The sequence below is a fragment of the Biomphalaria glabrata genome, chromosome 6, assembly GCF_947242115.1.
Source record: "Biomphalaria glabrata chromosome 6, xgBioGlab47.1, whole genome shotgun sequence".
Taxonomy (NCBI): Eukaryota; Metazoa; Mollusca; class Gastropoda; family Planorbidae; genus Biomphalaria; species Biomphalaria glabrata.
This window is the reverse complement of record NC_074716.1, coordinates 451,624-584,181: the sequence shown is the minus strand read 5'-3', so window position 1 is coordinate 584,181 and position 132,558 is coordinate 451,624. Positions and strand designations below refer to the sequence as shown.

General features: G+C 34.8%; 1 protein-coding gene and 3 long non-coding RNA genes across 7 annotated transcripts; 3 read left to right on the top strand and 1 right to left on the bottom strand.

Annotated features, from left to right (window-relative positions):
• Positions 1–49,159: 49,159 nt before the first annotated feature.
• Positions 49,160–64,758, top strand: LOC129926729 (uncharacterized). 3 transcript variants are annotated; one of them, XR_008778429.1, is made up of 12 exons: positions 49,160–49,426; positions 50,588–50,698; positions 50,962–51,057; positions 51,892–52,014; positions 52,293–52,435; positions 53,757–53,819; positions 53,971–54,037; positions 54,268–54,373; positions 54,499–54,602; positions 55,103–55,173; positions 55,373–55,495; positions 63,796–64,758. It is a non-coding gene; the product is annotated as an uncharacterized LOC129926729 (long non-coding RNA). The 3 variants fall into 3 exon arrangements; XR_008778427.1 differs by having other exon boundaries at positions 49,161–49,426; positions 54,479–54,602; XR_008778428.1 differs by lacking the exon at positions 49,160–49,426 and adding an exon at positions 49,455–49,706 and having other exon boundaries at positions 54,479–54,602.
• Positions 64,759–80,841: 16,083 nt separating this feature from the next.
• Positions 80,842–92,363, top strand: LOC129926740 (uncharacterized). Its single transcript, XR_008778460.1, has 4 exons — positions 80,842–80,965; positions 83,050–83,132; positions 83,517–83,606; positions 84,092–92,363. It is a non-coding gene; the product is annotated as an uncharacterized LOC129926740 (long non-coding RNA).
• Positions 92,364–101,837: 9,474 nt separating this feature from the next.
• Positions 101,838–107,293, bottom strand: LOC129926720 (uncharacterized). Of its 2 annotated transcripts, none has more exons than XR_008778423.1 (2): positions 106,495–107,293; positions 101,838–103,656 (listed from the first exon to the last, which is right to left on the bottom strand). XR_008778423.1 is itself a non-coding variant. In XM_056032458.1 (2 exons), exons 1-2 carry the CDS (start codon positions 103,936–103,938, stop codon positions 102,798–102,800), a joined length of 867 nt encoding a protein of 288 aa, XP_055888433.1. In that variant the 5' UTR covers positions 103,939–104,033; the 3' UTR covers positions 101,872–102,797. The 2 variants fall into 2 exon arrangements, 1 of the variants encoding a protein (XP_055888433.1); XM_056032458.1 differs by lacking the exon at positions 106,495–107,293 and adding an exon at positions 103,931–104,033 and having other exon boundaries at positions 101,872–103,656.
• A 9,383-nt stretch (positions 107,294–116,676) lies between these two features.
• LOC129926735 (uncharacterized) lies at positions 116,677–129,869 on the top strand. Its single transcript, XR_008778455.1, has 3 exons — positions 116,677–116,881; positions 125,813–126,234; positions 129,418–129,869. It is a non-coding gene; the product is annotated as an uncharacterized LOC129926735 (long non-coding RNA).
• The last annotated feature ends 2,689 nt before the right edge of the window (positions 129,870–132,558 follow it).

The window sequence follows — 132,558 nt, the reverse complement described above, 5'->3', positions numbered from 1 at the left end:
TTGGGGTCAATGTCTTATACGGGCCTCTTGGTAGAGAGAGCAGTTTTGGAGGACATGGTCGGCATTTTGTGGGAAGCGTGGTCGAGGGGCTAAGTGCGCTTGAACTTGGCTTGTCTCGGCTACCTAGAAGGGGGCTCGAGGTTTGACACCCGACTTGGGCAGAGTTGCGTTAACTGAGCGCCTAAAGGCAGCACGGAAAACCAACTCCTAGATACCCCCCCCCCCCAACTGGTCCACAAATGAGATTGGACCAGAGCGCTCTGAGCATGCTATAAGCATGAAAGTAGCGCTGTATAAAAGCTATAATAATAATTTTCTGGTGATACTCCACATGGGCAGATTTCATTGGTTCCAATTTTGAGCTTCTGGTACATTTGTTGTTGTATTCTGTTGTGTCCGGTCCTGAGTCAAAAGATTAGATGTTGGTCTTGTCTGGATAGCTTATAGTAAGCGTCATCTTCTTGTGATTTGGATGGGAGCTCGTCCATTTCTCATTTATTTTATCTACAATTAATTTCTTCATTTCTTCTGGATAGAGTGCAGAGTTTACTTGTGAGTTTGTTCTCCCACTCTTGGCGAGTGTGTCAGCCTTCTCATTTCCTGCTAGTTGTATGTGAGCTGGTATCCATTGAATAACAGTTTTTTTTGCTGTTGTTGTTGAGCTTTGTAAGTGCTGTTCTGAGGTTTTTAATATAAGGGGAATCAGAGTTTTGCAAGCTTTGGAGGGTTGTTTTCGCGTCTGTTAGAAAGACAATCTGACTGTGAGGAGAACTTGGATGATTTGCTAGCATGGTAGCATCTAGTGCTAGTGCTTCCCTTTCTGCTCTGTGACTGTCAGAGAGCGTTCCAGTTGCAATGGATTTTTCTAGTTTTCCTCCATCTGGCCATTCGATAAGTATTCCAGCTCCTCCATTTGTGGTGGCTTTATGGGATGAGCCATCCGTGTAAACTCTGATCCACTGATTGCTAGGGTAATTGGTATGTAGAAAACAGTTCACTATTTCCTTGAGCTCTGTTGGTCTGTAATCAGATTTTCTTTTTATGTTTTCAATATGGTCCCTTATAGTAAGAAGAGGGCCTTCATCCCAGGGTGGAGATTCATTATAGTGTATCGAGGATTCCAGAGTAATTTTTTCAAGTTGGTGTTTCTTTTTTAGGCTTAGAGATTCCTGTATGAAATTGGTTCTTTTGAGACGTTTTTTTGTGCCAGTTTTGTGGATTTTTGTTCTGAGTGGGTGCTTCTTCAAGGTTTCCAATTTAGTGAATTGGGAAAGGATTTTTATTTCTCTTCTTTCATCCAGAGAGATCAGGGCAGCGGTTTCCTCCATAGCTCTTATGGGTGTTGTTTTGATTGCTCCTGTCATTATCCTTTGACCAATATTTTGAACCTTGTCTATTTTTCTTAGGTTGGTTTGGGCTGCTGAGCCCCATGCTGTGGCACCATACAGGTCTTACATAACTGGTATAGGTCTTTTTCAGGATGTTGTGATTAGCTCCCCAATCTGTGCCAGCTAATTTTTTCAAGAGGGATAGTCTCTGGATGCCTTTACTCTGTGTTTTATCTATTTGGTTTTTCCAGGTTAGTCTTGGGTCATAGGTGACTCCAAGATAAGTAGGGCTGTCATTTTTTTCTAAAGCTTCCTTATCTAATGTTAATTTTATTGTTTGTTGTTTTGTTGACAGTGAGAATATGGTATATGTGGTCTTTTTTGTGTTGATGGACATGCCCCAGTCTTTGGACCAATTATTGAGTTTATCAAGAGCATCTTGTAATCGAAATTTCGATGTTCCTACATATTCTTCTGTGCTAATTATGGCAAGGTCTTCTGCATACATGCTGCTTTTAACTTTTCTTGGTAGGTTTTGATTTAGATCGTTTATGAATACTAGGAAAAGTGTTGGGGATAGGACTCCTCCTTGGGGGACGCCATTTTTTATACCCACTGTGTGGCTTCTTTGTCCTTGCATGCAAACTAAGGCTTTTCTATTATTTAGATATTCCTTTATCCAGTTGTATATTCTGTGGGATATGTGATGCTGGATTAGCTTGAGCAAGAGACCTTGTTCTCAGACTTTGTCAAATGCTTTTTCTAAGTCAACCCACACAATTGTTGTTGGTTTCTTTTCTTGAAAGCCGTCTTCTATTTCTTGTGTGATGAAGGCGATTTGATCTTCTGTTGATATGCCTTTTCTAAAGCCAGCCAGCTAGCTATCCAGTTTATTTCTTGGTTTGCTTTGCTTTAGTATAGGGATCATAATGGCTTTTTTCAGATGTTTGGAATTCTGCCAGATTTCCAGCTAGCATTGAATATTTGTAGCAGTTTTCTTTTGGCTTGAGGACCCAAGTGAAGAAGCATGTCATTTGATATTTTGTCCGAGCCCGGGGCTTGTTTTGGTTTGAGGACTTTTAGGGATGCATCTAGTTCAGTGATTCCCAAAGTGGTCTATATAGACCCCCAGGGGTCTACGAAGACTTCCAAGGGGTTTACGAAAGTTAAAAAGGAAATTGGGGGTCTATGAGATGTGCACGGGGGCCTATGATAAAGAATCTCAATTCAGCATGTCGTGAATTTAATTTTGACAGTTGGAATATTTTCATACACACATTTATGATTTGTACCTTAGAAAATCATTAAAATTTTTATCCTGCTGATTGAATGAAAAATTGTTTTATTTAATTTAAGAACTAGATTTTAATAGTGTAGTTTTGTCTTATTATAACTTTAAAAAAAAGAAATGTAGACTGTGCATCCTTAAGTATTTGAAATTGAACTTCATTACTTCCCTGTCAAACAAGCGAGTGTTAATGTGCCATTTTTTTAATGATGCTATGAAACCAATTAAACTGGAGGATCATTTGAGAAGATGCCACCCTAATAAAAAGATAAAAGTTTGCAAAACTTTCAAACAATGAAAGTTCAGAATACACCCACAAAATCTCTCTTTGACCTGACATTGGGATGATGATTATAGTAAAATACTGAAAACCTCACACGATAGGCAAATTATTGATTTTACCAGTCGTTGAAGAAATTGTAAAAACTCTTAAACAAACTTATATCATTAAAAGAATTTCATGTTTGGGTTTTGTGGCGGTGTTTTGTCTTGGGCCTCTTGATGAAGAATGCAATTGTGAAGACATGGTCGGCATTCTCTGGTGACACTCCAAAAGGGCAAATTTCAATGGTTCCAATTTTGAGCTTCCGGAACATATGTTTTCTCATTATGATGTGTACGGTTCTGATGTGAAAAATTAAAGGTGGTCCTATCGGGATAGTTTATAATAGATGTCATCTGTCTTGTATTATCGAATGAGAGCTTATCCATTTCTCGTTTTTACAATTCACTATAAGTTTCTTCTTTTCTTCCTGATAGAGTGCGATGTTCAAGTGTGTATTTGTTTTATCACATTTGGCAAGTGTGTCAACCTTCTATTTCGTTCTGTATAAACATTGGAGAACAGTGTTCTTGCTGTTGTTGAGCTTTACAAGGTCACACAATATGTTTTGTACAAAATCTTTTCGATGTTCCTTCAGATTATGTGGATAATTACATCCTAGCCCAAATCTCCCGACGGGAGATGCGAGCAGGCAAGGTAACCACCGAACATCCGTCCAGGCATCATGAGTTGTTTCATTTAGGAGGCATCATAGTTTGTCAAGTTTTGAAGGACTATTTTTATATTGGTCAAGAAAAAAAATAACTGTTTGGCCAACTTGGCTAATTCGCTAGCATGGTAGTTGTTAGCTCCAGTGCTCCTATTTCTTCTCTGTGGTTGTCATAGAGATCATTAGTTACAATGAACTTAATTTTTAAATTATTTTTTCTCCATTGGGCCATTCAATGAGTATTCCAGCTCCTCCGTTTGTGGTGGCTTTCTGAGAACCATCCATGCAAACTCTGACACATTGGTTGTTAGGGCAATGGATTTGTAGAAGAGTTCACTAAATTTCTGAGCTCTGTTGGAATATAGTCAAATATTTCTTTCTTCTTATGTAAGTCTTTGCAAACTACATATTTCTGCAAACAACAGCTGGCTGAGTCAACCTTCTCTGGTAATGATGTATTTTTTTATTCAAATTATTATGGCTGAAGAAATCCACGAAAAACTGCTCTTTGTGAAAACTTTTACTATGATACTTAAGGCACATTAATATTTAATGTTTTGAAGAACTACTTCATAAAACAAGAAATCCCTATATGAAACATAATGGATGGGGAGCTTGCAAAACATTAAAAAAATGAATATTGTGATAGTAACGTATTAACTGTTATATAATGGGCTTAAATTTGAATTCTGTGAATAAATTTATTTTTTAAAAATTAATTCAACTTAAAATGTAGTTTTTAATAACCTAGTCACTCCTCGTGTCACTGGTTAGAAATTATTTTAAACAAAAATTTGTAATTTGAAATTGATGAATTTTCAAAAATTTAATATAACTTAAGCAGGGGGGTCTACGGGAAAACCAGAAAACATGGCAAGGGGTCTACGAGACAAAAAAGTTTGGGAACCACTGATCTAGTTCCTTCATTTTAAGATTAGTGGTCATTCCCAAGGAGTAAGCTGGATTGTTTTCTTTAATTTTATCTGGGATTTCTGAGTTTACATCTTTATTTCTACTTTCATTAATTTGTATTTGTCCTACGCTTTGGAAAAACTTAATGAATTCATTTGCTGCTTCTTGGCCTTTCAGGGGTTTGTTGTCCTTTTCTATTACTATAGGAGTTGTTCTGCTTTCTTCCTGGTTGAGACATTTGGCTATACGCCAGAGTTTGTGACCATCTCTATATACGTTTAGTTGTTCTCTTTTTTCATGCCAACTTTTCCTCATGGCGGAAAGGTAATTTTTCCTGAAAACTGCGTTAGCTGCTTTTAGATTTATGTTATTTTCTCTACAAGGGTTATCTTCTACTGTTTCTGGCTTCAATAGTGGCATTGTGGAGTTGTTGAAGGTGATCAGACCAGTTGGGGATATAATCTTTTCTTGCTCCTCTAGGAATAGATTCCTTAGCTGCTAGGAGGATTGCTTTGGAGAAAGCTGAGAATGACTTATTAACCTGGTTTGATTTGCAGTTTATTGAAGTTGTGTATAGGTCTGTGAGCTTTGAGAATAGGTGCCAGTTGGCTTTTTTGTAGTTGCATCTGGGGATGGTGGAGTTTTCTGATATTTTGAAGGAGGTATCGATACTGATCAATATGGGTCTGTGGTCACTGGTGGCTAGCTGGTCTGCAACTTCTCTTGTGCACTTTTTGGATAAGTTGTCAGTTGCAAAGGCTAGATCTGGAGTGGTTGATGTTAGCCAGGCTCTTGAGAAAAAGGTTGGTTTATCCTTAAGTTTATTAAGCAAGATAAGTCTGTTCTCTGCTTGCCATTCTTCAATTTCTTCTCCCCTGGCATTTAGGTCTGGGTATCCCAAGCTCTGAGAGTGACTATTCATATCTCCTAAGATTAGACAGTCTTCTTGGTCAGGTATTTGTATGTGGTCAATCTCGATTTCCTTGTCTGGTGGGAAGTAGCAGTTAAATAGATAAATATTTCCATCTGGGAGAATTAGCTTAGTTCCCATTATTTCTGATTCTGAGGAGTTGGGCATAGTTATGTCTGTGGTAGGGATGTCATTTTTAATGAGGGTGGGGATTCCTCCTTTGGGTCTGATTTCTCTATCTTGTCTGATGCAGGTGTAGCCTCTAATGGAGAAAAGAAGATTACTGTTCAAATGAGTTTCTTGGATGCAAGCTACATCAATTTCTTTCTCATGCAGAAATATTTTTAGAGCTTCTTTTTTCTTTTGGATGCCCTCTGCGTTCCATTGTAAGATTTTTAGACTTTTGGTCTTGGAGTGTTGGCCAGTAGTATTTACTTTCTTGTCCCTGCTCCTGGCTCCACAGGCAGAGATAGAAGAACCACCAGCTCGCTTGTGTGGGCTCCTTCGAGGGGGAGAGCCCGGCCCCCTACCTGCGCGGCAGGACGCCACATCTATTAGAATCGTTACTGAACTCCAACATAGATGAAGTTGCTTGTCAATGTGTTATGCGCCAGGAGGCCCATTGACTCCGACTTCAGCCTGCTTTTCTTTCTGGGTGTGCTCCCATAGCCTTTGATCATCCAAGATCATCTGCAAGGTAGCAGGTGTTTATTTTCTGAGTTTTCTCTCCTAAATGAACTGCTATCCCTAGCTAACGGGTTTCATCTACCCGGGTTTAGAGTTAGAGCGCCCTATACTTGCTTTTTGCAATCATTTCCCTGGATTTCTCAGATGTTTTTAGTAAATATTCTAACCACTGGAATACTTCACCTCATCCTCCATGACTGCAAACCAGTTGGTCCTCAGCTGTTTATTTGCTATTCACAGCTAACCCTTATATCTAAGGGTCTTTCCCCTATCCGCCACCTGGGGACGCGCTTGGTAGAAGGTGGTAGCTCCCCCAAGAGAAAATTAGTATTTTTGAAGCTTTTTTTATATTCTAAAGGTATTAAAAGTATATATTTTTTTAAACTAGACATATTTTTCTATTTTTTAAAGTTGTTTGTTTATTTAGTATTAGATCTTAAGTTTGATTACTTTTTCAAAATATTTATTTTTTAGGATTCAGGGTTATCCCTCTTTGATTAGGGCCTTGAAAGTTTTTTTTTTCTAACTGGAAATAGAAGCTATTGGGTTAAAATATGAAAAAAAAAAAAACATGACTACATGATTTTGGGTCCTTGAAGTGCATATCTTATTTAAATCAGGCCCAGTATTGGTAAGTTCAATGCTAAAAATTAATTTTGAACCCAAGATTGATTTCAAGTTATATAAAATAATTTTGGATCATTTTCAGCTCTTCATTCATTTTTTTTTTTTTTTTTTTTTGAGACTATCTCTTGTTACTTATGCATGATGTTGATATTTTCTGTATGATTATTTTGTATCATGGCGAACATTGAATTTTAATCATGAAATTTTTTTTTTATCAGACGAGAACAACTGACTTTATACAATAAACATAGAAAGAGTATCGTTCGACCAATCATAAAAGCTCAAGAAAAGTTAGATCGACTTGGTAAAAAATGTACACATAGGTCAGGGTCTGAAGTCACGACGTAAGTAAATTTTCTTGTTGTGTGAGTGTATCTTTATATCCACAATCTATAGCTCACACTCCACTATCATACTGCAAGGGATCCTTGGCCATGTAGATATAAAGCATAAAGAGAAATTAAAAGATAGAATTTAGGTATAGAATGAAATAAAGAGACAGATTTATGGACAAAAAGGGAAATGACAAGGCACAGTCTTACAGAGGGAAATGACAAGGTAGACATAATGTCAAAGTAAGGGTCATTAATTGAGGAACTGGAAAGACTTGTAATCTATAACACTGTTAAGTAAATATTAACTAGCAATCATAAAGAATATCTTCACCAAATGGTATTAAGATGCACAGGCTGAGTTTTGTATAGATAAATGACCTGCCATAAACTATAAATGTTTGACATATCAAATTTGTATATGTCACAATATGAAAATGGTATTTAGAAAAAGAAAAAAAGAAATTAATTTTAGAATATATATGTGGTTTTTAAAAGATGAATAACAAGAGATGGAGATGAGATAATAAAAATAAAGACTTTTTATTTCTCTTCTGACTTTAGGCCAGACTCTATGAAAAACACAGAAGGGAGCATGACAACTAGCTCTGAGCTGGTACCACCGTCTCCTATGAAATTGGGTACCAGAAAGTCTCGTCATCGTCGGAATAACAGCAGAGGGTCTATGAAAGACATTACCTCTGCTCAAATCTCAATCTACATATGAAGCATCACTGGACACCCAAACATCAGACAAACTTAACCCTGCAGGGCTTCATCCTACTGACCATGCACCCTATCCTGGGACATTTAAATTTTTGGGACCTGCCACTGCAATCGGGGAGTATCGAAGTGAAGATGAAGCTGATGGCCAAGAGACAAGGTTAACTCATATGGAAAACAACATGAAGAAATGTCAGGAGTGTTGTAGCAGAAACTCATCCACTTCTGCCACCAGGCACTTGCCAATCTCAAAACACTCACCTGTAAGTAAACACTTACCAGCATCAAAACAGAACTCTTCATCCTATCAAGACAATAACATTAATGATGTCTGCTTTGGCTGTGATGGTGGCTGCAGTGATGCTACTTGTAGCAGAAACGCTCATCCCAGGTCAGTGCAGATGTGGAGTGCACATGTGACCTATCCCCTCTGTCCAGCCCAAAACAGAACTTTGAAACTATGAGTGAAAAATCCTCTCCGGATATTGACCTCTCATCCCGACCTGAAACTGGGGGGACAGAAGAATAGAAGCCCCTCCAGAAGGATTCTTGAATCTGATTTGATGGAGAAAGGAGTTATGAAAACATTAGAGGATACAATACGCTAGGAAATTTAGAGACCAACTGTTTCCAAAGTGGAATAGAAAAAAGAAATGAGTCACCAGAGAAGACCAATGCTCCGAAGAAGTTTAGAAATACAAAGGTTAGTATAGTAAAATATTGTATCAATGTTAAATGACCATTTTTGTTGTGTAGTTATATAGGTCTTATCTACACTGATCTTAGTAAAATCCTGACTTCCCTGTTACTTTGATCCACACTGTGTCAGTGGGAGTCTTCCAAAGTTGTAGTTTGATCATGACTCAATTATTTATTCCACACAGTGTCAGCGGTGATAATCCCCATCTTGATAATAAAAGACATAACCATATAAATTTCATTGAACTGAAGGTTAAACACCAGTCCACTAATCAGGACTGAAGTGCCAAAGTGTTCTTGTATCACATAGAATAATCATTTAATTGGTTCCAGGTCACTTCATCCCATGGTCATTTCATCCGCTATTCATTTCATTCTCTAATCCATCAAATTATAATTGTAAAAAGTATGAAATTAACAATATTTCATATATTTATTTTTATTATTACACATTATAATATAATAATTATAAGTATAATAATAATAAATATAATAATTACACATTAATAAATAAGAATAAAGTATAATGTCAATATAAAAATTGTTTTTGCTTGTTAATTGAAATCAATAAGATAGGCTATTGATAGTAGGTACAGAAGAAGATCTTTTGATTCCTATTGCTGTACATTGTTCCTAGTTTCTCGGCCAGTGTTGCATATGTCTTGAAGTCAGCGTTTATTAGAATAAATAAAATGTTATATAATAGGGTTTGAAATGACACGCACATATTTAAGAAAAAAAGTTTGACAATGAAAGATAAAGTGAAAGATGGCAGTCAGGTGATTCTTTATCTGCGGTATGGTCATAAGTATTCTAACTATTCTCATCTCTCAAAAGATTTACACTACTTCCACCACACCTTGGCCTTTGATGATAATTTATGAGAGCAGAGTGGCATGATCATAATTATTCAAATTGTACTTCTATTTCTAAAAAGATTTTCCCCACTTCCACCACGCCTTGGCCTTTTGTCATTACATCACGCAATATGCACAGGATAATATTGACATCCCTACAACAAACAGAAACTATATAACTAAATACAAACCCTGCATTACGATATATAGGGGGAACTATAAACACTATAATAACATGTTCAAAACATAAAAAAAAATTCTAAATAAGAATATTTATATATTATATGAAATGAGTGCTTAAAGGCAAACCCTTAACAACACAATTATACAATGACTAAAAACATTTTTAATTGGGAATGATCTGACCAAAAGTGAGAGGGATGAAATAACCAGTCACCGTGTAATTGGACCAGCCAGTTATTAGCACCAAAATAATCATTTCCTGGTGCGGTCAGATTAAACAGACTCAAGTCTGTAAGGTTATACAGCCTCGTATGAATTTTTATCTTCAGCCTATATGGTTTGTTAGTGGAATACTTATAAAATCACAGATGATAGATTTGTATGTTTGTATCATTTTTCTTATTTCATCTGGTTTGTAAAAAACAACAACACTTGAAATAAAAAAAAACTGAAGGTGAAAATGCTCCTCATGAGTTATGAAAATATGAAATCAAGATTAATTTGTTAAATATTAAATCCATTGCCATGACTTTTCAAATACTTCCTTTGAATAATTATTGTATTTGCAATATATGCAAATTTACTTTCTTCCTCTATGGGGGACATTGCCTGCCAAACTCCAGTTGGTGCCTTCTGGTAACTTGAGGGAGTTTACCCTCTTGAATGTTTTGAAAAGAGCTAACATTGTGAAACATCTTACAGTCTCTGGCCTCTGCAGGCTAACTGGTGATATGCTAGTTGGTTGTTTGGGGATAGCAATGAGCTGTGGCTTACATGGTTCTTGCATGCTTGTCTGGTTTAAGGGCTGTGATTGTCAGAATTTAGAGCTACTGCTGGAGTTGATCTGCTGCCTGTTCTGAAGACTTTTGAAGGGTCGAGCCTTTTCTCATATGTGTTGGTTCCAAACTGGTGGTATTAAAAAGGATCTCTTGCCCCCCTTCACTTTTGTGGATTAAACCCTAAAGATGATGCTTCCTTCCACCTCACAATTATTTGGCTATGTGAGAAAAATTGTCAGAAATGAAACATTCTATATTTTCTTACCAAATGTTTTAGTGTTCAATGTACAGTGGATATGAAATAATAATAAAAATCTTTGTTATCTGTAAAGACACTTGTCTTACAATTTGTGCATTACTTCAAACAAAACATTCTAACTATAGAAAACCAAAATGTACATTCACACCAGACTCACTTATAATTTACCTGTGAAAAGTTTATATCAGATAGTTTCTGTGAAGTAAGATTTCATTCACATAATACTTTGTTCTAGTTATCATCATTCATTATTTTTATAAGCTCTAGCTTGGGATTGCAATAGACAAATTGTTAACAATCTGGGCCAACTTAGAAAATGTTTTGACCACTTTCTGAGCCAGGAAATTATTTGATGAAATATTTTTAAAATCTTTAATATAATTTAGATAAATTATAAGTCTTGGGTTAGTTTTGTTTTATATATATTTTCTTCAGAAATTTAGCATATTACCTCCTAGTTCTAAGAAGCCATACTTACTTAGTAGTCAGTTCTTCCATCCATCTATCCCAGTGGCGCTACAGCCCATGGAGGGCTCTGGCCTGCTTTAACACATCCTTCCATTCAGATCTCTCCTGGGCCTTTCGTCTCCACGCCCTAACCACAAGCTGCTTCAGATCTGCTTCCACATCATCTATCCATCGCATTCAGGGTCTGCCTTTGGGTCGCCTGCCTTTTGGTTTATGCCTGTATACGATTTTCCCCCCCTCTGTTATCTGACATTCTTTCAAGGTGACCTGCCCAACGTAGTCTGTTCTTTTTTATTTCGTTCACTATTGGTGGGTCTTCATATAATTGATATAACTCATGGTTAGTGCTGTCCTCCACCCTGTTTCATCCTGTATGGCACCATAGATTTTCCTAAGAATTTTTCTTTCCCAAGTGTTAAGTAAATTTTCAGATGTCTTTGTCAATGTCCAGGTCTCACTTCCATACATTGCTGCTGGTCTTATTATGGTTTTGTATATTATTTTCTTGGTATTTTCTTAGGTAGTCACCTAAGATTTCTTCTGAATATTTTCCAAGTCTCTTAGTTATAAGCCTAGACAGTATCTTATAAGTCACATTTAGTAGAGAGATTCCTCTGTAATTACAGCACTTTAACTTGGATCCTTTTTTGTGTATTGGGGTTATAAGAGCCGTTTCCCATTCTGTTGGTATTACTTCTTCTTCCCAAATTCTTGATATTAGTCTGTGTATTTGGGAATCTAAGTCTTTCCCTCCATATTTAATTAGTTCTGCTGTGATTTGGTCCTCTCCTGGTGCTTTGTGATTCTTCATGGTCCTAATTATTTCTGATGTTTCAATTAGTGTTGGAGGGTTCACTAAGGGATCTGGTCCCCCATGTGGCAGTTTATATTCTCCATTATCTCCATCTTCAGTGGTATTTAGGATCTCCTCAAAGTATTCAGCCCATCTCTCAATGACCCTGCTGTTTTCTGTAATAAGCTGACCATCTTTGTTCTCACACATGTGTGATCTAGCTTGAAATCCATTCTTTTCATCTTTAATTTTCATATACATTCCTCTCATGTCTCCCTCCTTTGCTAGTTCCTCTATTTGAGTAATCTTGGACTTTTCCCATTCCCGTTTTTTCTTTCTTACAACTTTTGTGGCCCTTCTTCTTGCTTCATTGTATTGCTGTCTAGTGTTTCTGGTTTCTCTCTGTAGCATTATCATTCGGGCATTGTTCTTCTCTTCTATAGTTTGTCTGCATTCATCATCATACCACCCTATTTTCTCGTTCTTTTGTTTAAGTCCAATTACCTCTTCTGCTGTTCTTTTGATAGCATGCTTTATTATTTCCCAATGCTCATTAATGTTATTTTCGCAGTCCTTTTCTAATGTTGTCAGTTGCGTTTGGAGTGCCATTCTATAAGTTTCTGCAACAAGTGGATCCTTTGTGAGTTTTTGACTATCATATTGCTGTGCTCTCTTTCTTTGGTAATTGTGTATGGTACTTATTCTTTGTCTAAGTTTAGCTTTTACTAGTTGGTGGTCTGAGTCAGCATTAGCTCCTCTGAAACTTCTTACATCTAGTATGTCTGATCCATGTCTCTTATCTATGAGTATATGATCTATTTGATTCTGGCTGTTGCCATCAGGTGAGATCCAGATTACCTTGTGAATATTCTTATGTTGGAATTTTGTGCTGCTGATAGACATTCCTTTTCCTGATGCAAAATCCACTAATCTTATGCCATTATTGTTGGTCTCTTCATGTAAGCTTTCTTTGCCAATTGTTGGTCTGAATGCTGGTTCCTTTCCAATTTTTGCATTGAAATCTCCTAGGACTATTTTGATGTCATGCTTTGGTGCTTCATCATAAATTCTTTCCAGTCCATCATAGAAGGCTTCTTTTGTGTTATCATCTGCATCTTCAGTAGGGGCATTAACATTGATAAATGATATGTTGAAGAATTTTCCTTTCAAACGTAGTGAGCAGAGTCTATCACTTACAGGTTTAAATCCAATGACATTACCTACCATTTCCTTTTTAACAGCAAAACCTGTACCTAAGTTGTTAGTGCTTCCACCACTATAAAATATAGTATACTCCTTGGTTCTGAGAATGTCCGAGTCTTTCCACCTGATTTCCTTTAGGGCTACAAGGGGTATCCTATATTTCTTTAACACTTCAGTAAGTTGGGCTAGCGCACCTGCTCTATAAAGGCTTAGCACATTCCATGTCGCAAAACAAAAATCATGTCCTTTTCCAGGCCTAGGTCGTTTTCCGTTGAGATCTGTCCAGGTTTTCTTGTGTGTATTAGCTTTCGTAACAGTATTTTTTATATGACAGAGTTGTTAGCCCTGTGCATAACCATCTGGGGGGCTGCCCCTTTCAGCTCTCTGGATAGCTGCCTTTATTTTCGGGTAAGGTGCCCTAGCTTTTGTGGATCCCTCCACTTCCTGCAAGGCAGCAGGTTAGATTTTGGTCCACCCCGGGTATTTTATTTCCCTGGTACCCACCATATCTGGAGGGCATTCCCCTATCCGCCACCTGGGGAGGCGCTCGATGGGAGATCAAAATCTCCACACGAGAGTCAGTTCTTCTCTTTAGATAAAATCTGTGAAGAAAACTGATGAGATTTTATGTTTAAAGACAAATTTAGATTAGGTTTAAAGAAAAATTTAGATTAGGTTTAAAGACAAATGTTAAAAAAATAAGTTCATCCACAGTAATTATAACTTCAAACTAAATGACAACTGTATGTTTTGATCACACCATTTTGAACTGTCCCCACAGCACTCTGAAGATTCATGCTCAGAAGAAGTAGGAGACATTAGTGAGGATGATGAATCAAGTAGCCACCCTCCCTGTCGTCAGTCTCTCTCAACTCTCAGTTCTGAAGGTGTGTTGTCTGAGGAGGACATGACTAGCAATCGCTCTGGTCATCAAGATGGCAGTGGTGATAATGGCTTGTTGTCTACAGGTAGTGCAGAAAATTTACAAGCAGAGTTGACAAAGTTTACAAATATACCTGATGGGTTGTCCGACAGGCAGAAGACTGTCAGGAAGATGAAGAATAAAGTCAACTCCCCTGACAGAATATTTGAAGTAAGTAGGAACTATTAGTTTTGTTTGTTTCGGATGTACCTTCAAATTTGAAGATTATTTTCCAAACCTCCTGCAGGACGATGGGGTATGGCACCGGGCAAAGTTTGAACCAGGGATTATTGGAATAACTGTCCAGGGCGCATACCACATGACTAGGCAGCCCTACTTTCCACTCCAACCAGTTGTTAATAAATAAATTTGAAAAACTAAATAAAATAGAAAGAGGCATTATCTCTGAACATCAAGAGGCTACACTGAAATGGCCTGGAACATATATTGCATATTTTTCCTCAAGTAAAAACACATGTTAAAATGTGAAAGGTTGGGATATACTAACTTGTGCCATCTCTACTTCTCTTTCATGAAAACTTTCCTTAAAAAGATGTACAGCTATGTCTGTTGTAGCGTACTGCTCAAAAGAAAATAGAAGAAATGTGGGGGAAAAGAAGGTAAACATTCATGCAGCTAATTAGAGAGTTTAAAAGCAAACACTGCCTCAGGTTATAGAAAAGAAAATTAAGAGGGCTAAAGTATAGGTTTGGGGGCATGGTGGCAGAGTGAGTGTTTGGCTTCTAAACAGAAGACAGTTGGTCATTGTGCTGGCCACTTAACACACTTGTTAACCATCTGTCATAGTAACAAGGCGACCTTTATATCATCTGCCCCAGCATGGTTCAAGGTGTGGGTAACTGCCAAGGGCCTTGTGGTTTTAGGGGCCTCACGCCTCCAAGGTTTATCTATTGCATGAAAGACGCGCATCTAGTAGAACAAAATCATTTGAAAAAAAAATCTTCAATTTCTATAGCGCTGTTAACACACATAATGTAGGCTCAAGGTGTTGTGATAACATGGCTTAAAGAAAAAAGTTAAAATGACAAACCAATTTTTTAAAAGGTTTGAGCAGACAAGTCAAAATTTTCTTTTTGAGTGTAATGAAGCATGTTGCTTGTCTAAGGTCAATGCTTGCATGCACTGAAAAAAAAAACCTCAACTTTTGAGGAAGAAACTTGGCAAAACTAGAAGTGTTTAGCCCAAAGCAAGGCTCTTAGAGGGTCACATGGAGTGATCAGTTCACTAAGGTTCAAGAGCATATCTTTGTTCTAAATGCAAAAATGACAAAGTATGACCACCCTGTAGTAGATCTTGTACTCACAGAAAGCCAATCAAGTGTATGCTAGAGTGTACAGAATCTCATGTTGTTTTGTTTCTGAATTCACTGCAGCTTATCAGTTTTACATGCTTGCATTGCATTTTATTAGTTAAGCCAGAAAAGTATGAATGCCAAAGCAAGCTTTTTTGTTGACACACTTGTCAAATATGGTAGAATCTTGCCCAATATGTGCAGCTGCAGACAGAGATGCTTACAGAACTGAATTATGTGTGGGTCAAAAGATACAGTTGATTCAAGAAAACTCTGAGATTGCGAACTACATGTTATGCAGATTCAACAGTGGATATTTAATCACATCTGTCTCTTCTGCCAGTCAATTCAAGTGTAGTTTTTTTTTTCATTATCTGCCCCATCAGCAGCGGGGTGGGGGAGGTCTATAATGTATGAGCTGCTGTCTCTGTAAACTTGGAAAAATTTAAGTAATTCTGCAGTCAAATAGCTGTATATAAAAAGTATGAATAATTTCAAATATTTTTTATTATTCACTATTAGCTCTAAGTAACTCTAATTCTGCTTCACTTACTAACTATATTTTTATTTCATTTTAGAAATGTGATACAGAAACTAGTTCAAGTTCTGATGAATGCTCTGACATGACTGTCTCATCAACTATACACAAAACCAGATCTCTAGAAACTAGTACACACTGGTAGTAGTTTTTCTCTTAGTTCTATTTCCTCCAGACAGAAGTCATCAGTTCTATCACTTACAATTAGTGTGTTAGACAACCATTTACATTGTTTTGTTTGGACATCCATCAAGTTGGATAGACTACCATTTACGCTGTTTTGCCATTTGTTTAAATCAAGCAGTAAACTAGTCCTGTGACGTCATGGATTCAAAATTTCACTATAACAAAAACATCTTAAAACACAAAGACAGCATCTTTGAATTGCATTACTTGGAGGATGTACCAGTGCATCAAACCAATGTTTTCACTGCTCTTGGTCTGAGACCACCATCAATTGCACATAAACGGATTCATTTATCATTGTGCACCATCTTTAGAAATGAGGACCTTCATGGAATGCATTCAGTTTAAATCTGAATTGAAGTCATGTAACAATCTCAATTTAAAAAAAACTCAACAATTGACATGTCGCCACTACAGCAAGTCAGGAGAAACAGAATTTCTGTGAAAATGTCTTAATTTTATATCTTTACACTTAAATAAATAAATAAATTATTGCTTTAATATAGTGCAACTTTCATGCCTATAGCATGCTCATAATGCTATGGTCCAATCTCATTCATTGACCAGTGAGGGGGTATCTGTGAGAAGGTTTTCCGTGCTGCCTTTAGGCGCTTAGTAAACACAACTATGCCTGAGTCAAGTGTCGAACCTTGAGCCCCCTTCATAGGTAGCCAAGTTCAAGCGTACTTAGCCTCTGGACCACGCTTCCCACTTAGAATAAACTTTAATTGTATATTTTTACACTTAGAATAAGCTATTTAGTTAGTTTGGCTACCATACACAAACTGTCTGTCATTGCCACTGATACATCAAGACTAAAGAGTTTTGATTTTCCCTACTTATGCTCATCTTCTTTGCATTGATGCGAATATGTAATTTTTTTTTTTTTGTGGCATGATTCTAATTATCTTATACTAATAATAAAACTTTAAATGTTTATGTAAGCATCACCTCACCATATCCTGATTGTATTATGCTTGTCACATATAGAAAAAGTAAAATGATTGCTATTAGGGAAAATCATATTAAAATGATGGCAAATTTGTGCATTTTCTGCCAATAGAAACTTGATCTAAACTAAATAAAAGCATGCACTAAATCAATGAATGAAAAATTGTCATTTTATATCAGATTTGTCAATGGTTTATACAAGTCTAGAATAACTTTTCAAAGCTAACCCTGGGCCATTGATGTATTGTCTGGAGGAGGATGAGCAGTATTTTTTTAATTTTTGTTGTTTTATGTCCATTCTAACAGTTCTGTGAACTCATCCTTTCTAAAACTGCCAGCTGTTTCAATTGAACTAACTACTTACTGGTTAATAGATTTTTTTTAAAAATTGCATTGTTAATTATTTTGATCTAAATGAGATTTGATCAAAGGACATTAGTACCTTTAGATTCTAATTTTGAAATGTATTTAGTTAAATTATGCTACAAATATTAGTGATTTTCACACATTTTTCCATTTCTCTGATTTTTGCTTCTTAGATAATGTACAATTATGACATAGACTTATTTTTTTGTTTCTAGTATAAATAATCAATTTGAACAAGTCAATGTGAATCTTGTGCATATGAAATTTACCTTCCAAAATCCCCCTCAACCCCCTACCTTTTTTTTTTAGTTTTATCAGGGGAGTCAATAATATTTAAACTTCAATGAGTTACCAAAATCATTGTAGATCAGTTTTATAATTAGTACTGGATCCACTACACCTGTGGGGATATGATCATTTTGAATGGTGGCACTTCATATGGGGATAGAGCCAATGATAGAATCATCAGATGTTTGTGGGAACATTTGGAAATAAAACTAAGTGGGCCTGTGAAGAAGGGCTCCTAAGTGTATGATGCTTGCTAAATATTTTAATTTATTTTTAAAGTGAACTAACTTTTGCACTAATGATTTATTTCCTTATGCTAAACCCAGTCTAGCTTCAATTCATTGTGATTGACCTATAAGTAGGCCATCTCTGTAGTCACTTTCCCCACTATGTAGTTTTATTACTTCTTTCATCTTAGGGAATCCTATTCAATATGTCATTTATTAAATGGCTTCACTTCTGAAATAATTTCTTTATATGTCTGGTAATTATTAATACCAAATCTTCAGAGATCAGCTCCAACAGCAGAAATAGATTATACCATCAACAACATTTTAATACTAGTCATTTTGTTCAAAAATAACACAAATTGTTAGTTGTATCAAGTCTTACAACATTGGCAAGATGTCACAAATTATACATTCAACAGTGATGTGCCTGGCTGTCTGAAATTGCATGAGTGTTTTTGTCTCTCATTGCACTTTGTTTTAAAAGTTTTTGTACCAGACTCTCCAATGAGACCAATTTTTTTTTTATGCACTAACTTCCTTCTATTGTCTAAAGGCATTGACTGATACTTCTAAACAAAGATATTTATTTTCTCTCTTTGTTCACTTGTTTTTCTCTTTCTTTACTTTTGGATTATCTTCCTGTTCTTGTTTACATTTAAGCTATGGAATGTTATATTTTCCTTTGATTTAGAATTATCTATTTCTAACATCAGCACAAATTGTAAGGCATTCTCCTCTCATGAGTATTTTATTGCTACGCTCTTTGTTGTGTCTTAACATTTAGTGCTGAATTCACTACTTCTATAGTGATATGTCAAAGGAATTTGTTAGGCTTCACTTGTTTACAATATCAAATAAGGCAGATAAAAGTTAAGTTTTTTTTTGTTTTGTGTATTTTGAGTAAGTTTTATATAATGACAATAATGTCATAGTAAAAACAAAAGAGTTCGATATGAAATGAAAACAGTTCATAATGCTAGTGTCTTTGGAGACAGTCAAGTTTTGTTTATCAAGAAGTTTTGGACTTAATTATTTGGTTAGTGACAGCGATGACAGACAGATTCCCTTCATTATTAGATTAAATGTTTGAACCGCCAACACACTTGATTGTCTCATTATATTGTTGGCATTGCCTCTGTGTTCATTTGGTTAGTTGAAATTAGTTGTTAGAATACTCAAGACACAGCAAAGAAGTTACCATCCACATGTACATCTAGGCCTGACCACAGTTTGAAATGCTAAGAAGATTGTCAAAAACTAATAGTCAAATTGTATGAAATAATTGCTTCTTGGTAGAATGAGATGTTAGCCAATCTTGTAGGATGTTAGTAAAATCTTGATTTTTTTCCCCTCTTCTATTATAAATAAAAAGACAATTATACATATTTTTATCTATCAGTATTAAACTTAGTTCAAAAATGTGCATCAAATTTTCCTTGGAGAAATAAAAGCCATTTGTTGTAGCTTCAGGTTCTTGAGTGAATTCAAAAGTTTCTGCTTCTAGCTGCTATGTCCCTTCAGATGTCAAGTAGCCATTGGACTTGAAAGAGTGTCAACAAAGTATCACTGAAGCCTAACCTTTATTGATTAGACTTGAGAGAGTTCTTTACTTACTTACTTAGACTTAGGTCCTCCCGCGCCGTTCGGCGCATTGGGCGGCAAGCTGTCTCCATAAAGATCTGTCACTGGCAATGTCTGAAGCCTCCTCCCACCTGGTGTCCACTGTTCTGAGATCCTCCATGAAGGTATGTCGCCAAGTAATACGAGGACGTCCCTGTTTGCGCTTTCCACGTTTTGGCTTCCATGTTATCGCAACTCTTGGTGTGAGTAATTCATTTTGATGTAGAACATGTCCCGCAAACCTCATGTGACGCTCAGTCACAACCTCACTAAGTGTTTGACACCCAGTTCGGCATAGCATTTCCTTGTTTGAGACCCGATCTGTGTAACTGACTCCCAAAATCCGTCTCAGCCATCTCTGATGAGCCACATTTAGTCTTTTCTTAATTTTGACAGATGACTTCCACGTCTCACATGCATATGTAGCAGTTGGAATGACCTTTATTTCAATGCTGACAAAACAAACAGACAGTTTGTTATAATTGTATTTGAAAAAACATAAATGTCTACCAAAATTGAGGCCTACTTTCTCAAACTCTGTACAAAGGTAACCTGTTAATCATAAATACTGTATGTTAAAAGATGAAGTTAGTGATAGGCTTCTTCAAAAGTTGGTTACAAGTTTCAATTGTGATTATAGAGCTGCTAGTTTTTTGTTGTTTTTTTTTTATTGAAAATAGTCAACTTTTTATGTGTGTGTGTGTTTGATCTCAAAACACACAATAAAAATTAAACTGAGTGAATTCATCAGTATGAATTTTAACCAGGTGCAGTAGTTTGTATTTCAAATATCTAATAAGTCCACTTGGGCATTGTTTGCTTATTGGGAGCTCTGTTTAATTAGCCAGCCACTAGGAACTTTTGTCTCTTTAAAAAAAAATGAGCATTTCCTTTAATTTCCTTTGAACTTTAAGGTGACTCATTTTCAAAACCTGATTGCATTCAAGGTTTGCGTGGCCGATTGCTGCACTTAGTGTAGCTATATTGGCTTAGCCAATGTACAAGGAACTATTGCATATTGGTAATAAGCTAAAGCACAGGAAAATAGTATTTATTGATGACTATTGCTAACAGCCAATATGAAAAGGATTTTCAGCCAGTGCATGTTTTCAAGAGGGGAAAAGTCCTCCTAAATAACTACAAACAATGATTTCATTGGCAGTTTTCTTTGCTTCTTTTCTCCTCATTTTCATCTTTGCTAATGTTACATTTATTTGTTTAGCTCAAGTTTATTTATTTAATGACAATATTTTATCAAATCTTTAAAATATCAAAAATAATTTAAAATTAACATATCACGTTTTTTTTTAATTTTTTTTTTTATGTATCTTATAACATGGTAACCACTATTGTCATTCCGAGATAAGAATAAAAATAGATGCACATTTTTTCAAGTCTATTTTTGCATTCCTAAAAGCATGTATGCATCCAAAATCCAAAATAGTGATACCCAGCATAGGGCCTGCAGGCCATATCTGGCCCATGGTGCAGTGCTGTTTGGCTTTTGAAGCTTCTGCTCATAGTGCATAATCAAACTGCAGAGACAAATTTCATTTTGTTTTTAAATGTGGCCCATGACCTGTATTAGAAATTCAGCCTTCAGGCTGGAAAAGGTTGGGCAGCGCTGATCTAAATCATTCCTTGTGAGTTTTGTCCACATCTTTCTTAAGCAATGCATGATTTTATTTCATGTCCAACTTTTCATAGGCCAAAAAAACAAACTTGTAGGCTTTTTAAAATGTTGATAGAACAGAAAGAAAAAAAATAGATTTAAGTTTTCTTTTCAGGGGGGGGGCCTCTAGTTATTAGAAATACATTTTGGTCCTACAAAAAAAAAATTTTTTTGTTGAGACTTAAATTTGTTTTGTTTTTTTTAATAGATCAATTTTCATTGTCATCATCTCTAAATTGAATTATTCTCAATCTGAAAAAAAAAATTTTTGTCATAGAAACATTTATTACTACATAACCTGAAAAAAAAAAGTTAAATATTGTATATTACATTATCTTATTGATTTTTACTAATGAATTTTTTATGTCAGTTTTTCTGTGTCTTATTACTCTTCTTTCATACATTTGTAAGTGTTTATTTCTTTGTATAGATCCTTTTATTTATTTTAACACACACATTGCTTCATTTGTCTGGAACTGGTCTTAAGGCATTTGACATTTGTATTACATGTCCAGATTATAATTGTTTAATTTGGCCACATAGTTTTGTCACTATTCCATTCATTAGAAAAACTCAAGTTTTGCTGGATAAAACTTGCTTCTTCAAAACATTGGTTTCGCTGGCTGGACTATCACCTTGATTCTACCTCTTATTGAAAAGAGTTCATGTTATTTTATGCTTTTGTTTGACTTTTGCACTCTCAAATATACAAAACATTAATCATAGGAAAATCATGAAACAATTGTTGTTTTTTTTGCCATACTGTTGTTACAATTTTAGGGGAAAAGGTGTGTGGGGGGGGGGGGGGAACAAAAATGTCCTCTGTGGACCTCTAATTAATTTTTTTTTTTTATGTTTGCTTTTTGGTTTGTTTTATTTACATTTAGTTTGTCTTGCTTCTCATTTTATAAGTCTGAAGAAACCAAACAAGCTGAGTGAACATCTGCTTAATACTTATTTTTTACAAATTATATTTGGTAAATGTTTGGTAAAATGTTTTACATGTTTCGGATGTTCCTTCAGAGTTGAAGATAGTTTACTTCCTAGTCCAAACCTCCCGCAGGACTACGGGAGATGGAAGCGGGCAGGGTTTGAACCCTCGACCGTCAATAAATCCGAACGACAGTCCAGCGTGCAAACCGCACGACCAGGTAGCACTCTTTGGCTTTTTTTTTTTTTTAAAAGCCTTTCTTGTTGACTAAGTTTTAAAGTTGCTGTGTGATTAGTACATTTAAAAAAAACAGTTTTGTATATATTATATTACATTATTATTCATAATCCATTTTTTTTTTACATTCAAACACTTGTACATTGACAGTAGAACTCTTTTGTGTTCTCCTGATTGCTACAATCATTCTAGAGGCAGCCATTTTATTTCTTGTTATTTGTAGGACTATGATTCAGTTGTTATTGTTGTCAATTAGTGCTGCAAACGGTTATTATGTATTGTGTGTATATGGTTTTAAAATCTTTGATGATTATTCTAAAGACAATCTGAATAATGCTTCCCATTAATAAATGATGGGTTTCTAGGCATTGAACCTGACTTGTTATAAACTAATAGGCCTGTAAGCTAATAAACTAGAAATTATTGAATTTAGTTGTGATGTCTTTTTTTCGTTTCATTTAAGAAATGTGCATTCTAAAAATAAAATAGACTCCATGTTTTAGGAAGTAATTCAAAGACATTTAGGTGGGGTAGCTAGGTCTTGTATTCCTTTTTAGCATTAAAGAAGCTACATGTCGCCCATAGATAAACTAAATACAAATGTGAAGATAACTGCTGAACCAATGCATTAAGAAGTTGATAATCGTCTTGCAAGTACCTCTTTCACTCATGCTGCCTACAAATAAATGACGACTACCAACCTGTGGTTGTCACCACTATTTTGAATAGTTCTTCAATCAAAGGGGCCTCCGTTCTTAAATAGGCTTACTTCGAAAGGACCACCTTACAAATATAACTGTACCAGTGACTGTCATATAGCTATGGACTAGGCCGTGTCAAAGCTAAACAGACACCGTAAGAGTGAAGCAATAAAAATGATATCTCCTCATGACCTCTTTGGCGCACCACAACAAACACATCACCATCACATCTATGAGATCCAGACTGCGGCCCGTCTCCTCCTTCCTGGTGATTTGGCCAAGCACGCCAACAGCAAAAAAAGTTTTGTAACAATAAGTCAAAACAAAAGCCCTTTTCATTTAACACATGCCCTTTTTAGCGCCTTTTCTTGTTCCCAATGAGATAATTCCCTATCCGATCGAGTCTCTTTTGATTTATCTACGTCATACTCTGTTAACAAAATTTAAGAAACTTGGTTCAAACTCTAAAAGTAGAACTTTCCCCAAATGAAAATTATAGATCTATTGTATTATTATATTATATTTGTCGAATGTCATAGACACACAAAAGGCCTTCTTAAATGCTGATAGATATTTTCTCAAACATATATTTTATTGCCTTGCAGATTTAGATATTAGTAAATTTATTTGAAAAAAATGTGTAGCCACTTGGATGTCTTTGTTAAAAGATGGAAGGCCAACTCTTTTTTTTTAAAGATTATATCAACTCACTCTGTCTGTCTGGTAAAAAGCCTGCACACGTTAATTCTCACATATATTTCTAATCGCTTAGAATTATTATTATTATTAGTCTAGAAAAATCTAGATCTATTACAAATTGGATTACATGACTAATACAAAACAATTGATACAATTATTCTAAATATAAGCTTTATTTTTTTAAAGTGATTTTTTCTCTTTTTTCTTGTTATGTGATACTTTCCCACCCCAACACGAATTAGGTCAATGTCATCATCTTCCCTATTTCCCTCGTTTAGCACAGTGTAATAAAAGTTAAATCACGTGACAATAACGTTTGTAGTCTACAGGGTATTAAGGTCAACGACTTCTCCCTAAAAAAAAAAACAACTTTGTAATTGTTACACTTTTTGAAATGGTCATACACATTCCTCAATGTTTCATCTAGACTCGGCCAGCAAATTGTCTCTTCTAACACAGTTTTTCCAAAGTGTGGTAGCCTACGCGAATCCCAATGGATACTGAAAGAGTTTGAATAGAATGCGCGTTGCATTGCATTATTAAAGATGTTTTAAAATACTTATTTATTTTGTTCAGTTAATACATTAAATTAAAACTTTTCAATCACATTTTATTAGATGTAGGCCTATTAAAAACTAAAACATCGAATGTAGAGTGAAGAATGTGAAGACTAGAAAGCAAAGATAAGAATGTGGAGATGAAAAAATGGAGATAAGAATGTTAATATGAGAATGTGAATATAAGAATGTGGAAATGAAATTGTGAAGATAAGAATGTTAATATGGGAATGTGAAGAAATGTGGAGAAAAATGGCAGCTGCATCTGAAAAACGCGAAACAACTTAAAAAGACAAAGGCATAGCCCTCAACAAAAAAATTCAGACCGACACGCTCCCTGGTCACTGCCACATTCTTATGTGTGTGAATCTTGGACGCTGACTGTGGAACTAGAGAGGAAGATCCTAGCAATGAAATTGAGATGGTAAATATTGAATATACAAGGATCCTAGGCAGCTCACACAAAGACAGCATCACAAAAGAACCGATAAGAATGAGGATCACAATGGCGATTGGATTCCAAGACAACCTGCTAACAACTGTAAAAAAAAACCCTCTAAACTTTATGGCCATATCACAAGGTCCCATTTCTTGCAAAGACCTTCCTTTATTAAACAGTAACAGAAAAAAAAAGAAAGAGGCAGACGGAGAAAGCGATGGGACTCTGGAAAGACAACGTAAATGAATGGACGGGCCTGTAATTGAAAGAGATTCTAGCCAAGGCAAAAGATAGAGAGGAATGGAGAAAGATGGTCGACAGATCATGTGTGGTACCCCAGCGGTCCAACAGTCTAGGGCACGTGTACTGCTTGGTCTCTTCAATTATCAATTTTTGTTCTGCCTCTCTTAGTTCATCATAGAACCAAAACATGATTTTGTTCATAAGAAATAATTTCATTTGTTCGTATCTGTGTGTGTGTGTGTGTTTGTATTTGTGTTTATGCGCATGTGTGTGATGATCCTATACGGTCAAATGTTTCAAGTCGCCATGTCGACACGTGTATTTTGGGTCGTGTTTTTATTATTATGTGCTATAGGCTAGGATTTTAGTGCACGAGTTTCGCTCGCGTGGCTAGCATTTAGAAACTAGCTGTGTTGCTGTACATTAAACTTGAAAAAAGGTGACTAGTCAAGCATTGTTATTTCACATAGCACTTAACTCAAGTGTTTTTCATACTGTATTCCCGGGATCTCAAGGTTCCACGTGACGAAGGAAGTTCCACACAAAGATGAAAACTATACAATTAAAATAAATTCTTCTCTAAAAGCCAGTTTATACAATAGGATAACTTCAAAAATAATCGACTCGCCCCTCACTACTGTTTAGTATGTCTATTACTATTCTATAAAGACCTTCACAAAAAAAATTTGCGCGTTTTTAATGTTATAACATGCTTAGTGCACTAGGGTCCAATCTCATTTATAGAATAATGGAATGGGCAAAGGGAATACATGTGTGTAAGAATGTTTCCAAACTAACTTAGGGCGCTCAGTTAAAGGAATGGACCTTATTCGCCAATCGTAAGCAAACAATATTTAGCCACGTGATTCTCTATCTCTTCTATACAAATTACGTAATACACACAGGCTGACAGTTTTTTCAATATTTTATCAATATTATCACGTGGCTAAATGTTGTTTGTTTACGATTGGTAAGTGAGGTCCATTCTATTCGACTCAAATTTTAAATCCTTCGAAAAAACAATTTCCTGATGCATATTAAGAATGACCTCGAGCTGCTGAACTAAGCGGTGTGTATGACTACTTCTATGTCACACAGTCTACAATAGAAATACACGTCTTCTTATTTTATTGTGATCTCTACTGGCAAGCTGTTCAGTTTATAACCGATGTAAACGAACTGAAAAAAACTTAACTATAAAATAAACGTAATTTTACTATCAATATTTCAAGAACTAGACTAATTTAACATTGCTACTTTCTCTTTACAGACCATTGGATGACAGCCAGAATTTCTCGAAAATTTGACTTAACATAAAATTATTTACTTAAAAATTGTATTTATATTTTATTTATATATCACTGGAAACATTAAAATATAAGGGTTACTTGTTAAATGCTCCAATTTAACGGTCCAAATATTACTTTGTAATTAAATCTGTGATTTCACTTTAATTTATATTTCCTCAAAAGATTATGTTTATGGTTTCTTATGTATACAACTCTTGAATACTTGCGGTAATTTCCCACGACATGTATTAAAAATAAAACTTCAAAAGCAATGTTTAATTGTAAGATTATTATATTTTTAAAAATTATAACGGTCCAACCAGAGTTTTCATTGTCCACACACACACACCCATTAAAGGGACATTTCCCCTGGCCATGTTAATCGTTAGTGTTACGTTAGCCCTGTTCATGTGTAACTCCAGGGGATAACACCTACATTACCTTGCTACTAGACCTCTACAGAAGAGATAGTGACTCAATGTGTAATTTTAGTTTTTAAAAAAATATATACATATTTGTGAGTTTGTGTAGCACAGCCGTAAATTCGGAGCTCGCGATAGGGGGTGCGAGCTCTTGACTAAATGGGGGAGGTGGAGCAAGTCATTTTCTTTTTCAAGTGAAGAAAAAAAAACGTAATATTTTTGTATAGTTATCAATCCATGCCAGATCCACTCGCATGCCAGATGGAAAAATCCCTAAAGACATCCTGTACGCTGAGCTAGCAGAGGGAGCCAGACCCAAGGGCCGCCCAAGACTAACTTACAGAGATGTCTGCAAGCGAGACATGAGAGCCATGGTCATCGACCAAAGTATGTGGGAAGAGATAGCCCAAGACTAACTTACAGAGATGTCTGCAAGCGAGACATGAGAGCCATAGGCATCGACCAAAGTATGTGGGAAGAGATAGCCCAAGACTAACTTACAGAGATGTCTGCAAGCGAGACATGAGAGCCATGGGCATCGACCAAAGTATGTGGGAAGAGATAGCCCAAGACTAACTTACAAAGATGTCTGCAAGCGAGACATGAGAGCCATGGGTATCGACCAAAGTATGTGGGAAGAGATAGCCCAAGACTAACTTACAGAGATGTCTGCAAGCGAGACATGAGAGCCATGGGTATCGACCAAAGTATGTGGGAAGAGATAGCCCAAGACTAACTTACAGAGATGTCTGCAAGCGAGACATGAGAGCCATGGGTATCGACCAAAGTATGTGGGAAGAGATAGCCCAAGACTAACTTACAGAGATGTCTGCAAGCGAGACATGAGAGCCACGGGCATCGACCAAAGTATGTGGGAAGAGATAGCCCAAGACTAACTTACAGAGATGTCTGCAAGCGAGACATGAGAGCCATGGGCATCGACCAAAGTATGTGGGAAGAGATAGCCCAAGACTAACTTACAGAGATGTCTGCAAGCGAGACATGAGAGCCACGGGCATCGACCAAAGTATGTGGGAAGAGATAGCCCAAGACTAACTTACAGAGATGTCTGCAAGCGAGACATGAGAGCCATGGGCATCGACCAAAGTATGTGGGAAGAGATAGCCCAAGACTAACTTACAGAGATGTCTGCAAGCGAGACATGAGAGCCACGGGCATCGACCAAAGTATGTGGGAAGAGATAGCCCAGGACTAACTTACAGAGATGTCTGCAAGCGAGACATGAGAGCCACGGGCATCGACCAAAGTATGTGGGAAGAGATAGCCCAAGACTAACTTACAGAGATGTCTGCAAGCGAGACATGAGAGCCATGGGCATCGACCAAAGTATGTGGGAAGAGATAGCCCAAGACTAACTTACAGAGATGTCTGCAAGCGAGACATGAGAGCCATGGGCATCGACCAAAGTATGTGGGAAGAGATAGCCCAAGACTAACTTACAGAGATGTCTGCAAGCGAGACATGAGAGCCACGGGCATCGACCAAAGTATGTGGGAGGAGATAGCCCAAGACTAACTTACAGAGATGTCTGCAAGCGAGACATGAGAGACATGGGCATCGACCAAAGTATGTGGGAGGAGATAGCCCAAGACTAACTTACAGAGATGTCTGCAAGCGAGACATGAGAGCCATGGGCATCGACCAAAGTATGTGGGAAGAGATAGCCCAAGACTAACTTACAGAGATGTTTGCAAGCGAGACATGAGAGCCATGGGCATCGACCAAAGTATGTGGGAAGAGATAGCCCAAGACTAACTTACAGAGATGTCTGGAAGCGAGACATGAGAGCCATGGGCATCGACCAAAGTATGTGGGAGGAGATAGCCCAAGACTAACTTACAGAGATGTCTGCAAGCGAGACATGAGAGCCATGGGCATCGACCAAAGTATGTGGGAAGAGATAGCCCAAGACTAACTTACAGAGATGTCTGCAAGCGAGACATGAGAGCCATGGGCTTCGACAAAAGTATGAGGGAAGACATAGCCCAAGACTAACTTACAGAGATGTCTGCAAGCGAGACATGAGAGCCATGGGCATCGACTAAAGTATGTGGGAAGAGATAGCCCAAGACTAACTTACAGAGATGTCTGCAAGCGAGACATGAGAGCCATGGGCATCGACCAAAGTATGTGGGAAGAGATAGCCCAAGACCGGACAGCATGGAAACAGAGTGTACGTGCTGGTACGAACTTTGCTGAATGCACAAGAAATGAAGCTGCATCGGTCAAGAGAAAGAAAAAGAAAGCTGCCCTGTCAGTGAGCCCTAGGACAGATGAATATAAATGCTCGAACTGTGGCAAACTCTGCCGATCCAGAATTGGCTTGATCAGCCACTCCAGATTCTGCCACGTCTCAAGACGTAACCAAAGCCATTGACTCATCTGGGCGCATCCATTGTCTTACGAGACAGAAGGAGCCATGTATATCAATCCATGTTTTGTTATTAACCAAGCCAAATGATATTTCATGTATTACAAATGTTTTTATTTTAACTTCGTTTCATCTTTTAAAAAGAAAGAGCAATTCGGGTGCTGGTCCTTAAAGCGTGTGTAAAGATGCGGATGAGCTGAGTGTATTGTGTAGACAAATGGCTTTGTGTGGGTGAATGCAACAACACACTGGATAAAGAGTAGGATTCTGATAGCGGTTAGTACATATAAATGTGAAAGAGATGGTACATGGGTTGACCATTCTAGATTGCTTGAATGTGAACGACGACTATATCAACACTCCCCAATGGAGTACAAACTTAGATATAGTTACAGATCAGCCGATTCACATATACAAGTAGGCCTATCTCATTAAAACCGATAACAAGATAGTAAATACACCCATACACATATAGTACTCGGGGGCCTAGGCTAATATTGCAATTTATGTAATAATATTTTAAAGTATAACAATTTGTCAACAGACCTAATCATTACCAGTAATAAGAACCAAACTAAATAAAAGAGAAAAAATAATATCCCTTTCATACTCTATAACAGAGGTTCTCAAACTTTTTTGATCCGGGGACTCCTTTGAATAGTCAAAATTTGCCCTCGAATCTTAAAGTGACAAAGCTACAGAACTACATAGTAGATAATTTTTAAAATGTAGAAAAAAAAAGTAAAGGGGAAGGATTGATTTATGAAATTGTAACTTTTGTTAAAAGTAAGTTTTAAAATAAATACTTGGATAACTGTCACGAGATTTTATGAGTGTATTTGTGTCCGGGTCAATGTTTTTATAAATAGCAACCGCAAATTTCAAGTCCTTTTTTTTTTTAATGTCATGAGATTCTTGGCGGCAATGTATCCAAATAAAAGACGGGAAATCAGCCAACAACTTTGCCAAGTAGGCCTACAATGTCTTTAGATCTATTTCCTCTACGCATTTTTTAAACTTTGCTGTAACATTTCGTATAAAGTAACTTACTGAATTTCTTAAAAAAAAAACACATAATAGGGCCTAATACATGTAGGCCTATACAACACACATTTTAATAATTCTTATTATGTCATTGATATGCATAATATATCAGGAACTATCGGTATATGAAATACATAAGTTGAACTAATAGCTGAAGTTTATAAAAAAAAGGGGATAGGACCGGAAAAACACACACACACGCGCGAATATATATATTTGTGTGTTTTGTGTGTGTGTGTGTGTGTGTAGTTTACAACCAGTCTTTTTTTTTTTATCTTGCAAGATCGTTTGTAAACATCGTATTTCTGGATTTATTGGATATAGATTTCACAAAAAATTTAAATAAATAAAATAAAATAAAAAAAAAAAGAACTTCCATTCAAATAGATTAACTGGGTTTAGACCAAATATGCTATCGTTTGTTGCATCAGTAGCCTACTTTTGACAGAGGCTAGTTGGCTTATACTGCCTACATCTCAATGGTAAAGTGACATTGAGATATACCACAAAAAAAAACTAATTGTAGCAGCAGTTGTTCCTTCTTTAATACGCTTAAAATAATTGAACTATTCATACATTTATTCAGTTGACTTTAGCATGTTATATATTATGATATTAGCAGTTGAAAAGTAATGGAAATAACAAGGCCTAGCCTCTGTAAACACGCCACAGCGTGACTTTTTGAAAAGTAGATCGAGATTCGGAACAACCCCATTACAACCAAAAATGTTTAAGATACAATTCCATTTTATTAACATGAACAAGAAGAGAAAAAAAACTAACAGAAGACTGCCAACGCACTAATACTACGTGAACACACTGAACATTTGAACAAAGGAGACTACAAGAACCCCCCCTCCCCCCAATTGCGGTAATACCATCAATTATTTTATCAAAATGCAGGGGAGGGGGAAGTCATACCGACGCACGTGTGCAGTGTGATTTGGGCTAGCCACTATTACGAAAAACCTGATTGAAATATTTCCTCACACCAAAGAAGTCCAAACCACTGGTAGGCCTATACAGCTTGGGATCAACATTAAGAGGTTTGATATAGTGTAGCGCTGTGTGCTACAAACTGCCTAATGGTCGCCTACGCCGTCTCCTTATTTTTCCACAGGGTGACCCACAAAACCTTTCCCACGTTTGGGTATAGGTGCAAGGCAGCAAAGGTTTGAGTTCTGTTTTCCGTCTGCTAGGTGGGTAGCAAACCAAGGTTAATGAAAACAGTTCCGCAGATTCAATATTTGTGCCACACGTGAAAATCAAGAAATACATAAGAAACTGCTCTTTGCGAAACCTTTTACAATGATATTTCAAGAAAATTAACTAATTAATATTTAATGTTGGAAGGACTACTTCATAGAACAACAAATTCCTATATGAAACATTATATTCATAGCAACGGAGGATAAGCCTTAAAAAAAAACACATTTCCAGTGTGTTTAGTGATTCCAGCAATACATATAAATTGTTATTTTAATTGGTTTAAATTTCAATATAAATGTTTGTTTTATATGTTTCGGATGTTTCTTGAGAGTTGAAGATAATTACTTCCTAGTCCAAACCTACCGCAGGAAGACGAGGGATGGGAGTGGGCAGGGTTTGAACCCTGGACCATCGATAAATCTTGATCGACAGTCCAGCGCGCAAACCGCACGACCAGGCAGCCAGCAATAGTTCTATATGACTTCATATGTAGTTTTACAATTTTCACTCTTCAACTAACAACATTTAGAAATTATTTTTAAAAAATGTTTATGAATTTGCAAAAAATTTGCAAGTTAAGCAATGGATTTACCGAAAACAAGAAAAAAATGGCAAGGGGTCTACGAGACAAAAAAGTTTGGGAACCACTGCTTTATATCTTCTGCTTTAATCACATAAACTCACTCTCAAATGATGAATTGAATGGGAGATAGGTGTGAAATATAATCATGTGTGTGACTAGAACTACACAAATCATTTAGAGAACAGAAAAATTGCATTCTACGTGGATTCCTAGGACGCCCCTGCTGAGTCCACCCAACTCTAATGGGTGCTTAACATTAGTTGGGGAAGGTAAAGGCGGTTGACCGTTGTATTGGTCATATAAAACCCTCGTTGAAACAGTCGGCCATTGAAATAGATGAGCTTTAACGTCATCTACCCCTCCCTATCAATAGCAAGGTCTGAAATGGGTAGGCTACCTATGAGTTGTTTTGCAATTTAAGATTGAATGACACGTTTCATTAACTAAGTTGTAAAACTTTTTTTTTTTAAGTTTTATTTTCATTGTCCTCCTTTTGAAGGCTTTGTCCTTCTTTCTGTGCTCCTTGGGCTTGCATGTATAAAGTGACCCTAATCTAGCCGGACATCTTATAAAAAAGGACCAAAGTCTTACGTAACAATCTCTTATTTACTTCTACTATAATGAATTGGGTTGCTATAAGAATACTTCTTATTTTATCTTGTGAATTACAGACGTTTCTCAAAAATATAATTACGTCCTTATCAAATACATGTGTTAATCTAGTTACGCATGTTAATTAGGGACAACCGCTAAACTCTTCCCACCGTCACCATATTGTAGTAACTTTAGTGGCGGACTGAAAGGGTTAATGTGTGTGGGGCCTACTGACATACATTACTCATGCCAATCACACAGGTCAAGGGCTAGTGCACGCAAGTATGACCTGTGCTGAGGTCATGTGACAGATAGCCTTTACGGGGGAGAGACTCGTGTGTAAAGAAAGACAGTTGAGTCCAAGACAGCAAGAGAAAGACTGTGCAGTACCTTAAGAGTCCTCTAAGATGTAGCTGTGCGAGCTAGAGAGACTTGTAGGGATAAGTTAAGCAGTTCTGTTGTGAAGAAAAGCATTTCAGTTAGTGTAGCCAATTGTGTTTATTGGCTGTTGTTGATGTAATTTGTCATTAAACCGCCACTTTGTTTATTGAAGCTTTTGTAGTCAAAGTTGTTTTAGATGTGTTGTGTTGTTGGCAGTGTTTGCAAAAGGCCTGATAGAGAAGATCGTAACAATATAAACACACACACATACACAATCCATATTAAGGCTACCAAGTGAAAAAAAATAAGCGAAAAGTTTCGCTAAATACTCAGAACGTGCGAAGTGTTCCTTTAAGGAAAAAGTTTGGGAAACATTGCACTAGAGACACAATAGCGCTGACTTTTATCTAGGTTTTCTTTCAGTGGACAGTGACTTGAAATTCCCATCGCTTAAAAATTAAAATATGAACAAGAAAATTAAAAAAAAATACTTTTAGAAAAAAAAAAACTACAAACTTTTTGACCAGACAGACAGAGGTGATATAAGCTTTGTAAAAACAATTGGGGAAGGGGAGGGGGAGTATTTGAAAATTCCCACGACCCCCCCCCCAATTTGGAGGGCAACCAAATTAGTGTGTTTTTTTTATATATAAAAAAAATATTACGCAAAATGCGGAGGCCTCAAAAGAGGTCAAGCCCTGGTGGCCGCCTGTTCGAGCGATATGCACTTCAATGCTCGTCGTCAATGACGTCATCCCCCGACGTCACGCATGAGGTTTGGCCTGGAATGAATGATCTTCATTTCGAAAGAAGTGTCCGAAACTTTAAAAAAAAATTCCACATCACTTACACAATAGACCTGTTTTTTTACAAAGCGTATACCAAATCTTGTCTGTCTGGTAAAAAGTTTGAACACGTCATTTCTCCCATTCCCATTCTTGGATCAAGTTGAAACTTTAGCACAATTATTCTTTGGCGAAGAAAATACATGAATCAATAACAAAAAAAAAAAATTAACAAATTTGTACTGGGGAGGGGGGCGCGGTGGCATATTGGTTAAGCGCTCGGCTTTGTGAAGACTGGGATTTTGAATTTCGGTCCACCCAAATCTAATGGTGACCTGACTTAATTTGGGAAAGTAAAGGCGGTTGGTCGTTGTGCTGGCCACATGACACCCTGCTCGTTAAAAGTTGGCCATAGAAACAGATGACCTTAACATCATCTGCCCCATAGATCGCAAGGTCTGAAAGGGAAACTTTCCTTTTACAATATTGAAATTTATAGTTGCGAATGTCCAAAAAGTCCGTCACGCCGTTCCACAAGGGGGCCGTCATCAGTGTCTCGTTAGCTGGAGTGGCGGTCCTTGCACGGAACAGTGGCGGTTACAGTATAGGAATATGAGACAAGCAAGCTCCCCAAGTTAGCACTGTTCTCGGCCACTTGTAGCGAGTGGGGCCCAGGAACGGGGACGGTGCGCTGTGTACACGTCTAGGTCCGGTCTGGCCCAGTCAATCGATATGGCCGTCTACCGTTGGGAGCCCTCAGACCAGTGGCGTAGCTAAAGTGGGGGTAGGAGGGGGGAGCATTTCAAATCCCCCCGGGTCCCCACTTGAGGGGGGCCCCCTAATGAGTGTTTTTTACATTGAAAGTTTAATATTAAGCAACTGCAGGGGCCCCCAAAGAGGCCAAGCCCCCCGGGCCCCCAATCGATGAAAAATTCCTAGCTACGCCCCTGCCTCAGACAGGACAGAGGTGAAGAGCCCTACGTCCAGGACTGGTAGTTAGATAAAAGCCTTTCTAACCACCAATGGGATAATGGCGCCTACGCCCTTCTGGACTTCACTGTAGGTAGACAACTAGAGCGTGACCGCTATGTCGAAGGCGACGATTAGTCGCCGATTTTGGGTTGTTTCGTTTACGCACGCACTGCTAGTTTTTAAATAACGATTTATACCTTTACTAACTCTGACCTAGAAGAGCGATAGTGAAGCTATTTTTAGGTGCTTATCATGGCTTATGATTATCTCATCTCTGCAGCATGTTCATCATGTTGGAATGGATTTTTTGAAAGCCTTCAAAATGAAACATATTTAGGCTTATGAATAAGATTCTAATGGGAATATTAATGTTTCAGCTGTAGAATATGGATATAAATAATGATTGATGATTGGGGTAAGTAATTCTCTAGTAGTAAGTAGTGAAGTAGTAGATTAGTCAGTAGTGACTACAGAGTAACAGACTACTCTAGTAACTAGATTCTAGATCTAGTTAAATCTAGTTAGTAGTAGAGTTATAGAGTAGATCTAGATCTATATAATAAGTATATTACTATATAATAAATAACTCTACGAAATAAATTATAGACTATAGAGATAGACTAGATGAAGATTTAAGATCTAGACCTAGACGACTAGATCTAGAGTATTCTAGAGTTTCTAGAGACTTAGTAGAGACGAGTAATCTAGACAAACTAGAATCTAGATAGTTACAGTAGAGACAGTACTACAGTAGAGTCTAGATCTAGAAAAAATCTAGAACTAGAGTTAACTAGACTAATCTAGGTCTAGAGTTTCTAGTAGCAATTTGTATAAATTTGTTGAATTTGTCTCATTTTTTTTTAGTAGTGAAAATGAATTAAAAAATTTATGCTAGATCATGAGTAGATCCAGTATTGAATATATGTTAGAATAGATCTAGTGAAAGGGGAGATTGGAAGGCAACTAGATCTAATCTAAAATAATCTAAATTATATGACGTGATATTTGGGTACTTGGGTTTACTCAAGTTTACTGTCATTGACCTCAAGTCCTGCTGGTTGAGATGCTTCTTCTAGTTGTGTGAAAAAACTAGCAATGTCAGACGTTTCTTTACCCAATAAGGCAATGTCATCGGCATAAGCAAGGTATTGTAGAGGTTAGCTGTATATCGTCCCTGTTGGTTGTGGACCCACAGTTGTGGATCTATCTGATCTGAAATCAGATTACTAGTCACCTAAGATTTCTTCTGAGTATTTTCCTAGCCTCTTAGTTATAAGCCTAGACAGGATCTTATAAGTCACATTTAGTAGAGAGATTCCTCTGTAATTGCAGCACTTTAGCTTGGATCCTTTTTTGTGTATTGGGATTATAAGAGCTGTTTCCCATTCTGTTGGTATTACTTCTTCTTCCCAAATTCTTGATATTAGTCTGTGTATTTGGGAATCTAAGTGTTCTCCTCCATATTTAATTAGTTGTGCTGTAATTTGGTCCTCTCCTGGTGCTTTGTGATTCTTGGTGGTCCTAATTATTTCTGATGTTTCAATGAGTGTTGGTTCACTAAGGGATCTGGTCCTCCAATGTGGCAGTTCATATTCTCCATTGTCCCCTCAAAGTATTCAGCCCATTCCACAATCAAATAATTCAAATAATTAAACCGTCTTACTAGAAATAGTTTTACCTTTCAGCAAAGGAAAATGTCAAAATCTGTTTTCACTTGCTTGCCTGGAAAAATGGGAAAGTTTTGTTTGAAAAGATTTAGCATGCACATACATTTCATGTGCAATACCTCCGAAGAAAAAAAAAGTTTGAGTCTTCCACTCTTCATTAGAAATATTAGTAGCAAAGTCATAGTCAATGTCCTTCAAGGAACGTAACAATTTCTTCCTTGAGATCCAATATTCTACTCAATATCTTGTCCATGTTAAGCCAGCAGACACTACTGTGGTACCGATCATTGGAATGTTTTATTTCCAAATCTTCAAGTACTTCTCTGAGTTTGAATCTTTGACTGGATCTTTAAAATATTGCAAATAAGAATTTACGCTAGGTTTAGTTTAGGCTTTTTAGAATGATGTGTAGAGACTATTTCTTTCACCTCTTCATCATAACTGATAGGAATCAGAAATTTCAATAATTTATATAGATATTTAAAATTAGTTATTTTTTATATATTTGCATTCTTTATATGTATAATCTATGAGCTCACCTAATATCTGTATGCGCAGGTCGCATAAAACAGGCGGGTCTCATGTGGCCTGTGGGCCGTAATTTGCACACTTCTGATCTAGCATATCCGATCCATGTCTCTTGATCTATGAGTATATGATCTATTTGATTCTGGGTGTTAAATCGAGTGAGATCCAGGTTACCTTGTGAATACTCTCATGTTAAAATTTAGTGTTGCAGATAGACATTCCTTTTCCTGATGCAAAATTCATTAATCTTATGCCATTATTGTTGGACTATTCATGTAAGCTTTCTTTGCCAATTGTTGGCCTGTATGCTGGTTCTTTTCCAATTTTTGCATTAAAATCTCCTAGGATTTATTTTGATGTTATGTTTTGGTGCTTCATCATAAATTCTTTCCAGTCCATCATAGCAGGCTTCTTTTGTGTTATCATCTGCATCTTCAGTAGGGGTATGGACATTGATGAATAATATGTTGAAGAATTTTCCTCTCAAACGTAGTGAGCAGAGTCTATTACTTACAGGTATAAATCCAATGACATTATCTGCCATTTTCTTTTTACAGCAAAACCTGTACCTAAGTTAATGCTTCCACCACTATAAAATATAGTATTCTCCTTAGTTCTGAGAATGTTTTTCCACCTGGTTTCCTGTATGGCTACAAGAGGTATCCTTTATTTCTTTAACACTTCAGTAAGTTGGGCTAGCGCACCTGCTCTATAAAGGCTTTGCACGTTCCATGTTGCAAAACAAAAATCATGTCTTTTCCAGGCCAAGGCTGTTTTCCTTTGAGATCTGTCCAGGTTTTCTTGTGAGTAGAAGCTTTCAGGACAGTATTTGTTTTTTATATGACAAAGTAGTTAGCCCTGCGCACAACCTTCTGGGGGACTGCCCCTTTCATCTCTCTGGATAGCTGCCTTTATTTTCGGGTAAGGTGCCATAGCTTTTGTTGATCCCTCCACTAATTTCTCACAATTTATTGAATTAGAATTAGAATTAGAAAAAGCTGAAAAGAAAGAGAGGGATAAACTAGAAACATATTTTGGGGAATAAGAGAAAGAGATGAAAGAGCAGCTCAACGAGCTCATCAAAAAGAATTAAAAGACTTAGAACTCAAACAAAAACAATTAGAAACCAAACAAAAAGAAAGTGAGGAATGGATAGAATTAGCAAAAGTAGAAGCAGTCAAAGTAAACCCTAATATATCGACCCAACAAACATCTCCAAATTCCATAACTTTAACATCAAAGAGGAAACTCTTGAAAATTACTTGGATCAATTTGAACACATAGCATCAACCTTCACAATGTTTAGTGAAGAAATGGCAAAACAATTATTATTCTGTCGGGAGAATCTTCTCTCGATATTAATTGGAAAAAAAAATATTTGTTTGGTTTTGTATATTGTAATTCTGATTCTCTCTAACAGGCCTTCTGTAAACACTGCTCAACAGAACACATCTAACTCAAGAACTTGACAACAAGAGTTCCACTTTCTTCTAGACACATTACATAAGCAACAATGTTTTCATTAGCTTTTTCACCTTTGACATTAAGAACTCTAGCAATTGTTATTATTATTTATATTGTCTGATTTAGATCAATAATATGTCTAATCTGGGTCTGTCGAGTTTGTGTTGATCAGAAGATTGATTGTTTCTGTACACATAGTATTACTCTTATTAACAGACTTACAGATCTTGACATATGTTGGGAAGCATGGTCCAGAGGCTAAGTACGTTTGTGTTGGCTACCTATTAAGTGGGCTCGAGGTTCGACACCCAACTTGAGCAAAGCACCGAAAGGCATCACGGAAAACCTTCTCCTAGATACCCCCTCCCCTCCACTGGTCCACAAATGAGATTGGAACATAGCGCTCTGAGCATGCTATAAGCATGAAAGTAGCGCTATATAAAAGCTATTATTATTATTATTAATTATAATATGTATATTCCAAAGAACAATAATAAATAAATCTCTGTGTGTGTGTGTCTATGTGCTATGTAGCCTAGACTAGATATAGTGCTGTGTAAAATGTAATATAGCTTAAATATTGTTTTTATCAGAATCTAAAATATAGCCTCTAGAAATTGTGCTGTAGAGTTAGTTTTTGACAGAGTGTGAGTTAAATTGAATAAATAATTAGTTATAATTAAGTGACCATGTATTCTCTGACCCAGTTTCTTGAGTTAATAGCTTGCCTTATTTTCTTTGTCAGTAATAAACATAAATATACCTATAGGTTTACATGAGTTAACTTAAGTTTTCTTTTTGATTGCCTTCCTTCAAGTATCTGCACATTCAGAGAGGAAGCAGCAGCTCAAACTTCAAAATTTTTGAGTCTTTTAATTTTTCTGTTGTCACGTTCTCCACTGTTGGCTATGGAGATGTTTCCTCTGACATTTGGCTGGGCTGACTCTTAATGATTCTAACCATTGCCCTGGCATTTGTTTTTATACCTAGCCAGGTAATCATACTCAAGTCTTATAATTTAGTCTAAGCATTTTTAGGATTAGTTCATAATCTAGCTAAGTATTTCTACAGTTATTTCATAATTTTGCTATGTAATTTTATAGTTCCCCTTTCAGACCTTGTGATCTATAGGGAAGATCATGTAAATGAATGTCATCTGTTTCTGTAGCCCATAGTTAATGAGGGTGATGTGTGGCCAGCATAATGACGTACAGATTTTACTTTTCCACAACTAATATCAGGTACCCATTAGAACTGGATGGAATCATAGGTGCCTTATGATCCCAAAATAAAAATCCCAGTCTTCACCAGGATTTGAACCCAGAACCTCCCCTGGTTCGGAAGCCACTCAGTCACCATGTCTCAATGTAATGTTATATAGTTAGGCATTATCAAATAAATAATCTTTGACATTATAAATATTAATTTTCATCAGTATTTAAAACTAATATTTGCCTTTAGATGTGGGATCTAGAGGCTAAGTACACTTGAGATTGCTTGAATACCTATCAAAGCAGCACGGAAAACCTTCTCCCAGATAACTACCCCCTACTGGTCCACAAATGAGATTGAGCCAAAGCGCTCTGAGCATGCTATAAGCATGAAAGTTGCACTATATAAAAGCAATAAATAAATTAATTAATTAGTTGAAAAATTTGATTGTAGTTATCAAAAAAAGTGTTTCTTTTAAAGTTTCTTTTATGTTCCTTGAAAAATGAAGTTTATGTAGAAATCCAAACCTCCTCTTGGGTGGTGGGGATCCCAGAGTGCATAACATATGACCAGGGAACCATGTAATAGAAATTAGTTACAAACATACCTGGGAGCATGGGTGCTGAGTCGTAAAAGGCTTGGCTTCCAAACTGAGGGATATTGAGTTCAAATACAGATGAAGACTGTGTTTTGAACTTCTGGAATCAAGGATGCCTTAGAGTCCACTAAACTCTAATGCCTTCCTTATATGGGTTGCCTAAATCAGCAAGGGAAACCAATGACTTAGCAGAGTAATCTGAGTTTAAGGCAATAAGAAACAGTCGTAATAAATATAGTTTGTTAAGATGTTGACCATTTGTCTATATTTCAAAAGAAATTGGACTGAAAACTTGATTAGTTGTAAAGAAAAAATTTAACCCAAGAAACTTAAAAATGTTTAATTCAGCTATCAGAATGCTTAACCTTATATATCTTTTTTTTTTCAAGAATAGAGATGTAATTCTGCTGTGTCCCCGTGAGTTGGAAACCAGTAAGCAAGTCTTCTAATAGAGGTCTGATAGAGTCATGTACATCAAGCGATCAGCACTAAAAGATGTGGACCTGATGTGGTGTCAAGCTGATGAAGCTTTTGCTTGCTTCTTTTGGCTGTTCGTTTAACACAAGACAAAGCACAGACTGTAAGATTTTTTTCCATTTTATGTTAGATTTTTGTTTTAAATTTCTTTTTAAGATTAACTTCATGTTTCTTCACTTAACTTCATGTAAGTAAGACTGTCTAAAACTTTGATTCCATGAGTGGTACTCAGACATTGGTCTTTGAATGAAGCTTGCAATCTCCTGGTTAACTGAAAACACAAATTGCAGTCTCACTTCGAAACTGAATGATGCATACATATTACATATATAAAGACTGTTTCTGGGGTTACTGGTTATTGCCCTGCTTGTTACAGTCCCTTATTGTGTTTATATAATTCACTAATTTCTCTTATAAAAATGTGGACCCTAGTGCTTCACATATGCTATATGTATGTATTGTTCATTGTTTCAGCATTTAGCGTCATGTTGAAACTGGCAACAAAAAAATAACAAAAAATTAAAGAAGCAAATTTGTTCAAGCTATTAGCCCATAATATTTTTCTTTCTCTCTTTCTTCCACTTCTATTGAACATGCCAAATATTATAAAACAACTCTTTGGTTACTGAACTCCAACATAGCAAAAAAACTGTTATTCAATGGATACCAGCTCACATACAACTAGCAGGAAATGAGAAGGCTGACACACTCGCCAAGAGTGGGAGAACAAACTCACAAGTAAACTCTGCACTCTATCCAGAAGAAATGAAGAAATTAATTGTAGACAAAATAAATGAGAAATGGACGAGCTCTCATCCAAATCACAAGAAAGATGACGATTACTATAAGCTATCCCGACAAGACCAACATATAAATTTTCAACTCAGGACCGGACACAACAGAATGCGACAACACATGTTCCGGAAGCTCAAAATTGGAACCAGTGAAATCTGCCCATGTGGAGTATCACCAGAAAATGCCGACCACGTCCTCCAAAACTGCTCTCTCTACCAAGAGGCCCGTATAAGACATTGGCCCCAAATCGCCCCAATAGAAAGAAAACTATATGGAGAGCTCCCTGATTTGGAAACCACTGCACAGTTCATCTTATGTATTGGTCTAGTCATATGAACACTCCAACATAACAATGAGAATGATGAAGAAGAACTCTTTGGTGCTTAAAACAAGAAACACTGTTTTTAAAGCCTGAGCTGGATTATGTACATTAAATAAAAATAAAATTCATCAAGATTTTCTAGTTTGTATGAGACTTTATTGAGTTTCTCAAATTTTTTCAATTTTATGCTCCAGACTTGTAGCAAGAACACTAAATTATTTATGTAACTACACTTGAACCACTGAGACATGATCTGACACCATTTTCCCTTTTTACTTAGAAATATAATAAACACAAAAAGTGAATTAATAAAGGAAATTTCACAGAAGTTAATTCATCGCAGACAGAACCAATTACCACAAAATAACCAAGACTGTATGGCAGTGTAGAACAGCTAAAAAGTAAACAGCACATTTTTTTCTATGGGACAGGTTGTGGTGACTAAGTGGTAAAGCACTTGGCTTTCAAACTGAGGGGTCTTGAGTTTGAATCCGAGTGATGACTGGGTTTTTAATTTCAGGATTTTAAGGGCGCTCCTGAGTCCACAAAACTGTAATGGGTACCTGGAAATAGTTGGGGACATGTAAAGGCCATTGGTCATTGTGCTGGCCACATGATACCCTCATTAACTGTGGGCCACAGAAACAGATGAGCTATACATCATCTGTCTTATAGATCACAAGGTCTAAATGAGGAAAAGTGTGCAGCTAAAGAGCCTAAAAGTCAGCAACATAAATGTGGCTTGAAGAAGAATGAATTAAAGCTCTCGTTTTATAAGGTTACATCCTGACAAGTTGATTTTATAAAGAAACAATGTTGTAATACAGAAATATAAGATCACAATATAGTTTCTCAATACATTGAGCCTCTAATAAGAAAGAAACGTAACAAGCAAAATAAAAAATAAACAAAGCTTATAAAATAGCTGCACATTTACAGGCACATATCTCAATACTGTTAGTTCTATTTCACTTTTCACATTCTTCTTCTTCTTCTAGCCAGCTTTATTGCTGTGAGCTCTTTGGTAGACTGTGCCAAGGAAAAAAAGTGTGCCGTTTTCTTCAGTTGTTCAGCACTGCCATACAGGGTGTTGGTTATGTTGGGCTGTAGTGGAAGTAGGGTCTGCCTAAGGTGGATTAGGGAGGGGCATTCAAAGAGGATATGGTTTACGGTTTCAAAGGGGCAGTGTCTGCAAAGGGGTAGTTGTATGGAGTTTATTTTGTTCAGGTGGTAATTTAATAGTGGTGTGTGTCCTGTTCTTAGTTGGAAGATTGTAGATTGTTCTTTGCGGGGGAGGAAGTTAATACTGTCCAGTTTGTTAGGCGTAGTCATTTCTCTGTACATGGCTCTGCCTGTGTTTCCTGATGCCCATTGGTTGAGCCACTCCTCTTTGTGATTGTTGACTAACATTGACCTTAGGGTGAGGTAACAGGTCTATCTGGTTGTTCTATAGATGAACCTGCCTTTGATAGCTTATCTGCCTTTTCATTTCCCATGATGTCAATGTGTCCAGGGATCCACTGTAGTGTGATATTGATATTTAATTTTGATATCATCTGGTGGATTATCACAATGAGTGTTGTCAACTCTCTTGGGCTGTTTGAGGTGCTGCTGTTAAGTGCTTGCAGAGTAGATTGGGAGTCTGTAAAGACAACAATATCTGATGGTGGTTGCACTCCTTCATATAATTTGTTTTCCACTGTCTGAAGTGCTATGGTAATTGCCTCAATTTCGGCTTGGAAGTTTGAGCAGTAATCGCCACAGGGTGTGCTTATCTCAAAGTGTTTATTTTTAGGGAAGACCAGGAAGGCACCAAGACCAGCATTGATGGTAGCTTTGAAAGCCGATCCGTCTGTATAAATATGGAAAGCTGTTTTTTGATAGCTTTCGATTGTTTCAAGCGTGCCTACTTTGAGCTCCAGTGGGTTTGATTCTTTTGTTAAGGTGTTATTTAGTAAATGTGTTTTGATGGTTGGTTGTTTGTAGTTTAGTCCGGGCGTAATGTTTGAAAACCTGGTAATTTTTTCTCTGTTATTGGGTAGGTGGTGTTTTAGGGCTAGTTCATCAGTAAGTTAATTCAGAGTCTTTTGCTTTTTTGGTTGTTTTTCCTATATTTCCTCCAACCTTCTGTATCTCTCAATAGCTTCTAATGCTGCTATGTTGCGCCTTAACTTAAGAGGTTCAATATTGGAGTCTATTTCTCAGGCTGCTGTGGGAGTAGTTCTCATACCTCCACTAATTAGCCGCAAAGCTTGGTTTTGGATTGTATCTAATGATGATTGATAGGTTTTGTTGGCAGCTATTTGTATGGAGAGACAGTTATCCATTACAGATCTGACATATCCAGTGTATAACTGTCTTAAGGTTTTCTTTTCAGCTCCCCAGGATGTTCCTTCTAGGTGTTTTATTATGTTTAATCTTAGTGATGCCTTTTCTTTTAAATCTGCCATAAAGTGTTTTAGAGACAGTCTTTGGTCTAGTTTTACACCAAGATATGTTGGATTTTCTTCTTTATTTATTGGCTGAAAGTCTATTTTTAGGATGTAGTTTCTTTTTGCTGTTTTGTTGCTGTGGCTAAAGATTGAATAAACTGACTTTTCTTTGTTTATTTCCATTTTCCATAATTTTGAATATGTGGAGATAGTTGTGAGGGCTCTATTTAATTTGGATCTAGTCAGCACTGGATATTTCTCTGTAGTCCAAATTAAAAGGCCGTCTGCGTAAAGTGCCTTATTGACCGAAATGAGGTCCGGGAGGGCATTCATGAAGATTAGAAAGAGAGTGCAGCTAAGGGCTGAACCTTGTGGTAGTCCTTCTTCCAAACTTTTTTTACTAGAGATGGCACCTTAGAATCGGGTTTAGATGGTTCTATTTTTTAAGAATGCCCTGATCCAGCTGTACATTTTTCCATGGATGCCCATTTTTTTCATCTTCAAAAATAGACCTTTTCTCCACACTCTATCATAGGCTTGCTGCAAATCTGTAAATACTGCTGTAGTGTGCTTGTTTTCATGAAACCCTTCTACTGTGTCCTGGATAAAACGACAGAGGTGGTCTTCTGTTCTACTTGCTTTCCTGAAGCCAGCTTGTGCATTGTGGAGTGAGCAAGTACTTTCTAGCCACCAATAAAGTCGGTTATTGATCATTTTTTCTGCCATTTTGCCAATGTTGGATGTTAGAGATATTGGTCTATAACTTTTTGGGTCTCCAGGTGGTTTATTTTTCTTTAAAATGGGTATTATGTTTGCGGTTCTCCATTCCTGTGGTATGTCTCCAGTTTTCCATGTATGGTTGATAAAGTTAAGTATACAGTTTTGGGCCTGTGGTCCTAGTCCCCGAATCATTTCATTTTTATTACAAATGAAGCATTACATTATGGAAAACAAATAACTTTTTTTTATATTGGAATAAATAAATAAAAATTTAAGTCATAAATAATTTAACTTACCTTTGAAAATCTTTGCATAGTGTACCTTGTCAGGTTTAGGATTTATTTGGGTTGTTAACTAGCTGTATACTATTAAGGTCCCGGGGTTCAACCTGACATGAACATCACTCACACACAGTCGTACATACAGTAAACAACTAGGTGAATAGTTTAAATAACAACAAAAATAAATGAATTTTAATTGTATGAAACATATGTGTATGTACAATGAGGATGATAAATAGACAATATATATATTAGATATATATATATGTATAATAGGTATATATAAAGAGATTATTCAATAATTAATTTAAGCACCTTTGCTACTGTTATCACTTGTCACCCTGGTTTTATGGTCCACCAGACTCTAACCGACGGGCGTCACAAAACTGCCAACCTCGGTAATAGTAAAGCTAGACCTCAGATAATCGCCAATTTGACAATGACACTGGCAAGCGACGCCCACAACTCCACCAATAAAGTCGGTTATTGATCATTTTTTCTGCCATTTTACCAATGTTGGATGTTAGAGAAATTAGTCTATAACTTTTTGAGTCTCCAGGTGGTTTATTTTTCTTTAAAATGGGTATTATGTTTGCGGTTCTCCATTCCTGTGGTATGTCTCCAGTTTTCCATGTTTGGTTGATAAAGTTAAGTATACAGTTTTGGGCCTGTGGTCCTAGTCCCTGAATCATTTCATTTGTTATTTTATCGTTTCCAGGGGATTTTCTTGACTTGAGGCTTGAGGGCAGTATTGAGCTCATGTAGAGTGAAGGGAGTGTCAAAGATCTGACAGTTGACTGTTGGAGCTTTTTCTTCTTTTTTTAAGATATTACTGAAGGCCTGGTCCAGTTGTTTTCTTGGCTTTGACTTGTTAATGCTGGCAAAATATTTATTGAAGGTTTCAGCCTTTTTAAGGTTTTCTGTTATTATGTCGTCAGTGCCTTTTATAGGTTGGGGGTTTGTTATTTGTTTCTTTCCTGTTAACCGGTGCAGAAGGGTCCAGGCCTTTCGACCATCCTTGTTTAGATCTAGTTGTTCGCATGTTGTGGTCCACTTTTTCTTTTTTTCCGTTTTAATTTTGTATCTTATAAGCCCTGTCAATTTGTTGTACGTTGTCTTGTTCTCTCTAGTAGGGTATTTTTCTATAGTCTTCCTGGCCATGTTTCTTTCTTTTACTAATTTATCTAATTCAGGTGTCCAAAAAGGTTTGTATTTCTTAACTTGGCCTTGAGGGATGTGTTTTTTTGCTGCTTGTAAGATGTTGGAGACTATAGTTGTGTAGGTTGAATTGACGTCTGTCTCAATTATGCTTGATAGTCTTGTGTCTGTTTCTTGTGAAAAAGCTGCCCAGTTAGCTTTTTTATAGTTCCATCTAGTTGTTTTGTTGGATTGGTATCTACCTGGCATTCCAATATTGAGGAGTATAGGCCTGTGGTCACTACCTATGTCTTCAAGTACTGTAATTTTAGAAGAGTTGGTAATTTCTGTAGAGATAAAAGTTAGGTCAGGTCTGCTAGTTGTGTTGTGTGCTCTGTGAAGGAAAGTTGGAGTTGAAGTTTTGTTTTGCAGAAGTTGTAGGTTAGAGGCATTTGTTACATCCTATATTTCTTTGCCACGCTTGTTGTAGTGTGGGTAGCCTATGGAAGGTGTGTGTGCATTGATGTTGCCAGCTATTATTGTCCTTGTGTAGTGTGGTAGTTGTATGTCTATTTCTGCTGTTGATGATGGTGGGCAATAGTAGTTTTTGATGGTGTACTTTGTTCCTCCTCTCCAAAGAAGTATTTCCTGCGTGTCGATGTCTGTGTTGTTCTGTATTTGTTTTACTGTGGCTTGTGTGTCATTTCTTATGAGGGTCATAATTCCCTGGCATTTGGTGCAAAGGCATCTGTACTGTGTGTAGCCTGTGATGTTTATTTTTTTCTTGGGCAGTAGTGTTTCTTGCAATAGCGCTATTTGTATATCATGCTTCTTGAGTATGTGTTGGAGTTCTGTTGTCTTGTTTTGTAGGCCTAAGATGTTGAGTTGCAAAAGGTTTAGGTGTTTGCTGCTAGTCTGTTTTTTATTTCCAGTAGCTCACTTATCACAGGCAGTCCTGGAAGAAACTGCCATGCGCAGACCTTTTACGAGGCGACGTCTGAGCTCGTATGGATTTTTCGTTAAATTCGTTGGCATTTAGTGTAGGCTGGCTGTTTCCTCAGGCTTTTTAAAAATCTATAAATATATATATAGTCCCCGCATTTTAAGGGAGTTTTCGGTCTTGGCAATTTTCTCCAATACTGACATAAAAGGAAACATCTAGGTCTGAAGACTGTAACCGGAATATCCATGGGACAAGGTGGGGTTGGCCAATGGTCCATTCTCCGCCATCCATAGAGCTCTCCAAATGGAACTTTTCTGCAGTAGAAAGCTTAAAGTGGACTGTGCCCTGGGTATGCCCTGTGGAATCGTCACATCCTGGATCCAGGCCCCTTCACGATATCACATTCACCAGATCCAGAAAAAAAACACTTCATGATGGATTTATATCTAGTATTAGAATGTAGTGAGACAAGGAATGTTTAAATGTTTATTTATAATTTTCAAACATTAATATAAAAATAATTTTTTGTTTTATTATAATTGCTTTGTGCTATATTATAAACAAAAAATTTATAAAAGTCTAATCAAAGCATTATTTTCACCCCGAATGGCAAAAAAAAATTAATTCCATCTAAACGTGGAAAATAATTCAGGATTCAAAGAGTTCTAATGGGTACCAGACTTTAGTTAGGGAATTGTAAAGGTGGTTGATCATTGTGTTGGCCACATGACACCCTCATTAACCATGGGCCACAGAAACAACATCTACCACAAGGTCTGCAAGGGGAACTTAACATACATTTAATGCTTTACTTTTTGGTATAAACTTAAGTTTGTTAGCTTCAACTAAATAATGACTTAAGGGGAGACTAACGCTCTGAAAACAATAAATTGGGAAAAAAAGATTTGAATGCTGGGACAAGAAGCCCCTGGATGAGGCTGCCAAGTGATTGGTTCAAATTTCACACAGTTCAGGCCAAACTCTTAGGCCCTTACTCAAATAGAGTAATGTTATTAATATATTTACATTTTGACATCAAAGTTTGTACTTCACCGATCATATTGTGCATAAAGATAATAATATTATAAAAAAAGTTCCCCTTTCAGACCATGGGGCTGATGATGTAAAGTTCATCTGTTTCTCTGGCCCATGGTTAAATAGGGTGTCATGAGGCCAGCACAACAACCAACCACTAAACCCAAAGATCCCAAAATTAGAAATTCGAGTCTTTGACAGGATTTGAACCCGGGACCCCTGGTTCAGATAGCTAAGTGCTTTACCACTCAGCTACTGCGCCTCCAATTAACAAAAGAGCGTAGTAGCAGAATCTTGTCTTGTTTTTCTAAGTACTATTCATGTGGCGTTGTTCTGAAGACGTTGCATCTTTTGTCATCAAGTATACCTGCTAGCACGGCGTTGCAGTAGTCAAGGCGAGAGAGTATGAATGCCACAGCGGCGTTGTTCTGAATACATTGCATCTTGGCTATTTTGTCATCAGGTATACCTTCTAGCACGGCGTTGCAGTAGTCAAGGCGAGAGAGTATGAATGCCACAGCTAGCATTTTTGTTGACTCAACACATTTGGATCTACTAGTGGACCTCTTTTAATAGTTCATTTCACATAACACTTTTTCATTAATGTGGCTGTAGAGAGATGTTCCTTTCCTCATGTGTCCCAGGTTAAGGTGACATTTGGCATGCTTTTTTTTTCAGAACTGAGGCAAATCTTTTTCGCTGTCCATACCTTTCTTGGTTACCATTTCTTTACATAGTGTGTACATCTGGAACCTGTCGTGAATTGTCCATAAAAATAACACTTGGTATATGATTGTCCTGCAGGACCAAGCCAGCTCAGACGTCGTTGTCTGAGGATTGTAAAGATATTTGGAAGACCAATTTTATCAAGTAACTTTATAAATGTTATAATATCATTAGTTCTTGGAAATCCTATACCGAACTGGGAGTCGAACACTTAGTGAGGTTGTGACTGAACGTCGCATGAGGTTTGAGGGACATGTTCTACGTCAAAATGAATTACGCACACCAAGAGTTGCGATAACATGGAAGCCAAAACAAGGAAAGCGCAAACAGAGACGTCCTCGTATTACCTGGCGACACACCTTCATGGAGGACCTCAGAACAGTGGACACCAGGTGGGAGGAGGCTTCAGACATTACCAGTGATAGATCATTATGGAGACAGCTTGCCGCCCAATGCGCCGAACGGCGCCGGAGGACCTATGTCTAAGTAAGTAAGCTCTTGATACCTAAACATCATCAGCAACTTACATCATTCAATAATTTTAGCTACATTTTATAACTTCAGCTATTAATGTTACTAAAATATAACATTATCAGCTATTGATGTAATTATATTGAAAGTTACCTACATCATGATATCAACAGTGATGTTATAATAATACAAGATACATCAGTATCTGGTCAGCATGAAAGAGAGATGAGTGCTGATGTTGGAAAGCCCAGCAATCACACATTTTATGCGCAGATTTTTCCTCAGTAATGGAGAGGTTAGTCCATATCAAATAGAGGGCAGTAGAGCTTCTCTATTCCATTTTTAAATGATTCTTGGCCTCCTTCAGTCATAAAGACAAAGGTTCATCTCATAGAACACTATTTCAACTTAACAGTTTTATTCCATAAATCCATGGTGTTGTTTTTTCACTCTGCTCTCTATGAAGCTTTTCAAAATCAACACCAATAGCATGGAGACAAAAAGCAAAAGCACAGGATAGACCCTCATGGAAAGCAAGCATAACAGAAATGACCTGGATCACAGTTGAATATGATGCAATGTCTAGTGATCAAAAATACCAAGCCTGTGACTGCAGATGTGTATCTAGGATTTAGGACTGGCCTCTTAAGGCACATGAGTAGTTGCAAAGGGAAAAGATCATCTATTGAGATGTTAAAGGATGTAGACAGACAAGCTTCATCCACAACAATATTTCTTGCAACTTATAACATTTTTATCTTGCATATCTTTGTCACACTTATTATAAGATTACTCTCTAAACCACAATAGTACAAGTTGCCTTATTTACAATACTGTTTGCTTACTGTCAGAATACTAAAAATAGCCATCTATGTTGTAATATCACTAGCTATTGATAACTTATTATCCATGGTTAGATACCAACTTCATTATTTAAATAAGTACCTTCTATTCATTATACTCATTAAAATAGAGAGGCAGGATAATATTTAAAGAGTTAAAAAAAATGAACATTTTCTGGGATTTTTGAAAGTTATTAGGAAAAAAAATTACATACTACACATTTTCAGTGTCAGAACACTAAAGTCTGCAGAAACTGAAGTAAATCCTTTTTGTTTCAACTTACCTGTTTTATGCCATAAGCCATAAATCCATTTTTTTTTCACTCTGCGCTAGAATGTTGAGTCAGATATTGAAGCCAGAGCTTTGTATCTAAGTCAAAGACCACTAGTATTTGACAGTGTTTACAGAGGACAAGATGTCCCAGCTCAGTCCAAAATTCATAAAGTAAGTATAAATATTTATTAAATTATAAAAAAATTTTATGTATAGAATTAAAAAAGCAAAGGGTTTACAATAGGTCTAGTGCAAGATACATTCTAGGATAACAAATCTATATACCAGTGATTATAGGCATGAAGAAAGTCAGTATACCATTGTTCTTAGAGGAAAACTTTAAAGACCAGCTCCTACAAGAAATAATATTTGCTACTTTGTCAAAATATGTTTAAAAAGAAAATTTGTTTACAATTTCTTTCTGTTCTAATTAGGACTGTGTCTCAGCGAAGCATAAAAGTTGGTCTTGGATTCAAAACGTCAATGAATGTTTAGGCATTTATAGTGAAAATACTGCTAACTATCATCAGGTAAATATTATTCCTTTTCCTTTGTGAAATTTTGTGTATTAGAAATTGCTAGCTAGAATCAAAAGTTATTGATTCTCAGTAAATAATTGTGTAGTAAATTTTCACCCAGCCAACATAGATTAAAAATATATAGAACCAGAGAAAAAGAAAAAAAATATGGTAAAAGAAACATTTAAAATGCAATATTATGAAATGAGCTGGGCTCAAAACTGGTCATTGGAAAATGCAGAAAACTAAAGTGAAATCTAATTAGAAGCAGTAGACCAAGTGAAACATTATTACAAGAAGTAAATGAAACTGACACTAAAGTTTGAGTAGTTAACCAAAGTGTCAATAGCTGTAGAAGTGGACAACCAGATGACAGTTTAATACAGGCAGAAAACCAAAATTGCATGCCAATTTTAATACTAAATCAAACATCTCAGTACAATCAGTAAGACATGCATGAAACCAGGTCTATGTCTACAATAATTGCATCTTAATTGTACCAAGATGCTCTGATATTTTGACCATGATGTTCTTATAGATGTAGTATAATGATAAGACATTTCTATTCTAATGTTCTGTAAGTTCTACCATGATGTTCTGATAGAAGTACCTTAATGATTAGGCATTTCTATTCTAATGTTCTGAATGTTGTACCATGATGTTCTGATAGAAATACCTTAATGATTAGGCATTTCTATTCTAATGCTCTGAATGGTGTACCATGATGTTCTGATAGAAGTACCTTAATGATTAGACATTTCTACTCTAATGTTCTGAATGTTCTACCGTGATGTTCTGATAGAAGTACCTTAATGATTAGACTTTTCTATTCTAATGTTCTCAAAGTTCTACCATGATGTTTGCCACCTGGAAGAAGACATGCTTTCATTCTTGCTTTGGATGGACAGTTCAACAGTCAGAGCTCAAGTCAAGACTCAAGATCCTGATGTCATGTTAAAACATTTCAGAGTAAGATTATTTATCATTCAGCTTTGTTTAGATTTAGATTATATATCATAATCAAAACACAATTTTTTTTTTCATATTGTAGTTCAAGATTATGTCCTTTTTTTAATTACTTTTTTTTATATTCAGAGCAACATATTTCATGTTAAGATTACTCTTTAGCAAAATTGTACAGGTTTTTTACAGCACTAGAGAAGGTTTAATAAATATAAAGAAAGAAAGTGTCAGATGCTGATGCACAAATAGGAAAATAATTCTTTTGCTAATAATTTTTTTTTCAGTTAATAAACAATTGTTGGACTATCAGGGCTAGTTAGATCTTCTCACAGAGCGAAGTTGAGATATTCACCCAGTTCATCACCGCCAAAAACTGCCAGAATGGCATTTGAAGGCTAGAGCTCTTGTCCAATATCAGCACAAACATGTGAGTTTGCCATGGGACTTTTTCATTCAGTTTCCTTGTATGAATCTTTATTATTCTGGAGGAGAACCAAATTGTCAAAGTTGCATCTATAATTGTTCTGTATAGCTGTGTCTATAAACTAAAGCCAGTTATCATCATTGAATTGTTTAGACGATTTTTTCAATGGTTAACCAGATAGTTGCTAATATCAACCTGATCTTGTACAATGAAAATTCTACAGCTACAAAGGACTTGTTTGAAGTCTTATGACCTTTGATGCACTTAAACTGTTAAATGGCACAAGAGTGATCAAAGCTAGGGCCAATTATGTCTTTGTCATTTATCTTTTGTACATTCTTTGAAGTTCTACAAGAAATTCCTTGTTAGCAGCATTATCAGCCATTCCCTAAAAGACACAATGATTTAGCCACTGTTCAAAGATTTATTTTCATGTGTTAAACACATTTTTTTCTTTGTAGTAATACACTTTTATTATAAGATAAGATAATTTTATTGATCCAATCAAATGGAAATTCAGTTTGACTACAGTTGACAACATCAGCGTAACTACTGTACAATAACATTATAGATGAAAAATTCGAACAACATTCACACACGAAACACAGCGCTTTATAAATTTGACTTCTATGTACTTCTCGATGACGACAGCTGATCTTGTAACACTCCGACCGAAAGTGGGATAAAGGAATTTTTAAATCTTTCTGTTTTAGTCCTAATGGAAATGAGATGACCACTTCGTTCAGATCTTATGTAACAGGGGTTTAATGGGTGCAGGTTGTCCTTATTTCTTCATTCCCAATTAAAAGTCAGTCTGTTTTTGAAACAAAAATAAAAATATTATTCTCATTTAAACATACAACTGTTGTTATCAAAGATCTTGTTCTTTTTCATCATTCCAAATTGAGTTTCCTTGATTTTAAATTATCAGACAAAGTTAGGTGCAATAATTGTCTTGTTCCTGTTTGTTCATGAAATAGTTGGGAGCTTATCCATATATCTTGTGTTAGGACTTGTCCCTGGTCCATGTGTACCAACATCATATCATAGTCACAGTTTTAAAATGCTTGAAATAAAGTTCATCCAAAGACCAAAATAATAAATAACCAGACAATATTTAAATTTGGAAAGCCTCATAAGGAATTGTGTGAAATGAAATATCTTAATTGTAATATAAAAAAAAATGTTCCAAAAAGGTTTGATGTCACTTAGATCCCATGGTACCAGAGCAGGTTTAATTAATGATTAGTGGTAGCTAAGTCTTATTAATGTGGTTGTATTTGTTGGGATTAATAGTAAAGATTTTTGTTTCTTATACATTCAGGTGTCATTAGCAAAAGGGGACTTTGTCAAGATTTTGGAAAATTTTGATGCTGAAAGATGGAAGGTAATTTTTGTAATTTTTTTCAGTATAAATCTAATTCATTAGCGATTAAGTATCAATATAGTCTTCTTATAAATATAACAGCCTAAGTGAAATCTTGGCCTAAACTGTTAATACTATCTCATCTTCTGTGTGTTTCATATCAAAATTTTAGATGGAATAGAAAGTGAAGTCCCTGCTATTGTGTTGGTCATTCCTTCCTGCTTCCAACAGATTGATAAGTAAGTGGATGAATGTTTACATGTTAGTGAAATTAAAACTAGTTGTAAAGTAGGTCAAGCTACAAAATGATTTTTAATTCTATCCACAAACCTAAATCCTTTGTGAAGTAGCTCTAAAATCTCTTATTATTAAAGATTCACACACTTTCATTGAAATACTGTCTATTGATTAGTATGCACTTTCAATGAAGTCATTTTCTAATCTTTTGTTTTGTCTTTGTTGATTTTAGATTAAGAGAACAAATCAAGGTCAATAGTTCTATTGCTGCTAAAAGATTAAGGTCACATTTGATCCAGTTTTTAAGTGCTGCTATTTCCCAGACACAGTCCAAAGATGTAAGTACACAGTTGGAATAGGGAGTTGTTTCTTTATTATTCATCTTTGTTTTATTTCTGTATGTGGTAAAAGCTCATAAAATAGTATTTTGTTATTATTCATAGTTATGTTTTTCCTGCTGAAGATGATGAATGAGGCAGCAGACATCTTGAAAGGAGCTGATTTCAAGTTCCTTCAACACTCTTTTCATTTTATTTAGGAAGAAGCTCATCAGTCACTTCAAACCAGGTAGAATAAGCAGTAATGTTTGTACTGTAGATATTAGGAATTAGTGTTGCAAACAGAAAGAGATTAATTTTTTCCTTCTCATGATTAAACTATTCTTACCATAATAATAATAATGTTTTAATCTGTGAGGAAATGTGTTTTACATATGTTTACTGTATATTGGAGTGGGGGCAGGGCTGGGCGGGGAATGTGGTCATTGACAGAGCATGTCAAACACAGAGTATAGAATCTTGAATGAGTTCTTTAATTGTGGTCTTAGTTTTTGAGATCTTAAATAACAGACTGCACAAAACAAATGCCATGGGTGCATGGAACAGCTTGCACTAATTTGAAAATGTGTTATGAATACAGTTTAAATCAGTAATGAACAACTATATTTCCATGTACATATGTTGTTTTTTTTTAAGAATTATTTGAAAAATAAAAATTAAGTTGTTACTAAGTCCATATATCCAAAATTAATTTGACTTGATCTCTAACACAAATTTGTTCTTATTTAGGTGATGATGGAGTCATAAACAGTAGGATACAGAGGTGAAACAAAACTGGAGCTTTAGTTTGTTTGTTTGTAGTAAGTCATTTTTCTTTTTTTGAAGTCATTTCGTTGGGACAAATCAACTAATTTGTTTGATTTTTTTTTTTTAAGAAAAGGTTAGTTTTTGAGTTTTGTCAACACAAGTCAGTTACTTTAAAGCTGTAATTCTCTCTACTGTACAACTGTAATTCTGGATTAAGGCATGCAATAAAATTTTGGGTTATTTCTTGTCTAGGAACTTGGCATCTACTCCAGACATTATTCTGAAGAACACTCAAGTAAAAGAAAAGAAGAAATGTTAAAGGTTAAGGACTTGGGCTCCAATCATACTTACACTTCAAAAGCTTTAATTTGAAAGGTCAGTACTTAGTGATGGGAACTAAACTAAATTTAAAAAGTTAAACTAAAACTAAGTTTTAACTAACAAAAAGTAGTTAAACTAAAAGTTTATTATGAATTTCAAAATGTAGTTAAACTAAACTAAAGAAGATTAATCATACCATACAAACCTTTTCATAACTTTGGGGGGGGGGGATCTAGACCTATCTAAAATCATTCGACTCTATGCCTGGGGCTTGAACTAATTCTTTTAACATTGTAGAGCATAATAAAATCAGTATTGAGGAAGATGATTCTTACATAAACGTTAATGCACAATAAAATTTTTAAAAAAAGATGTCTAAATAAATATGTGTGCTTGTATATTTGCCTTGAATTAAAACCTTTACCTGGTACTTTTACAAAAAAAATTATATTAACTTATTATTATACCGGTAAAGTTTAAAATCTCATTAAATAACAGATTTAGAATTTCAGATTTAGATCTAGTAACGAAAGATATAGAAACAAAATTTTGGAGTGTTATTTTCTTGTCTGACCACTCAAAAACACTATTGCATAACCGTTAAAAGTGTGCATAGAAAAAAACACGGGGTAGTCTTGTCACTGTGGGCCGCACACTGCAGTACACTAAGCCTACATGTGTCTATGTCTATCTGATCAGGTTGTCAAAATCACTGTCTGTTTACTTTTTGGGCAGGAAGGGTGTGTACAAATTTCAGTGTAAAGATAGATCTACGAACATTCTTGACTAAACATGGGCCAGTGTGTTATTTTCTTGTTTGACCACTCAACATTAAGCAAACACAATTGCATAACGTGCAATGAAAAAAAAAACCCAGGGTAGTCTTGTAGTATCATTGACTACACATGTACATTACACTAGGCCTACAGGCTGTTAAAATCAGTCAGACACAGTCTATTTACTTTTTGGTCTGGGAGGGTATGGATTAGGATGTTGTTTTTTTCTAGAGTTCATTATGCTAATGCTTTTAGATCTATAATTGAGACATAGATCTCAATAATAAGTCTTAAGACTAGAATCTATTATATGTCTCTGCTTCATCAAAGGATTAAGCTATAAAAAGGTTGTACTTGATGTTCCTGCAGTTAATAAATTATTGCTTGCAGAAAATGAATTGACTAAAACTACTAAATATTTACCTAACTTCCTAATCAGATTTCCACTATAAACAGACATTAAACACCAGAACATGATTTTAGAAAAAACTCGGAACAACTCTATTCATAATATTGCATAAAAGCTTTTGGTAAACAAATGTTTAGCAACATTTAATACTACTGCTAGTTTCAAGTGCAGATATTGACTCACGGGTAACTTCTACTTTACCCTCTTCAAATGCAGACTGACAAAATAGTTGTTAACTGCATCACTCTTTGATAATCAAATGTTGTTGATATCACAAGACCAGAAAACTGGGATGTGCTTTTCAACTGCTACTACATGTTGAAAATTCTACAAATTTTAATTAAACATTTTAGTTTGTAACTAAAAAAAAAAATATGATTATAACTAAACTATTTTTTTCTAGTTAAACTTTGGCCTTAATTAATTTGTTTTAGTTAAACTAAAAGTTTCTAGCTTTTTAATTAACTCTTGCACAGTGATATATAATGTCTGATTAGATTTAAGTAGATCTAGATATAGATAGATCTAGATCTAATGAGACTAATAAAAGTCCAACTACAAGTCTAGATTTATCTAGAGTTCTAATCTAGATTCTTGATCAAGAAAATATCATCTAATGAGTGATTTATAGTAGATAAATCTTTACTAGGAATTACTAGTGTCTAGAAAATCTAGGTTTAGTCCTACATTATACATACATTATTTAAAGAATATAATAAATATAATTAATTCTACATTATTTTAAAAAATTTAGCGACATCTTTTTAAAGTCGCTGCAACAGGCCAGTTAAAAAAACGCTGGTGGACAAAATTTCCTAAAATGTTTTCAAAGTCTGTTCCCATCACTGATTGAAGTTAATGTTAAACTATTGGTAGAGTTAGTGAGACAAAAAATTCAAGTTCAAAAATGGAGGCATGTGTTTGTGCGTGCTAAATAAAAACTTGAATGTAATAGCCACTAACTATCAGAAAAAAAATTTTATTCTTCTTCTTGAAACTGTCAGTTAGAGTTGAGCCTTCGGCTATTTGGAACTCTAGGCCAGCAAAAGTGAACAAGAGCTCTCTCTCACTGGCCTGAATGAGAACAGTGTACACTGTTCTGTCTGGCGGGTGGGTCAGACTCACGGCAAGAGGCCGCGTACACTAAGACCCCCCCCCCCCCCCCCCATTTTCCTTTTCTATACCAGGCTAACCATGCGGGACACGCCATTTATGTAACAGCCCCTTGAGGAACAGCGCCTGGATTGTGACAAGGTTGTGGGAGCTTTTTTACAACTCTGCGCAATGCAAGAGGATGCTCTCGCACCCCCTTAGGCACCCCCACGGGAGTCTTGTTTTGCTACCCTTTAACCTCGTTTCCTCCTACGATCGTTTCCACCCGGGCACCACTATGAGGCAGGGTATCATGCCCGGGAAAAAAATTTCTATCAAATGATGATTAATTTATATGTCAAGATAAATGTCAAGATTTTTTAACCACTTATTAATCTGCGTGTCATGTGTTTATCACAAATACCAACTATCTTTATTTTCCAACAAAGGAACCAAGGCCTTCTGAAAATCCTATTTTGAAAATTGTTTTATTTGGATTCATGTCAAAATATTTAAAAGATCCATTTTGTATAATTTAAATAATAATTGTGAAATTCAACTTGATATAGCCTAGATTTTAGTCCTACTCATAATATTCTGTATGTATAAATGATTATTTTTTCAATGAGGTTTATAGGCATATTAGTCAAATATTGGATATGTAGCATTAAACAATATAAAATTTGTTTATAGTAGGGGTGCACTGGATAGTACTTTTTTATATCCGGCCGGAGCCGAATACCTAAGTGTCTTGTAAATAGCTTGTATTGCTGAGCATTTTACGAAACTGTTAATAACATACCTATATTTGTTTGTTTTTTTCTCCTTTTATATACCTTATTGTTTTAAACTCTGTTACTGATTGATTTATAAAAGATTAACAGTATAAACAAAAATTAATCTGTGTAGCATGAGCGTGTCTGTATGTATGTACAAGGCCACCAACTATAAAGGCTGTGTGTTGGAGGGTCAATGTAAAATATGTTAGTAAATATTTAACTAGTTACTAATGTAAATCTCTCATCTGGCTTGTATGGTGGTTGGATGTATGTGTTCAAGAATTTCTGACCAACAACTTGTAATTTTAAGTCCAAAGACTGCTTCTGGATTCAAGGGCATAATACTGATAGCTGTTAGTTAATAGTTGGAATCTGAAGCGTTGTAGGTCATATATTTATTAATCCATTTGCGGCAAACGATATTTTATTAACAGCAGGAACATCTATTATACCTACTCATAGCCAGAGCCTTAAATGTTGCAAAACATAGATTTAATTGTAGTCTGTAGGCCTTTTATTGATATCTATGTTTAGATCTACTGTTATATAGATCTAAGAGAATTAGAGGAATCTAAGAGGAACAGAAACTTGGCTGCATCCTGAAATTTATAATGCAGAAATTTTCAATAGTAATTATGAAATTTTTAGAAAAGATAGGGCTGATAATCATGGAGGAGTTCTTTTAGCAATAAAAAACACTCTTATAGCAGAAGAAATTACCTTACCTAACTCAAAAAATGTAGAATCAACATTTTGTAAAATTAATACCACCTCAACATCCCTAATAATAGGCAGCATTTACAGACCACCAAATTCTAGTTTAGAATACATGCAGGAACTATGTAATCAGATTACTACACTTAAAGAGACAAATAAAAATGCAGTTTTTTGGATTATGGGTGATTTCAACCTACCTGATATAAATTGGAAAACACTAACCATAGATAAACACCAAAACCTTAAGGACATAAATGAGCTTTTCATAGAAACTTTACACAACCTAAGTTTAGATCAAATCATTAAAAAGCCAACTAGATTAACCCTTTAGACGCGTGTGGTATCTGTTTAACCCTTTAGACGCGTGTGGTATCTGTTTAACCCTTTAGACGCGTGTGGTATCTGTTTAACCTTTAGACGTGTGTGGTATCTGTTTAACCCTTTAGACGCGTGTGGTATCTGTTTAACCCTTTAGACGCGTGTGGTATCTGTTTAACCCTTTAGACGCGTGTGGTATCTGTTTAACCCTTTAGACGCGTGTGGTATTTGTATTTGTATTTTGGGTTTTTTTGGCACATCGGCACAATTTAGGCCATGTCGTGCCCGTAATCCCTCAAGGGTTATTCTCCCTTCGTATCACAAGAGCTAAATTTATACCGTAGAATTTTAATTCCATTTTGTAAGCACTCTTGTAAAAGAGCTCAGCACTTTAAGGGTTAAACAACACATTAGATCTCTTCTTAACCAACAGACCTGGATTAGTAGTTGATTATGAAATTATCCCTGGTCTATCAGACCATGAGATCATAAAAATACACAGTCAGATAAAAGCAGTAGCCAATACAAAACTCAAAAGAAAAATCTTACTCTGGAATAAATGTAACCTAACACAACTACACCAAGCTGCACTAAACTTTCAACAAACATTCTTATTAGAAAAAGACATTAACCAACCAGTCGATGACCTCTGGAATTTCATTAAAAACCATCTTAAAAGCATAATAGAAAATCATATACCAACTAAATACACATCAAACAAAATAAATAAATGCTGGTTTAATAATAGACTAAAGAAGCTTTGTAAACAGAAGGAAAACCTCTATAGAAAATTTAAAGAAACTAATGCAGAAAGAGTTTACAAAAAGTATATAAAAATTAAACACTTAACCCAAAAAGTAAGCAGACAGCTGCAGAGTGAATACATAAACAATGTAATATCTAAAGATAACAACAAAAACCTATGGTCATACATTAAGTCTAAGAAAATGGAAACAACAGGCGTAGCGCCATTAAAAGATGAACATAACATAATACATAATGATAATGAAACTAAAGCAAACATTCTAAACAAATACTTTGCATCAGCATTCTCAGCCCCAGGAGACAAAGACATATTACTGAATTTGAACCAAGTAGACAACATAGAAGATATAGTAGTACAAGAAAATGGAATTCAGAAACTATTAGCCAACACCAAACCAAATAAAGCTTCTGGACCTGATGGTATTCCAGCTAGATTACTCAAAGAACTAAGTAATGAGCTAGCCCCAGTGTTCAAAATACTCTTTCAGGCTTCACTTAACCAGGGCAGAGTACCAAAGGACTGGAAAGAAGCTAATGTCACCCCCCTATTTAAAAAAGGAGAAAAATCTGACCCAGGGAACTACAGACCAGTATCACTTACCAGCATCACATGTAAAATCCTAGAACACATAATATGTAGCAACATCATAAACCACTTAGACAAACATAATGTCCTCACACCATACCAACATGGCTTTAGGAAATATAGATCATGTGAAACACAACTAATAGGACTAATTGATGATTTTTCAAAAGGTTTAGATAATAGTGAACAAATAGATGCTATCTTACTAGATTTTTCTAAGGCTTTTGACAAAGTTCACCACCATAGTTTGCTTAAAAAATTAAAATATTTCGGCATTAATGGTCCACTGCATCAGTGGATTAAAGACTTTCTGATAGGGAGAGAACAAACTGTAATAATAAATGGCTCTAAATCAACACCGATAACAGTAAACTCAGGTGTACCTCAAGGTACAGTCTTGGGTCCACTACTATTTTTAATTTACATAAATGATTTACCAAATTGCATTAGTTCAGGAACAAAAGTCAGATTATTTGCAGACGATTGCATAATATATAGAACAATAAAAACAACACAAGACACAGATATTTTACAAAGAGAATTAGATGAATTACAGAAATGGGAATCAAATTGGAGCATGTCTTTCCACCCAGAAAAATGTCAGTTGTTAAGAGTAACAAAAAAACTAAAACAAATTAATTCCACTTATCTTATTCATGGCAAACCAGTATCACAGACTAAAAACGCAAAATACCTAGGTGTTATAATAAATGAAAAACTATCATGGAATCCACATATTGATGAAACTACAAAAAAATCAAACAAAGCATTAGGATTTATTAAAAGAAATTTCTATAAATCAAATAAGAACATAAAACTAAAATGTTACTTAACCTTGGTTAGGCCAATAATAGAATATGCATCCTCCGTTTGGGACCCCTCAACTCAAGAAAACATTAAGAAACTGGAACAGACACAAAATAGAGCAGTGAGATTCATAACAAACGAATATTCACATTTGACTAGAATAACACCTTTAGTAAAATCACTAAATTTAGAAAGCCTTCAGGACAGAAGGCTCAAAAGTAAAGTAGCAATCATACATAAAACACTGAACCATAATCTTCAAATACAAAAACAAAATTTAATAAAATACTCTGAAAGACACAAAGATAAAGGCACATTCCTCGTCCCATATGCTAGGACAAATTTGTACAAATACTCCTTCTTCCCTAGTGCTATTAGAGCATGGAATGGGTTGCCTGAGCTAGCCAGGAAAACCAGTGACTTGGCAGAATTTAAGTCATTGGTTAATATGCATGACTAAATGCATGACGCGTAGGACGTAATCATCTTCTTTTTTGAAGTAACGTCTGTATTATATAAGATAAGATAATTAGGAAAACCAAAAAAAACAAAAACATATTTGTTTTATTTTATTGTGCAACGAACGTTTGTTCAGCGCCCTAAATGACATTTCTCTCCAAGTAAACAAACTTAGTCTCATCATCTAGTTACCTCTAGACAGTGTCAATATTTCTCAACAATCTGCGTTAATCCATTCTGGCTTAAGAATGGTCAATGTCTATCAATACATTGTCATGGATTAAACAAATAAGAAGTTGAGCATGTTGAGTCTCTTGAGCCCTCCCTTAAAAGATACCCCTGGTCAGTGTCTGTTTGGCTTGTAGTCCAGCCTCCTAATTGAGACTTAAAGTAAACAAACTTATTGTCCCGGCCAAAAGTATAAAAGGTGTGGCATGTGGTCCAGACCCTTGATTGACAACCTATCTCATAATAAACAAACTCATACCAGATTAACCTTATAAAGATTTGGCTTGTAGTCCCACCCCTAATAAAAATTCTTCTCCAAGTAAACAAACTCAGTTCCCTCATAAGATGTGACCTCTGGAAAGTGTCAACACGTTGACATCTGGCTTGATGTGGTAAGCTGCCTATCTGTGAACTCAATGTTATGGACTATACAAACAAAAAGAGGTGGGGGTTGCTCATCTCTACCTCTGGAGATATACCCGCACATCTAGACAGATTATCAGCGTGGCGTAGTTAAGGAATATTACATGTTTACTAGACCACTCAAAAGTCAAGACAAGCTTTTAAAATGTGCATGACATCGTTGCTATGTATGTAATGCGAATTTATAATGTAAAGTCTTATTTCTATTTAGATTAACACGCCTTGTCTTTGTACTAAAAAAATATTTGGTGCATATTCATAGTTTTTAGTTTTAAAAACAGATTTTTTTATTTGAAACAAAAAAGTTAATGTATTTCAGAACTGACATTATTGAATCATGTCCACTTTATGAGTATTGGTTTATTTTTATTAACATGGAGATTTAGTTTAAACTTCTTGTTGGACATCGTTTATCAGCATCGACTACCTTTATATTGTTTGCCTTTCGCCTGTGTTGTTTCGATATTTAAGTGTTACCTCCGTTTGGCGTATCTGGAAAACACTTAGCACGGAGGCGCATAACAATATTCATAGAAATACAGGTGTAGCTTTTACTATCCGGTAGTGATATCCAACCGGAGCTGGATAGTGAAAAAGTGCAGAATATTCAGCAGAAGCCAGAGCCGGAGCAACTATCCGGTGCACCCCTAGTTTATAGGCATATACATCAAATAATATTCTATCTGCATGATGACTGGGTTAAGTTTAGGGATTTGGTTAGGTGAACCCCATGACAAAAGTCAAGGAACAGATGATATATAATATATACAGTTAAGCATTCTGTATTTAAAAGATCTCTAACATAAAAAGTTACTCACTAAAACAACTTAAATTTCCTTACTAAGTCATTGCAGTGTGTTAAATTAGTCTTTCTGATTTCATGATTAGCCATGTAAGCTGTCCATTTCACACACTAGAAAATGATTTTTTAAATATATTTAGTTACTTAACTTTATTTTTGATATTAATACAATAAACATTCTTTTATTTTACAGGTCTTATATTTTTGTGGAAATAAATTTTACTAGTGGAGTTTTTGTAGCTGCCAGAGTGGATCAAGGTGGATGTGATATCTATTTATAAACATGTATACCAGTATATTGTAATCAGTGATTTTCATTTTTTGGTAACAGTTTGTTTCCATTTAGATTGCAGTCTTTCTTATGTGAAAACAAGATGTCTGCATAATCTTAGAGGACATTTTTAAACTCATTTAAATTTATTAGATGAAATATTTATAAAACATACAATGTAAATTGTTTTGTAAAATGATTATACATTTGAGTTCATAAAAATGTGTAATTTTTTAATGGCATCATGTTTCTGCTTATCTGTATCTGATACTGATGATGTGTTTTCTAAATCTATTACTGCTTCACCATTGAGGAAAAACTGCACATGTTTAAACCCATATCTGAAGTAACTTTCCAGAAAAAAAAAAGATGTATGTTGGACAGTGTCCAAAATTTCAAATCATTTCCTTCAAAATGTTATCAATTTCCTCCATAACTTCATAACATTATTGAATTTTTTCCTTCAGAACACAATTGTAAATTATCTTTTTTTTTTTTTTTTTTTGTTAAACCACAATGAGAGTCTAATAACTAATAGTCTAGCAAACAATTACTTATAATTTGCCTTATTATTATACAATATTAAGATTTACTTCTGCAGGGATGAAAAACTTTTTTTAAAATACAATAGACATGTATAATAATAAAGTACATTCACACCTGACTCACTCATAATTTACATGTGAAAAGTTTATATCAGATTGTTTCTATTTAATGATTTGATTGCCATCAGTGTCTTGTATCTCTTTTGTGATGGTAAAGTCACAAAATGTAGGAAACCCCACTGTGTTTGGTCCAGTATGTGGGTTATTATATGTAAGTCTATTGTATTTTCTATATTATTTTACAAATGTAAAAAAAATAAAAAGAAATTGTTACACTGTTGATGTTTTTAAACTAACATTTTTATTTATTTATGCTTACATATCTGTTGTGTTTTAGTTTGTTCATAAATATAGATTCTTAATTTAAATTGTTTGTTTCCGCATTTATAAACCATGATCCTCTGTAAGCCTATCTTGACTCTTTTTTTTTTTTTAAGTTCCAGAAAACATTTATATTTTTTTTCTTGAAACCACTCTATGGAAGCCTCAATTTTAATTATATTAACTTTCATCATAAACATTGGATAGCTGCCTGGTTGTAATGTAGCGGTTTGCTACCATCTCAAGAAGAGCTTTTCCATGAAACATGCCTTTCCAAAACACTCACTATTCTTAAAGATAACCTTCACCCATTAAACCACTGTTACATAAGATCTGAATGAAGTGGTTGTCTCCTTTCCATTAGAACTAAAACAGAAAGATTTTAAAACTCCTTCATCTCACTGTCGGTCAGAGTGTTACAAGATCATCTATCATCATCGAGAAGTTCATAGAAGTCTAATTCATAAAGCGCTGGTTGTCTGTGTTTTGTGTGTGAATGTTGTTCGTATTTGCATCTATAATGTTATTGTTACAGTAGTTGTGCTGAGGTTGTCAATTGTTGTCAAACTGAATATCCATTTTCTGGACTGTCGATCAGAATTCTCAATGGTCCAGAGTTCATACTCTGGCAGTCTGCCCAATGACATCCCCGTCATCTTGCAGGAGGTTTGTACGTGGAATTATGTTATCCTGAAGGTACATCTGAAACATGTAAAGCAAACATTTCTTTAGTCTGGCACACAACTTGCACAAGCTTGGACATATGTCGAATACCAGAATAGTTTACTCTAAAGAAAAGTGTAAATATTTGAAATCCATAAATCTATATATGAAAGTCAAAACATGGACTCGCTCTTCTGTGATTCTCCTATTTAAAGATAATTTAAAATTTTACCCAGTTTTTCATTACCTCTTCCTTGGAATAAGTGATCACTTTTTGCAATCCATTTCTTTACTAGAACTGATTTGGTACTCTTTCCTAAATGTTTTTTTTTTATTTCTGCACATAAATATGTAAAATGCAACTTTTTATTCAACAAAATATTTTTATTTTTTGAAAAAACTGAATATCACACTATAGCTTTTAGCCTTTATATGAGCCAATGCATGGACTAGATTGAGAATGGTAATGCCTTTTGGCAATGGTGAGTGACTACAAATTGAAAGTTGTCGTAATGAACTTAAAACAGTTTACAGCCATTAAAAGAACAATAAATACAATAATATTTTTAATTACAATTTGACTAAGCCAAACTTAAAATACACTCAAAAGTACATTCAGCTTAATGTCCATGTTAACATTTCGGAGAAGAAAACAACAAATCTGTTTCATTATGTTATTAGTAGAGTTGGATCATGAGTTCTCCGTAATGAAGAACATTCTGTTAAAGGGAAAGAATCAAACTAAGGATCTATAGTAATAAGGCTTGTCTTCCAGTCCTAAGATTGATGAGGAATACAGTATTTCCTGTTGCTTCGCAGCACCAGCTATGACCTATATATTTTGCCACTTGCAGCACAGCATTACCATTGTTCATCTATTGAGGTTAACAAAATGCTTCTCATTCATGATCAAAGATGTCTACAAAACATCATCATGTACCGGTTAACAAAATGCTTCTCATTCGTGATCAAAGATGTCTATAAAACATCATCGTCATGTACTGGTACTGAGCACGAATCCCTCTTAGTTTACACACACATAAAATCTCAATGTGTTCGCAAAGTTTAAGTATATTCTCATTTTGAATGTAGCCTTCACTAATATGGATGCAAAAGACGAGTTTATCTGGATCATTAAATTAGTCATGGCCTACGGAAGCATATACCTTATTAAATTAGCTCTATTCTACGTTTCTTGTTGCAGCTGTTGTCCTTCTTTCACAGCAAGACAATTCCGACTACAAGAAATCGATTTTAAGCTACGTTTTCCCAGTCCGATATTAGTTCCACATTCTTGGATAGAAATCTTGAGTGTAATTTCATAGCGTTTTTAATGATCCCCTTGTGTCTTCCTCTGCAGTCAATCGGCCATACGCTTAAGGCAATCCTTTTATTTTGGGTGAGCAGAAAGGTCGGCCTAACATATGTTCACCCCCCCCCTCTCCAATCCCAAGAAACCATTTTAAGATCAGCTTAGAGCCAGCAAGCTTTAATTGACATAGAAAACACCTGGCAGAAGCGACTTCAGAACGAGACTTCGAGACTTGTTACAAAGGCTGCGAGATACACTATTGAGACAAAATATATTATATTATATTATATTATACAGTCGATACTTCAAAAAAGAAGATGATTACGTCCTACGCGTCATGCATATTAAACAATGACCTAAAATTCTTCTAAGAAACGTACTGGTTTTTCCTGGCTAGCTCAGGCAACCCATTCCAAGCACTAATAGCACTAGGAAAGAAGGAGCATTTGTACTCATTTGTCCTAGCATACGGAACGAAGAATGTGCCTTTATCTTTGTTTCTTTTTGAGTATTTTATTAAATTTTGTTTTTGTATTTGAAAATTATGGATAAAAAGTGTTTTATGTATAATTGCTACTTTACTTTTGAGTCTTCTATCCTGAAGGTTAATGAGGAATGCAGTATTTCCCGTAGCTACGCCTCCTCAGCTGCGACCTACATGTTTTGCCACATCTAGCGCAGGCGTAAACATTGTCCGCCGCTGGTCTAATTTAGATTTTCATTTCGCTGTCTACAACAGTCCTCGGCAGCAGATGTGTATCCCGAGGCCTTTGTAAGTGACCTCCACCTGTCTCGTTCTGAAGCCGCCTCCAACCAGATGCCAGTAGGCGACTTTTAGAGGTATCCTATCGACTCTGTTGCGGCTAGTAATTAGTTAGCTATTTATCTAAAATACTGTATTGCCTCTAATATATTAGGCTATCAATTAAGTCTAATATTTAATTTCAACACTAATGTTTAAGATGCAACTCAATTTTATTGACATGAAAACAAGAAGATGAAAAAAACAACACACTAACAGGAGACTGTAATACACAATTATAGGCCTAACATACTTGAGAAAAACACGTCAACACACTAATAAGGCTTGTCCTCGAAGATTAGTGAGGAATGCAGTATTCCCCATGGATGCGCACCCCTAGCTGTGACCTACATACCCTGTCACACACAGGGCAAGAATAACCATTGTCCTCAGGTGGTCGAATTAGATTTTCTTTTCGCCGTCCTCGGCAGCAGATTTTCTTTTGGTCTCAAATGTGTATGCCGCGGCCTTTGTAAGTGACCTCCAGCTGTCTCGATCTGTTCGAACGTGAAAACACTGAACAGTAGAATAAGGGAGACTACAAGAAAACAAACACACAGCATACACAAATACACATATAAATTTAACAGCCTCCTTTATAACAATAATAATGTTATATTATTACAAGCAGGGGCGGACTGGCTATATGGACATTTGGGGAATGCCCGGTGGGCCGGTACTCAAAGGGGCCTAAAGCATGCATATCAAACACGGCGTTCGGCAATACTTTGCATGCGGCCCGCTTGGCCAGCTCAAAAATTATCAAAATAATATTAGACTATTACGCTGGGAAATAAGAGATAAGTTACTTGAATTGAAACAAGTATTTGTTAAGCTGAACAACGAGAATGAGTCTGCAGTGAAAGCAAGCTACATTTTGTCAAACTTAATTGCAAGCCATAGCAAATCATTAGTGAATGTGAGTTTATGAAGGAATGTGTCGTTAAAGCTGAGATTTTTTGCACTGCGTGAAGAAAATGTATTGTTTATGAACATTTTGAACATTTCCAAACTTACGAATGGATTCAGGATTTTTGCATTTATAGTTGATCTCAATGGTCACCTGCAAGACTTGAATTTGAAACTTCAAAGTAAAGACAAAATTGTCACTACTGCGTGTGATCATGTCAAGTGCTTTCAAACAAAATTACGACTATGGATAAATCAAATATGAATAGAAAATCTTGTTTACGTCTCAACGTGCCAGGAACTAAAAAGATTAAATACGGCTACAACATTAGGTAAATATGTCCTACACCTGGAATCATTAGTAGATGCTTTTCAATGACCGTTTTCTTGACTTCGTTTCATACGAGCAAGAATTTTCGTTGTTAGTATCTCCATTTTTATTTGCTTCTGAAAATGCTGCTATAATGTGCAACTAGAGCTGATGGAAAAGCAGTCTGGATCTTTGTTGAAAGCGAAGTAGATAGAAGTGGCTGTGCCAAAATTTTTACAGTTATTTACCTGTAAAGAAAGTTAAATTGCGGAAATTTACAGCCCGAATTCTTGCTATGTTTGGAAGCACTGATCTCTGTGAGCAGTTCTTTTCCTTAATGAAAGCTACAAAAACACCTTCCCGTTCGAGATTATCTGATCAAAATTTGTCATCAGTGATGAAAGTGTCAATGGCAAACAAGCTTCAATCAGACATTTATAAACTTGTATCCCAGAAAGAATGTTAAGCATCAGGACAAAGAAAATAACGCGTAATCATAGTAATTTATAATTACCAAATAGTAGGCTACTACAAATTTAGCTAACTATGGGACAGGTATGCTATTAAATAATGTATTCTATTGTATTGTTTATCATCATCACTATTTTGAGTTCCTCATGGAACATAGGGCTTCGACAAAAACACGCCACTCTCCACGGTCTCTTGCTAGTTTTTTTATGGTTTCCCAACTCTTCCCGGTCTTCTCTACCTCTTCAAGTACACTGATGCGCCATGTTCTTTTTGGTCTTCCTCTGCGTCTTGTTCCCTGGTGGTTCCACTCTAAGGCCTTCCTAGCGCTGTTGCTGGTATCTTTTCTAAGGGTCTGACCAATCCATCTCCACTTCCTCTCTATTGTTTATAATTTACATAAAACTAGTAGGCTGTTTTGCAACTGATTTTTGGCTGCGGCCCCTCAGGTCATAGTAAGTTTTTTATGTGGCCCATACTTAATGAGTTTGACATGCCTGGCGTAAATGGTCTCATGGATGCCACTATGGCACGCATAAAATTTTTAAAGGTTTTATAATATTCTCTTATATAAGGGGCTATATGAGCGTCAAGTTAAATACATCTTTTACAGACTACAGACTACTCATTTAATCTCAAACATGTTCAAAAATAATGTAGGCTAATATACCTACATACGTAGACAGTGCTATTAGTAGGCTTCATTCTTTAGGACGATTCAAAAGCAACATAAGTCCTATATTTCTTTTAAAGATGTAGAGTATTATAGAGCATGCATATATTTACCGATACGTCATTAAAAAAACCCAATGATTTTGAGAACAGATAGGCATATAATTGGAGACCCATCAAATGATATACAATTTACGAAATGTACTGTTTAGAAATGCCTGGACCGATTTTGACATCCAATCCGCCCTTGATTACAAGTACAAGTTCTTCCCTAGTGCCATTAGAGTCTGGAATAGGTTGCCTGGATCAGCCAGGAAAACCAACTTAGAGTTTAAGCCACTTATTAACATGCATGACTAGATTGACAAATTAAACGCATTTGACGTAGACGTAATTAGAATGTCTTCTTGAAGACGTGTCTGTAATTTAAAAGATAAGATTAACCTATAATAAAGTCACCACACTCAACCATTCCCTGGCCACTGCCAACAAAAGGTAGATAGGACAAGGACGCCGCGGATTTTACCGTAAGTAGATCTAGATAGAATTAGATTGTTGAATCTTCTTATCTTATAATGGCCCTTATGAAATACAGACGTTACTTCGAAGAAAAGAAGATGATTATGTCCTACGCGTCATGCATCTAGTCATGCAATGACTTAAATTCTGCCAAGTTGAATCTTATCATTTTTATTTTACTTTTAGTAAGTTTTACACCATGTGACATGTCATAATTATAATCAGATTACCAGTCATCATAAGAATAACATGTTATGAATTAAAGATTACTAGACTCTAGATCTGTATAAATCTAATGTACATCTTTGTCCAAACCTAATTAAATTAACTAATTTGGTAATGTGCATAATATCATTATGGTTTCTAAACAAAAAACTGTTGTAATTTGAAAGTTCAAAATATAGATCTTCACTATATAGAGAGGAGGCTCTTATAGTTTGAACACCCCATCGAATTCTCCTTTTTGAACGGGTCGCTTTTTTTTTGTAATTCATTTGTTTTTATGTTTGGAGCTAAAAAACGACGTTTCGGGACTGTGCATGTCCAATTTTAGATAAGTTCCGGTAATTTTGTTCTGTTTTTCCAAAGCAGATGGCAGTTATTTAGATTCTCGGTAACCATGTATGTTAAGCTGTTGTTTTAACCTCCCCCGGCAACGGCAATTCATACCCATATAAGGGATGAAGGCTATATCATGAGCCTGTTTGATTGTAGGCTGATGGGCTTATCAAAATAAGCTTCCAAACATCTTTAGAAAGACATTCCAATCACATTTATACCGTTAGCTGTTAAATAAAATTAATAAAGGGGGTGTCCAAACAAATAATAATGAATTCAGCTCATTCTCCTTTTTGAACACAGCAAAATCGTATTAAGAAATATTATTGGAATTAATAAATCTATGATTTTTTCAATGAATAAACATGACCTAGATAGAGATATCTAGAATATATAATTTATGAATGAAAGAAAAAGTGTGGGCTGCTAATTTGAAGCCAGAGACCATGCCCACTGCATGTGATCACGCAAGATAATCTGGCGGTGAGGAGGGGTATACACTAGGCGAGTAGTGTCACAAACTATCCAACAGGCAGTGGAGGGAAGGGGGAGAGAGTCATGAAAAGAATTATAAGCATCTATGGGAGGGAGGGGATGTTAAGGTTTCACAAAACGAACATCCAAATTATGAAAACAAGAAGAGGGTCCTTGGATGGGAGTTAAAAGAAAGACAGAGAGAAAATACAAGTAGCCTAGTAGAAAATATCATGTATATTTCTGTCTGTTTCTACACAAAGATTATATAGGTATTTAAATAAATAAACTATATACGATATATATATATATATAAAGAGAGAGAGCATATGAGGAAATAAGACTATAAATACATATTGCAAAATTGAATCTACTTCTTTTACTACAATCTAAATAATTTTAAAGTAACACCAATATAATTTATTAGCAATTACATCTAATTAGTGGTGTTCAACACCGATGCTCACTGTTCAACTAAGGAGAAAGCCCAAAAACTGCGTTCAAAATAGGAGCATGAAGTGACCTAATTTATTTTAAAATAAAATCCTGACTATGGGTGGTAATACAAAGGAACACAGCTATTTTTATAGTCCTTTAGTTGCAGAATAAGAATCTGCTTTCAGTTTTTTTTGTAAGTTAAACCTTCACCAAATAAAAAAATAAAATATAAAATTGACCCAGTTCCCGAAAGTCGGTGTTCATTTATAAGAATCTACCATAGAGATCTATGTTACTATGTAGGCCTATTAAAAGAAAAACATAATAAAAAGGCAGAAAAAAAAATACATCAAAAAGATATTATTTTTTTCTTTATGTAAATTTGATGCTTTAAAAAAAAAGCAACAACTAAGCAAATAAAAAAAAAAACATGTAAAATAGAATAAATGAGACTGCATAGAGTTGATAAAGTAAGCTTACACTGTTACACTAGAAACAAACAGATAAGTTTAAAAGTCAGGCCACTGATTTTAGAGATTTAATGTTATTTAATTAAGAGAATTCAAAACATGAATGAAAAAATTACAATGAGACTAATAAAGCTTAAACTGACCCCATGGTACCAAACACAGGATTTTTTTTTATAGTACTGGTAACTGAGGAAGGTTTATTACAGGCATGAGTTTGATCTTTTTGAAACTAATTCCTAAAAAAAATGTTTTCCTAGGCAACTTCAAAACTACTTTGTCAACTATCCAGAGATTCAGGGGAATGAAATCTTAGACTATTTATAGTTAAGGTAAATTTGAGAAAAATAGTAATTTCTTGATTATGATTTTAAAACTGCTTTTTTCTATTACATATTTATTATAATGTAATAATGTTTTTTTTTTCAGTTAAATTAAACTGATGCAAACAGTATTTACTTATTAACTTTGACTTACTGATTATCTATGATGAGTCTGGAATTATTATGTGTGCAGGATCTAAATTGTGGTGACCCATTCTGATTATTGTAGAAATGTTTTACATGTTTCAGATGTTCCTTCAGAGTTGAAAACAACTACATTCTAGCTTGAACGTCCCACAAGAAGATGTGGGGTGGCAGCAGGCAGGGGTCTAACCTAGGATCATGGAGACCACTAAACAATAGTCCAGAGTGTATATGATTGATTGAGTAGACAAAGAAGGGATGGATTACTGGAGCTAAAAGAAGGCATAATTTAACAATAGACTACTTTGGGGTAAGTTTCCGTAGCTGCCCCTACACTTTCTATGGTCTTATGTATTGGTTTTCTCTAGACTGTTTTTGTTTTTTTTGTTGGTCTCTATTACATGATACACAGTTTAGTTCATAATATAAAGATATTTATATTTAACTCTATATGAAAAAGTTTATGTTAATATGTATTACAAGTGCTATGCCCCTTTGCTTGGGTTTGAAATGCCCTCTGTGTCAAATGAGTTAGCCTTAGTCAAGATAGCAACATAAAAAAAAACATTCTTGAAAATGAACTCTACAAAACGAATATATTTGTTCTAGTTTCTACTAGCCTTAATTAACAGTTGACTGTCTAGATTTTACTTTTCTGTTGAATGAAATTTAGATGTTTATTTATTTATTATTTTTCTTTGGTTTATCATAACATAAAGCTTGCTCAGTGCTCAGTTTAAGCTCTTTGGGGAACATGTGGGGAGAAGCAGTATTTGGGAGAAGATTTTCATGCTGTTTCCAACCCTTACTTAACCCTTTCTGCAACATAGCTCAAGCCAAATCTAAATTGAAAATTTATGAAAATGTGTGGTGCTTACTGGAATTCTAAATCCAGCCCCCTTGAAAGGTAGCCAACTGGTGTATGCCCCTCAGCCCCACAGGGACTTTGTATAAATCTAACAACTAATTTTAATTTATCTTCATCAGATATGGAATGAGAGAGGCTATAGTGTTGATTATATAAATATGTAGGTCTCAGCTGGGGCTGCACAGCCACAGAAAATACTGCATTCCTAACTTATCTTGGGACTTATTATAAAGGTAATTGTCTACATTTTATACTATACTATCTTTATAAGACATACTGTATAATAATACTTGTATATTTTTGGAAAAAGTGAAGATCTTTGTTTTTACCAGATCATATTGGATGTATCTGATAGTTGTCCAAGAGTTAAAGATTAGTTTCTTGTCATCACAAGGCATCACTTATTCTATAGGGAATCATTGTAGAAATGATATAAAAAGTATTCTGACTTTTAATGTATATTGACATTTTTTTCTCAAGTGATCATAAGGACAATCTTCTATAGCTTTTAAACATATCAAAATATTTTTTGAATATTGTTACGACTCAAGACTCTTCGAAATAATAATAGACTCTCAGGTTATTACTCTATAAATACTTTAATATTACAACAAGTTATGTAAATACGAACATTTCATTTCTCTTCCTGTCAATTACTCCCGGCTTCCCCTTTTCAACATCACTTCCATTCATTACACAAATTCGCACCATTATTCATGCACACCGTGCTGCGCTACGACCGTAACACCAAAATGATTTTACTGACATTATTCTTTTGACCAACCAACAGAAACAAAATTGACGTGGCCAAGCTCCTTTCCTTACTTCCATTTCTTTTCCTTCTTAGGTACACCGTGATAATGTGTCAGCTATCACATTGTCTTTCCCTGGTATTGTCCTGACCTCAAAGTTATAATCCATAAGTTGCAGTGCCCATCTGGCTATTCTGTTGTTTCTGTGTTTTCATGTTGTTCTTCATCTTGCTCTTTTTCCTTAGTTGATAACTCAAACAATTTTGCCAAATCTCCTTCCTCTACATCTTTACTATAGGATCGAGTAGTCGCCATTCCACAACAATTTTTCCAAACTTCTATCTCATTTTCCGTGCACTTCTTTATGTTTGGTATATTGCCAATAATCAAATCAATTTGATCATGGTCTATAACACATGCCTCTACGATCCCCGTATAATACGGTGTTTTAATGTTCACTCGGGCCACAGGTAATCGAACTGTTTTACCATCAAACATAATACATGCTTTGTTTTTTCCAGTATATTCATGATCTTCAACCAATTTTCGGTTTATTCCAACAATAGTGCTCCCAGTGTCCCTTATCGTTCTTGCAGAATTATTTCCTACAAATGTTTGAAAACAGTCTAGACTTCCTGAACTCGACAATAACGACAAACTTTGATCTCTTCTATTTCTTCCGCTGTCATATCTTCCCTGTCTGTTTCCTTGATATCGCCCTCTGTAGCTATTATACTGGCCTTGTCTACTATCTATTTGGCTCCTTCCTTGTCCTCTAAACCTATTCTGTCCTTCATATCTAAATCTTCTATTGTTGCTATAACTGTCTTGTGTTTCTCTAGCTCTATTAAATGCTACTATTTCTTCAATATCGCTACCTCTGTTTAACTTTTTTTCAGGATGTGCCACTTTGTAAGCCCTTATTAATTTTACAATCTCATCTACAGATTTTGGCTTTCTCTCCAGCAGGAATATTTTTAGTTCGTCCTGACTCTCATAAATGACTTTATCCAGCATAAGAAATACCTTTAGTCCATCAAACGTCTTCTCTATTTTTGATGACTCTGTCCAATAGTCAAAGTAGCTATTCATCTTGTCTAAAAATGTTTGGGGATCCTCGTTGGTTTCAATGGTGCAATTAACATATTATGATGATAAAATGCCTCAGTTTTTCCAAATGTTCGTAGTAATTGCTCCTTTACTATTTGGTAATTATTCTGATTCATGCAAATCTTTGACGGTACCTTTGCTGCAAATGACTTCGATAACAAAAATATCCATTTATCTTCAGGAAAAGCCAATTCTTTCATTTCAATTTCAAAGTTCTTTAAGAAAACATCTATGTCTATTTTATTCTCATCAAACATTGTACCTTTATATTTTGCCAATTTATTTCCAGACACGTCATTTTTCTTTCCAGTACCTTCATCTTTAGCTTTTCCTTTTTTTATTTCCAACTTTTCTTTCTCTATGGCTAACCTTTCTTTCTCCATAGCTAGCTTCTCTTTCTCAATTTCTTTATCCGTAACTAATTTCTCTTTACTGATAGCCAACTTCTCTTTCTCTATTTCTTTATCCATTGCTAATTTATCTTTGTCAATAGTTAACTTCTCTTTCTCTATTTCCTTTTCCATGACTAACTTCTCTTTCTCTCTTTCTTTTTCCATGGCTAACTTCTCTTTCTCTATTTCCTTTTCCATGACTAACTTCTCTTTCTCTATTTCCTTTTCCTTGACTAGTTTCTCTCTTTCTTTTAATCTTTCTTGTACATATTTTCTCAGCTCTGCTCCTTCTAATTCCAATAGTCTCCCTTCTTCTTTCAAAGCAACTATCTCAGCTTTATCCGCCATTTGTATTTTTTCTTAATCGAGTTATAATATCTGACCATATCAATTAAATATATTTGATTCTCATATACTTAATGCTTGGACCCAACAATGTTCATATCTAAATGTAATGTAATGAACCAAACGTTTAATGTTATTCGAATACAAATATGTATCTACTTCCCGGAATACTCTTCTTCCTGCTGGTATAACTGCCAATGCTAGTGTATATTCTCCGCCGGTGATATGAGTCTTTCGTTATTTGTCTATATGCCGTAGTCAGTGTATATCCGTTGGTCCTAAATAGGCACTGTTCTCCACCGTAGTCAAAATTCACTAGTGTTGCCCACAGCAGTGCTAATAATCGTACAAATTTCCATCAATATTGAATGTTAAAGGTTATTGTTGAGAACTATGACCAGCCAGAATAATGAACATGTACTTCAGCAGCCACTGACATGATTTTTTTTTTATTATTTTTTTTTTTTCAATAAATTCATAGCACATCCAAATACAGTGGGTAATCCCTGACGTTTTCACATTGGTGAATGTAGAGAATGGGCCGTCATAATAATTATAATGATATAAATCTAGATTTAAATGTTAATCCAATTGATTAATTCAGCAATAATGTTTTTAGTTAAGTTTCAACTAAAGGTTTATGTTTACCAGTGAGTCTAGTACATAGCTTTAGAAATTTAGATGACGCTACTCTCCCAATCTTAATAGATCTAGAGATTTTGTTACACTTTGTAGTACTAGTAATACCTCAGTAGACAGGAATTAGATACCGATATAAGGCAGGTCTTGCCTTTTCCGTTGGGCGTCACTTGTTACGACACAAACTCTTCGAAATTCATTACACAAATTTACCCTTTTCAACATCACTTCCATTCATTACACAAATTCGCACCATTATTCATGCACACCGTGCTGCGCTACGACCGTAACAAATATATAATAAACCAGATGGTTCATAAATAAATTGATTATTGAAATTCAACAGATTGTATATTTAGGGTCATATTTTCCAAATCATTTTTGTTTTTGAAATTATTAGTTCTGTTAGAAGGCCTGCATACAACATTTACCAGACATCTTTGTTATCTCTCTATTTGCAGACTTTGAGAAATGCATTAGATTTAAACTTACTTTAGACTTAGGTCCTCCCGCGCCGTTCGGCGCATTGTCGGCAAGCTGTCTCCATAAAGATCTGTCACTGGCAATGTCTGAAGCCTCCTCCCACCTGGTGTGTCGAGTTTGCCGTTTCTGTAGCAATAGTGGTTTTACAGGGTGGGGTCGCTAGCCCCACGCCAAACCCTCCTCCTTTTTCACCCAGGCTTGGGATTTAAATGGCTTTTAAAAATATTTTAATTATAGCACATGATGGAGGATGGGATATTGCTCATGACATCTTAAAAGATAAAAAAAAAAAATGAGCTAAATCTGTTTATGCTATTGGGTATGTTGGTTAAGTTTTTTACTCCCCAAAGCTAGTGATGATGAGATAGAAACAGATAAAAAGACAACACCACATAATTATTTTCAATTTTCCCTAATGCCATTAGAGAGGGGGAATGGGATGCCTCAATCGGCCAGGAAAACCAATGACTTAGTAGAGTTGAAGTAACTTATTAACATGCCTGACTAGATTGATCATGAAATGCATAGGACATAATTATATTCTATTTTGAAATAATGCCTTTAATCTAGAAGATATGAAGATTGTGTTTGTCCTGTTCTTTTTGGTCTTCCTCTGTGCCTTGTGTCTGTGGGTTCCCATCTCAAGCCTGAATAGCTCTTTTGTTGGCATTTTTATTTTAGGTGTAACTTGTGTATTGTTCACTATTTATTAAGTTTTGAAAGTGGCTGAGTTTGGAAAGACCTAATCAACTTTCTAACAAACAGCTCTGCTAGCTTGTAGACATCTAGGTGAACATATAAGGATATCTAGCATGTAATAAATTCTATGAAACTTTTAAAAGAATAAGTATATTATTATGAGGTTGTTTTTAGAATAAAGGCATATATTAATATATTTAAATAGTTTGTACATTTCGGAAAGTGTTATGCAAAAGTGATTCTGTTCACAGCTTCCATTATCCAAGGACATATGATTCTCTGGAGGCTTACATCACTGGAAAAAGTCTTTGGGCCCCTGAAGATTACAGTACATGTAATGCTGCAAAAGGAGGAGGATGCTGGGCCAGGGTAAACACTCCATAACATAATGACATAGTGAATGAAATAACATTTTATTTTAGTCTATAATGGTTGTAATTTTAGTCTAAAATATTTAAATAAATGTTACAGTATAAGCCAGTTCCTGAATTAGCTTGTCACAATGCACATTCAGCCAAAGTTAAAAATTCTTGAATAAAGTTATCTCTATTGTACTTAAGCTAGCTATATCCTGTATAGTCAAAAGATTGGCAGCAATTCTCTCTGCAAATGATGATGTGCTGATTCATAATGGAACATTTGATTTTTTAATGGGGGGGGGGGGGGGAGGACTTGCTAAGTGGTTAAGTGCAACTGCTTTTAAGCTAGAGTTTTCAGGTTCAAATCTTGGTGAAGATTGTTTTTGAATTTCAGGATCTTAGAGTGCCTCAAGTCCATGCAATTCTAATGACATTAGTTGGGGAAGTAAAGAAGGTTTATCATTGTGCTGGCCATATCATGATACCTTTATAACTGTAGGCCACTGAAACAGATGACATTTACATCATCTGCCCTATAGATTCATCATCATCATCACTCCTTTGAGTTCCTTATGGAACATAGGGCCTCGACAAAAACACGCCACTCTCCACGGTCTCTTGCTAGCGTCGCCATGTTCTTTTTGGTCTTCCTCTGCGTCTTGTTCCCTGGGGGTTCCACTCTAAGGCCTGCCTAGCTCTGTTGCTGGTATCTTTTCTAAGGGTGTGACCAATCCATCTCCATTTTCTCTCTAAGATCTGCACTTCTATATTTTTCTGTCCACTCATCTCCCACAGTTTGGTGTTTTCTACTTTGTCATACCAGTGTATTTTTAGGATATTTCTCAGGCATCTGTTGATGAAGGTCTGTATTTTTTTTGTTGTGGCTTCAGTTGTTCTCCATGTTTCTGAACCATACAGTAGGACAGCCTTGACATTAGAGTTAAAGATTCTTAGTTTAGTCTTGTTTGAGATGTAAGGAGATTTCCAGGTTGGTTTTAGCTGTGTAAATGTCTGACATGCTAGATTTATACGGCGTTTAATGTCTTCATCTGTTCCACCTGATATACTGACTACACTCCCAAGGTATATAAAATTTTCTACTTGGTCTATTGTCTGAGAATTCAATACTATGTCTCCACTTTGTTTATTGTTTACTTTAAGTACTTTAGTTTTTTGGTGGTTTATTTTGAGGCCTACTCTTTTTCCTACTTCGCTTAAAGCTGTGACCTTTTCTTGCATATCCTGTAGTCTGTGTGATAATAGGGCTATGTCATCAGCGAATTCCAGATCTTCCAGCTTTTGTATGAGAGTCCATTGGATTCCTTTCCCTGCGTTAGAGTAGGCTTCTTTTGTGACCCAATCCAGTACTAGAAGGAACAGGAGTGGTGAAAGAAGACATCCCTGTTTGACTCCTGTTGTGACTGGAAATTCCTCTGACAGCTTGCCACAGTGGGTTACTTGGCAGGTGAAACAATCATAAAGGTTCTTGATTATGGTTATTATTTTATTGGGGATCCCATAATGTCTCATTACAGTCCATATAGATTCTCTGTCGACACTATCAAAAGCTTTTTCAAAGTCAACAAAAGTTGCATAGAGAGGAGATTGCCATTCGACACATTGTTCTACAATTATCCTGAGTGTAGCTATTTGGTCAGCACAAGATCTCCCTTTTCTGAATCCGCCCTGTTCTTCCCTTAGGTGTTCATCACATGCTCCCTTTATTCTGTTTAGTAGGATTCTGCTAAAAATCTTGCTTGGTACTGACAGCAAAGTGATGCCTCGCCATTTCTCACATTGTGATAGATGGTATTTTTATTAGCAAGCCCTATAGATTGCAAGTTTTAAAAGGCATTCTTATTACATTTTAATCCGCAACTATTCTAAAAATTATAATCATTTTTTCAGACATTTTTTCTTTTCTGAGCCACTAAATTGATGATTATGTTAAATCAACAATTGATTTTAAAATAATATTTCTGATTTACTTTGATGCAAGAAAAGGCTAATATTATAAGCAATACTTACTATAGTCAAATTATGCACTTTTATAAAGTATGCTAAGCAGGCTTAAACAAAGCATAAAAAAAGAATATTTGCTATTGATCTTTTAGAAAATGGGGCTATAGAATATACAACTATCTATTTGTTATAATTTTAATGAAGGTTTTTTTGTTTTTACATTTTATCCTCAAATTTAAATCAAAACTATGTCAATAGCTATATGTCTTCATAAGTTATAACTAATTTAACATGTATTTATCTTTGGAATGTTTGTAAATTGTTTTGCATGTTTCTGATGTCCCTTCAGAGTTGAAGATAGTTTACTTCCTAGTCCAAACCTCCCGCAGGGTGATGGGGGATGGGAGCAGGCAGGGTTTGAACTAGAGACCATCGATAAATCCGATCGACAGTCCAGCGCGCAAACTGCACGACCTGGCAGTCAGGATCATTATCTGGGTAACTATTGTCTGATAAATTGAAATAATAAGTCTAGAAGAAGTAAAACTCTGGCATGCATCCTGTTTGGAACTATCTATTCACCTAAATTAATTCCACTAACTTCGATAGTAAAGCAGTTTACTTGCTATGTTGTGAGTCTTTTTTTTTAAAAAGATTTTAAAAAATGAAACATTTGTTGGTGCTTCTGCTCTGACACTGAAAAAAATGTAGGTCTGTTGAAGTTAATGAATCATAAAAATAAAGAAGAATATCCAGATTATACATGATTACATTTTGTAGTGTCATTCAATAAGGAAATCTACTTGAATTGTAAGCATGTTTCTAACCCTAAATATTTACTATATAAATAAATTATGGCTTTCATATAGTGCTACTTTCATGCTTATAGCATGCTCAGAGCACTATGGTCCAATCTCATTTGTGGACCAGTGGGAGTAGGTTTTCTAACTGCCTTAAAGCACTCAGTAAACACAACTCAACTCGAGTTGTGTGTCGAACCTCTTGCCCCCTTCATAGGCAGCCAAGCTAAGCCAAGTTCAAGCGTAGTTGGCCTCTTGACCACGCTTCCTACTAGGCTCGATTGGTTACCTTGGTTGTGGAAAAGGAAATATTTAAAGTTCTTGAAGTGTTCAGTATCCTCATTTTGTAATTAAACCTGATGCATGATGGACATTAATATTTTTACTATATATTTTCATATGTTTCCAACTGTGAATTGCCTCTTACTTTAAAATTTAGCTCTAGCTGGATAACTTTGTGCAATAGAAAAATTATGTTTAGATTTTGGAAATTATAATTTATGTGCTACATCTTAAATTCACTATATACTTGTAGAACTATTGCTTGGAATCTAATTGCAAGTTTCTACTGTCGACTGTCATACTAGATATGGTCTTATGACTGCATTAGAACCGAAACTATAATGTTTGTTCCCCCCCCCCTCCCTCCCTTCATATGGAAAGCAGGTAAATCTTTCATTTAGAGCCAAATTATATAACCCTTACCGTATTTATACAATAAAAGTGTACTGAGCATGTTAAAGTAGAAAGAAGACACATTATAGAAATCTTATACATAAGAATTTGGATACCAAGAAAAAAATCTTTTCTCTAGTGAAACTAGATCTGTATGGATAATGGTTTGCTTTTAATCTTTAACAATACAGCCAATCAACCTAACTGGTACATCTGGTAACAGGTACATCTCTTATGGCTAAAATGACCAGTGTGTGTGTTTGTATCAAGGATATGCATGCTGTTGGTTTTGAAAAAAATGTTTGATGTGACTGCCAAGGCTTTTTACAAATCTTTTGTATATGTGTATGTGTTTTTTTTTCTATTTTTTTAAATTTTGTATTGTAATCGGAATTCTTAAATGGTGGGAAAAAAATGTAAACCACTATTTTGACTGTCAAAAACAGTAAACCTAAAAAAAATGAATTTTGTAGTTTTAAACAAATTGAATCACAGTTATAACATATATAAAATATAGATTTATAACATATTGAATCACACTTATAATACATACAGGCTGGCTGCCTGGTCGTGTGGTATATTGTTTGGACTTCTCGATGGTCCTGGGTTAATACCCTGCCTGCTGTCATCCTGCTGGAAGTTAGGACTAGGAAGTAAATTATCTTCAACTCTGAAGGAACAACTAAAATATGTGAAACATTTTACAAACATTTTTTTGTTTTCCTTTCCCAGCACATACAACTCAATTTACTTCTATTGGCTGGAAATATTTAAAGCATGACAGTGGCGTAGGTAAACTACCAAATAGTGGATCTTATGTTGGATTGATCAGCTCTGATGAACTGACCTGACCGTTGTAATTGAAACCATAGTGAGTAATAATTTCTTAAAAGCTCTCTTCTTACCTCCCTCCCCTCCCCTTAAGATTCTAAAGAAAAAATTTGTCAGCATGTTACATTACTAGACTGTAAGACTCTTTATGACATGTCTGTCAGACATACCTACAGGTTGGAAAACCTATCTATTTGACATACCTAGATGACATATTAACTCTGATTAATAAAAGAAAAAAGTTTTTCAGACACAATCACTTTATTTGTATTTCAGACTCATGACCACTCTATCTGTATAGGTCCTGGTATACCCTGGGATGATGTTAACTTTTAACTTGAAATCTTAAAGGAAGTTTTGTAAGTATATTTCATTAGATTCTTCTGCTTAAAATAATTTATAACAATAAAGAAAAAGTTAAAGACTGCTATTGCATGAGGCTTGTATTTAAAAAAAAAAAGAAAATATAATTACTGACAAATGAATTCAAAAGTTTGATGTCAGCTGGCAGAGTGTGAACCTGGCACCATTGTGAAAGATAATCCAGTGTGCCTACTGCACAACCAGGCAGCCATCCAGTCTTAAAAAGAATGTGTTAATTAATCATTTTATTTAGTTTTAAATTAGACTGTTTTATGTTTTATTTGTATCTCTTTTCTATGGACTTTCTTTTCTTTAACAATATTTTATTACCAGTTATATAAATTTAGTAGAATAAATATCACTACCATTGTTATCTTTAGGCTAAACTAACAAGCATGAATGTCTGGTACAGTAAGATAGGGTTAATGGTCAACCTGACATTATGGTTCATTCATTTGGGACAGCTAATGGTGAGTCAATTCTATTTTTAAATATTAAATTAATCTGATGAATTCCTTTGACTCTTTTTGTATTAAGTATCAAACTTGGCAGTGAAACAAAGACCAAGGAAAAGAAGCATAACTTAATTTATTTAGGTGATAGAGTAGCAGAGTAGGCCTAAAGTGTCTAATGCAGAACATTCTCAGGACATAAGCAATGTATTCATATCTTGTACCTTTGCTGAAATGTTAACAGACAGAAATTTAAAGAAGGGAATCCACCTGGGAAATAGTTTAAAGAGTGTTGGTAGACAAAAAGATTTAAAAAAAATAACCATAGACTTGCAATGAAAAAAAAAAAGAGCCTACTGCTGTGCCACAGCAGTTGGTTGAAAGAAAGACTTAGCAACAGAAAATCTGGAGATGCTTTAGTAATAAATAAGTCAGCACTTTAATATTGTATTCATATATATATATATATATATATTCATATTATCACATTCCATCTTTCACAGTTTGTGTCTGATCAAGCAGTTCTCAAGTTAGGGCTTGATGAAGTCTACAAACTGACCATTATATCTACTAGACAAAAAAGGATCTTATATGTATATTTTAAACCTGGTCAATGCCTATTTCTCCACTATTGTCGACATCTTGAGACATCACCATCGACAGAAACCGAAGACGGCTGATACATTTGTGTGGGTGAAAAACTGAAGGCGTCGCTCGAAGACAGCTGATACATTTGTGTGGGTGAAAAACTCAAGGCTTCGCTCGAAGACAGCTGATACATTTGTGTGGGTGTAAAATTCAAGGCGTCGCCTGAAGACAGATGATACATCGTTTCCACGTGAGCGCTCGTCACCAACTTTTGACACGCTCTTGCATTGTCGAGGTTTCACCTTACATTGCTATACAGAAGGTCCTCCATTTAGACCTCTGTTCACTTATGGTCATTCTAATTTTTCAGAGACTTTACATATTTGGATTATCTAAGCTGAAGTTCTCCACTTAAGTACTGTTGGATTATTTATACGAATGTTCAAGTACTTTTGGATTATTGATCTTTGACGTTGAAGTTGGACTAACTTGTACCTATTGGCGCTCTCCTAGTCATCGTTGTACGCCGAAGAAATAACACATGCCTGCATTACTACACTTACATTTTGGATTATCTTATTGGATTATTTGGATTACCTGTTGGACTTGTGTTAATTGTAAAGGTCAAGAGGAAATATTTTTTGACATTACTTGAGCATTTGAGCCATCTTATGGCATATGACTGGATTATTTTACTACTACTTTGATGCTCACATTGATGTGTATTCTCAATCGGATTACTTAGTTACCTTACCCATGGATTATTATTGAACTACTCAAGCTGTATTTGTATTTGACAAGCTACAAGAGAGGATTAATCTACATCAGTCTACAAAAGAAAGTCTGTAATTTATAATTAAGGATTGAATATATTCATATGATTAATAAAGTACATTGATTTTGCTGTGGTATAGCAGTAATTGAAGTTGATTATATATAGAGTTAGTGATTGATAACTCTTGGAACCATATTAAATTGATTTTCATTTTTTATATTTGTTACCTTATAGGGCGGTCGGCGTGGGTCTGTCTTATGTTTTGAGACTGAATCGGCACAATTTATTTGTTCCGTTCCATTTCACTTCATCTGATAGGGATCTTTATGGATTTTCTTGTTGTTCTCCTAGTCCTAATAAGGTCCGAGTAGACCAGCCTTGTTCGGTAGGGACTTCTATATCATTTTGAAATTTTTTGTTTAGTGGTATATAGTTTTGTTTGTACAATCGTAGTGTGATTTCTCTTTGTATTCATATTGTTTGTTTGTGTAAGTCTTGTATTTACATATCTGTGATTCTCTTGTCAAAGTCTTCTATTTATTGATTTCTTTTAAAGCAGACTGTATTGTTATCTATATTGTTTTGTGTTCGTCACCTATACTTTAATTTATCTCTTTATTCTCTCATTAATTAATTTTTTTTTCATTTTTTCACTGCACATATAACATGTTACAAAGATATATTTGAAGTAATAATATTGTGTACATATATACTATCACTTGAATTAGAGCCTTATTTTTTGAGCTCTTGTACTTATTTTGTATTGACACATTTCTCGTACTCTGATTATTTTGTTGGTACATTTTGACGCAACACTTATTACTATTGACTCATTTGTACATTGTATTTGGCACACATTGATTACAAGCTCAACACATTTATTGGCCATCTATTATTTAAATATCAAAGATACATGCAAAGTGAGACATTATTATTTGTATTTTGATAACTAAGCACTCACTACACAGTTAAACTACATAAAGATTGGAATCCTATATATTTGTTGACTTTATACACGTTGAAGATTATTTAATATTTATTGACATTATACACACTTAAAGCCTAAACCCGTACCTATCAACAATGTCTACCTATGATAAAATCTTGGAGTTGGCCAGAGAAATGGAATTGAAGGGTGAAAAGAAAAGAGAATTTATCGAAAGAGAATTGGATGAATTAAAGAAGAAAGAACGTGAAGTAGCGGAACGAGATGAATGAGCGTCAGAAAGAGCGCATCAGAAAGAAATGAAAGAAATAGAGGGAAAAGTTGAGTTAGCTAAACTGGAAGCTGCAAAAGTGAATCCGAACATATTACAACCACTGACACAGCAAGCCAAACCATACGTCTCGAAGTTCCATAAGTTCAATGAGAAAAACGAAACTCTTGAAAACTACATTGTGCAATTTGAGCACATAGCCTCAACGTATGACATGTCACCTAGAGATATGGCCAAGCACCTACTCGCCAATCTTGCAGGTGAACCGCTGAACATAATAGCCACCCTGACACCTGAACAAAAGACTGACTACAAGGCTGTGAAAAACAGACTCCTCGAACACTTTGGCAAATCCGAGGACCACTACAGAAAACTCTTTCGAGACATCAGATTGCAAAAGAACGGTGATTACAACAGAATTATTTTTGAAATTAAGAAAAATATCTTAAAGTGGCTTGAACTCTCCAACTGTGATATGACGAGACCAGACCAAATCATTGATATGTTCTTAATTGACAGTGTACTATTGAATGTTACAGACAACATTTTCACTTTCCTGAAAGAGAAGAAAATTAAAAACGAAACAGAACTCATAACTAACCTGAATTTATTCAAAGACAGCCATCCCAATCACACCATCGACAGAAGAGACCATCAAATAGCTGCCACCATTAACACTGATTCAAGTAAATTCAAATACAGCAGCAACAATAAAACCTGCTTTAACTGCGTCATAAAGGGTCACATAAAGAGCCAATGTAGATCAATCAACAGAAGCAGTATCAAAATATGACAACAGAAGAAACAGCAGAGCAACCCAAAGTTACAGCCCTAATGATAGAAGAAGGCAATACAACACCAACAACGATAATTACAACTTCCAGAACTATCAAAGAAGACAGCAATACAATACCAACAACTTTCAGAACTATCACAGACAATCCAGACGTGATGGCTACGAACGAAACAGATACAACAGAAATACTTCAAACAGATGGCAAAGTAACAGCAACAATAGAATCCATAGACGCCCTAGCAGTTATGACAACTCAGCCACAACCATCGACACTCACGAACACGAACATGTAGCATTCATGAACTCAACTCCAGAAAATAATTCCTATCCATTACTTACAAACGGGCTGGGCAACGCATCACGAAACAGTAACATTAGAACTGGAAACACACATGACACTAGTAGTTAGCAAGCTAGACATAGGGCAGCACAACATACAATTTTGTTTATTATACAATAGGATACAACACCATCACAAATCATTAAATATTAGTAATATAACTAAACAATGACATTGTTCACATAAGTCAACAACTATAATTATCACACTATTTTACATAACACTAGCACCGTTAAGGACTCATTAGCCAGTACAAGTGTAATTCATTGAATCTGTTGATGCCATATTCTACATATAACTTTGATTGTATTTGTACACATGACATTTCAAAAGGTCATATGTGCCCAATTTTTGCATATGTGTAAATTATTTTTCCAAGAGTCCATTTGAACAGAACGCAGTCATATTAAAACCTGAGTATGTGACACTATTTATTGAAATGTATTTTTCATTTTTTCAAATGTACATAACCTTTGTAAATTGTATAGATATGACTGTGACATTGATCTTCACTGATGAATTTATTTTTTCCCACATATCAGTTTTGAAGATTATTTGAGCTTAATTCAAGGCTTGAAACGATACACTTGATGATATGTAATGCAAACAATGATTTTTTGAAAAGAATATTGTATTAATTAGTGAGATCTATTTGAGCATTACTGATGGCTTGAAAAATAATTGATACTGTGTAATGCAAACTGAATCTTTGAATAGAAGATAGTACTTAATATGAGAAGTATTGGAGCATTATTGATGGCTCATGAAGTAATATATATAATGTGTGATGTAATCGCTGATTTTTTGAGAAGATTGTATTTAATATGAGAAAATTATTTGAGCATTATTGATGGCTCGTGAAGCATACATTTGATGTTTGTCGTAGACACTGACTTTTTGAGAAGATTGTATTTAATATGAGAAAATTATTGGAGCATTATTGATGGCTCGTGAAGTAATATATTTGATGATGTGTGATGTAGACACTGATATTTTTTGAGGAGTATTTAATGACAAAACTTTTGGAGCATTATTGATGGCTCAAGCAGTATATTTTATATTATGTGATGATAACACTAATTTTGAGAAGAATATTGTATGGATATGAGAAAACTATCGAAGCATGATTAATGGCTCGAAGTAATATACTTGATTTTTGAAAGAACATTGTACTTGATTCATGAAGACTATTGGAGCACTATTAATGGCTCAAAGTAATATATTTGATTTTTGAATAGAACATTGTATTTGAGTGATGAAGACTATTAGAGCACTATTAATGGCTCGAAGTAACATATTTGATGTTACATAACGTGAAAAGCTGATTCATTTTTTCGAGAGAAGATTGTAACTTACACTTATGTTAAAAGAACTTGTGCTCACAGTAAGACATATGAGCCAAATGAATATCATGATAACGACCTTGATGCTTTAATATGCTTATGACTTTGATGATTTAAATATGTTCCTCATAAATCATCATTAAAGAATATATTTTCTTGACTTTCATGATTTAGTAGCATTGTCAAAACATTGCCATTATTTTTGTACATAAACCATTGAGACAACATAAATATTTATTATAGATACATTTCACTTGCATTGATTTATTTTAAAGAACATTGTCAATATCTTTTCATTTGACCATGTAACCATTGTCAATATTTTTCATTTGATTATGTAACCTGATGGGATAAACTAAGTATATTTGTATACGAGCATTTTTCATGGCTGCTCATTCCTTTGTAAAATTAATATTGAAAGCATTCTTTTGATAAATTGAGAATTTACTTTGAAATTTTGTGTAAAGAAACACTTGCTTTTTGAGTAATGTTGACAACTATGAGTATTGTCTACACAGACAAATATTTTTTCAAATATTGTAAGGTCAAATGAGACCATATATTAGTCTCATCAAATTTTTTGATAGCATGATAAGACATGTGCCAGAGATTATAGCACACATTGTACATTTGTATGGATTATTTCTCTCTCAAAAGATGTGACTATACATATAATAGTATTATTACTTAAATTTCAAAAGATTTTTACAAAATCTTTTTTTTTTGAGGGAAAGGGCGTAATGTCACAGTCTTAGTTGACATTGCATGATCTAAAGTTCACATCATGTTAATAGTTTAAAAGACACGTGGAATTCCTAATGTAGAAAACAGGAAGTAGAATGAATAAAGTTGACTTTGAAGTCAGTCAGTCAGTCAAGTAAAGCAGTCAAGTGAAGTCAAGTTAGAAGTCAAGTGTTATTCTTTGGACCGAGTGGTCAAGTATATTTTAGTCCGGGATGGACAGTAGCGACTTAGAAAAGTCTGTAGTAATTTCAGTTAGAAAGTAACTTGTGGGCAGTTGTTGCCAGTGGTCTTTTGAGACATGTATTAGTTAATCTATATTTCTGCACAGTGTTGCCCGCTGAGATGCGGACATGATTTGTTGTTAACGTATTGGATACTTTTGATACCGCTGTTATGCTGATAGGATTATTATTTCTTGACTTGTAGCACTAACAAGGAGTGCAGTATATTATTATTATTATAGTAAAATAAACTTCATGTTGTCTGCTGAACGGACTTGAGTCAGTCGTATAGTGTTTGTCTTGTCACGTGTCTAGAGTACTTCAGGAAGTAAGAACTCAATATTACACCATTCAACGTTCATTGACAGACCCCCTCCCTCCCAACCATTTCCTCTGCCTTATCTTGATGACTTTGACTTTAATTAGACATTAAGCTTTCCATGTGCTGAAATTTAGCATTGTAGAACGGGAAATAAATTGTCTATGACAGTTCAAAGTGTGTATACATTTTTTTTGACACACCCTGTAAATATATTGTATTCAGTGATTTTTTTATTTTACCATTTTCTAATATTAGTTTGTTAGCTCAATAACTATTAACCTTTTAGATTGTTATCTTTCGTAATGTTAAGACTAGAAAACAAGATCTCAAAATTATATTTAGGACTATGATTACAATTACTTAGTCAATTACTTAGATAAAATAATTATAAAACAAAAGTTATATAAAGACATACTTATACAATGTTTATATTTTGTATGTTCATAAAAATGTGTATAGCAGTGTTATGGAGTGTGTGTGTGTGTTTCCAAGGTAACGTTGAGAAATTAGCGATTGGTTGGCGGATATGCAGTGAGGATGGTGAAATTACAAAAATGGTCTAGTGTAATGCAAATTACCCAGGGATCTGAAACTGTACAGACAGGTTTTTTGTAGTGAGTTAGATTTTGTTTAAAATACTTAAAATACCATTTTATATTATTGCTACTAGATTTATTTCATTTCATCTAGGTTAGTATTAAGGTTAGTGTTATGTTGTAATAAAAGTTATATTTAGTTTTGTTTCATAAAAAGAAGATTTTTCAAGTTTCACAATTAAATATATATATATATATATCCAAGCAGTAGTTCTCACCAAACTTTCCTACACTGGCAGAACTACCTTAAAAAAATGTTCTGCTGGAGGCTGGTGTGGGTAGTATAGAAGAAATACTTATCATTCAACAGCTGTGATGGGTTGGAAAATTATCCCACATGGGGGGCGACTGCATGCCAAATGGTATCTTCAAGGATGGCGTAACGGGATGCTCCTGTAAGCACTATAAAGATTAATTTAGGCACCTTTTTGCCATAGAGGAAAGTAGGTTGTAATAGGGTTTATGAAAACACTGCACTCATCTTTTATCTTCAGCATCATTATTATTATTATTAAACTATTACTCAAATTTTGCTTTGTTATTTTGCCATGTAGAGATTTACTGCTGCTGGGGTGAACAATGCTTAAAAAAATACAAATATGCTGTGTTTTTACTTTGGCCCAGCCATGCCGTGTTTTTACTTTGGCCCAGCGGTGGCTCCCACATTTATGTCTTGTATTTTTCTATACCAGTTCTGTTACTGTGCAAATGCAAAAAAAAAAAAAATACAAGTTGTTGCACTATTGATATTTTTTATACTAATTTTTTATTTATATTATTAATTATTTATTATTATCTAAGCATCTGTTTGTATTTGAGCTGGGTAATGAATATAGATTCTTAAATTTAATTGTTGTTTGTTGCTTTCCTCACTTTTAAACTGTGACCATGTAAATTTTGTCTAGATGGAGAATGGTAATGTCTTAGTGTTATTGATTACATTGATAATGGTAATGTGTTAGTGTCAATGATAACAGTGAGAATGGTAATGTCTTAGTGTTATTGATTAGATTGATAATGGTAATGTCTTAGTATCGAAGATTACATTGAGAATAGTAATGTCGTAGTGCCAATGATAACAGTGAAAATGGTAATGTATTAGTGTCATTGATTAGATTGAGAATGGTAATGTCTAGTGTCACTGATTAGATTGAGAATGGTAATGTCTTAGTGTCAATGATAACAGTGAGAATGGTAATGTCTTAGTGTTATTGATTAGATTGATAATGGTAATGTCTTAGTATCAATGATTACATTGAGAATAGTAATGTCATAGTGCCAATGATAACAGTGAAAATGTTAATGTATTAGTGTCATTGATTAGATTGAGAATGGTAATGTCTAGTGTCACTGATTAGATTGAGAATGGTAATGTCTTAGTGTCAATGATAACAGTGAGAATGGTAATGTCTTAGTGTTATTGATTAGATTGATAATGGTAATGTCTTAGTATCAATGATTACATTGAGAATAGTAATGTCTTAGTGCCAATGATAACACTGAGACAATCATTAGATTGAGGATGGTAATCTCTTAGTGTCAATGGTGTAATACTATGATTAGAGTGAAATGGGTCTTACACATTGTCAAGCAAAGAGGTACCATTTTTGATCACGCGACCACATTTTTTTTTAGTAAGTTAGCGCCATGATGTATCAAGAGACGGAGGTGTCTCTGTTTTCTGAAATTGGATTAAATAATATGAGTACCTAATTGGAGCTTTTTCTATGGATGTAGTTTGTATTTGATGTGAAATAATTCGCGATGATATTTTATGGCTGAGATTGCCTACTTTCTGAACTATTATTTGATGTAATAAATATTTGTCTGCCAGAGAGGAGTTTGTGATTATTTTATCCATAATATGTGATGTGTTTAATTAAGAATACAAGAACACTACATCAAGGCCAGAAGAGGCCTTAATACCATTCAATCAACATTCACACCATTCAAGACGATACAAATGGTTAGATTGAGAATGGTAATGTCTTAGTGTCAATAATTACATTGAGAATAGCAATGTCTTAGTGTCAATGATTACATTGAAAATGGTAATGTCTTGTTGTCAATGGTAATGTCTTAGTGTCAATGATTAGATTGGGAATGGTAATGACTTAGTGTCAATGATTAGATTGAGAATGGTAATGTCTTAGTGTCAATGATTAGATTGAGAATGGTAATGACTTAGTGTAAATGATTAGATTGAGAATGGTAATGACTTAGTGTCAATGATTAGATTGAGATTGGTAATGACTTAGTGTCAATGATTAGATTGAGAATGGTAATGTCTTAGTTTCAATGATTAATTTGAGAATGGTAATGTCTTAGTGACAATGATTACATTGAGAATGGTAATGTTTTAGTGTCAATGATTACATTGAGAATGTTATGTCAATGATTAGATTGAGAATGGTAATGTCTTAGTGTCAATGATTAGATTGAGAATGTTAATGACTTAGTGTCAATGATTAGATTGAGAATGGTAATGTCTTAGTTTCAATGATTACATTGAGAATCGTAATGACTTAGTGTCAATGATTAGATTGAGAATGGTAATGTCTTAGTGTCAATGATTAGATTAAGAATGGTAATGTCTTAGTGTCAATGATTAGATTGAGAATGTTAATGACTTAGTGTCAATGATTAGATTAAGAATGGAAGGTCTTAGTGTCATTGATTAGATTGAGAATGGTAATGACTTAGTGTCAATGATTAGATTAAGAATGGAAGGTCTTAGTGTCAATGATTAGATTGAGAATGGTAATGTTTTAGTGTCAATGATTACATTGAGAATGTTATGTCAATGATTAGATTGAGAATGGTAATGTCTTAGTGTCAATGATTAGATTGAGAATGTTAATGACTTAGTGTCAATGATTAGATTAAGAATGGAAGGTCTTAGTGTCAATGATTAGATTGAGAATGGTAATGTCTTAGTGTCAATGATTAGATTGAGAATGGTAATGTCTTAGTTTCAATGATTACATTGAGAATGGTAATGACTTAGTGTCAATGATTAGATTGAGAATGGTAATGTCTTAGTGTAAATGATTAGATTGAGAATGGTAATGTCTTAGTGTCAATGATTAGATTGAGAATGTTAATGACTTAGTGTCAATGATTAGATTAAGAATGGAAGGTCTTAGTGTCAATGATTAGATTGAGAATGGTAATGTCTTAGTGTCAATGATTAGATTGAGAATGGTAATGTCTTAGTTTCAATGATTACATTGAGAATGGTAATGACTTAGTGTCAATGATTAGATTAAGAATGGTAATTTTTTAGTGTCAATGATTACATTGAGAATGGTAATGTCTTGGTGTCAATGATTACATTGAGAATGGTAATGTCTTAGTGTCAATGATTAGATTGAGAATGGTAATGTCTTAGTGTCAATGATTAGATTGATAATGGTAATGTTTTAGTGTCAATGATTACATTGAGAATGGTAATGTCTTAGTTTCAATGATTACATTGAGAATGGTAATGACTTAGTGTCAATGATTAGATTGAGAATGGTAATGTCTTAGTGTCAATGATTAGATTGAGAATGGTAATGTCTTAGTGTCAATAATAAGATTGAGAATCTTATGTCAGTTTTTAGATTAAGAATGGTAATTTTTTAGTGTCAATAATTACTTTGAGAATGGTAATGTCTTGGTGTCAATGATTAGATTGAGAATGGTAATGTCTTAGTGTCAATGATTAGATTGAGAATGTTATGTCAATGATTAGATTGAGAATGGTTATGTCTTAGTGTCAATGATTAGATTGAGAATGTTAATGTCTTAGTTTCAATGATTACATTGAGAATGGTAAAGACTTAGTGTCAATGATTAGATTGAGAATGGTAATGTCTTAGTGTCAATGATTAGATTGAGAATGGTAATGTCTTAGTGTAAATGATTAGATTGAGAATGGTAATTTCTTAGTGTCAATGATTAGATTGAGAATGGTAATGTCTTAGTGTAAATGATTAGATTGAGAATGGTAATGACTTAGTGTCAATGATTAGATTGAGAATGGTAATGTCTTAGTTTCAATGATTAATTTGAGAATGGTAATGTCTTAGTGACAATGATTTCATTGAGAATGGTAATGTCTTGGTGTCAATGATTACATTGAGAATGATAATGTTTTAGTGTCAATGATTAGATTGAGAATGTTAATGACTTAGTGTCAATGATTAGATTAAGAATGGAAGGTCTTAGTGTCAATGATTAGATTGAGAATGGTAATGTCTTAGTGTCAATAATAAGATTGAGAATCTTATGTCAGTTTTTAGATTAAGAATGGTAATTTTTTAGTGTCAATAATTACTTTGAGAATGGTAATGTCTTGGTGTCAATGATTAGATTGAGAATGGTAATGTCTTAGTGTCAATGATTAGATTGAGAATGTTATGTCAATGATTAGATTGAGAATGGTTATGTCTTAGTGTCAATGATTAGATTGAGAATGTTAATGTCTTAGTTTCAATGATTACATTGAGAATGGTAAAGACTTAGTGTCAATGATTAGATTGAGAATGGTAATGTCTTAGTGTCAATGATTAGATTGAGAATGGTAATGTCTTAGTGTAAATGATTAGATTGAGAATGGTAATGTCTTAGTGTCAATGATTAGATTGAGAATGGTAATGTCTTAGTGTAAATGATTAGATTGAGAATGGTAATGACTTAGTGTCAATGATTAGATTGAGAATGGTAATGTCTTAGTTTCAATGATTAATTTGAGAATGGTAATGTCTTAGTGACAATGATTTCATTGAGAATGGTAATGTCTTGGTGTCAATGATTACATTGAGAATGATAATGTTTTAGTGTCAATGATTAGATTGAGAATGTTAATGACTTAGTGTCAATGATTAGATTAAGAATGGAAGGTCTTAGTGTCAATGATTAGATTGAGAATGGTAATGTTTTAGTGTCAATGATTACATTGAGAATGTTATGTCAATGATTAGATTGAGAATGGTAATGTCTTAGTGTCAATGATTAGATTGAGAATGTTAATGACTTAGTGTCAATGATTAGATTGAGAATGGTAATGTCTTAGTTTCAATGATTACATTGAGAATCGTAATGACTTAGTGTCAATGATTAGATTGAGAATGGTAATGTCTTAGTGTCAATGATTAGATTGAGAATGGTAATGTCTTAGAGTAAATGATTAGATTGAGAATGGTAATGTCTTAGTTTCAATGATTACATTGAGAATGGTAATGACTTAGTGTCAATGATTAGATTGAGAATGGTAATGTCTTAGTATCAATGATTAGATTGAGAATGGTAATGTCTTAGTGTAAATGATTAGATTGAGAATGGTAATGTCTTAGTGTCAATGATTAGATTGAGAATGTTAATGACTTAGTGTCAATGATTAGATTAAGAATGGAAGGTCTTAGTGTCAATGATTAGATTGAGAATGGTAATGACTTGGTGTCAATGATTAGATTAAGAATGGAAGGTCTTAGTGTCAATGATTAGATTGAGAATGTTAATGTCTTAGTGTCAATGATTAGATTGAGAATGGTAATGTCTTAGTTTCAATGATTACATTGAGAATGGTAATGACTTAGTGTCAATGATTAGATTGAGAATGGTAATGTCTTAGTGTCAATGATTAGATTGAGAATGGTAATGTCTTAGTGTAAATGATTAGATTGAGAATGGTAATGTCTTAGTGTCAATGATTAGATTGAGAATCTTATGTCAGTTTTTAGATTAAGAATGGTAATTTTTTAGTGTCAATGATTACTTTGAGAATGGTAATGTCTTGGTGTCAATGATTAAATTGAGAATGGTAATGTTTTAGTGTCAATGATTACATTGAGAATGGTAATGTCTTAGTGTCAATGATTACATTGAGAATGTTATGTCAATGATTAGATTGAGAATGGTTATGTCTTAGTGTCAATGATTAGATTGAGAATGTTAATGCCTTAGTGTCAATGATTAGATTAAGAATGGAAGGTCTTAGTGTCAATGATTAGATTGAGAATGGTAATGTCATAGTGTCAATGATTACATTGAGAATCTTATGTCAGTTTTTAGATTAAGAATGGTAATTTTTTAGTGTCAATGATTACATTGAGAATGGTAATGCCTTAGTGTCAATGATTAGATTGAGAATGGTAATGTCTTAGTGTCAATGATTAGATTGAGAATAGTAATGACTTAGTGTCAATGATAAGATTGAGAATTGTTATGTTTAAGTGTCAATGATGACTGACTAAGTTTTGGAGGATGTCAGGAGGAGCATACCAGTTTACGGTAACTTCTATTAGTGACCATAAAAAGAGCAATGAAAAAAGGGCCTTAAAAGTTAATCAATTACAATCTTAGAAGCCCAACTACAAAGTACTGTTAAGTAGTAAACTCACTTTAATTTTTATAATAATACTTTGAAAAAGTTTTCTCTATTAAATCAATTATTTTATAAGAGTTAAACATACATTCTCTATGAAGAAAATATGGTTACAGGAGGCGAATCACAATATAATCATCTGTAGTGTAAACAAAATGTTACTTCGTTACCAAAGATTTGTTAATTTCACACAAAAATAAGCACTATGTCATTGTATTCACAAGAATTCATTCACTCTCGTTTTCACTATGCATGAAGATAAACATATTCACATTTTCTAAAGACTCAGGCATTCAAAATTTTGCACAATGTCATTTTATTTGTACACGAAGGTAGCTGCAAAGTCTTGAAAAAAAAAAGACTATATCTAGATCATTAAATTAAGCTTGGTCTAAGACTACCTTGTTTCTCATTATATCTTTTATACTTTGCTAATCTATTTATTAATTAAAGTCATTAAGCTGCTTGTCTTTGTAGCAATGGCAAAGATATATATATTGTAACGTTTCTCACTACCCAAACTGTACCACACGACACAACCTATTCAAAGAACTTGACAACTCAGGGCTGAGTAATAGTTTAATATCAAATATAGACATTACGATTAGGATTTTATAACATTAGCCAATTGCGATTGAACTTGGTCTGTGAACGAATAAAAAATTACGGTTGGGGTTCGATGCTTAGTGGAGAATCTTATTAGGGGGTTGCAGCACTAAAAAGGTTGAGAACCGCTGGCCTATCTCAAGAGTTGCCCTGGCTGTAAACGTCATTGTCTAGGGGATTGGGTAACTGGAAAGCGACTCTAAGCCTTAGTTAGCTTCTTGACGACAGAAACATCTTAACTTGTAAAAGTGTAACATGAACATACAGGGCTAAATTTAACTATGTGAAGGCCCCCGGGGTAGAAATTTTGTAGAGCCCCGTACACTTTTTCAAAATCATAAATTAAAAAATCCACTTATTAATAATAAAACTATATGCCATGTTTTGGAAGAAAGAAACAAAGTAGGCCTGCTTGTAAATTTATTCTACTTTATACTTTATAGACTCTTAAACAAAATTTTTATTGTATTTTTTTAGTTAAACAAAGAAGGTACATTTAATTTATCTTTGAGTTTGTGGAGGGTAAGGTCCTGGTTTGACGCACAGCCGTTGAGATTCGAAACTGCATTTCTAAGTTGTAAGCATGATACAAGCATACACGTCTTTCTTGTCAATCGTAAAATTTAAAGTTTTGTCGGAAAAAATGTTCGAAACAAAAAACAACAAACATAAAAGTGTCTGAAACGTCAAAATTTTGAGACTTAAAATCTTGTGGAGGCCCCTTTCTTGTGGATTCACTGGGGCAGTAGCTCCACCATGTCCTGTCCTAAATCCGGCCCTATGAACATAGGCTACTCTTTAAATAGATACATCTCAGAACTTTATAGTTAATGAAACACTTTATTAACTATTCTACGTATTAAGTAATACGTCCCGTACGCAGATAAACGCAAAAGAAAATACAACGCTCACCAACAAAGACTATCTACGATAAGACTTTCCTACTAATAAACCCTCGACTTACTCAAACCCAAACTATAGTCTAAACTAACCTCTGAAAGTATATGCACTCTCTCTCATTTGTGCCCCAGTCACCAACTCGCTCTCTCATCTGTCCTTACACACATTCACCTGGACCTCGTGCAACTATGAATTTATCCCTACCATTATAATAACTAACACGGTTTGTTACACTGGTCTGTAAAAGATTAGTTACTTTATGTAAAACTGGGTGTGTATGATGTGTCTGTCAGATGGACTAGTAAGCAATCAATGAAATAATTACACGTAAGTAACATATCCGGTGGGGCTATGGTTGAGTAGTTAAGTGCTTGACTTCAAAACCTGGGGTCCTGGGTTCGAGTCTTGGTGAAGACTGGGATTTTTAAGCGGTCGGTCGTTGTGCTCTATAGCTGTTGGCGAACTATAATAATTTTCTCTGAGTGCTGTGCAAACTGCGTTGGTAGCCTAATAATTTAAAGTCGTAGAATAAGCCAATCATAACTGTAATTAATCAACTTTTTACTTGACAGCCAATTAAATTAGTCCACCGATATCTCATCAGTCGAATCTACACCTGTTTATTATTTAAATTTGTTTTGAGGTCAATTAACAAACCTATTAAAGCACATCTTGTTTATTCTTTATTATGATATTGTGTTCAGATATGAGGTGATGAAGACAATACAATATTTTATTTTACAAAAACATTTTCTTTTAGTTTACAATCTACTTCACATTATCTTCCTTACTAACTCTAATATTTTCACATGCATTTAAAGCTTAAATATATATAGATTACAGACATAACTTCAAAAGAGAAGATAAATACGTCCTACGCATTTCATGTTTAAATCTAGTCAGTGGCGTCACTATGGGGAGAGGCGTGGGGTGCAAAGCCGCACCGGGTGGCACCCATCAGGGGGTGACACCCAAGTCGAGAAAATGCACTTTCCCAAAAAATCAACTTTTAAAAATACAAACTTCTACCTCGAATGTTTCTCACATTTTAGAATCAGCATGTACTAAACTTTCTGAATTCAGTTTGATTTGACTAGTAATTTTCCTATTATGAGAAAAATATTACGTTGTACACGCCACGGCAAAGAAGATTATGAAGCTCAGAAATGTAGAAAAACGTTTGGCACCCGGGGATCCCCGCAGACAACTCTGAGTGAGATTAAGGCGCTGATCAGTTGAGTGGCGAAAGTAACATTTTATTAATGCAAAATGTTGAGAAACACATTGACATAAGCGCTCGCGCGCTATTCGACACATAGGGCTGCAAGCTTTCTCCACAGCTACTTTCTGTAACGGACTTAGGTTAGTTCTTTGAGAGCTAATTTATGCCCAAACTGTAGTTCTCTACAAGCGTACAAGTATTATAAAGTACACTCAACGAAGGAGTAGAAAATTAGTATTTATTTACTGCAAACAATATAAAATATAATATAATATATTACATAAGGGTATCATGACACATCATAGCATTACCCCAAATATTCAGTACGCACACATAGCAAGAATAATAATATAACATCTCCTTACTCTAGGCATAATAACCGAAAAACAATCACCAACACCCTACTCAGACAAGGTCAGCTTTCTGACTAGACGGACCACAGGAAACCTTATTGTCCCTTCCCCCCTCCCTTGAAAAACCCCGTGCTAAAAACAATATACAACTCAACTAATAAAATAAACAAACACACACACACAATTTCACTTTTTACACACCCCTCTCTTGACAATATACAATTGGGGCATTTAAATAGCCCCTCAAATAACTAACCTAAGTCCTTTACACTTTCCTCTTGAATCGGTGTGACACCATGATTAAACGTTGACGGCATGTTTTTGCGCTCCTCTTTTCGGCTTTCGTGTTAAGGATGACTTAAGTAAACATGTTTCGTCTTGTCTAATTGTCACAGTCTTAGTTGACATTGCATGATCTAAAGTTCACGTCATGTTAAGAGTTTAAAAGACACGTGGAATTCCTGATGTAGAAAACAGGAAGTAGAAGGAATAAAGTTGACTTTGAGTTCAGTCAAGTCAAGTCAGTAAGGTTTTGCTCCCGGTCCAGGAAGGTTGGACGTTGCTTCCTGGACTGGTGTATATATATGTATATAGGATGAAAGTCGATGGACTAATGATTGTTGATTAATAATATTTGAGAGTTGATTTCATTACGTGCTTATTGAATATTAAGGTATTATTCGTATTTCAATGGATATCTATAGTTGAAGCTCCAGTGTCACTAGTAGTAATTGTTCTTATTGTTACCCGCTGAGATGCGGACGTGATTGATACATTTGATACCGCTGCTATGCGGATAGGATTGTTTATTATTTCTTGACTTGTAGCACTAACAAGGAGTGCAGTGCATTATTATTGTAGTAAAATAAACTTCATGTTTGTCTGCTGAAACGAGCTTCAGTTAGTTTATAATATTCGTCTTGTCACGTGTCTATAGTACTTCAGGAAGCAAGAACTCAGCATTACACATTGACACTAATGATGTATCTCACAAATGTCAATCGACGTTCAGTCGCCTCTTTCCGTAGACGGCGAATGCCTGTGCTGGAAAATATTTCTCTATTGGTAGCATTATCTCAGTATGTTATTCAAATGATCCTTCTCAGCCGTCACTGCTCAGTCTTTTTCCAAGGTGGCGTTGGGACAATGATTGTTTTGAGTAGGTGGATTTCATCTCCAAGCTAATTGATTTGTTTGTTCAAATTGGCCGTGCTTTTTGAAAGATGGCTTTCCAATCCGTGATAACACTGCCTAAATTCGGGTGTAACAAATCAATAATTTAGCTTACAGTTTTATTGTTCAATTTTAAGAAACAAAAAAAACCCACAATAGTTGTTTGTTTTTAGGGAGAGATTTCGTTTTCCTTGGGTGACACCGACCCTAGTGACGCCACTGAATCTAGCCATGCATGTTAATCAATAATATAAACTTTAGCCTACTAAGTAGTTGGTTATCCTGGCTGATACCACACTCTAATTTTTAGTACCCATTAGAGTTTGGTGGACTTAGAGGTATCATAAATATTCTGAATCTCAAAGCCCTTGTCTTTACCAGGTTCAAAAGTCATGTGTTGTAACCTTCAGCCATTAAATCACCTAATTAAAGATGTAGTGAAAGAAGTGTATACTAAAAAAAAATGTATATGGGTTAAATACATTCTGTCGCATAATAACCTCAAAATGAATTTTTAAATTTTTTTTTTTTTCGACCACATTTTTCACCTGCGGTCACATCATTATTTTTCTTTTTTTATGAAAATTAAACATATTGAAAATTTTTGCAGCCTATTACCTATGATATACTATCAATAAACTACATGTGAAAAATTATTAGTCTAAATAATACAGAACTAAAGATTTTGAGATTCTTGTGGACAACATGCACCTAAAAATACATTTTGAGAAAAACGCATTTAAAGTTTTTAAAATGATATAAAATATTTATTGCAACCATAAAAATGAAAAAAAAAAGGGAATATTTACATAATATAACATAATAGATAATAAAAAAAACTATTCATTAAAATTGTCTGATTGATAGATTGGACCTTCTAGAACCTCTGCCCGGTGCTCATGCTCAATTCTTTGCTTTTTCAATTTTTTTCTCCTGGACACTAATGTGATTGATCTTTTTCTAACAACAAGCTGTAGTTTGACATTTTGCTTTTTCTCACTAGAAGAAATGTTCTTTAGTGTCCAGGGAACGCCTAATATGTCAAAAACTGATTTAATGCCATTATTGAAGGCTAAAACAGCAAGGTATGTCGCCGTCCTTAGTTTTTAATGTTGCGAATTCTGTTTTGGGGCAATTTGCCAAATTAGGGAATGAAAAGATTCATTGGCCTTTTGTGTTCCCATTCTTGAACATGTTTTTAACAGATCTGTGTCTGTTATAGGAAATAAGTTTTCCTATTTCTGATGTGATGGTCTGATTATGTTTTTTGTATGGCTGTTTTAGTGCCTCTGATCTCTTAAAGTGTGACACCAAGATGTAGTGCCATCAGGACACAACCTGTGGTTATGATCTAGGTCTGAGCTCATCATATGAAAAAATGAGCCCATAACAGCCAGCTTCATTTTTTTGAATGTCAGGAGCATTTTGGCGCAGAACTTTGGAATAGTTATTTGTAATTTTTTCAATTTTTGGCTTTGTAAGCCTATAATTTAGTTCTTTTTTGTTAGACATTTTTAAATTGTTCAAAGCATTAAACATTCTTTTTGAGATGTGGTTAATACAGTCCTCTTTTAAGATTTCTACATCATATCCTGAGTTGGTAATGGCAGATGAATGTGATTTACTATCGCCATCACACAGCATCATGCCATAAACAAGTTTTCTGATGCCACAGAGTGAGAACAAATTTTGGATGCTGCTGCGGCCTCCATTGCATTTGCTGAGCCACTGAAGTTTTTTTGACACATATGCTTAGAGGCATCAAAATTTAGTTCTGCAGAGTTTGAATCACAAACACAGCAATAATTTGATAGGACTTCGGTGTCGATGACGAGTCCAGTATCAAAATCAATAACTGTGCCATTTCCTGAATGAGATGAGTGGCCCCTTTTATGCCAAGTCCCATCGAAAGAAACTGTAATAACAGGACAGCCTGTTGAACTTATTCTATCATCTGTAGTCAGAGGTTGTGAAATGTTTCTTCCATGCACAACAGCAGATGCCCTAATCATACATTCTTCACCAGCTTCAATTATAGCAGTGTTGACTATGTTAGCTAGATTGTTATAAGTATTTCTGTGCATGCAGGGCATACTCATAAGTCCACAAAACCTATCAAATTTAGAATGCGAGATTCCAGATTCTTTTAATGCAGCGACAGCGCGGACATTAATATCCAGATGAACATTATTACTTTTTTTTGAGGTCAAGTCAGGCCACAAATATATTTCACAATTTAGGCATTTGATTTTAATCAAATGAGCCATGCCTTTTGATTGTGTGATGCACATGGTTAATTTTTTGTCGAAGCAATGTGGACAGCACAACAAGGAGACCATTGTGGTCAATTCCATTGAATTCATCATGACGTATATGAAATCTTCAGGCAGCCTCTTATTGGTGTTATCAGCGTTAGTAATTGCAGTTAGAATTATTTTTCGTTCAGCTGCACTTGCAGGCTGCGTTGTTGCTGCTTCAGATCCAGCTGTATCCAAAACAGAGCTGCAAACAAATAAAAAAAAATTAGAGGTTCTTTAAAAAAAAATTCAATAGTATGAAAGTACACGTCACATCTATTTATGTACAACATGAAGATTATTTTAAATTTTATAATGCATTTTAGGAATCATATATTGTATTCATCAAAAGTAAAAAATGTAAAGTGACATGTTACATGTAGATCTATATATCATGGTTCATACAACTTTTGTGAAAATGAATTCCAGACATTTATCTTATGTTTTCCAGACTTACTAACAGTAAAAAGGATGGCTACCTGAGCATGCCATATGTGCTCTGGACTGCTGTATTCGTGATCTTGGGTTCAAACCCTGCCAATAACTAACCCCTGTCGTACTGTGGGAGGTTTGGACTAGGGTGTTATAATAATTTTCAATTATTAAGGAACATACGGTACAAGGGGGAAAAAAAGTCACTAATCTTGTAGCACTTAGACTTGGGAAATTTAATAGGCCCTATATAGTTCAATAGGCCTAACTTAGTTGTAAAATCTTATTCTTAATCTCATAACTAGTCCAATAGTTTTATTATTTTTATATAGATATTTAGTGGCGTAAACATTAGACACTAGTTAAAAAGTAAAGACTTATTTAGACTAGCCTAGGTTAGAGGGCCTACCTCTAGTAGGCCTATAATTCTATTGGAGGAGATAATTTTAAATAAAGATCTAGAGATAGATTAACTGTATTGAACTTGAAATTTAATTTGTAGTAGTGGCTTACTTATGTCTAATTCACAATAGGCCTATGCCTATGTGAATACTGACTTGTTTTTTTTAACGGGGTAAAAATTGATAATATTGATCTAAATCTATATCATAACCATACTAGATTATAATTATAGATCTATATGCTAAGTATGCTAGATCTAAATCTAGACTTAGATCAAGACTAAATCTAGTAGTAGATCTAGTATTCTAAGTCTTTTTAGTTTTTGAGTTTAGACTCAAGATCTATATTCTACATTGAATAGATTTGGGGAAAAAAAAAGGGGGTGGGGGGGTAATCGTGCATAGATCGAGACTAAATCTAGTTGCAGACCTAGTAATCTAAGTCATTCTTGTGCTCTAGTCTTTTATCTTTTAGTTTAGACTAAGATCTAGATCTATATTCTATGTTGACTAGATATAATATAACTTGTTTTCTTTATTTAAATGGGGAGGGGGGGGGGGGGGGAAATCGCGCATAGATCGAGACTAAATTAGGTACTAAATCTAGTAGTAGACCTAGATCTAGTAATCTAATTTGCGCATGGATGAAGACTAAATCTAATTCTAGACCTAGTAATGGAAGTCATTCTAAAGGCCTAGTCTTTTAGTTTAGACTCAAGTGCGCATAGACAGCTGCCAAATAATTAACCTAAAAAACTAGGGGCCTTCGATGGGAAGTTTTACCGATCTTATAGGCATATTCTATGTTGACTAGATATATTATAATATAATTTGTTTTCTTTATTTAATGTGTGTGTGTGTGTGGGGGGGGGGGGTAATCACACATAGATCGAGGCTAACATTAGGCTAGTAGAAAACCTTGATCTATTAAGAAGTGGCGCATAGATCAAGACTAAATCTAGTAATCTAGTCTAGTAGAATTTAGAATTTAGTAGATCTAGTAGACCTAGAACAGATATAGATCTAGTAATAAAAGTCGCGCATAGTCATAGATCGAGACTAAATCTAGTAGTAGACCTAGATCTAGTAAACTATCTAAGTCGCGAATAGATCGAGACTTTTAAATCTAGTAGTAGACCTAGATCTAGTAAGTCATTCTTGTTGCCAAATATTTTTGGTTTAGACTCAAGATCTAGATCTAGACTCTCTATATATATTCTATATTGACGTCATTGACGAGATATATTTGTTTTCTTTATTTAAAAAAAGGGGGGGGGGGGGGGGGAGTTTCGCCCATGCATAAATAAATCTAGGCCAAAAACTTCCCGACCTTTGGTAGCCTAACTGAAATTTGATCGACCATCTAGATAATATAGAATAACATCTTCTAATCATCATCTTTTTTGAAGTAACGTCTGTATTATATAAGATAAGATAACAGCAGTCATAATAAACTAGTTACTAGTCTAGGACTAGATCTATTACTAAATCTGATTTAAGTCTACAGTACACCGTCTAGAAATTGGCTGGCATTTCACCGACATGCCGTGGATTGCGCATGCTTTCACAATAGATAGATCTAGAATCTAGTAGGCCTATTAATGGAAGCCTCTATGCCCAACTAGATCTAGCAGCCTAGCGTTTTACCGGTTACGGCACCTGAGGGCTGAATGACATCGGATTATTTTTTTTTCAAATTCCAGACATTTAACAAAATTGCATCGAAAAGTAGCAATTTTCCAGACTTTTTTAAGACTGAAATCTGAATTTTGAAATTCCAGACTTTTTCCAGACCGCGTACGAACCTTGATATATGTATTAGATCTTAAAAAAAAAAAGACCAAGTTGAAGTCCTACAACTACATGATAATCTAGATTTAGAATCTAGATTCTAGATCTAGATGACTAGATGTCTAGATCTAGTCAATCTAGAATATCTAGTCATTCTAGTTCTAATGTGATCTATGTCCCTAATCTATACTAGATCTAAAAAAGGATAGATCTCTATGTTTGCAATCACTTTCATGATATTTATTTAATGTCTAGATCTATATATATATATAGATCTAGATGTGATTCATTGATATGATAAACACGTTGACGTTGCGTTTGTCGAATTCAAAGATTGATGAAGCAAAGTGATTATCTCATTATTTTATGTGTAAGCACACGCTGGTCTAGTAAATAAAAAACTCTAGATTTAGACTTACCTTTGTAATTATGCATTTGTCTTTGAAGCATGTCTTCCTCTGGGCTTACAGTAACGTTTTTTCTTTCCAAACATATAACCTTTTGTTGGCATTTCTGAGTTTGAATAATGAATCGAGGCTTTCAAATGTTTACAGAAGAAGGACCGGTTCACGTCATGTGCGCATGCGTGTAAATTTTGTTGTCATAGTTACCAATGTAGCTTTGATAGTGCGCATGCGTAAATATGGCTTAGTGAGTGTGTATATGAGGATATAGGGAAAAAAAAGAGGTAGTGACGTATTTTGAAAGTTTATATTTATAGAATGAGAAACCATGCACATAATCGGAACTAGAAAAGTAGACCTTTGTATCGATACCATCTGTTAGGGATAAGAGCGTACATTAGCTTATCAACTTTAGCTTACAAAATGTTGATTTTTAACCAAAACATCAAAATTTTGCTTATACATCTACTTTTAAAATACAAAATTGATGTATAAAGCGCAGTTTTTTTAGTATTCTGATAGGGAATTCGTTTTCTAGACATTTTAAACTATTAAAATCAATTAATTTTAAAATATCGATATTTTTGACCTAGATCGATGTTTTCTCACTGTGCATCCCCCTTAAATACGCAGAAGTCCGATTTTAAAGATCCATCCCCAAAAAAAAGCACAAGCCGATTTCAAATAGCCACTACAAATAACAAACAGGTCGATTCAAAACAGAAACTACGAATAATGTTCATATATGAAAAATGCACAAGTCTATTCAATCAGCCACCCCCAAAAGAGTAGAAGTTGATTCTAAATAACCACAAAAAAAAAAAAACAACAAAAAAAAAACAACAAAAAAAAAACAACATAGGTCCGATTCAAAACAGTCATTACAAAAATGTCGATTCCGAAAAAGCAATCACAAAAAAAAATAAAATGGATTACAAACAACAATTAATTTAAGAAATTTCTTGATTCGAAGACAAGTCTTATTAAGTCCTTAATTAATATCATTCGGGAAATACCAAAAATAAAATACAAAAGCTTTAAAGCAAGCCTGCAGATTATCACTATAGGTTGTTCCAAGATTTCGAATCTGTCAACAACTGTTCTTACTAAGCATCTAGGAGGTAAAAAGAACCTGTGCAAGAAATTTCTTTTTAATAGGTGCGACAATGTAAGAGATTTCTTGGTTTTCGAAGACAAGCTTTATAATTTCCTTATTGGGATGATTGTGGTTGATTGGGAAATATCAAAAATAAAATACATAGCTTTCATAGCAAGCCTACGGTTTTTCGCAAATGGTGGTCCTAACGTTTTGATTCTTTCGAAACCCGTTCTTAGTAAGCATCTAGGAGTTAAAAGAAACCTGTGTACGAAATTTCACGTAAATAGAAGCGACAGTTTAAGAGATATCTTGATTTTCGAAGACAAGTCTTATAATCCCCTAATATTTATTTATAGTTGATTCAAATCTCACTTGAATAGAAGCGACAGTTTAAGAGATATCTTGATTTTCAGAGACAAGCCTTATAATTTCCTTATTAAGTTGATTTGGGAAATACCAATAATAAAATACAAAGCTTTGATAACAAGCCTGTGGTTTTTCGCAAATTGTGGTCCCAACGTTTTGATTCTATCGAAACCCGTTCTTAGTAAGCATCTAGGAGGTAAAAGGAACCTGTGTACTAAATCTCACTTGAATAGAAGCGACAGTTTAAGAGAGATCTTGATTTTCGGAGACAAGCCTTATAATTTCCTTATTAAGTTGTTTTGGAAATACCAATAATAAAATACAAAGCTTTGATAGCAAGCCTGTGGTTTTTCGCAAATTGTGGTCCCAACGTTTTGATTCTATCGAAACCCGTTCTTAGTAAGCATCTAGGAGGTAAAAGGAACCTGTGTACTAGATTTCACTTGAATAGAAGCGACAGTTTAAGAGATATCTTGATTTTCGGAGACAAGCCTTATAATTTCCTTATTTAAGTTGATTTGGGAAATACCAATAATAAAATACAAAGCTTTGATAGCAAGCCTGTGGTTTTTTGCAAATTGTGGTCCCAACGTTTTTATTCTATCGAAACCCGTTCTTAGTAAGCATCTAGGAGGTAAAAGGAACCTGTGTACTAAATCTCACTTAAATAGAAGCGACAGTTTAAGAGATATCTTGATTTTCGTAGACAAGCCTTATAATTTCCTTATTAAGTTGTTTTGGAAATACCAATAATAAAATACAAAGCTTTGATAGCAAGCCTGTGTTTTTTCGCAAATTGTGGTCCCAACGTTTTGATTCTATCGAAACCCGTTCTTAGTAAGCATCTAGGAGGTAAAAGAAACCTGTGTACGAAATTTCAAATAAATAGAAGCGACAGTTTAAGAGAGATCTTGATTTTCAAAGACAAGTCTTATAATCTCCTAATATTTATTTATAGTTGATTTGGGAAATACCAATAATAAAATACAAAGCTTTGATAGCAAGCCTGTGTTTTTTCGCAAATTGTGGTCCCAACGTTTTGATTCTATCGAAACCCGTTCTTAGTAAGCATCTAGGAGGTAAAAGGAACCTGTGTACTAAATCTCACTTGAATAGAAGCGACAGTTTAAGAGATATCTTGATTTTCAGAGACAAGCCTTATAATTTCCTTATTAAGTTGATTTGGGAAATACCAATAATAAAATACAAAGCTTTGATAACAAGCCTGTGGTTTTTCGCAAATTGTGGTCCCAACGTTTTTATTCTACCAAAACCCGTTCTTAGTAAGCATCTAGGAGGTAAAAGAAACCTGTGTACTAAATTTCACTTGAATAGAAGCGACAGTTTAAGAGATATCTTGATTTTTGGAGACAAGCCTTATAATTTCCTTATTAAGTTGTTTTGGAAATACCAATAATAAAATACAAAGCTTTGATAGCAAGCCTGTGGTTTTTCGCAAATTGTGGTCCCAACGTTTTGATTCTATCGAAACCCGTTCTTAGTAAGCATCTAGGAGGTAAAAGGAACCTGTGTACTAGATTTCACTTGAATAGAAGCGACAGTTTAAGAGATATCTTGATTTTCGGAGACAAGCCTTATAATTTCCTTATTTAAGTTGATTTGGGAAATACCAATAATAAAATACAAAGCTTTGATAGCAAGCCTGTGGTTTTTTGCAAATTGTGGTCCCAACGTTTTTATTCTATCGAAACCCGTTCTTAGTAAGCATCTAGGAGGTAAAAGGAACCTGTGTACTAAATCTCACTTAAATAGAAGCGACAGTTTAAGAGATATCTTGATTTTCGTAGACAAGCCTTATAATTTCCTTATTAAGTTGTTTTGGAAATACCAATAATAAAATACAAAGCTTTGATAGCAAGCCTGTGTTTTTTCGCAAATTGTGGTCCCAACGTTTTGATTCTATCGAAACCCGTTCTTAGTAAGCATCTAGGAGGTAAAAGAAACCTGTGTACGAAATTTCAAATAAATAGAAGCGACAGTTTAAGAGAGATCTTGATTTTCAAAGACAAGTCTTATAATCTCCTAATATTTATTTATAGTTGATTTGGGAAATACCAATAATAAAATACAAAGCTTTGATAGCAAGCCTGTGTTTTTTCGCAAATTGTGGTCCCAACGTTTTGATTCTATCGAAACCCGTTCTTAGTAAGCATCTAGGAGGTAAAAGGAACCTGTGTACTAAATCTCACTTGAATAGAAGCGACAGTTTAAGAGATATCTTGATTTTCAGAGACAAGCCTTATAATTTCCTTATTAAGTTGATTTGGGAAATACCAATAATAAAATACAAAGCTTTGATAACAAGCCTGTGGTTTTTCGCAAATTGTGGTCCCAACGTTTTTATTCTACCAAAACCCGTTCTTAGTAAGCATCTAGGAGGTAAAAGAAACCTGTGTACTAAATTTCACTTGAATAGAAGCGACAGTTTAAGAGATATCTTGATTTTCGGAGACAAGCCTTATAATTTCCTTATTAAGTTGTTTTGGAAATACCAATAATAAAATACAAAGCTTTGATAGCAAGCCTGTGGTTTTTCGCAAATTGTGGTCCCAACGTTTTGATTCTATCGAAACCCGTTCTTAGTAAGCATCTAGGAGGTAAAAGGAACCTGTGTACTAGATTTCACTTGAATAGAAGCGACAGTTTAAGAGATATCTTGATTTTCGGAGACAAGCCTTATAATTTCCTTATTTAAGTTGATTTGGGAAATACCAATAATAAAATACAAAGCTTTGATAGCAAGCCTGTGGTTTTTTGCAAATTGTGGTCCCAACGTTTTTATTCTATCGAAACCCGTTCTTAGTAAGCATCTAGGAGGTAAAAGGAACCTGTGTACTAAATCTCACTTAAATAGAAGCGACAGTTTAAGAGATATCTTGATTTTCGTAGACAAGCCTTATAATTTCCTTATTAAGTTGTTTTGGAAATACCAATAATAAAATACAAAGCTTTGATAGAAAGCCTGTGGTTTTTCGCAAATTGTGGTCCCAACGTTTTTATTCTATCGAAACCCGTTCTTAGTAAGCATCTAGGAGGTAAAAGAAACCTGTGTACGAAATTTCACGTAAATAGAAGCGACAGTTTAAGAGATATCTTGATTTTCGAAGACAAGTCCTATAATCTCCTAATATTTATTTATAGTTGATTTGGGAAATACCAATAATAAAATACAAAGCTTTTATAGCAAGCCTGTGGTTTTTCGCAAATTGTGGTCCCAACGTTTTGATTCTATCGAAACCCGTTCTTAGTAAGCATCTAGGAGGTAAAAGGAACCTGTGTACTAAATCTCACTTGAATAGAAGCGACAGTTTAAGAGATATCTTGATTTTCGGAGACAAGCCTTATAATTTCCTTATTAAGTTGTTTTGGAAATACCAATAATAAAATACAAAGCTTTGATAGCAAGCCTGTGGTTTTTCGCAAATTGTGGTCCCAACGTTTTTATTCTATCGAAACCCGTTCTTAGTAAGCATCTAGGAGGTAAAAGAAACCTGTGTACGAAATTTCAAATAAATAGAAGCGACAGTTTAAGAGAGATCTTGATTTTCAAAGACAAGTCTTATAATCTCCTAATATTTATTTATAGTTGATTTGGGAAATACCAATAATAAAATACAAAGCTTTGATAGCAAGCCTGTGTTTTTTCGCAAATTGTGGTCCCAACGTTTTGATTCTATCGAAACCCGTTCTTAGTAAGCATCTAGGAGGTAAAAGGAACCTGTGTACTAAATCTCACTTGAATAGAAGCGACAGTTTAAGAGATATCTTGATTTTCAGAGACAAGCCTTATAATTTCCTTATTAAGTTGATTTGGGAAATACCAATAATAAAATACAAAGCTTTGATAACAAGCCTGTGGTTTTTCGCAAATTGTGGTCCCAACGTTTTTATTCTACCAAAACCCGTTCTTAGTAAGCATCTAGGAGGTAAAAGAAACCTGTGTACTAAATTTCACTTGAATAGAAGCGACAGTTTAAGAGATATCTTGATTTTCGGAGACAAGCCTTATAATTTCCTTATTAAGTTGTTTTGGAAATACCAATAATAAAATACAAAGCTTTGATAGCAAGCCTGTGGTTTTTCGCAAATTGTGGTCCCAACGTTTTGATTCTATCGAAACCCGTTCTTAGTAAGCATCTAGGAGGTAAAAGGAACCTGTATACTAGATTTCACTTGAATAGAAGCGACAGTTTAAGAGATATCTTGATTTTCGGAGACAAGCCTTATAATTTCCTTATTAAGTTGATTTGGGAAATACCAATAATAAAAAACAAAGCTTTGATAGCAAGCCTGTGGTTTTTCGTAAATTGTGGTCCCAACGTTTTGATTCTATCGAAACCCGTTCTTAGTAAGCATCTAGGAGGTAAAAGGAACCTGTGTACGAAATTTCACTTAAATAGAAGCGACAGTTTAAGAGAGATCTTGATTTTCGAAGACAAGTCTTATAATCTCCTAATATTTATTTATAGATATAGTATCCTATTATTTCCGACATTTGGATATTTCCGGTATTTGGTTTCGCCCTTACCAATATAAACAACCATATTCATATTGGTTTACGTTCGATTGACGACTGCTGATAAAGTTTTCTGTACACTACGTGTGGACTTATTATTCAACTTCTAAATCTATATGTAGGCAAAAAACTTAAAAATAAATAGACCTTGTAGATTTGTAATTCTAGATCTAGATCTAGAACTTATAAGACCAAGACTAAGCCGGCAAGCTAGGCTGAGAGAGGCCTTATTCCGGGCTATTAAATTAATGTGGCAATTCGATGATCAACTAAACAAATTATCATTTTTTTAGTCCTTGCCATAACTGATGTCTCTCAATCAAAACTTAGAAATAATTAGAAAAGTAAAGCCTATCAAAGCTTGCAATACACATGTGATCTAATTCTAGACTAGATCTATAGATTTATCTAGATTATCAACAGTTCGCTTTCACTTTCAGTGGATCTGATTTCACTACTAGATCTATAAGTATAACTACTACAAGTTGTAGTACAAGATCTGATCTAGATCTATAGGAAAGGCCCATCAGCGAAATGGCATACAAAGCGAACACCTCCCGGTATTTTTTATCCATTCTTATTTATTTCAAAAGTAACTGCAGAACTAATAAAATGGTGTTACAAAGACATTTTTTTACATTTCCCACATATTCACTTTTGTTTTCCCTCAATAAAATAAAGCGTAGCTAAAGGTCAAAGTTGACATGTATGGAAATTTCATTCTCAAAACATTTCCAGATAAACGAGAATAGGTCCGAACTTAAGGCGATTTGCATATTATGCTTCTAAATTGACGAGGAAATAGTTAGCTAGAATAGCTAAGGCTATTCATTCCGTTGAAAAAAAAATATTATGGGGTGTTCGCTCAAAATGACCTTTTTAACTGAAAACCTATTCAGCGAAACCCCTATTATAAGCTTAAAAAGCCATTAATAATAATTTAGTTACTGATTTAATCTGTTTTTCTTTTTGTCTTATCTATTGTTATTGTTTGTAAACTGAAATATTAAAATAATAGGCCTATTTTTAACCTTAACCCAACGTCTTCGATTTCGAAGATTAAGGATGAGTGCATCACTACGTGTTTCACATGACTACGCCCAGTTGCGACCAGCATATTTTCCTGCATTTTCTTTCCGTCTAAAATGTTTGACTCGCAGCTCTCCAACAGTCTCTCAAAGGTCATATGCTGGCAGCTACTTTCCTCTATGCCAGTGAGGGTGAAATGATGCTTCAGTTGATCTTAACAGCGCTTATATGGGATACGGGGGGGGGGGGGGGACCTCTGTTTTGCCCTCCTCATTTTTTTTTAACTGTCTGGTTAACCTCTTGTTACTAATTAATGAGATTAATATGTGTATAAATGTTTAAAAGAAGTGCAGAATTCATTTTCACAGGGTTACCCCACCATTCTGAGATTAGGTTTTCAGATCTCCAACAGTTTTCCAGGAGAAAATATTCGATTTCAGGATAGGAAAAAACGCGAACTATATATTTAGTAATAAATATAAGAGTTACCATATAATATACATTTATAAAATTACAAGATCTCTCCTGAGCCTTTCGTCTCCATGCCCGAAAACCAAGCTGTTGTAGATCTGTCTCCATACATCATCAATCGATCGCATTCGGGATCTGCCTTTGGGTCAATCAGCTTGTGTGTGTGGGGGGGATCGAGTTGATGGCGCTTAAGTGCACTGAACATAATTTCTTAAAAAAAAAATAGTTGAGTAACGAGAGTTTATGAAATGGAGAGTAGTACGACCTGGAGTAGCCTATAGGAAGGTGGCGTGATAGAATTTTGTAGTTTCTTTATTTCTTTTAAGAAAAAAAATTGATCGCAAGTTTCGTAGGCTATATAGACATCAGTTCCAAGCAGAGAAAGGAGATGTGGAGCACGAGAAAGTGAAAACAAATTTAGGCTTTATGCCACAAGGAGGACAATAGTTATAATGCTTCATGGAAGAAGTTAGATGATAGAACTAATTGAAGCATAATTTCCTATATTTTAACATGCTATTTCGCTATTTTTTACGGCCTTTCGCTCATTATGACTCCCGCGAAAATTGCGTTAGCTGATTATGTCCGACCCATACCGCAAGTTGACTTGAATTATAAATTTAATAGCTGATATGGAAAAAAGAGTCAAATTTAGTTTTATAGCCCAATAGCTGAGGAGTCCGCAGATGTTTTCATTATAAAATTCTAAACTAAAAACTGGCACAAAAGCGTTCGCTATTGGTCCTATCCCATAGATATGTATAGATCTAGATCTAATTTTCTTCTACAAGATGACTAGTCTAGATTCTAGGTCTAGATCTAATTACCACTTTGATATTCACTTTGTAAATAAGACATCAACTACTCAGGTCAAACATTTGTTATTGTTGAAATAGATCTATATAGATCTATAAATAAATGTTAGCACTATTGTAGAAAAAAACAAACATAGAGTCTGTATAGATTTAGATCTAAATCTAAGTGATTTTTTTATCTATTTTTTTTTAAGAAATTATGTTCAGTGCACAGTAGCACCATCAACTCGTTCCCCCCCACACAGGCTGGGCCTGTTCTAATTCTATATACAATAGATACTTAATCTCTGGATATATAATATAAATAAAAAATAAATCACATTTTATTTTTTGTATCGGCAGTCTAGAATATAGAGTTAGATCTAATTTTTGATTTCTAATAAAAATGATGGTAAAAAAAATTTTTTCGATACGACTTGAGTCTATTGACATTGCATTTATAAAGCTAGAATTTTTCAGAATCTATAAATAGTAAAACTTTCATTTTCTAAGACTTAAACTCTGTCCAACACAACATTCATCACATTTTATATTTTTCAGATGAAGATGCATAGCGGGCTTCATTATATTGCTTTTGGAACAGAGCCACATACAGATTAATAAAACCAGCTCTTTTGAGTAACAGGAAGGACTTGAAAACTACATATTAAAACAACAAGCAGCAAAGAAGAAAATTTAAGGCAAGTTGTTTTTCTAAATATTTTGATTTATTATTTAAAATGAACTTCATTGTTTCTTTTGTTGTATGCATAATACAGAACAGGCAAATTATGAAAATAATCTTGACTAGAATCTTTCAATCTAGATTAGATTTAGATTTAACTTTTTAGAACCGATTTCCACAGGGGATGGGAATGGGCAGGGTTTAAACCCGGAACCATCGGTAAGTCTGAACAGTCCATCACACAAAATGCATGACCAGGCAGATATCTTGATTTGAATTACTAACTAAGATACTTTATAAAAAAAAACAACTAGTTCTTGGCGTCCATTGTTATTCAAACAGTTACATAGTTACAAAAATTGATCTTGAAATAAAATGTTTTTTTTTTAAATAAACAAGTTAACTTTAAAGACCTTACGATCTATAAGGCAGATGATGTAAAGGTCACCTGTTTCTGTGGACCACGGTTAACGAGGATGTCTTGGCCAGCACAATGAACAACCACCTTACTTTTCCCCAACTAATGTCAAATACCAATTAAACCTGGTTGGACTCAGAGGTATCCCAAAATTCAAAATACCGGTCTTTAACGAGATTCGAACCTGGTACTGCAGGTTTCACTAAGGGCCTCTTTTGAATGAATAGATCTACAATTTTCATACTAATAGATAAGATAATAATAATTAATATACAAACAATACTTCAATTCATTTCTTTTATTTCCACAAATAAATGAATGCATATTATGATTTGAATAAATATATCTATATATTAAATTATATAAATATTTCTCATTGGATAGCTTGGATATAATACAGGTACAAAAAAAAATACACTGTCTCACATTTACACATATTTATATATAATTTAACTACTATAATTATGAATGTACACAAATTATTTTTTTTAACACACATTATTTCAAATATTCTAGGTAAACCAGCCTATGTATTAGCTGATATGTTTAAAATTCATCCCACAACTGCATCTAAGACAGGGGTGGGCAAATGTGGCCCAGCGGAATGTTTTATGCGGCCTGCTGACACCTACAGCAGACATGCCTATAGTCTCGCATTATGCGGAAATGGCCCGCAAAATCATCAAAAAAGCTCACATGTTCCGCCGTTCCGCATTCACGATTTTTTGTTCCACCAAGTCTGAATTCCGACACTAAAAAAAAATTGCCATTTTATTATTATTTATTAATAGTGCGAATTGAAAATACTGAGTGCAAAATAAAATATATATAGGTCTGTGTTTATTGTTTACATTTCATCTACTTCCGGACCCGGTGTGTCCTAAATTTACTGAAGAAATGGTTGAAGACTAGATCTACATCTAGTTCTAGACATAGATCTCTAGATCTACTGATCTAGTAGTCTAGGTCTAGATATTAGAATTAGATCTATTCTTAGAATCTAGTAAGTGCTAATTAGCCAAATATTCCATTCAAATCCCTTTCTTTTCACGACAATGGCTCTACTACAGTACTCTACTAGAATTTACTAGATCTAGTCTAGATTCTAGATCTATCTATCATCATCTAGACTCTAGACCTAGACAATCTAGGAATCTAGTCTTAGTCTAGACTAGGCTACTAGATAGGTCTAGGTCTCTAGACTTCTAGATCTAGAATCTAGACTAGATTTAGATTAGAATGAATAGATTTCAATAGATCTAGATCTAATCTAGTCTAGATTGTTTTTTAGATTTTAGATGATTTGATAGATTATCATACTTTCATAGATCATGCTAAATAAGGCTATTAGATCTACTTTTCTTATTACATAGTCTAAATTAGTTTCTAGATCTAGAAGTAGGGCTAGCACTAGATAACTAGATCTAGAAGTAGGCTCTAGATCTATCTAGAAATAGACTTAGAAGGTGATAGATCTCTAGATTCTAGATTTCTATGTTAATGTATCATTATGTAAATTTAGTTCTTAATAAGTCTATTATAGACTATAGATTTAGACATAAATATTTAGATCTCTAATATAATTATTATAATCTGTGTTCTTAGACATAGAGGACTTATTAGATATAGATCTAGACTAGTACTAGTAGACTCTTAAATTATTTTAGATCTAGAACTATATACAAGATCTAGTGTGACTAGAGTAGAGCCCTAGAATTAGAAAAGGATAGATAATCAAGTAGATCTAGAACAGTGATTCCCAAAGTGGTCTATATAGAACCCCAGGGGTCTACGATGACTTCCAGGGGGTCTACGAAAGTTAAAAAAGGAATTGGGGGTCTACGAGATGTAAATGGGGGTCTACGAGAGTGGATCTTGATTTAAGAAGGTCGTGACTTTAATTAAAATCTTAAAATTATGTAATTAACAATTATCTTATACAAATATAAATTATTTAAATTGTAATCCTATTGTTCGAAAGAAAAATTATTTTAATACCTCATTTAAATAGATTAATTTAGTCTATATGGTATTTGTATTTAACTTGGCCAAATATAATTATGAAATTACACAGTGGTGTTGATTTAAAAAAAAATTTCCATGACACACTTACATTGCCAATGTCTTTTATGCAACAAAGTTTTATTTAGACACTTTGAAACCACCTAAGTTAAAAGATCATTTGAGACGATGCCACCCTGATAAAGTGGATGAAGATTTTAAAAGCTTTTGAACAATCAATGATAAAGTTGAGAAAAGACTTACAGTGAACAAAATCTTTGCTGTGGTATAAAAAAAAAGAGAAGATGATGGTTTGCAAGTGTCTTAAATTATGTTTAACTTATTGCGAAATTCGGAAAACATCACACAATAGGCAATAAAATGATTTTTTTCATCCACTGAAGAAGTTTTAAGAACTTTTTGTCCACAAACCTACATCTGATAGTATTACAGAATTCCTCTAAGCAGCAAAACAATTCAAAGGCCTATTGATGAAATGAGTTTCTAACACAAGTAGACAGGTCAAACTTGCCTGGTAATAAACATTTAGTTTTGGCGAATGTTCGTTTTAGTATGGATCAAGAAATCCTCGAAAAAAACTTCTTTTTGCGAAAACTAATAATATTTAATGGTTTGAAGGACTAGTTTAAAGAAAAAGCACTCCCCTTCACTATAATGTCAGTAACAATGGTTGGAGCACCTTTCATGGTTGGGTTCTACTGTGAATAGGGAAAAAATGGTAGAATTCTAAATATCTTCAATTTGTTATTAACGCAGTTAACTGAAGCAACATTTTAAATACTCCATTAGTTGCTCAAATGTGTTGAGAAAATGACAAGGACTTTCATCAGTTCGTCCTTCACACTGAAGTTCGATGGCCATCGAAACGCTTTATTTTAATTTTTTTTTTCTTTTTGACTTTGTATCGGAGCTCTTGGATGTCAAAGATCTAATTTTAAATTGAAATTTAATCAGACTGAAATCAGACATTGCTTATTTAACAGACTTGTTTCATAAATTCAATGAGGTTTACTTACATGTGGCCATAGGCGTAGCCAGGATTTTTTTTCGTTTATTTTTTTATTTTGTACCCCAACCCCCTTCAAAGCTACGCACATGCATGTGGTTGTTATTACTTTTTCACTCTTCACATTAAATACGTTAGGAATCATTGAAAAAAAAAAGCACATTGGAAGTTCATAAATCAGAAAAATTACAATTCAGCAATATTAGCTAACCAGGGGGTCTACCGAAAACTGGAAAACATGACAAGGGGTCTACGAGCCAAAAAAGTTTGGGAACCACTGATCTAGAATAATCTAGACTAGATTTCACTAGATCTAGTCAATAGATTTAGACCTAGTAGTATCAAATAAAATTATTTGTTTTTTTAGTTTTTGTTCTTTAGGAGGGCCAAAGTCTTGTTCGGGTCTCTTGATTTAGAATGCACCATTGAAGGACATGGTCAGCATTCTCTGGTGATGGGCAAGTTTCTCTAGTCCCGACATTTAACTTCCAGAACATATATTGTCTCATTCAGTGAACAAGCCTTTTCCTTTGTGGAGACTAAACAAGCATTACTACTGGTCGATTTTGACTGACTGTAATTTGACAGCAGTCACAAGGATAGAAACTAGTAAGCTAGTTCCACAGTTCCGGAACATCATGCACGAGTGTAAAAAGTAAAATACTGCACATTAAGTACAACTGTATATTTGTCAGGATATTTTAATGTAAAATGACAACAGCAATTTGAAAAAAAAAATCGTAAAATTGGTTTAAATAATTGCTAACTCTTGTTGTAATTCCTTAACGTGAAGTGTGGGGAAAAAAAAGAAACGTGAATATAATACAGTGTAAATATGAATTAAAAGACATTCTACACAGTTAGCTTAGAGTGTCTCTATAAGTTGTATATAAATATGCGGCCCGCCATTCCCAATTTTTAAAATAATGCGGCCCTCGATACAAAAAGGTTGCCCACCCCTGATCTAAGATATTCATGTACTGTTTTGGATGTTATGTATGTCGACATATCCGATTTGATTTTCTGGCCCAATAAGGAGAGTCTCAGGCCCAAAAAATTTATTTGTACTTATGACAGGAAGATGACAGTAATAAATGACTGTTTTGAAATTTTCATTGAGAGACCTAGCAGCGTTAAAGCACAGGCACAAACCTATTCTTCCTATTAGCACAACACAGTAAAATATCTGATTGGAACTCATTACTTTCAATAAATGAATTAAAAATATTTATACTAAGCTTTATAGTTTCTTTGGATTTAATAGCCTTTAAATTTTTATTTTTAGAAGTGATGTTGTTCACAAGAGAATCAAATTTAACTTTTTGTTTTTTAATGAGGTGATATCAATCTCAGAAACCTTAGTTGGCAAAACTTTTTTAAGCTCTGATGGATTTATCCAGTAAGATAACAAGCCTGTAACTGTCTTACTGTCTTTGAGCCTGGTGTTGGCTTCCAGCATAAATAAAGTGTCTGCCACATTTCTTCTTCTTCATCGTTCTCATTGCTATGTTGGAGTGTTCATATGACTAGACCAGTACATGAGATGAACTGCCCAGTGGTTTCCAAATCAGGGAGCTCTCCATATAGTTTTCTTTCTATTGGGGTGATTTGGGGCCAACGTCTTGTGCAGGCCTCTTGGTAGAGAGAGCAGTTTTGGAGGACGTGGTCGGCATTTTCTGGTGATACTCCACATGGGCAGATTTCACTGGTTCCAATTTTGAGCTTCTGGAACATGTGTTGTCGCATTCTGTTGTGTCCGGTCCTGAGTCGAAAGATTAGACGTTGGTCTTGTCGGGATAGCTTATAGTAAGCGTCATCTTTCTTGTGATTTGGATGGGAGTTCGTCCATTTCTCATTTATTTTATCTACAATTAATTTCTTCATTTCTTCTGGATAGAGTGCAGAGTTTACTTGTCAGTTTGTTCTCCCACTCTTGGCGAGTGTGTCAGCCTTCTCATTTCCTGCTAGTTGTATGTGAGCTGGTATCCATTGGATAACAGTTTTTTTGCTGTTGTTGTTGAGCTTTGTAAGTGCTGTTCTGAGGTTTTTAATATGAGGGGAATCAGAGTTTTGCAAGCTTTGGAGGGTTGTTTTTACGTCTGTTAGAAAGACAATCTGACTGTGAGGGGAACTTGGATGATTTGCTAACATGGTAGCAGCCAGTGCTAGTGCTTCCCTTTCTGCTCTGTGACTGTCAGAGAACTCTCCAGTTGCAATGGATATTTCTAGTTTTCCTCCATCTGGCCATTCGATAAGTATTCCAGCTCCTCCATTTGTGGTGGCTTTATGGGATGAGCCATCCGTGTAAACTCTGATCCACTGATTGCTAGGGTAATTGGTATGTAGAAAACAGTTCACTATTTCCTTGAGCTCTGTTGGTCTGTAATCAGATTTTCTTTTTATGTTTTCAATATGGTCCCTTGTAGTAGGAAGAGGGCTTTCGTCCCATGGTAGAGATTCATTATAGTGTATTGAGGATTCCAGAGTAATTTTTTCAAGTTGGTGTTTCTTTTTTTGGTTTAGAAATTCCTGTATGAAATTGGTCCTTTTGAGACGTTTTTTTGTGCCAGTTTTGTGGGTTTTTGTTCTGAGTGGGTGCCTCTCCAAGGTTTCCAATTTAGTGAATTGGGAAAGGATTTTTATTTCTCTTCTTTCATCCAGAGAGATCAGGGCAGCGGTTTCCTCCATAGCTCTTATGGGTGTTGTTTTTATTGCTCTGTCATTATCCTTTGACCAATATTTTGAACCTTGTCTATTTTTCTTAGGTTGGTTTGGGCTGCTGAGCCCCATGCTGTGGCACCATACAGGTCTTACATAACTGGTATAGGTCTTTTTCAGGATGTTGTGATTAGCTCCCCAATCTGTGCCAGCTAATTTTTTCAAGAGGGATAGTCTCTGGATGCCTTTACTCTGTGTTTTATCTATTTGGTTTTTCCAGGTTAGTCTCGGGTCATAGGTGACTCCAAGATAAGTAGGGCTGTCATTTTTTTCTAAAGCTTCCAAATCTAATGTTAATTATATTGTTTGTTGTTTTGTTGACTGTGAGAATATGGTATATGTGGTCTTTTTTGTGTTAATGGACATGCCCCAGTCTTTGGACCAATTATTGAGTTTATCAAGAGCATCTTGTAATCGAAATTTCGATGTTCCTACATATTCTTCTGTGCTAATTATGGCAAGGTCATCTGCATACATGCTGCTTTTAACTTTTCTAGGTAGGTTTTGATTTAGATCGTTTATGAATATTAGGAAAAGTGTTGGGGATAGGACTCCTCCTTGGGGGACGCCATTTTTTATACCCACTGTGTGGCTTCTTTGTCCTTGCATGCAAACTAAGGCTTTTCTATTATTTAGGTATTCCTTTATCCAGTTGTACATTCTTTGGGATATGTGATGCTGGATTAGCTTGAGCAAGAGACCTTGTTCTCAGACTTTGTCAAATGCTTTTTCTAAGTCAACCCACACAATTGTTGTTGGTTTCTTTTCTCGAAAGCCGTCTTCTATTTCTTGTGTGATGAAGGCAATTTGATCTTCTGTTGATCTGCCTTTTCTAAAGCCAGTCTGGGCTTCAGTGAGTAGGTTATTTGACTCAAGGATCCATGTCTGCCACATGAGTGCAGGACTCACCAAGTCCAACTATACAAGAACAGTGGGCTGATAGAATAATACCATCTTCTTCTTATATAATACAGACGTTACTTCAAAAAAGAAGATGATTACGTCCTACGCGTCATGCATTTAGTCATGCATATTAACCAATGACTTAAATTCTGCCACGTCCCTGGTTTTCCTGGCTAGCTCAGGTAACCCATTCCATGCTCTAATAGTACTAGGAAAGAAGGAGTATTTGTACAAATTTGTCCTAGCATATGGGACGAGGAATGTGCCTTTATCTTTGTGTCTTTCAGAGTATTTTATTAAATTTTGTTTTTGTATTTGAAGATTATGGTTCAGTGTTTTATGTATGATTGCTACTTTACTTTTGAGCCTTCTGTCCTGAAGGCTTTCTAAATTTAGTGATTTTACTAAAGGTGTTACTCTAGTCAAATGTGAATATTCGTTTGTTATGAATCTCACTGCTCTATTTTGTGTCTGTTCCAGTTTCTTAATGTTTTCTTGAGTTGAGGGGTCCCAAACGGAGGATGCATATTCTATTATTGGCCTAACCAAGGTTAAATAACATTTTAGTTTTATGTTCTTATTTGATTTATAGAAATTTCTTTTAATAAATCCTAATGCTTTGTTTGATTTTTTTGTAGTTTCATCAATATGTGGATTCCATGATAGTTTTTCATTTATTATAACACCTAGGTATTTTGCGTTTTTAGTCTGTGTTACTGGTTTGCCATGAATAAGATAAGGGGAATTAATTTGTTTTAGTTTTTTTGTTACTCTTAACAACTGACATTTTTCTGGGTGGAAAGACATGCTCCAATTTGATTCCCATTTCTGTAATTCATCTAATTCTCTTTGTTAAATATCTGTGTCTTGTGTTGTTTTTATTGTTCTATATATTATGCAATCGTCTGCAAATAATCTGACTTTTGTTCTTGAAGTAATGCAATTCGGTAAATCATTTATGTAAATTAAAAATAGTAGTGGACCCAAGACTGTTCCTTGAGGTACACCTGAGTTTACTGTTATCGGTGTTGATTTAGAGCCATTTATTATTACAGTTTGTTCTCTCCCTATCAGAAAGTCTTTAATCCACTGATGCAGTGGACCATTAATGCCGAAATATTTTAATTTTTTAAGCAAACTATGGTGGTGAACTTTGTCAAAAGCCTTAGAAAAATCTAGTAAGATAGCATCTATTTGTTCACTATTATCTTGACTTATTACTATCCAGGGCTGCAGTACATGCTAACCACTGAGAGTGAAGACCTATTAAAAAGAAAAAAAAAATTATTTAAAATACCTGTACATATCAAGACATTGGTCTCATATACATGTAAATACCTTTGAATATCAAGATATTAACTATAATATAACAATATTTATTACTTACCTTTGCTAGTGGTTTAAAAGCCATAACATCTTGAACCCAACCATCTAGGAACTGGTTGTAAGCTGCTAAACTCTTGTAAGCCTGTAGACATTTTCAAAAGTAAAAATAGCAATAACATTTTAATAATAGATGTAGAACTCTTGTAATATAAAGAATTGGTTGGACTTTGAAGCATCCTAAAAATATAGAAATTCAAAACCCTAGTTTACACCAAAAATTCAATTGAGACTAGTGAAGTGCTTCAGCCGCAACAGCCAAAAGGTTTGGGCTAAGGTGTAATTAGCTTCAAATCTTAAAGAGCATTTGAAAGTTGTAAAAGAAACACAGATCTAGGACCATTAGACTTATCAACAAGTTACTAGTCTTGATGAGCCTAGTCCTAAAATAAACTTTAAAAAGTCTTCAGCCCTAGACTTAGATCTAAACTGGATAGTAAAGTTTTCTTTGGTTTAGATGCTAGATCTGATCTATATAATACTAGTATCTAATAATAAGTAACTATTATCTGTAACTATAGTCCAAATATATCTTGTGCAGAGATGTGTTTAATGAGCGCCTAAAGGCAGCACTGAAAACCTCCCAGATACCCCTCCCCTCCGGTCCACCAATGAGATTGGACCATAGCGCTCTGAGCATGCTATAACTATAAGCATGAAAGTAGTGCTACATAAAAGCTAAATTTATTTATCTTATCAAGTGACCTAGAAGTGAAGACTAGATCTAGCTATATCTATTAGATAAAAATTAAGTTTCATATGCTTAAAATATGCAGCAACAGAGAGATGTAGATTTTAGATGTTATCTAGATTTTCTAGATCTATTCTATAGAGTCTAGATGAGATCTAGAATGATCTACTAAGCCTAAGCATTATGTAGGCTAGACTCTAGATCTAGTCACACTCTAATCTGAGACATCATCCAGATTTTGTATATAAGATATCTATGATCTATGTAGCCATCTAGAATACTAGACCTTGAAGGCTTGAGTAGAGAGTAGATCTCTATCACAATCTATGTAGGCCTACATTATATGTTACAACAATGTTGATCTAGCTCTAGACCAGTGTTTCTCAAACTTTTTTGTCTGCCGGCACAGTAAACAAACTACAAAAATTTTGCGGCACACCACAAAGAGCAACAGATGTTTTATAATAAAAAGAAAAAAAGATTTTGCCTGTTTTTCAGTATTATGTTTAATGTGAATGTTGTGCCTGTTTTTGAGAGCAAATGCGATCTAATCGAGGCTCCAAAGTCGACAAACAAACTCGCATTTCATCGTCTATTGTAAGAAGTCTCTCTCTTTTCTTAGATTTGATTTCAGTCAGTGCTGAAAATCCAAACTCACAAAACCATAAAGATGTAAATGGAAGAATTATTTTGATTGCTTTAAAATTGATTACAGGATATAACTTGTTGATTGAAATCCAAAACACATCCAGGCTTTCTCTGAAAACTTGACTTAAGAATTGCATCGTTTTTTAAATATTGAGCTGCTCTTCTTCTTTAGTTGTAAAATTTGTAGCTTCATTGTTTCCAAATGGAGAGCTGACCCATTTATATTCATTACTTCAAACTGTTGAGAAGTAATGCTGCAATGCTGACTGCAGGTGTTTCAAAGTGTCCAGAATTTCGGGGGTGATTTCTTTATTTGAAGCACATTCATTGTAAGTACGAAAGCAGTCCTTTCGTGATTTTACTTTGCCACAAAGACAATCAATTTTAACCAAAATGATTTTAGTTTTGAGGATGCAATGATGATGGTTTCCGATGGTCCTTGAAGACTTCAATTCAATGAATTTAATTTGTCAAATAAATCAGAGAGAAATGTCACCTTAACCCACCAAATCTCGTCATGAATAGAAAATCCAAAGTCTTTTTTTTTTTTTTTTTTTTTTCAGCCTCCAAGAATGAAATCAGCTCAGCCTTGAGTTGGACAACATGCTTTAACACTTTTCCCCTGGAGAGCCAACAAACGTTGGTGTGATACAGGAGACATTAGTAGTCTGAATCCATTGCTTCACAAAGCTCTGAGGAAAGTCAGAATGCAAGCGGTCGAGATTTGAGGAAGTTTACAACTTCAATCACTTGATCCAGAACAGACATCAAATATTTGAAGGCAAGAGCTTCTCTGTGGATTATGCAGTGAACAACTAATACATTTGGATTTTCTTGACGCACAAGAGTGAAGAATCCCTTTCTATTTCCCTGCATGGAAGGACAGCCATCGGTGCAAACGCTGACACAGTTTGTCTCCACTGTACTTTGAATAGCAAAATGTTTTCGTTCACCACTTAAAAATCTTCGCCTTTGGTCGTAGTTGGTAAGTCTTTTTAAAATAAGAATTTGTTGACACATTTTTCATCCTTTATGAACTGAATAAAAGTTTTCGAAGTATTCCTTCGGTTGCGCTTTTACAGCTGGATGTTTTGTTTCCAAGTGTCTCTTCAATTTGCTTGGAACAAGCGCCTCATTCAACAGAGCTGAATTGCAGATCAGACAGAATGACAATGGAGAATCTTCAGGTCCTGAAGATATGAAACCATATCCGATGTAATCCTCTTTGTACCTTTGTTTGGTTCCTTGCTTTTCATTGAACGCTTTCGCAGTTTCATTCTTACCAACGTATTTCTCCATGGATAACAATGGCTAAGGCTTAGTAATAATTTGTTATTATTAGCATACACCTACAAAATTTACATGAAACACATCGCTTATTATAATCGTTACCAATTCAAGAACTGCTGAGCGTCTGCTAAGGCGGCCTACATTTGAGTCATTATAATAATATATGTATAGTGGACAACTCCATAACCTGAAGAGCTAACACCCCTTTCCGTCATAATGTAGCGATCCACTACTATTACTGGTCGTTGCAAGTTGGGATGTCGTCCAAAGGTAAAATAAAAATTTAATAGTACGCAAACCTGTGTAACGCTGCACGTGTGGCATTCTGAAAACTCCTCGGCACACCTGCAAATCTTCGGCGGCATACAGTTTGAGAAACACTGCCCTCGACAATAATAAATATTGACTATTCAATCTGATTCTACATTTATGTCAAACAATATTATGAATATAGTAGTCTAGATATGCTAACTTAAATAGTTAGAATATAGATCTAGAATCTAGTCTAGATTAGTTATTAGTAGATCTAGATCTAATCTAGGTCTAACAATAAAATTGATTCGGAATACCTTGAACTCATCCTTTGTGATTGTGTAAGCACTTTCAGTAGAACAAGATTATAAGTGAAGAGATCTGGATAACCACGCTGGACTGTCGTTCGGACTTATCGATGGTCAGGGGTTCAAACCCTGCCCGCTCCCATCCCCCGCCGTCCTGCGGGAGGTTTGGACTAAGAAGTAATTATCTTCAACTCTGAAGGAACATCCGAAATAAGTAAAACATTTTACAAAACATGTATTTTTTATTATTTTTTTTTAATATTTAAAAAAAAAAAACACAAGGAGGGCAGCAAATCATTTTCTTTATTATGCTGGCTTGCTTTCAAAGTGTAAGAATTAGTATTTGTTTCTGACTATATCTTTCTTTGCTCGACTTATCCATGGTAAGTGCCTAAAAGCTTGTGTTGACTGTGCATAGAAGCCAGATTTTTACCAACAATATGTCTGCCGTGCCCTGATCACATGACTATGTCTACCAACCTAAAGGTACCTGGTGTGATGGGGAAGGTAAAGGCGGCTGGTTGTTGTGCTGGCAATCTCATTAACCATGGGCCACAGAAACAGATGACCTTTACATCCTCAGCCCCCTAGATTGTAAGGTCTGAAAGGGGAACTTTACTTTGATTTACTTTAGTGGGAAAAAAAAAGTTTCTTCTTCCCTTTTTTATTCATTAAACACTGTTTTCTTTTCACTCAAAGAACTTGTAGGACTACTTTTAGCCTAATCAATTTGATGGAGGCGTGGTGGCTGAGTGGTAAAGCTCTTGACTTTCATACTGGGGGTCCCGGCTATGAATCCTAGTGAAGACTGGGCACCTCTGAGTCCACCCAGCTCTAATGCCCAATCCATGGTTCAACAAATTTAAAGATCTTACATGGCAGTATGAATAAAATGACAGTCTATAAAGTCAACTAAAAAAAAGTGAAATTGTACAAGATATAAAATGGAAATATTAATTTGGAGCAAGTCACAACATTTTGAAATAGAAATGTACCAGCTACAACACGCTAGATGCAGTGGATACCAAATCACAAAATTTTGAAATAGAAATGTACCAGCTACAACACGCTAGATGCAGTAGATACCAAATCACAACATTTTGAAATAGAAATGTACCAGCTACAACACACTAGATGCAGTGGATACCAAATCACATCAGTGTAACTGGCAACTCAGATGTAGACTTCTTGGACAACCAGGGAAGGCTAACACCAACCACCTAGCAGGCTGTGAGCTTCCATAAGCAAATTACATTTTGAAAAAGAAATTTACCAGCTACATCACTATAGAACACAGTGCTACATCATATGATTCAGCAGTCAATTCTACAGAAAATAGACAAAGTAAAAAAGTAAAACAAAAACCTAACTCCAAACAATAAAAACAACAACCTTCAAAGCAATAGAAGAGATCATTTTTTCCCTGGTTTCTCTGGACAAAATAAGAGAAATAATAATTCTTACTCAGTTTACTAAAATGGAAACCTAAGAGAGCTACCCACTCAAAACTTAAACCCACAAGTCTGGCACTCAAACTAACTGAAAAGACCATTTCATACAAGAATCTCAAACAAAGAAACACCACTTATAAAATATAATTTATGAATCAGTTAAACAGTGCAATGACTCTCTTCCCTGGGACCTAAGCTCTCTTTCTGGTATGAGACAGTATTGAAAACATAACCAAAAAATCTTATCACAATCAGAAAGATCTCAAGAAAATGATGAATATTTTTCTACAAATCTAATAAACCAATAACTAGTGGGTCAATTATACAGATGGATCATCTTAAGAATCCACCAGTAACAGAAGAGCTGTCTTATTCAATAAATGGCTCAATTGAGAAAGATTAGAAAATTTAATTGCCACTGGCGATCTCTCAGATGCACTTTCTAATGAATAAACATTTCTTTCTAATGTTTAAAAAAATCTGATGCCTCCTCTATCAAAAAAGTCAGGACAGCTCTTATAAATCTCAACAATAATTGCAAGAAAACTGTTCTTCAATGGGTCCCAGCACACTTTCAAATAGAGGAGAAGAAAAATCTGACACTGCCAAAATGGAAGAATAACTAAGCAGACTTAAATTCCATGGGAGGTGCAGTGGCTAAGTGGTAAAGCACTTGGCTACTGAACCAGGGTGCATGGTTTGAATCCTGCTGAAGACTTTTCTTAAATTCCACTATATCTGGAAGAGAAAAAAAAAAGAGTAGTATTAACCAAAACCAAAACAGTTGTCACTCAAACATCAGGATTAAGGATGCATGTTACATTCTATCAGGACACAGTCAATGAATTATTTTTCACCTTTGAACAGGGCACAACATAATGAGGCAACACTTATTCTGGATGTTGAAACTAGTGAAAAGAACATGTGGCCTTGTTTTATCATGAGGCCCATACAAAATACTGGCCCCCAACAGTCCTTCAGAATAAAGATTGTATGGAAAGCTTCCTGATCTGAAAAGAATGGAGTTCATCTTCAATAAATATATATATATCTGAACCCTACAATTTATAATGAGAACACAGAGAAAAAAAAACACAAACAGGATGTAATATTTAAGTTAAACTTTTGTCACACAGTCTCATATTTGTTTATATTGACTTTAATATTCACATTTATTCAAATAAAATAGCTGTATATTTTATGCATTTATCCTTAAAATGTGGCGCACTATTGGCCACTAGTTCAAATGTTTGATGTGTTTAAGGCTATATAAGGTTATAACTATTCCTTTGGCTCACATTGAATTAAAATCATACATTGTAACAATTTGTGTGTCTACATCCTCTTATTGTTTATTTGTGTTTTCAGGTGGCGATTTTATTGTTTACCATGAAGTTGTCTAATTTTCAAATTTTACTGACCAAGTTTTGTACAGTGACTGATCCATCTGCAGTTTCCGAACCAGTAACTGATATCTCAAAAAAATATTGCTTTACTGATGGTGTCTGGTCACCTCAGGTAATCTTTCTCTTTTTCTTTTAATATGTAAAGAATATTATCTGTATGTATTTTTTTATTTAGAAATGGATACTGTTTGTTTAAGGTGGATACTGTTTATCTAGGGTGGATACTGTTTGTCTAAGGTTGATGTGTTTGACCATGGTGGATAAAACAGAGCATGATCTTTGCAGAAGTTGTAGAACATTTTTCCACCATAGAATCCATACATTGAAATGAAAATGTTCAGATTTTATCCATGATCACCTGTCTGAAGATTAGGAACTAGATATAGGTCTTGAAGTATTACACTTAATGATCTATTTAAACAAATAAAAAGAACTCTACTGTTTAACCACAAATATTAATAAAATTTGGAAAGACCTTCACATAATCCTTGTTAATTTTTTATTACCTTTTCAATATGTTTAATTTGTTGATTTTTTCTTGAAAAATGTGTAGTTTTGGGTACTGTATAGACAACACTTATACCCACATTCTCATTATAAAATAATTAGTTTCTACTTTTGGACATTATGACAAATAATATAATCCGTTGGCTTTGTGGAGGTATCAAAATGCTCTATAAAAAGGAACTTGATTCAAGAAACACAAGGAAGGGAAAAGAGAAATCTATTATACATAAGTAAGAAGTAATGGGATGCACAGTGGATATTAATTTTTAAAAAAGTATTACAAAAAGTAAAGTTTACCTTTCAGACCTTGCGATCTATGGAGCAAATGATGTCAAGGGAATGTTTCTATGGCCAGTGGTTAATGAGCAGGTCGTCATGTGTCCAGCACAATGACTAACCTCCTTAATTTTCCCCACCTAAAGTCAGTTACCCATTAGAGTTGGGTGACTGAGGGGCACCCTAAAAATTCAAAATCCCAATCTTCATTGAGGTTCAAACCCTGGACCCCATGTTTTCCTATGAGGTACACAAATCATTTAGCCGACAAAAAATCAAAATATTGATATAGAAGCGAAATGAAATATGACTGAGCTTTTGGCCCATGACTTTGAAATGCTAATATCTATGTATACTTCTTTATGTTGGCAGATGATCAACATGATTTGTTCATTGAAAGACACTTGAAGGTGTAAGTTGTAAAAGGTTTTGAAAGACTTGCCAAAGCAAGGCATTCTTGACAGGGATAAACATTGGGAGCAGCTCTAGCTGACTCAGCTCAGAGGATGACATCACAGTTAATTGACATCTTTCTGTTAACAATGCATGGATTATCTTATCTTCTTCATTCTAGGGGAATTATGCATTGAGTGAAGACATCTTGCTGTAGAAGAGAAGAACAATTCAGATAGTTCACATGATTTACAATATGGTTTTGATTGTCTTATGTTAATGGCTGGTAAAGAACTGAAACATGTAGGCTGGAGATCACTTGATAGAAATCAAGGTAGGACTGCACTTTTGCACAGAGTAAAGTTGAAGCATGTAGTTACCAAGTGTAAAATAATATTCAAATTGCTATTAGCTAAACTAGTGAAACCTGTAATTTAACATACATTAACATTCTTTTCTTATTTGAATTCTACTGTTAAATTTCAATTATAACATTAACCCTATCAAGTAATTTACAGGTCATGTTTCTGTCTATCAAGCTATTTACTTCTCATATTTCTATGTATTCTTCCATAAATTTCTATGAATGAATTCACCCTTGAGTGGTATATTTTTGTCTGTATTTGCAAATACATATTTGTGTTGCTTTTTGTATTTCTGACTTGCAACTTCTGAATTGAATCTCCTTTCTTTACACAGAAATCTCTGATCTACATTGTATGAGAAAATCATGAAGTGGTTGTTGTCATTGATCCAGAAACTAAGTTGCAATCTGTCTTGATAAATATATCATACAGATTTGATAGTGGCCTATTCAACCCGAGGCGGCTTAAAGCAAAAACAAAAACAAATGCAGCAGTAATCAGAGATTTGCTATTTGCTGACCACTGTGCCCTAAATGCCTGCTCTGAAAACAATCTGCAGATCATCGTCAGTGACTTCTCAAGAGCATGCTCAGACTTTGGCCTTACCATCAATACGAACAAGACTGAAGTCTTATATCTACCTGCTCCTGGGAAAGCCTACTCGGATCCAAGCATTACTATAAATGGACAGGATATAAATGCAGTGGACAAATTCACATATCTTGGCAGCACACTCTCCAGAAATGGAAAAATCGATAGTGAAATCGACCTGCGTATCGCCAAGGCCAGTGCATCCTACAGCAGACTGTCTACAAATGTCTGGAACAGACGTGGTATCACCACAAACACCAAGCTAGGTGTCTATAGAGCCGTCATCCTCCCTACATTGCTTTATGCCCCAGAAACATGGACAGTGTACAGTAAACATGCAAAGAAACTAAACCACTTCCACATGACATGTCTGAGAAAAATACTAAATGTCAAATGGCAAGACAAAATACCAGATACAGAAGTCCTTCGAAGAGCGTGTCTGCAAAGCATCCACACAATCCTGATGCAGT